General features: G+C 39.4%; 8 protein-coding genes and 1 long non-coding RNA gene across 12 annotated transcripts; 6 read left to right on the top strand and 3 right to left on the bottom strand.

Annotated features, from left to right (window-relative positions):
* Positions 1-6,470: 6,470 nt before the first annotated feature.
* On the top strand, positions 6,471-11,699 carry LOC115662294 (TMV resistance protein N-like). Its single transcript, XM_030584458.2, has 4 exons — positions 6,471-7,058; positions 7,224-8,334; positions 8,952-9,254; positions 9,349-11,699. Exons 1-4 carry the CDS (start codon positions 6,529-6,531, stop codon positions 11,329-11,331), a joined length of 3,927 nt encoding a protein of 1,308 aa, XP_030440318.2. The 5' UTR covers positions 6,471-6,528; the 3' UTR covers positions 11,332-11,699.
* An 18,900-nt stretch (positions 11,700-30,599) lies between these two features.
* LOC115662293 (disease resistance protein RPV1-like) lies at positions 30,600-37,078 on the top strand. 2 transcript variants are annotated; one of them, XM_056319648.1, is made up of 5 exons: positions 30,600-31,243; positions 31,409-32,519; positions 33,126-33,425; positions 33,519-35,504; positions 36,577-37,078. In XM_056319648.1, exons 1-4 carry the CDS (start codon positions 30,714-30,716, stop codon positions 35,499-35,501), a joined length of 3,924 nt encoding a protein of 1,307 aa, XP_056175623.1. In that variant the 5' UTR covers positions 30,600-30,713; the 3' UTR covers positions 35,502-35,504; positions 36,577-37,078. The 2 variants fall into 2 exon arrangements, with proteins under 2 accessions (XP_056175623.1, XP_030440317.2); XM_030584457.2 differs by having other exon boundaries at positions 33,519-37,078.
* Positions 37,079-50,871: 13,793 nt separating this feature from the next.
* On the bottom strand, positions 50,872-53,022 carry LOC115668359 (cyclin-B2-1-like). The gene is made up of 6 exons (XM_056319830.1): positions 52,995-53,022; positions 52,176-52,240; positions 51,678-51,926; positions 51,489-51,587; positions 51,257-51,383; positions 50,872-51,145 (listed from the first exon to the last, which is right to left on the bottom strand). Exons 1-5 carry the CDS (start codon positions 53,020-53,022, stop codon positions 51,282-51,284), a joined length of 543 nt encoding a protein of 180 aa, XP_056175805.1. The 3' UTR covers positions 50,872-51,145; positions 51,257-51,281.
* Positions 53,023-58,582: 5,560 nt separating this feature from the next.
* LOC130140413 (uncharacterized) lies at positions 58,583-59,200 on the bottom strand. The gene is made up of 3 exons (XR_008818424.1): positions 59,071-59,200; positions 58,708-58,918; positions 58,583-58,615 (listed from the first exon to the last, which is right to left on the bottom strand). It is a non-coding gene; the product is annotated as an uncharacterized LOC130140413 (long non-coding RNA).
* A 3,081-nt stretch (positions 59,201-62,281) lies between these two features.
* Positions 62,282-63,025, bottom strand: LOC115665531 (formin-like protein 4). The gene has a single exon (XM_030587403.2). It carries the CDS (start codon positions 62,984-62,986, stop codon positions 62,438-62,440), a length of 549 nt encoding a protein of 182 aa, XP_030443263.2. The 5' UTR covers positions 62,987-63,025; the 3' UTR covers positions 62,282-62,437.
* A 13,497-nt stretch (positions 63,026-76,522) lies between these two features.
* LOC130140420 (obg-like ATPase 1) lies at positions 76,523-91,421 on the top strand. The gene is made up of 12 exons (XM_056319752.1): positions 76,523-76,652; positions 77,709-77,876; positions 79,761-79,884; positions 80,718-80,809; positions 83,037-83,137; positions 85,303-85,423; positions 85,903-85,967; positions 86,268-86,384; positions 87,570-87,645; positions 89,682-89,774; positions 90,453-90,503; positions 91,046-91,421. Exons 1-12 carry the CDS (start codon positions 76,566-76,568, stop codon positions 91,142-91,144), a joined length of 1,194 nt encoding a protein of 397 aa, XP_056175727.1. The 5' UTR covers positions 76,523-76,565; the 3' UTR covers positions 91,145-91,421.
* A 1,808-nt stretch (positions 91,422-93,229) lies between these two features.
* On the top strand, positions 93,230-107,115 carry LOC115664902 (obg-like ATPase 1; the record flags this gene model as incomplete). The annotated part of the gene is made up of 11 exons (XM_056319828.1): positions 93,230-93,421; positions 95,306-95,429; positions 96,263-96,354; positions 98,586-98,684; positions 101,048-101,161; positions 101,636-101,700; positions 101,985-102,101; positions 103,284-103,359; positions 105,396-105,488; positions 106,167-106,217; positions 106,758-107,115. Coding segments are annotated over 11 exons (1,122 nt in total), but the record flags the coding sequence as incomplete, so codon positions are not given.
* Positions 107,116-112,702: 5,587 nt separating this feature from the next.
* LOC115663099 (LRR receptor-like serine/threonine-protein kinase GHR1) lies at positions 112,703-118,632 on the top strand. The gene is made up of 3 exons (XM_030585143.2): positions 112,703-114,836; positions 114,955-116,499; positions 117,811-118,632. Exons 1-3 carry the CDS (start codon positions 113,774-113,776, stop codon positions 118,392-118,394), a joined length of 3,192 nt encoding a protein of 1,063 aa, XP_030441003.2. The 5' UTR covers positions 112,703-113,773; the 3' UTR covers positions 118,395-118,632.
* A 500-nt stretch (positions 118,633-119,132) lies between these two features.
* LOC115663100 (probable 3-hydroxyisobutyrate dehydrogenase, mitochondrial) lies at positions 119,133-127,365 on the top strand. 3 transcript variants are annotated; one of them, XM_030585144.2, is made up of 10 exons: positions 119,139-119,427; positions 120,181-120,269; positions 120,657-120,771; positions 121,333-121,483; positions 122,253-122,335; positions 123,075-123,170; positions 123,987-124,129; positions 124,895-124,979; positions 126,567-126,646; positions 127,041-127,365. In XM_030585144.2, exons 1-10 carry the CDS (start codon positions 119,293-119,295, stop codon positions 127,135-127,137), a joined length of 1,074 nt encoding a protein of 357 aa, XP_030441004.2. In that variant the 5' UTR covers positions 119,139-119,292; the 3' UTR covers positions 127,138-127,365. The 3 variants fall into 3 exon arrangements, with proteins under 3 accessions (XP_056175742.1, XP_030441004.2, XP_056175743.1); XM_056319767.1 differs by lacking the exon at positions 127,041-127,365 and having other exon boundaries at positions 119,133-119,427; positions 126,520-126,652; XM_056319768.1 differs by lacking the exon at positions 120,181-120,269 and having other exon boundaries at positions 119,241-119,427.
* The last annotated feature ends 15,612 nt before the right edge of the window (positions 127,366-142,977 follow it).

Genomic DNA, 142,977 nt, shown 5'->3' with positions numbered 1-142,977 from the left:
TCTTCTTCTCCGTGGGTCTTCTCTTCCGGCCGCGACTGCTCTGGCCTCCTGCTTGCTGCTCACCAGGACCAGCCCAGCCACCATCCGCCGCTCGCCTCGCGCCGCCGTCGCCCGACCGAGCCGCGCGCCGCCGGCCCTGCTGCGCCTGCCGCCGGTCCCCGCGTTGCACGCGAGCAAGCAGCTTGCCGCCGCATCCGCAAGCGTCCGGCGTCGCCAGCCTCGCCTCGCTGCTCGTCCTCCGTCGCCGGCCACCCGAGACGCCGTCCGTGCCGCCTCCGCCGCCGCGCGACCTCTTCTTCCCCGTTTCTCTCTTCCCCTGCTTTCCCCTATTCGGGCTCCCAGCTTCGCCGCTGCCGCGTGCCGCCGCCGCTCCGCCTCTGCCCCCCAGTCTTTCCCCTCAGTCATCTCCACCTCCAAGCTGCCCCTTGGCCACCACCAGCCCCCCCTTTCCCCTGCTTTTTCCTTCCTCCCCGACGTCTCCCCTGTTTTTCTCTTCCCCGGCGTCGCCTCGTCCAGCCGCCGCTACTCTGTCCGCCACCACCCAGCCCCCAGCGACCTTGCTCAGCCTTGCAGCCGCCGTACTCGCCGGGACAGCCCAACCGCCGTTGTCGTCGCCGTCACCGTCTCCCGAGCGTCCCGGGCCGTGGCCGAGCTCACCTTGCCGCTGCCCAACCAGCCCGAGCTTGCCCAGGCTGTGGCCGGACTTCCCCGGGCCGTGGCTGTGTGCCGAGCCGTGGCCGAGCCCCGCGCCCGTCACACCCTCGTCGTTACTGTTTACCCGGCCCGTTTTGAGCCCGTGTGAGTTTTTCCCGGGCCAAATTGAAGTAAGTGACCTCCTAATCCTTATTTAGGACTATGGGTATTTTTAGACTTGTTTAGGACGTGATTAGTACCGATTTAAGGGCCAAACGTGGATTATGGTCAATATTCGTATGTGCGTTTTTGTTAAATTAAATTGTGATAATTGTGTTGCTTAATTAATGGTTAATTATGGTGCGTTAAGTATCCGTATTGTCGTGGCGTGTGTGGGAAATTTACGTGTGATTGTGGCCGGCTTGAATGTCGGAATCGTGAACTTGTGAATTGGAATTGGGATGATTGTGGGTGCATGTTTGTGGCTATTGTCGGTGGGTCAATGATTGGCTTATCGTGGCATTTGTGAGTGGAATTGATAGCTGAATGTGACCGACTTGAAGGTCGGGTTGGTGGAATATTGTGATGAGCATGCCTTGAGTTCGATTGGTACGACTTGTGTGAATGGCGAATTGTGTGGTGATGCATGTGCATGAGAAAAGCCCGGATTGATCGGAGGGCTGCTAACCTGAAGCGTGGTTACGCAGGTGTGGCGAGAAAGGCATGACCAGACCTGAGGCATAGGTTACGCGGGTCATTGGAAGGGGAAAAATGTCCTGAGGCGTGGTTACGCGGGACCGAGCCCGGCTTGATCTAAGGGCCGAGCCCGAGGCGCAAAGGGCGCGGCCGTGAGATTGGGCCCGAGGTGCGAGTGGCGCGGGCAAGGTGAGAGGACCCGGGAGGTCGTGGAAAGTTGTTCGACCACGCATGCGAGTTGAGTGTGATTGAATTGATTGAACTGATTGGACTGGCTGATTGAATGTGTGATTGAATTGGTTGGATTGATTGAGTGCCAGTGTGGTTGGCGTTTGATTGATTGTGATATGTTATTAAGTTAGTATTATTGTCTTGTCGCGTTTAACTAACGTGCAGAGCATGCGTTTGATGGCGAGGTCAGTACATTGACGTGAATTCTCTGTGTTGAGGGTTAGATTACTTGTACGACTTGTCTGGGTACGCATTGGCCTACGTAGGGTTTAGGGTGTTGCTTATTGAGACTCGTTCTCACGGTTATTATATAACCACTTTCAGATCCGCGACCGTGATCGATTCGGAGATGCCGCCAGAGTACTACAGGGGATTGAAGGATAGATCAAATTTACCCTGTCTTTTGAGTACCTTTTTGTAGAGGAGATAAGCTTGTCAACCACCGCCCTCTTTTGAAAAGCGTGGTTTGAAATTAGTAGCCCAGGTTATCGTTCTGTAATAGTAACTACTTTATGATGTTTTGGAATTATTGTTTTGCGCTATCCTTTCGTCATCATATTAGTTGTCTGGGTTGTTTTATTTCGCTTCCGCTTGCATAGTTCGTTTGGGTCGGCGACGCGTCCTAGGACGTCGCGTTCAATTCAACCATGGACGGGATGTAGCGGGCTTGGTGGGGTCCGGGGCGTGACATCCCGGTTGATTTGGTATCAGAGCAAGGTCAGCTCGATCCAAGTTGGTCGAAACCTGGAGTGATAAGGAGCGATGACTTTGGGGTAGCCAATTAGGGAGACTCGTGTGCCATGCGTACCCCAGACCGTGTGATTGTGATTGCTGAGTGATTTTTATGCAATAATATGTGAGATGCAGGTGCGTCAGGACTTGAGGTAAGTGCACGAACTCTGTTGGTTGTGATTGTGTGTTGTTTGTAATTGGCTGTCTGCTTAGTGAATTATTGTTGTGATTCACTGCCTAGGGCTTTAGACTGGTATAGTTGGCCTAGGTTTTTAATTCCTACGTGGAACTTAGCAGGTGAGCGTTTGTGAGAATCGGTAAGATGAGCAGTCGAGGTCGAGGTAGAGGTCGAGGTCGAGGTCGCGTAGTCCCGCTAGCTGGACTAATAGGGGACCCCATGGTGGATGAAATGTGGAGGGCACTAGAGGATGCGGGAATATTATCGGGTAGTCAGACGGGGGAACGAAGTGCTAATGTTGCCGCTACAGCTGCCAGTGAAATTGTTGGGGATAATGGAGGCCAGGGGAATAATGTGATTGGTGGAAATCCTGGTCCAGTGCAAGTAAATGCGATCAGGCCAATGTCCAAGCTAGTAGAACAGTTTCTGAGGTTGAAACCCCCGAAGTTTGATGGGAGAGGCGATCCTGAGGCCGCCCCAAGGTGGATGGAAGAGCTAGAGAAGGCCTTCGAAGTGCTGGGATGCACTGAGGAAGAGAAGGTAACATTAGCAGTCTACCAGCTTCAGAGCAATGCAAGCAATTGGTGGAGGGCCACCAGAGGTCAAGTATTCCCCACTGGTACTGCTATGAACTGGGCCATCTTCACTGAGACCTTCAATGGCAAGTACTTCTCGGAAAGCGCCCGGAACGCGATGTCCCAGGACGCGTCGTCGACCCAAACGAACTATGCAAGCGGAAGCGAAATAAAACAACCCAGACAACTAATATGATGACGAAAGGATAGTGCAAAACAATAATTCCAAAACATCATAAAGTAGTCACTATTACAGAACGATAACCTGGGCTACTAATTTCAAACCACGCTTTTCAAAAGGGGGCGGTGGTTGACAAGCTTATCTCCTCTACAAAAAGGTACTCAAAAGACAGGGTAAATTTGATCTATCCTTCAATCCCTGTAGTACTCTGGCGGTATCTCCGAATCGATCACGGTCGCGGATCTGAAAGTGGTTATATAATAACCGTGAGAATGAGTCTCAATAAGCAACACCCTAAACCCTACGTAGGCCAATGCGTACCCAGACAAGTCGTACAAGCAATCTAACCCTCAACACAGAGAATTCACGTCAATATACTTACCTCGCCATCAAACGCATGCTCTGCACGTTAGTTAAACGCGACAAGACAATAATACTAACTTAATAACATATCACAATCAATCAAACGCCAACCACACTGGCACTCAATCAATCCAACCAATTCAATCACACATTCAATCAGCCAGTCCAATCAGTTCAATCAATTCAATCACACTCAACTCGCATGCGTGGTCGAACAACTTTCCACGACCTCCCAGGTCCTCTCACACTGCCCGCGCCACTGCGCCTCATGCCTAATCTCACAACCCGCGCCACTGCGCCTTAGGCTCAGCCCTTAGATCACGCCGGGCTCGGTCCCGCGTAACCAAGCCTCAGGACATTTTTCCCCTTCCAATGACCCGCGTAACCTACGCCTCAGGTCTGGTCATGCCTTTCTCGCCACACCCGCGTAACCACGCCTCAGGTTGGCAGCCCTCCGATCAATCCGGGCTTTTCTCATGCACATGCATCACCACACAATTCGCCATTCACACAAGTCGTACCAATCGAACTCAAGGCATGCTCATCACAATATTCCACCAACCCGACCTTCAAGTCGGTCACATTCAACTATCAATTCCACTCACAAATGCCACGATAAGCCAATCATTGACCCACCGACAATAGCCACAAACATGCACCCACAATCATCCCAATTCCAATTCACAAGTTCACGATTCCGACATTCAAGCCGGCCACAATCACACGTAAATTTCCCATACACGCCACGACAATACGGATACTTAACCCACTATAATTAACCACTAATTAAGCCCCACAATTATCACAATTTAATTTAACAAAAACACACATACGAATATTGACCATAATCCACGTTTGGCCCTTAAACCGGTACTAATCACGTCCTAAACAAGTCTAAAAATACCCATAGTCCTAAATAAGGATTAGGAGGTCACTTACTTCAATTTGGCCCGGGAAAAACTCGCACGGGCTCAAAACGGGTCGGGTGAACAGTAACGACGAGGGTGCGACGGGCGCGGGGCTCGGCCACGACTCGGCACACGGCCACAGCCCGGGGCAGTCCGGCCACGGCCTGGGCAAGCTCGGGCTGGTTGGGTAGCGGCTAGGTGAGCTCGGCCACGGCCCGGGACGCTCGGGCGACGGCAACGACAACTGCGATTGGGCTATCCCGGCGAGTACCTGGACGAGGCGACGCCGGGGAAGAACTTTATGATGTTTTGGAATTATTGTTTTGCGCTATCCTTTCGTCATCATATTAGTTATCTGGGTTGTTTTATTTTGCTTCCGCTTGCATAGTTCGTTTGGGTCGGCGACGCGTCCTGGGACGTCGCGTTCAATTCGACCATGGACGGGATGTAGCGGGCTTGGTGGGGTCCGGGGCGTGACAAAAAATTAGCACGTTGACTCAAGGCTCACAAGCCCTGAGCAAAGTCCACCCTTGAAAAGGCTGTAGAGGAATACTTGGAGGGACAAAGAGTTTCAAAGAAAGCATGAGCAAATGATAAATGAACACCTCTTAGGTCGAGTTTGGCTTAGTGTACAATGTCATCATTAAACTTATGGTCCTTGAACTATTCTTCAATGTGCAATATAATTCTTAAATTTTTAATCTGTTCAATCTAGTCCCTCAATTTTCAATAGAAAAGTCAAAAGTTTTCATAATTATACTATTAACCAAATTTTAAAAGAACTTTTCATTTTTAATCCATTTCTTAAATCAACATAAAATATGGCTTTCTTTTTGTTACTTTCTTTGCATTTTTTGTCTTTATAAATATTACGATAGTTCCATTTAAATATATTTTAGCTTATGATATCTTTAATAATGAAAGTAGAATCTCATTTAGAGTTGTATCAGGTTGATATTCCTGTTATTTTAATTTCCTAATGTACAATAACTTAATTTCATTAAGGAAAAACGAAACACAAAAACTTGAAATTTTTATTTATATGAAAAATTAAGAACAATATTTAGATTAGTAAAGTATAGATATATTATTATTGTTATTAAACTTTCTTATAAAAACACTTAGTATTATAGAGATTATAAGTTAAAATATACTTAAATGAGACTATAGTAATATTTAAAAGATTTTAAAAGTAAAAAGGCAACAAAAAGATAGCATCTTTTCCTGTTACTTTAGGAAATTGATTGAAATGAAAAAGACATTATAAAATATGGGTGATAGTGTAATTATGAAAACTTGTGATAGATACTGAAGGATCGATTTGATTTTATTATGGAAAGTTCAAATATTAGATTAAACAAATTAAAAATTTAGAGACTAGATTGAACATTTAAAAATAGTATTTTTGAGATTGAACACCTTCCCTAATGAATTATGGACTAAATAAAATTATTAACTACTCTATATCATAATAATTTTTAAATATGAGATTTTTTAATCTAACTTACATGTGTATTTCAGTAAATTAGTCTTTTTGGTCGGTCTTACTCTATTCCTATTCTAACTTTCACTCTTAAATTTTTGTCATGTCTCCTTACATGACATGGAAGTTAAAATCCACACCTAAAATTAAATCGTCCTTATCTCAATCCGTCTAAAAACAGTGGGGATTTGAACCCCCACCTCCACTTTTCATGTCTTTCCATGTGGAAAGGGATGAGAAGGGGCAAACGCCGGTGGTTTATTTCAGTAAATTAGTTGATATATGTGGAGGTGGAATCAACGCGTGTTTTTCACGAGTATCTCAATAAGTGACCTGTCCACGTTAAACCACCTACTCCTGATGTTTTTTCCATCTCTGATGGGACACCTCGAGTGAGGACCTTGACTCGTTTCCCTCCATTAAATTTAAAACGAGATTACATTATAAAAAGAGAAAAAATCTGTATCCTCAGATCTGTCATTCTTTTGCAGTGGTTTCACATCCGATTAGTCTTGCTTTCAGTTTTCATCCTCTTAGAATTTCTAAAGATGAACAGTACAGCAATCACTGTCGTAAAGAAGCCGGTTTCCGAGTCCCCAGTTTCATCGGATGCATCACCGGGATGGGATTATGATGTGTTCTTAAGCTTTAGAGGTCCAGACTCTCGCAAGGGCTTCACAAGCCACCTCTACGAGCGACTCCAAGAAGCGGGAGTTCGCGTGTTCAGAGACGATGACGAGCTTCCTCTAGGAGAGGAGATTGGGCCGCAGCTTTTCCGGGCCATCGACAACAGTAAGATCTCGATCCCGGTTCTCTCGGAATCCTATGCTTCCAGTAAATGGTGCCTTTCTGAGCTCGTTCGGATGCTCGAGTGCAAGAAAGAGAAGAAACAAGTGATCTTGCCCATATTCTATAAAGTAGAGCCCGCAGATGTGAAATGGCTCAAAGGAACCTTTGGAGATGTCTTCAATTCATACACGAAGCGGCGTTTCGAGGATAGCGATGTCCAGGAATGGAGACAAGCACTCAAAGAAGTTGGATCCTCGAAAGGACTGGTATCCGAAAATATTGCTAATGGGTAATTCGAAAAGCTGATTATTTTATGGCAAAGTACATTAGTTGTTTAGACTATTGACCATTATCAATTTGCCAATTCATCTTGGTGCTTATTATCTGCGTTTATTCTAGTAAGTTTTACTCTTGATATTTGTTCATGATCTCAATCATAAAACTATTTTGACAGGAATGAGGCAGAGCTCATAAAATGGGTTGTTGTGAAGGTTTTGAGCGAGTTAAAGAATGCTTATAAGTTAGTGACCCCTAAACACTTGGTGGGAGTGGACATTCATGTAAAAAAAATTATGACTATGGTAGATACTAAATTTGAAGATACTCGGATACTTGGAATTCATGGAATGGGTGGTGCTGGTAAAACAACTCTTGCCAAAATCATCTACAACGAACTGTCAAGCCAATTTGAGCGCCACGGCTTCTTAGAAGATATCCGAGAAACGGAATCACGTGAGGGAATTGTGCACTTGCAGAAGGAATTGATCTCTGAAGTTCTTAAGGGAAGCCCCCACGAAGTTTCTAACAGAGACCACGGAATCAATATCATCAGTTCTAGATTTGGAGGCAAAAGAGTTCTCATTTTTCTTGACAATGTGAGTGAGAAAGATCAGTTAGATGCACTTGTGGGAGGGCATGGGCTTTTTGGCTCTGGAAGTAGGATCGTCATTACAACTAGAGATAAGGCTATTCTTAATCAGTTTGAGCCGTCATGCTGGGCATATGAACTTATGGGATTGGACGAAGAAAATTCTATGGTTCTATTTTGTAGACATGCCTTTCGACGTGACTTCCCTCCTCCTGCCTTCAACGATCTTTGTCGTGATATTGTCTCAACTACTGGGCAGCTCCCGTTAGCTCTTGAGGTTATTGGATCACTCTTGTGCGATAAAAGCAAAGCAGCGTGGAAAGACACATTAAAGAGGTTGAGAGAAGTGCTTTATGAGAAGGTTGAAGAGAAGCTGAAGATAAGTTACGATGCGCTAACCAATGACGTGAAGCAAATATTTCTCGACATTGCATGTTTTTTCAATGGAACAGATCCAAGACTTCCAATTTATATGTGGGATGACTGTGGCTTTTCTCCAAACTTGGGACTAGAATTGTTGAGTCTCATGTCCCTTGTCAAAATTGTCCACGGCAATAGGGGAAATCGGCTATGGATGCATGATCAATTGAGAGATCTTGGTAGAAGTATTGTTTTTAAGGAAAACTCTGTCAAGCCAAGTGAATGCAGTAGATTATGGATTCATGAGGAAGCTTTGAAAGTGCTCGAGAGAAATCAGGTACAATGTTTTCTGCTATCTACTTTTTACTTACCTCTTTTAGGCTATAAAAGTGCCCTAAAAGTGTGGAGTCTCATATATCTAGTTAAAAACCATAAAAAAGGTTGTGGGGAGAATTAGCAAGTTTGTGACACCATCAGCTTGGGCACGGTACCGCTGATATGGGGTCAAGCTATTCATATCAAATCGTGTCTGTGTCATACCCCAAAAATGAAAACGTAGACATCCAGCCTAACTTGTATATTCATGTTTAGACATTGTCTGATTCAGCAGGATAATATCTCAGGTTGCTACATGACACAATCGCACACAATTGGTTCAACCGGTTATTGGTTATGTGCTCTATTCTGTTTGATCCCCTGTGAGAAAATCGATCAAAACCAGAAAAGCCAGTTAAACTAGAAAGCGGTCGAACTGGATTAATTTGAAGAGCTCCCATATGTGGTAATGGAACATGCCTGGCATCAATGCTTTTATGATCCTTAGAGTTCTGTTATAAATTGGATGGAGGTACAATTATACCAAATATTACGTATGGAACAATGTGTCACACTTTTCATTAGCCTCCGTTTGGTCTTGCGCAGTACACTTATTCCTCAGTTTCTGGGCACTTGCAGGGAACGGATCAGATCGAGGCCCTCCATCTTAAGTATTCCCCTTCCCTTTCTGAACCATACTGCTTAACAAATGAGCAGTTTAGAAAACTGCCGAACTTAAGGTACCTTCGTATCCAGCAGACAGAAGTCACAGGAGATTTCAAGGACCTTCTTCCTAAATTAAGATGGCTTGATTGGATGGCCTGTTCAACGTCTTTTTTCCCAACAAACTTTCATCCAGAGAACTTGGTTATTCTTAATGTAAGAGTCAGTGGTCTCACAGAGCACTGGGACGCATGGCACCATGTCAATGGATTACAGAAGGTAAATCTCTATCTTTTTTTTTTCTTTTGCAAGGTGTATGATAAATTCAAGAGCTAATGTTGCTATATTTTGTTTGTGGTGGATCACGAACCAGCTCAAAGTTTTGAAGCTTCTGCACTGCAATAATTTGACAGAAACTCCTGACTTCTCAGCTCTCCGGAATCTTGAGATCTTGAATCTTGAATATTGTGTTAATCTGGTCAAAATTCATCCTTCTATCAGGAATATCAGGAACCTCGAATCCTTAAGTCTGAGGGGATGTGACAAACTCAAGGAGCTACCTAAAGAAATGGGGAGACTAACAAACTTGAGGGAGCTTCTTGTTGATGGCAGTTCCATAAAAGAGATTCCCATGTTCATAGGTCGAATGAGGAAGCTTGAGATTGTTTCTGCTCATAATTGTAGATCATTGGTTCAAATTGACAGCTCCATAGGATCCCTCCAGAACTTGCATAGATTGTCGCTACAGGGATGCAAATCATTGAAAACACTGCCCGACTCCATTGGAAAGTTGACATCATTAACCCAACTGCGTTTATCAGATTCAGCTATCAGGGAGCTACCTCACTCCATTGGGAATCTAGACAATCTGAAAGTTCTGCTCATGAGTCAAATTTTCTTGGAAATTTTACCTACAACCATTGGAAGGTTGAAGAAGCTTGAAGAGTTAGATGCCTCAGAGTGTAAATATCTGCAAGGAGAAATCCCTAGTGAGGTAGGGGATTTATCTTCACTGCGAGTCCTTCGGTTAGGAAAGACCTGCATTTCCATTTTGCCAAAAAGCATTCACAAGCTGTCTTGTCTCCTAGAGCTTGATTTAGAAAAATGCGAAGAGCTACAATCTCTGCCAGAGCTTCCCTCGAGCTTAACAAGTCTACGTCTCACTTGTCAGACAATCCCAGATATTGCCAACCTAATCAATCTAACAAACTTGTCAATGGAAGTCAAGGATTTGGGTGCCTTAACTACGATGGAGACCTTGTCTCAACTTGCTGAATTCCACATTGGGCTTTGTGATAAAATTGATTGGCTTCCAGATCTTCCCTCAAGTCTATTGAAGCTCAAAGTCAGTCAAGGTCAAAATTTGGAGAGATTTCCAGATTTGTCAAATTTGAAACGCTTATCAGAATTGTGTCTCAGCCAGTGCTCTCAGTTAATAGAAATCAAAGGGCTTGAAGAACTTGTGTGCCTAACTGCTTTGACAGCAAGATATTGTGACAAGCTATATAAGCTAGAGGGCCTCGGACGTTTAGTGTCATTAAGATCAATCATCTTATCGGGTTGTACAGCATTAGAAACATTACCGGATCTTTCGAACTTGAAATTTCTAAAAGAGTTTGATGCTGAATATTGTGAGAATCTGGTTGGTATTCAGAGCCTTGGTAGATGGGAATACTTGGAAAAACTAAACATCTGCGGGTGTCATTCCATTGAGAGTTTACCGGACTTTTCAAACTTAAAGGGTCTGAAGGAAATAAAAGCTGGGAGTTGCCTGAAGCTAGTTGAAATAACAGGCCTTCATAATGCTGAACACTTGGAAGAATTGGATCTCTCCGGCTGTAGTTCTCTGGAAAGATTACCAGATCTACCATGCCCTGGAACCTTGAAATATCTGTGCATCAATGGCTGTGAGAAGATCCGTGATATCCAAGCACTTGAGGAATTCTCTTCATGCAAAACATTATGCATTGAACAATGCAAATCAATTGTAAACCTTCCGGATCTTTCGGAATTTGAAGATTTAGAATACTTGACAGTGAAGAAATGTCCGCAACTTATGGAGGTTCCAGGGCTTGACGGAGCGAGATCCTTAAAATCTATTGACATTTCTTGGTGCGAGATGCTTGAGAACTTACCAGATTTGTCAGGTTTAGAACTCTTGGGAGATCTAAAAGTACGACATTGTGGGAAACTAACGGAGCTCCAGGGGCTTGGAGGTTTGAGATTCTTAAGCGTAGTGGATTTCTCTGGATGCAACTTGCTGAAACCCCCGGAATTACCTAGCAGAACACTCCAAGTATGTTCATTGTTCAATCTATTTGACTACGAGAATCCAGGTCAGATTGTTTTGAGGTGATTTGGAAGTTGCAACTGTCTTTTTGCTTCTGTACCATGACCTGACCTTTTTCCCCTGTTCAACGTTAAGAACTGAATCGTATTTTGAGTTACCATTCACAGTCCCTATGTTCTTGGCCACCCCAAAATACTCCTTTGTCTTTTCCCATCACGAAAATGGTGATGTTCTTTCTTCTTTTGCCATGTGATTTGACTAGCTGTAGTTTTTTGTTCCCTATAATTGGTCCAGTAAAATGACCAGCTGCAGTTTACTTGTTTCTATCATGTCTGTATGACTTGCAACAGTCAGTTCCAAAGACCAACTCCCAAGTCTGCTTCATTGATCAGTAACCCATGCATCAGCAACTATTGCATTGAATTTTTTTTTTCTGTACTTGTCTCTTGGGATTGCTTTTGCATTCTAAACATCGAAGTGTTTTTCCGTTGCCAGCAACAACTTGCATATTGTTGATTTTATGCATTATCATGTAGTACATTCATCTAGGGATGACAGTGTGACTCAATTAGTCAACTGTAGATCTTCTAGACAACCATCAGTGCACTTTGGAAAAATCCCCTCATAAATCATTCATCAAATTAGCAATGGACAGGAGTTACTCTTTTTGGGATGCGTGGGATTGAGTCATCCTTCGTATTATGTTAAAGTGAATATCTCTGAATCTAATCCGGGGGGCCGGTTCTGTGGTCAAGCATTTTGGATGAGGCAGATCCTTAATCGATGCATGACTGAGAGGTTCGCATACATACATGGATGTCTTAAGTGAAAAGATCCGACCCCCCATGTTACAAAAAAGAAAAAGAAATCCATCTATGGTCATTACTAATGAGATCTAAAGATATAGCGGCACTAGTTTTACAGTGTTTACTTGAACAATTCCTCATGCTGTGGCAACTCTAGATGTTTGACTTTACTTACCCCGATAATTCCGTGTTTTAAGGATGAGATTCACAGAAAAACATCCAAAAAAATTGTGTATAGTCAATGATTTATTAGTTAACTGACCAATGAGCATGTGAACTCGAAGACTCTGAAAAAAGAATGTCTTGAGCTGGAAAGAGAGAAGAAACCAATGAACTATTAGTGCCTCCGCCCCGGACTTTGACTTTTTTCCACCCGTTGAACAGTCGAAATGGAGGATTCCTGTTTTAAATCCGAAGCACGGGACTGATGATTTAGAATAGAGAGGAAAGAATTAGCTTTTTTGGCATCGAATCTTTTCTTGATCATCTGGTGGAGGTGAGTAGGTTAGAGAAAATGGAGGAATAGACAATGTGACTTCTTTCTATCCTGGTGCCTTTTGCATTAGTCTTGCTTTTTGTGTTCATGTGTAAGAAAAGAAGACCAAAACCAAACAGTTTTGCCGAGGAACCGATAACCACTTCATCAAATGATCCTGCTTCTTCACTAGGATGCAATTACGATGTTTTCTTGAGCTTTAGAGGTCCAGATTTGTGGAAGGGCTTCACCAGTCACCTGTGATGGAGCCTCATCATGCCAGAGTCCGTCATCCACAACAAGCTTGAGCAAGTTATCTGTCCTGTCGCGTTCACTGGCAATGCATACCGTGCTTTTATTCATGAAATATGCTCATAACCTTACAAAATTTCCTAGCATTTTTAGAGACATTGTTATCATAATAGCTTTCCATGTAATACTAGCGTCAAATCATGTCATAAACTCAACTAGACATCAATGTGCATCATTTGCCTCAATATCCATGTATCAATCTTTAAACAACCAGGGCATAAAAATCATCTCGATTTTTTAGCATACATAGTTTCCTTCTCTTATAGCTGATCACTGCCAAAATATGGTTTCTTTCAACAACTTGAATTTAAAAAAATGTCAACGTCACTATAAGTTTTAATGAATAAGATCAAAGAAGGATGAAGAGCACCAAGGTTATTAATCTCGCGCTTCGAATCATTAGATCATATGATCTCACAGTCCAAATCTGCCAGAACAAGTCAGCTCATCGGAAATGAATGGCATTATTACGTCCATATATTTGACCAGCTGATAGAATTATGAAGAATTTACCAATGGCGTTACAAATTTACTGCTGTCCATTCGGGCCAGACGAAATTTTAGACGTGTCAGCTGTTGTTAACAAAGTTAAGTGTTGGAAAGGTTACCAAATCTTTCTAATTCGAAGAATGTAAAGAAATTAGATGCTTCGAATTGCAAGATTCTAGTCATTGGAGATAAACTTGGAAGATTTAGACATCTCTGGGAGAAGGTATGTGATTTCTGGGGATGCAACTCATTGGAAGTTCCATGAATTCCTACCCGAATATCCTTGTTGGGAGCAACTCATAAGAGCTATATCTCAATGAACAGGAAGATTATCTTGAGGTGATTACAGAATTTTCAACACTCCTTTCTGTTTATGATCCATGATACTGAACTTTTCTCCATTCCATAGTAATAGTAAGTGGTTGTTTGGATAAGTGGAAGGCTTCAACAGTTGGGAAGTCCATTGGTTATTAAGTTCTTCATCAGCAAATACTTAACTTGATATTAAAAATGATGTAGTGAAACTGTAAACATCAGCATATAGGAATCCAATCACCTCTACAGATTCCAAATGCATTTGTGCATCATAGTTGTAGGCAAATGCAGAGTTCAGCATTGAGCAACAACACACTCGAGTACAGGTGACCTGATAATGAATATTTGCATTGCAGTCGCCAATCACGTATTAAGAGACCAAAGGTGATGCGTGTCCGAACTTAAGAGGGACAAGAGAGACGGCGTCACTTCACAGGCAAACAAGAGTGCCGGACCCCCAAGTGCCAAAACTTGGCACGGGGGGACACTTAGGTGCCAAAAGTTACAAAAGGTACACTTAAGTGCCAAAATTGGAGCAAAATGGATCAGTTGAGTGCCAACGGCAAGAAAATCCTGCCAAATTGCATACGTGGCATTTTTCCGGCAAGACAAATGCAAAATGACGTTTTGCACATTGACGTGGCTAGATTAGCCTAAAATGACGTCGTTTTGCTTCGGATTCGAATTTTAATATAAATATTAATTTAATTTAATTTAAAACTAAAAAAAAAAGGAGGATTGTAGAACTCAGCGAGGGCTGTGCAAGCCCTCACCACCGCCCCACCGACGCTTGAGTCGCGTGAACCCAGGCGGCGGCGCCTGGATCACGCGACCCGAGCGGCGTCGCATGAGGTCGCACGACCCAGGCAGCGTAGCCTGAGTCGCGCACTCAGGCGGCGTTGACTGGGTCATGCCGGCCGACCCTCCCCCCACCGTCGCCGGCCCTTCTCGGCGACGATGGGGCGGTGGCGAGGGCTTGCACAACCCTCGTCAAGTTCTGCAATCCCCCATTTTTTTAATTTTAGTTTTTAATTTAATTTAATTAATTTTTATATTAAGAATCGAATTAGGGCAAAATGACGTCGTTTTGGGTGAGTCTAAGCTGACTCAACTCTCCGGCGAGCCACATAGGCGAGTTAAATTATTAAAAAAATGCCACGTGGGATCCAGGAGCCTTAGCCAAAGTTGGCACTGAAATGTCCCAATTTTCTCAAAAAGTGGCACTAAATGGTACCTCGTAACTTTTGGCACTTAAATGTCCCCTGTGCCAAGTTTTGGCACTCGCGCTTTACTTCCGCTGCAAACAAAAGAGGGGCTGTAATTTGTAAAAGATGCAAGTAGAAACGAGAAGTAAGGTAAAGCAAAACCTTCAACAATCCGATAAATGCGTGCTGCCAAAATTCCAGAAAATGTATTCCCTGCTAAATGTTGCGAAATCTTTTTCGCACTCTCTGGGAAGCATTCGTAAAACTTCTTCAAAAATTTTGCTTCAACGAGTTCTTGTGCAGTTAGTTAACCAAAATCGAGTTTTTCAAGGAACTTCTTCATTCCTAGACATGGAGCTTCTACAGGGAGAGACTTGGGAATTAGGGGTCTACTAACTTCAATTAGCACCTGAAGAAAAGTTTTCTTCCTTTCGCTTTCCCAGACACAAGTTGAATGAGGAAACCGTATGAATTGGGCGTAACCAATCCTTATTCTGCTTTCTTTTTGTTTGTTGATTTTTCTTGTTTTCGTATTCTTCGAACAATTGCGTTCTCTGGCTTGCGTCATGTGTAGCAAAATTGCACTGGACTTTGCACATAGCCGTAGTCCCATATATGTGAAGCTCTTCATTGCTTTACTCTGTTCTAGATTATAAATAGATCTTTCTGTTCACAAAATGCCAGGATGTGGTTTCAACAATTTGTATGAGTACTTTGGTCCTATACTTAGGCTCCATTCAGTCCTATACTCCAGCGATTGGCGGAGGAAGAAGGAAAAAGAAAAGGAAAAAGCGAGATAAGAATTCGAATTTTTTTGCTTGAAATTAAAATCATTTTCCAAATAAAATCTAAACACCAGAAAACGTTCTTAGTCACATGTCACCAAACAATAAAAAACTATTCATTTTCCTAGAAAAATATTTTCCTGAAAAATATTTTCCTTTGTCATTAATTTTTCTCCCAAATAACACTTTAAATAAATCATAGGGGTGAGCATCGATCCAAGGTCAACCCTAGACCGACCCTGAACCGGCCCAACCCTGCCGATCTTGGTCCGGTTCCCAGGGGGACTAGGTCGGTCCTTGGTCCTGAGATCCCTAGATTAGCATTGTGCAGGTTGGTCCTCGGTCCTAAGAGTTTAGGGTTGATCCAACCCTAACCAACCCTGACTGTTTATATTATATATATAAAATAAATTTTAGATATATTATATATTATATATCTAATATATTATTTATAATATTTTTTTATCTATTCTAAAGGGCAAACCCTAACTCAAACGGCGTCAAACGACGTCCTCTCCTCCTCCTCTAGTACTCTTGTTTTCTTCTTTCTTCTCTATCCTCTTAGTCTTCTATTTGCCAAGTAAAATCGAGAGAAACAACTTCGCTCGTGAGCAACTTCGCTCCGCTCGCCACTCGAAACTTGCCCCACTCACCTCTGGCCTCTCACCGCTTAATGCTTGCCTCGCTCACTCCTCCACGCTCGCCTCGCTTGACGCTCGACGCTGACCTCGCTCATCGCCGAGTAAACCAGAAGAATACAAATCACCGGTTCCATCGGCGATCCCTAAAACTTTGCTAATTAACCTGTATTAGTAAGTGTGAAATTTCTATTGTTGCCTCATCTTAAATTTGTTGAATATGTATTGGTATTTATAATTTGGTTGCTCAACACCGCATTGTCGATGGATATGTAATTTGAAATAGTAGATTTGCTTTTTTAGGTAATACAAAAAATGAAACAAAAAAATTATATGTTGATCCCAGGTTGATCCTGGAACCGGACCGAACCCATTGGGTTGGTCCGGTCCTCGGTCCCAGGCTCAATAGAGTCGGTCCTCGGTCCCAAAAATTGAGGACCAACATTGTGCAGGTTGGTCCCAGGGTTAAGGGGTGGACCGGCCCAACCTAGACTATGCTTACTCCTAATTAATCACATGATTGTGGTTGTGGACCACAAATACATAAAGTGGAAAATCGCACTATTTTTTTTGTCATATGAAAATTACTAATTTGAGTACATTCATCTGCGATCATCTCTTTTTTTCTCACCAATCACTTAAAACGGGTTTCCTGGCCTATTGAATGGCCAATATAACCTCCTAAACTTTTTTGTTAACCTTTCTTTTTAATTTTTTTCTGATATTTTGAGGACATATTGATGCTCAATATAAAAAATAATATATTATATACCAACAATCAGATCCGATTGCAAGTCTAGTAGCATGCCCAAAGCACTATGAGGAGTCTAGACAAGTAGTTTTCTATAGGTCCGATACTTAGGGTGCGTTTGATAACATTTCTATTCCCAAGAACAATTTCTTTTCACAAATAGCTCTTTTCTATTTCTATTCCTTGGAACAATTTCTAAGTAAAAGAACGTGTTTGGCAACTACACAAAATTTCTATTCCCGGAATAGAAAAAGAATAGGAATGCATTTGGTATGACCCACAATTTTTTTTGTGACGTAAAATTTCTTTTAATTTTTTAATAATTTGTTGAGATTTTTCTCTTTTTTTTTCTTTTCTTTTGTCCCTCTCTTCTTCTTTCGGCGGCGGCGGCGTCGGCGACTAGCGATTAGAAGAGGAGGAAGAAGAGAAGAAAGTGTGAGATTTTGATGGGAGCACTGCCGACTGTTCTAAAAACTTAAGCTGTTAGATAAAAACGTGATTTATTATTTAAATATTTCAACACTCCCCCTCATGCTTAGTCTGGTCATTTGCCTAGTACTAAGCGTAGAAATTTAATTAGGGAGGCAAATGAGGTCTAGTAAGATTTGAACTCAGGGCTTTCAGTTCTGATACCATGTGAGATTTTGATGGAACCACTGTCGACTATTCTAAAAACTTAAGTAGTTAGCTGAAAGCGTGGTTTATTATTTAAATATTTCAACATAAAGAAACACTTGTTCTATAAATTGTTCCTGGGAACAAGAAGCTACTTTTTTCTACTTCTTATTTATGTTCCAAATCTATTCTTTGAAACAATTTTCTATTTTGGGAAATAGAAACACTAGCTAAACTTACCAAACGGATTTATGTTCTTTTTTTATTCCGGAGAATAAAAGAACAAAAGAACAGAAAAATTGAAGCGTTAACAAACGAGCCCTATATTCTTGGCATTATTTTCAAAAACAACTCCCATCATAATTACTGGCAAAGATGCGTCAAGCTTACAACTTTCAATAAATTATGGTGCTGTCATCTCTGCTGATGTCCCTGGCAGTGGCTGGACTTCCTTGGAGTCGGGGCATAAGATACAGATTTTGACTGATTTTTCTGATACTGCCTAGAGAGATCAATTGAACGTACAGGGTTGAATTTAGAAGAAACGACTGTTATCTATCCTCCCATACTTTTGTTAACTTGAGGGAACAAATGAAGGATTGCCTCTCGCCTCTGATTTCCTATGTTTCTGCTAGTTCTTTTCCTCCATCTAATTGCATCCAGCAGTCATGGTGCCCCTATTATGGATCATGAGGAAGCTGCTTGGTTAGAGTTTTCTCTACCTTTGACCGAAAAGGAAGATTGAGGAGAGACCTTGCGAGTTGCCATTGACAAAGATGAATCTGCCCACCACTCTTTCTTGGCGAAAGATATCTTGCTGTGTCGAGAGCAGCCGGAAGGACTGCCCTTTGCTTTGTGCAGAGCACAATTGCAGTTACGGTGATAAGGCCTTTGCTCGATCTGCGTGTCATTCAACGACAAGCTTCCATCAAGGACACACCGTAGAGTCGTTTCAGCTGCTATAGTGGACATCCTCAGCCTATTCTTCCTCCTTCCCTTCTCTTTTTCTGTCAGTACAGGTTCCTTTAGTGAACTCAAATGTCTGCATTATTCACTAAAGATTTATATAGGGCTAACTGAGCTGTGAATGTTAGTGAAGCCTTGGGAGTTCTCTAGGAGAAGAAGCCGGTGCTATCAATCCTCCGAAGTTTTGTTCCCTCAAGGAGCACTTTAAGGGTCAAAACAAGAATGTACAGATCCTCTGTTTCTGACCTTCCTGTTCTACTCCAGCTGTATCATGCCTCCTCTGCATGCCTACTGTCTAGTCGACAAAGCTAACTCACTGTCATGTGCTGTCCTTGCTACTGATGGAAGAACCGTTCAACAGGGAAGAATGAGAAGAGAACTTGGAAGCTGCCATGGACAGAGCAATTACCGGATAACTCTCTCTTCAGGAATGACATGTTTTTATGATGAGAGCAAGCAGTTGGGCGGTCGCCTTTTAACTTGTGAAGTGCACACCCGCAATTGCGATGGTACGGCCTCCGCTCGACCTCCACATCATTCATTGATAAGCTTCTATCTACGACACACTGAAGCATTGTCTCAGCTGCTATGGTGGCCATTCTCTTCTCTTTCTTCCTTCTAGAGTTCCACCGCGCTTCCTCTTATGGATTGGCAATTTGAGCTCAAGACGATTTTGTGTCTAAAGTTTTTTGTTGTCAATCAGTTGAGTGCCTAAGGGAACATATAAATAGGAGTAGGAAGAGATGGACGTTAACAACTGTGGGAGTTCTCCAGAAAAGAGACCTCGGTTTTTGGTAGAATACAAGAAATGTCTTAATTTTGCTTCGAGCGTTCTTGTCTGATTAGTTAGCTAAGAACGGATTTTACGAGGGTTTTTTTATTCCTAGCTATGAGAGAGAGAGAGAGAGAGAGAGAGAGAGAGAGAGAGAGAGACCTTAATATGGCTTCCAATGTCAGCTTGGCTTGGCTGGCACGTGGTTTGTTGAAATCGACGGCCCGGCGGAAGCAGATTGTAAATTTGCAATTGTGTTAGGGGCTATAGAAATCAATAGAGAAATAATGGACATAAGGAATTTCTGTGGTTCGGTCCGAATGTGAAAACCCACGTCCACCGGAAGAGCCAGCAAATATTTCACTAATAAATCGAAGAATTATAAGATTATACACGCTCACGAGCTCGAGTGTTTTCCGGTCCTAACCTAATACCCACAATGTTTAACAACTCAACTCGATGGACCCAACTCACGCACAAATCTCTCGGAGCTCTCACCTCTCAAACTCTTGAGCTCTCCCTTCTCGCTTGCTGCACGACATCCTCTGCGGTCCTCCTTTATAGGAGCATGGGAAGGGAACAAGACAAATGTGGACTCCACAAATGGAGAAAATAAATGTCAACGGCGGCACCCACCTTCTGAAACCGTGCGCCTCCATGCAATTAATGATGGCATGTGCGCATGAGCATCATGCACTGACGTAGGGCAATGAGCATAGCTTCTGCCTTCCCTCTTTCTTCGATTATGAACAAAGGATAACGGAAGCCCACAAGACAAATTTCTGAAGCGGTAGGGGCGCCCTCCAATTATCACGGGCATGCATGCACGCACATGGTTATGTGCATGCATTCAATGAGGTGGAGGAAGAATGGTCGTGAGAGACATGTACACGGACTCTTCAACTTTCCTCTTTCTTTGACTTACATAAACCCGTGTGCGGGAGAATTTGTCAAACTTCGTTTATCACTTCACCTAATACATGGGCTCAAACTCAAAATATAATTTAACATGATTTGTACTTCATTTTCAATATGTAGATTCTGGTATTGGCTTAGACTTCTCCGAAGAGCAACATCTCCTTTGATTATTTCGTTAGCCAAGTGAATCCATAGAAACTTTTTATGGTATGTATTACAATGGCTGAGTTTTGTATGCATGTTGGGTTTACAACTTTGTCATTTTCTAGCAGCCATTCAGTTATTTGGAAATAGCATAACTTAGAGAGGATGGATGTTCTCGAGAAAAAGCTTTTTGATTTTAGAATTGCCAAGATTCGTGTTATGTGGTGTTCTTGTCAAGTTAGTTAACTAGTTCGCAATTCCCTAGGGATGCTGTGATTCCTTACAGAAAGAGGGAAGATGTCTTGGCTTGGCTTGGCTTGGCTTGGCTTGGCTTTTGAAATTTGTATTTGTAGTTTAGGTCATAGTATAGATTTTTCCAAAGTGGGTATTATGATTCTTTAAGCATTGGATCTTAACAAATGTTTGTTTATGCTTGAAGGACAATGTTTGGTATGAACAAGTGGATCTAGCCTTTGATGTTTACATTTGACGAGGAAGAAATTTTATGGGTTAGGTTATTTCAAAACAACTGTTCCTTGTTCTTGTAAGATGGAGTCTGGACGATGGATGCTAATTACCTTCCATTTTCTAGAGTTTGTGCTGCTTGTCTTTCATCACTTTCTACAGAGTTTCCTTCATTCTGTTATCCATGTGAACATGAAAGTTACCATGAGAAGGGAGATTCTAATCGAATGCATTGGGAGGTGGGCTGCTAATATACTGTTTTCAAAGATATAAGGTTGTTAGAATGCATGTGTGAGTGAGTTGTATTAGAGAAATTCCACATCGGAGAATTGATGTGGTGATGAGCAGTGAATATGTAAAAAATTAGCCCATAACTCATTGGCTTAAATTTTTTAGTGAAAGTAAGTCCAACTAAAAATATTGATGGGCTCGAACTTGGGCTCCCTCTTGGCGATCTCCCCGAGTGTAAGTATTGGACTTCTGCTGCGAGCTCCCAACAAATGGTATTAGAGCTTATGGTTACGGTTTTTGGGCAGGCGGGCAATGTGGTGTAGCAACGCATGCCAATAAGGATGAAGTTGGGCCAAAAGGATACACCTGAATTAAGGGGGAGCAGATCTAACATTGAGTTCACATGTGAGGGGGAGATTATTAGGATGCACTGAGTTGTGTTAGAGAAATCTCATATCGGAAAATTGATGTGGCGTTGAGCAGTAGTTAGCCCATAACTCATTGGCTTAAACTTTTGAGTGAAGGTGGGTCCAACTAGATATATTGACGGGCATGAACTTGGGCTCCTCCTTGGCGCTCCCCCCGAGTGTAGATATCAGACTTCTTCTGCCCGCTCCCAACAAAGTTAAAAAAAGTCTTTTATTTTTTAATGTAGATTTGCTCGTGCATCGTCTGTTTGTGATGAATGGCTAACTGATGCAATGTGTGAACTCTTCTTGCCAAATGGGAAGGATTTTCATTGCCACACAAATTTTTACGGAAAGTTTCTGCAGAGGAGCAACCGCTCCATGCGATTGCATCTTTGTTCTTGTAATTCTTTTGTGGTGATTACACACATTTATAGAAAAAAGCACCCAACGTTTCCATATTGAACGATGTTCTAATGATAACCCGTTCTCCTCTCTTTGAAAAAGGGGCTTTTGCCTGTGAACTGGATGAACTTGATAAGAATGAAAATGATGTCATAAGTGATCCTCGAAGTAAGTAGTTATTCGACGAACATCAAATTCCCACATACCTGATATTTGCTTCAACAACTTGCAGTATAGGCGTTGCGGTCCGCTACGAGAGCTTAGTGAAAGGGTTAATTCTCATTACTAAAAAGAAAATAAGAAATGATTGGTAATAAACTATGTCAAAGCATGGGATCCTAATTGCTTGATAACTTTGAGCAGCAGTAGTTCACTAAAATATACTTTTTATGTGCACTGTACTGTCCCATAATAGCAATCGCACTCTAGTTTGACATCATGACAAATTCACACGGCAGTGCATGCTCTGGAACTATTTAACAAAAAATTCAGATGAAATTTTATTGATCTGAATTGGCTTCTATATGCCTTGTAATTCCGAGACAGCGTCCTTTTCATTATGTATCCAGCGAATGCAGTTAAAGAAGAGTAAAAACTTGCTCTAAATTTGAGTCTTTTTCTTTCTTCTTTCTTTTTTAGTTTCGTATATAGTTGTGTGATGTGATGATTACTCATAAATGAATGGCGAAAAGGGGCAGAACTTATCTCTAATATCATATTAAAATGGCCAACCCAAAAGTTTAAGGTAATAGGTGGAGAAATGCCACATGTATATAAAGAACATATAAACATCGTTGTCATTGTCAAAGTATGCAGGATATTTCAACATATTTCTTTAAATTCTCATATATTTTGCATGGTTTTGGATGCATTGTGATAGAAGTAGAACTTGATGTTTGGTCATTGGGATTAGGAGTTCTCGAGAGAAAGAAAATTATGCTGGTGGAATTTCTAAGGAGTTCGAAACTATTCTCTCTAGTGCTCTTGGCCAGTTTGTCAGCTGAAATTGCAATGATGCCTTGATTCCTAACCGTCCAGTGCCTTTTGGTAGGGCTAACTTTGGAGTTTAAGAAACTCTAGCAGCTTGGCTTGGCTAGCCATGAGCTGACTTTGGAGGATCAGACTGGTCCCCAAGAAACAGAAACGCTTTTGAGCCTGAAGGTTTTCTTCTCTTCGCTTGTATGGCATTGGCCAGCGAAAGCCAAAACCCAAGAATTAGTTGCTGCGAGCAAGATTCGTCCAAAGGGATGTCTCTTTCTTTGACCAATTTGTCGGCAAAGTGAATGCTTACAAATGTTAGTTATGATGAAACTGATGGTCTTTTGTATGAATATCTAGGACTCTATGCTGACTCTCTCTGTATTTGTTGCATTTTACTTCCTTCCAAAACCACCTTCGGATACTATTCTCTTGTTCTAAGAACAATGCCTTGTAAACATCAGCAAGAGAATCGCTATTCTCTTGTCGAACCACATCTCAAATATTGGTTTTTTTCAGTAACTTCTCGTGTCCTTTATCAGACATGATGAACTTGGTCAAGTAAAAAATCTTGCTTCTTCAATTATTTAGGTATTCATCTTGGAACAAATTTCCTACGAACTTCTAAAATTCGTTTGCAATTTGGTTGTTTTCTCAATGACTTTCTTTTTCTTTATCCGGATGGTTTACTACGAAATTAATCGGTCACCCATCTCTCCTTTTGGAGAACCACATGATAATGCAATTTCAAAAGGAAATAAGACGATGTGGAGAAGAGGGTTAACGGAAATGTCTATCTGTTAAAAAGGACAATCTGATAATTTTAGGGAGATAAACGGGGAAGTTATTTCAGTGGACCTCTCCAATGTTTTCTTTATTTGCCTATTTCCCTATTGAAATTCACCGACAAATTCTTGCGTTACCATATTTTTAAGGTCACCTTCCATGGAATTGTTTTTCTTTATGAGATCAAACTAGCTATTTAGTACAGTGTCCCACTGTCATTGTTGCCGCAAACTGAAAAGGAAGTTTACTAATTGGCTAACTTATGTGTCAAGTAGATAGATTTGACTCTCTATCACATGTAATTATATAAAGAGAAGAATTCGTTTCCAATAGAACTCGGCAGATTTTACAGGATGAATTTAGCAGAGAAGCTTGTGCTGTTTATCCTCTGGAGATTCTTTACCTTGAGGAGCACTTAAAGAAAAGAAATAAGAAAGAACACAAAGCTTAGCTTCCCTGTTTCTAACCCTTTTTTCTTCTTTCCTGTCCAATCCCTTTAATATATACCTATCATCTACTTGATGATGCGTTTTTATGTCATTTGCTGTCCTTGCTGCGGACAGAGAACCACTCACAACGCAAGACTGAGGAGAGAACTTGGAAGCTGCTGCACACAAAGAGCAATTGGCTGATAACTCCTTCCGGGAAAATGATATGTTGTTATGATGGACGCAAGCGGTCGAACGACTTCCTTTCAACTTGTGCAGCGCACAACCGCAATTACGGTGGTATGGCCTACGCTCAATCTCCACTTCATTTACTAACAAGCTTCCATCAAAGACACACCGAAGCATCGTTTCAGCTGCTATGGTGGCCATTCGCTTCTCTCTCAGCGGTTCTTCTGGATCTTTGGTTTTGTGTATGTTGGTTCGTTTGAGAATATATGGTAATTTGTGAATCTTTCCCAAGCCCTGTGAAGCATTTATATAGAATATGGAATTGGTGTATGCTAGTTGGTCATAGGAGTTCGCCAGAGAGTGATATTGGTCTTGGTTGAATTCAAGAGAACGTTGAAGCTGTTACGAAGAGCTTTTTGGGCCGTTAGTTGACTAAATTTTTTCTTCATGAGGATTGCCGTGAAGTGAACTTCGAGTAATAACGCTTAGCATGTATTCTCCATTAATATGTCCCTTTCTAGGCTAGTTCGTTAGCGAAGCGAATCTTCGCAATTTGTTTTGGGTGGAACTGGGGATTGTTTGTATGTATTGTTAGGATTCTAGGTTAAATTCTTGTCTTTTCTGACAGTTGTTCCTCGTTCTTTCGTCATGCCTTTCAAGAATTGTTTCTTGTTCCATGAACAGTATAGTACTCGTGAGAGATAGACCAGATCACTAGACGAGTACTTTCTAATTTATTTAACTAGCATTAGATGATTTCCTTGGTAATATTCATGCCTGATGTGAGTTATAGGTAGAATATAACATTTTCGTTTAATGGATGATCATGATACAACCAAACTGAATTTTACAAAGTTGGAAACAATATTCAATTTTAAACATCAATAGATGTAAATGTACTAACAACCAATTGTTTGCAATGTTGCACTAGAAAGGAAGCAATATGTAAATGTTCTTATTTTGATAATAACTCAAGGGAATTGTAGATATGCATTCTTAAGAAAAAAAAAACTATTGCGAATTTCTTTAAGATTGCCAGTTGAATATTTGCATATTTTCGCAAGATATCGAATAACTCTCTTTGTGATACATAATCATGTATGACGAGTAACAAAACAAAAAGATAGACATTTTTGATTCTCAAAAAGATGAAAGAGAATATTTATTTAAAAAAAAAGAAACTGAAATATATGATATTGAAGAAATCGCCTCTAATTATCTGTAATTCATTCTCCTTTCAAGAAGATTCTACTCAAATAGCTTGCTGCCTTTTTCTACACCAAATCGATGGCACAAAGGTGAAGATTTCGACAAAGGAGGAAAGCTATCACGAGAGGGGAATCGACATTCTTACTTTATGCTTTTATGTTTCCTTATTGACTCATATTATATTTTTGCTCCAAATGTTGCATATAGTTATGTCATAATTTAATAGATACCGCAAGTTTATGTCTTATGTTTTCTTATATGGAATGATATAGCTACATGATGGATTCATATCCACCTTAAATAAAGCTCCACGTAGACTCTAAGAATTCGATTGATGTAAATATTTATTTTGTTATAATTTTCTGCATATTACTTTTTTCTTTCGGAAAAATTCATTTTCGATGTCCACATTTAGAATAATAACAAAATATAGTCTTAGACCCACGCAGTGCAAAGGCATCTTGTTAGTTTCATATAAGAGTGGGTAAGATCAACAAAAGTTGGTAAATCAAAATCAATCAAATAATTGTTGGTTGGAAAAAAAAAGTTGGTAGGTAACTCAAAGGAAGTTGGTAATTTAATATAAGAGTTGCTAACTTCCGGAAAAATTGGTAAGTTCATTCAAAAGTGATCAATTAGGCGTCGGCAAGTAGCTATAATAAGAGTTAATCTAAAACTAGGTGGTAACTTAATTGATAAAGATATGTCACTACTCTTAAATCAAGGTTGATAATTTCGTATGAGAATCGGTAAATATTTACCACGCGGGTAAGTTATAGTTTCCAAAGTTGGTAATTTATTGAGACTCGGGGTAATTTGTAAACAATCAAATAAATGTTAACAATGGAATATAAAAGTTGGTTACCGCCAAATAAGTAATTTACCGGTTACTCTTTTTTGTGAACTGTGTTTGAAACTTACCAACGTTTGCTGAAAATTACCAACACGTATTTTCTGTCGCTCTTCGATAGAATCGTCCCTCTCTCTGTGATCTTTTTAAGTCTGCGCGAGAGGCTTCAAGGAAAATGGATAGTTTATTAACAAGGAAACAAAGATGATTCAAACGATCACCCAGTGAAATATGTAACAAACCTCTCCCCCAACTGTTTGAGGATGAGACTGCTTGTAAGTTATGCCAAATTGTGAATTCGTGGCCCGTTACATAACCATTGAAAATCTCTACTTCATACTAGATTGGCTCGCCTTGTTGTTATGAGCATACAAACTAGCAAACTGTCGCTGCATCGTACTAAATGCCAGTAGAACGGTGAGGACAAAACAGAGCCTTGCTACTAAAAACTAAGAAATACTGGTCATTGGATGCAGCTTCACCTTGTTAACCCAATTTCCCTTTGCTAGCAATGGAATGCCAAAACAAGCGAAGCTCGAGCTCTTGCTCCCTAGGAACTCAAGATTTGACTTATACTTTCGGTAGTAAGCTTAGAAAATTGGGTCCGGATTTGGGATCCTAAGGATTAGTTTAAGGAATCGCAAAAAATATATTCAAACAAGCGACTAAATGAGAATAGCAGATAAACAAGAAGTTTAATGCATGGTTTCTGGTTGATCTTCCATTAGGCTTGTTTTTAACTCAGATTGTTTGGACAGGGTTGTGCCCAAGTTACAAGAAAATAGTTGTTGTCTAGTTTCCTTGTGTTAAGCACCCTTGCTCACCGTCGCTGAGAAATAAAATGCTAGTTATGAGAATGAGACTCGACTGTGTGGGAAGGGCTACTAACTTGATTCTTTCAATTGATAAATTCAACTTCCATTGTCCCATGTGAAAGAAAACAAGGGAGGAGAATGTGTATGCATGTAAAAGTCTTGAATTCACAGGAGGGAGATGGAGAAGAAGCGGGTGCTATCAATCCTCTGAGGTTTTGTTGCCTTGAGGAGCACTTTAAGGGTCAGGACAAGATTGTGCAGATCCTCTGTTTCTGACCTTCCTGTTCCATTCCAGCTCTATAATGCCTCCAATGCGTGCCTATCATCTAGTTGGCGAACCTAATTCACTGTCGTGTGCTGTCCTTGCTACCGATGGAAGAACCGTTCAAAAGGGAAGAATGAGAAGAGAACTTGGAAGCCGCCATGGAAAAAGAGCAATTACTGGTTAACTCTCTCTGGGGGAGTGACACGTTTTTATGATGAGAGCAAGCGGTTGGCCAGTCGCCTTTCAACTTGTGAAGTGCACACCCGCAATTGCGATGGTACCGCCTCCGCTCGATCTCCACATCATTCACCGACAAGGCTGTTGTTTGCGTATTTCTCTAACAAATTGTGATACTTGTCTTCGTTAAATTTACTAAGAATAGCATAGAAATGCCCCTCCGTTATTTAAAATCCCATTGACATCTTTGTGTATTCTTTCACACTTCAATTCCTGTTTACCTTGGAGAACCGTGCTTGGTGTGACTGAGAAAGTCATCCATCTACAGGGTCCATAAGCTACCGCCAAGGACCTCGCCATGAAGTCTATTCCGCGTTGTTTCACTGGAACAAATGTGAAATCTGCTACTAGAGTTGACCAAGACCTCTAAAGCAGAACTGACAGTTTGCTTAGCTGCAGGAAAACGTGAGCAGTTGACCTTTTCCATGGAAACTTGAAGGATTTCCACTGCTTGCTGGAGAAATGTATTTCTGAAAATTGGTCTCGTGCCTAAAGTGTCGGCAGACTTTTAGACAGCTGGTTAATTTGAATTACACTAGTGTCTTGATGACAGAATTTAGTCATAAAAAGAAGGGTTAATACCACCAAAAACTCCAAACTGGTACGCGTATGATAATTTTACCCCGAACTTTTTTTTTTTACCACCAAAAACCCCAAACTTGTACACTTGTGACAATTTTACCCCAAACTTGTACACTTGTGACAATTTTACCCCAAACTTTTTTTTTTACCACTAAAAACCCCAAACTAGTATACCTGTGACAATTTTACTCCAAACTGGTAAACCCGTGACAAATTTACCCTAAACTATTTTTTTTACCACAAAAAACCCCAAACTGGTACACCTGTGATAATTTTACCACGAACTAATAATTTTTTAATATTATCTTTTTATTTTTTCGAATTATTTTTTTATTTTTTCTTTTCTTTTCTTTTCTTTTTTTTTCTTCATCTTCAACCTCTAGCTGGTCGCCGGTCCGACGACCGGCCAGAGGCGGAAGCCGGCAAGGTTGGCCCCGCCGGCCGCTGGCGAGGCTCGACCTCGACAGCGCGGGCGAGGGCAGAACCTCGCCGGCGCGGGCGAGGGCCGCCCTCGCCAACGTCGGGCGAGAGCTGTCCTCGCTAACGTCGGGCGAGAGCTGTCCTCGCCCGCCCAGGCGAGGGCGACCCTCACCTGAGTCGGGCGAGGGCTGTCCTCACCTAACGCCGGCGAGGGTTGCCCTCGCCCGCCTAGGCGAGGGCAGCCCTCGTCCTACGCAGGCGAGGGCCGCCCTCGCCGGCCAGAGGTTGAAGATGAAGAAAAAAAAAGAAACAAAAAACAAAAAAATTAATAAAAATTAGAAAGAATAAAAATAATAATATTAAAATTTTAGTTCAAGGTAAAATTGTCACATGTGTACCAGTTTGGGGTTTTTTGTGATATGTTCAGGGTAAAATTATCACAAGTGTACCAGTTTGGGGTTTTTTGTGGTATGTTCGGGGTAAAATTGTCACAAATATACCAGTTTGGGGTTTTTAGTGGTCAAAAAAAAAGTTCGGGGTAAAATTGTCACACTCGTACCAGTTTGGGATTTTTGGTGGTATTAACCCTTAAAAAAAATACCATAAAAAATTTCAAACTATATCATTTATAACAAATTCATCCTGAATTTTTTTTTATATGAAAAACTTCAAATTATGCCACTTATAATATATTGGGAAAATTTCAATTAAGGGCCCCAAGTGGGGTCAAATTCTCAAAAGAGGGCCCAAAGTGAACATAATATCAAATAAGGGCCTGAAGTGTCCAATCAGTCTCAAATAAGGACCCGAAATGCTCAAAAAGTCTCAAATAAAGGCTTGGGTCGCCGGCCGGCCAAAATACCCTCCGGGCGGCGAGAATGTTACTATACTGGCACCGGAACAATAAAATTTTTATTTTTTTATTATTTTTTCCTTTTTTGTTTTTTTTCTTTTCCTTTTCTTTTTTTTTCTTCTCTTCCTCCGCTGGCCAAGGGCGGAGGTCGCTGGCCTCAGGCGAGGCCGCCCTCGCCTGGGCTGGGCGAGGTCGAGTCTCGCCAGATCTGGTGAGGGCTCTGGCCCATCGTGGCCGCCGGCGAGGCCGACCTCGCCCGGCCCCAGCGAGACCCCTCGCCCGACGCCGGCGAGGGCTCCGCCCCGCCGATCCGGGCGAGGCTCGACTCCGCCGGCTGCGTGGCGAGGCCCTACGCCTTGCCGTGCGTAGTGAGACAGCCTCGACCTCGCCGGCGTCGGCGAGGCCGGGCCTTGCCGCAGTTGCAGCGAGACCGGCCCTCGCCGAGGCCGGCGAGGTCGAGCCTCGCTGCAGGCCGGCGGGCCGAGTCCTCGCCCGATCCGGCGAGGCCGACCTCGCCCGCACGGCGAGCGGCCCTCGACGCCGGCGAGGCGGCCCCGCCCGGGACGCCGGCGAGGGCGCGGCGGCCTCGCCCGAGGCCGGCGACCTCCACCGGCCCCGGCTATGGCCGACGGAGGAAGAGAAGAAAAGGAAAAGAAAAAAAATAGAAAAGGAAAAAATAATAAAAAAATAAAAAGTTACTATTCCGATGTCGGAATAGTAACATTCTCGCCGGCGGGTATTTTGGCCGGCCGGCGACCCAGGCCCTTATTTGAGACTTTTTGAGCATTTCGGGTCCTTATTTGAGACTGATTAGGCACTTCAGGCCCTTATTTGATACTATGTTCATTTTGGGCCCTCTTTTGAGAATTTGACCCTACTTAGAGTCCTTAATTGAAATTTTCCCTAATATATTTGCCCCACAAAGTATGAATATTTTTGTCCTTTTCCTTTTCTCTTCCTTCCGCCGGCCATGGCGGAAAGCCGGCGAGCGCCCAACAAGTCCCTCCATTAAATTTAAAACGCGAGAACATTATAGAAAGAGAAAAAATCTGTATCCTCAGATCTGTCATTCGTTTGCCGTGGTTTCCCATCCGATTAGTCTTGCTTTCAGTTTTCATCCTCATAGAATTTCTAAAGATGAACAGTACAGCAATCACCTTCGTGGAGAAGCCGGTTTCCAAGTCCCCAGTTTCATCGGATGCATCCCCGGGATGTGATTATGATGTGTTCTTAAGCTTTAGAGGTCCAGACTCTCGCAAGGGCTTCACAAGCCACCTCTACCAGCGACTCCAAGAAGCGAGAGTTCGCGTGTTCAGAGACGATGACGAGCTTCCTCTAGGAGAGGAGATTGGCCCGCAGCTTTTCCGGGCCATCGACAACAGTAAGATCTCGATCCCAGTTCTCTCGGAATGCTATGCTTCCAGTAAATGGTGCCTTTCTGAGCTCGCTCGGATGCTCAAGTGCAAGAAAGAGATGAAACAAGTGATCTTGCCCATATTCTATAAAGTAGAGCCCGCAGATGTGAAATGGCTCAAAGGAACCTTTGGAGATGTCTTCAATTCGTACACGAAGCGGCGTTTCGGGGATAGCGATGTCCAGGAATGGAGACAAGCACTCAAAGAAGTTGGATCCTTGAAAGGACTGGTATCCGAAAATATTGCTAATGGGTAATTCCAAAAGCTGATTATTTTATGGCAAAGTACATTAGCTGTTTAGGCTATCGACCAGTATCAATTTGCCAATTCATCTTGTTGCTTATTATCTGAGTTTGTTCTAGTAAGTTTTACTCTTGATATTTGTTCATGATCTCAATCATGAAACTATTTTGACAGGAATGAGGCAGAGCTCATAGAATGGGTTGTTGTAAAGGTTTTGAGCGAGTTAAAGAATGCTTTTAAGTTAGTGACCCCTAAACACTTGGTGGGAGTGGACATTCATGTAAAAAAAATTATGACTATGGTAGATACTAAATTTGAAGATACTCGGATACTTGGAATTCATGGAATGGGTGGTGCTGGTAAAACAACTCTTGCCAAAATCATCTACAACGAACTGTCAAGCCAATTTGAGCGCCACGGCTTCTTAGCAGATATCCGAGAAACGGAATCGCGTAAGGGAATTGTGCACTTGCAGAAGGAATTGATCTCTGAAGTTCTTAAGGGAAGCCCCCACAAAGTTTCTAACAGAGACCACGGAATCAATATCATCAGTTCTAGATTTGGAGGCAAAAGAGTTCTCATTTTTCTTGACGATGTGAGTGACAAAGATCAGTTAGATGCACTTGTGGGAGGTCATGAGTTTTTCGGTTTTGGAAGTAGGATCATTATTACAACTAGAGATAAGGCTATTCTTAATCAGTTTGGGACGTCATACTGGGCATATGAGCTCATGGGATTGGACAAAGAAAATGCTATGGTTCTATTTTGTAGACATGCCTTTCAACGTGACTTCCCTCCTCCTGCCTTGAACGATCTTTGTCGTGATATTGTCTCAACTACTGGGCAGCTCCCGTTGGCTCTTGAGGTTATTGGGTCACTCTTATGCGACAAACCTGAAAATGCGTGGAGAGAGGTATTAAAGAAGTTGAGAAAAGTGCCTTATAAGGAGGTTGAGGAGAAGCTGAAGATAAGTTACGATATGCTAACCGATGATGTGAAGCAAATATTTCTCGACATTGCATGCTTTTTCAATGGAACAAATCCAAGACTTCCAATTTATATGTGGGATGACTGTGGCTTTTCTCCGAACTTGGGACTAGAAGTGTTGAGTCTCATGTCCCTGGTTAAAATTGTCCAAGGCTACAGGGGAAATAGGTTATGGATGCATGACCAATTGAGAGATCTCGGTAGAAGTATTATTAGTAAGGAAAACCGTGTGAAGCCAAGTGAATGCAGTAGATTATGGATTCATGGGGAAGCTTTTAAAGAACTCGAGAAAAATGAGGTACAATGTTTTCTACTCTCAAACTTTTACTCACCTCTTGTAGGCTATAAAAGTGCCCTATAAGGGTGGAGTCTCATAATTCTAGCTAAAAATGGTTGTGTAGAATTAGCAAATTTGCGACACCATCATTTTAGGCACAATATCGCTGATATGGGGTCAAGCATATTCATATCTGAACGTCTCTGTGTCATAATATACCCCATAAATGAAAAATTGGACCTCTGGCCTAACTTGTATAGTCTTGTTTAGACATTTCCTGATTCAGTGGGACAATATCTTAGTTTGCTACGTGACGCAATCACACACAATCGGTTCGACCTGTAAGAAAACTGGTCAAAACCAGAAACTCTAGTCAAACTAGAAAGTGGTCGAATTGGATTAATACAAAGAGCTCTCATACATGGTAATGAAGGATGCCTGGCCTCAATTCACCTATCCAGGTGGGAGTGGCAATGCTTTTATGATCCTTAGAGTATAAGTTGGATGGATATACAACTATACCAGATATTATGGATGGAACAAATGGAACAATGTGTCACACTTTCCATTTGCCTAGATTCGGGTCCTGTGCAACAACCTTATTCCTCAGTTTCTGGGCACTTGCAGGGAACAGATCAGATCGAGGCCCTCCATCTTGATTATTCTGAATCGCTTTCTAAACCATACTGCTTAACAAATGAGCAGTTTCGAAAACTGCCGAACTTAAGGTACCTTCGTGCCCACAACGCAGAAGTCACGGGAGATTTCAAGGACCTTCGTAAATTAAGATGGCTTGATTGGATGGCCTGCGAAACGTCTTTTTCCCCTGCGAACTTCCCTCCAGAGAACTTGATTATTCTTAATGTAAGAGTTGGCGGTCTCACAGAGCACTGCGACACATGGCACCATGTGAATGGATTAGAGAAGGTAAATCTCTACCTTCTTTTTTCTTTTGCAATGTATATGATAAATTCAAGAGCTAACGTTGCTATATTTTGTTTGTTGTGGATCACGAACCAGCTCAAAGTTCTGAGGCTTCTGCACTGCTATAACTTGATTGAAACTCCTGACTTCTCAACTCTCCAGAATCTTGAGATTTTGAATCTTGAATATTGTGTTAATCTGGTCAAAATTCATCCTTCTATCAGGAATATCAGGAATCTCATATCCTTAAGTTTGACGGATTGTGAGAAACTCAAGGAGCTACCTAAAGAAATGGGGTGTCTAACAAACTTGACGGAGCTTCTTATTGATGGCAGTTCCATACAAGAGATTCCCGTGTCCATAGGTCGCATGAGGAAGCTTGAGATTGTTTCTGCTTGTAATTGTAGATCATTGGTCCAAATTGACAGCTCCATAGGATCCCTCCGGAAATTGCATAGCTTGTTGCTGGACAGATGTCGCTCACTGAGTACACTTCCTGACTCCATTGGAAAGTTGAAATCTTTAACCCAACTGTCTCTATCAGAATCGGGTGTCAAGGAACTGCCCCAGTCCATCGGGGATCTACACAATTTGAAAGTTTTGCTCATGGCTCGGAGTTTCTTAAGAAGTTTACCTAGAACCGTGGGAAGGTTGAAACAGCTTGAAGAGTTAGATGCCTCGGGGTGTAAATATCTGCAAGGAGAAATCCCTAGTGAGGTAGGGGATTTATCTTCACTGCGAGTCCTTCGGTTAGAAAAGACACGCATTTCCGGTCTGCCAAAAACCATTCACGAGTTATCATGTCTCCAAGTGCTTGATTTAGGGAAATGTGAAGAGCTACAATCTCTGCCAGGGCTTCCCTCGAGCCTAACTAGTCTATATCTCGTCTGTCAGACAATCCCAGATATTGCCAACCTAATCAATCTAACACACTTGTCAATGAAAGTCGAGGATTTGAGTGCCTTAACTACGATGAAGACCCTCTCTCGACTTGCTGAATTCCAAATTGAACTTCATGATAAAATTGAATGGCTCCCAGATCTTCCCTCAAATCTATTGAAACTTGAAGTCAGCCAAGGTCCAAATTTGGAGAGATTTCCAGATTTGTCAAATTTCAAACGCTTATCAGAATTGCATCTTCGTGGTTGCTCCGAGTTAACAGAAATCAAAGGGCTTGAAGAACTTGTGTGCCTAACTGCTTTGACAGCATCATTTTGTGAAAAGCTATATAAGCTGGAGGGCCTTGGACGTTTGGTCTCATTAAGATCAATCATCATACGGGGTTGTAAAGCATTAGAAACATTACCGGATCTTTCGAAATTGAAATTTTTAAAGATCTTTGATGCTGCGGATTGTGAGAACCTGGTTGGAATTCAAGGTCTTGATAGATGGGAATACTTGGAAGAACTAGACATCTCCGTGTGTTATTCCATTGAGAGTTTACCAGACTTTTCTAACTTAAAGGGTCTGAAGATATTAATTGCTGGAAGTTGCCTGAAGCTAGTTGAAATAACAGGCCTTGATAATGCTGAACACTTGAAAGAATTAAATCTCTCTGACTGTAGTTCTTTGGAAAGATTACCAGAACTACCATGCCTCGGAACCTTGAAAAATCTGTACATCAATGGCTGTGAGAAGATCCGTGATATCCAAGCGCTTAGGGAATTCTCTTCATGCAAAATATTATACATTGAAGAATGCAAGTCGATTGTAAACCTTCCGGATCTTTCGGAATTTGAAGATTTAGAATACTTGACAGTGAAGAAATGTCGGCAACTTGCGGATGTTCCAGGGCTTGATGGAGCGAGATCGTTAAAATTTATTAACATTTCAGGGTGTGAGATGCTTGAGAACTTACCAGATTTGTCAGGTTTAGAACTCTTGGAAGAGCTAAAAGTACGACATTGTGGGAAAATAACGGAGCTCCAGGGGCTTGGAGGGTTGAGAAGCTTAAGCTTTGTGGATTTCTCCGGATGCAACTTGCTGAAACCCCCGGAATTACCTAGCAGAACACGCCGAGTATGTTCATCGTTCAACCCATTTGACTACGAGAATCCAGGCCCGATTGTTTTGGGGTGATTTGTAACTTACAACTGTCTTTTTGCTTCTGAACCATGACCTGACCTTTTTCCCCTGTTCAACCCATCGATTTGTTCTTGGCCACCACGAAATACTCCTTTGTCTTTTCCCATCACGGACATAGTGATGTTCTATCTTCTTTGCCATGTGATTTGACTAGCTGTAGTTTTTTGTTCCCTATATTTGGCCAGGTAAAGTGACCTGCTGCAGTTTACTCCTTTTCTGCCATGTCTGTATGACTTGCAACAATCAGTTCCAAAGACCAACTCCCAAGTCTGCTTCATTGATCAGTAACCATGCATCGGCAACTATTGCATTGAATTTTGTTTTTCTACACTTGTCTCTAGGGATTGCTTTTGTATTCTAAACTGGCCCTACATCGAAGTGTTTTTCCGTTGCCAGCAACAACTTGCATATTGCTGATTTTATGCATTATCATGTAGAACATTCATCTAGGGATGATGGTGTGACTCGATTAGCCGACTGTACATCTTCTAGATAACCATCAGTGCACTTTGGAAAAACCCCCTCATAATTCATTCAAGTTAGGAATGGACAGGAGTGACTCTTTTTGGGATGCGTGGGATTGAGTCATCCTTCGTATTATGTGAAAGTGAATATCTCTGAATCTAACCACGGGGGGCTGGTTCTGTGGTCAAGCATTTTGGATGAGGCAGATCCTTAATCAATGCATGACTGAGAGGTTCGCATACATACATGGATTACTCGAGCCAAAAGATCTGGGCCCTCCATGTTACAAAAAAGAAAAAGAATTCCATCTATGGTCATCACTAATGAGATCTAAAGATATACCAGCACCAAATTTACAGTGTTTACTTGGACAATTCCTCCTGCTGTTGCAACTCTAGATGTTTGACTTTACTTACCCCGATAATTCCATGTTTTAAGGACGAAATTGACATAAAAACATCCAACAAAATTGTGTATAGTCAATGATGAGCATGTGAACTCGAAGACTCTGAAAAAGAATGTCTTGAGCTGGAAAGAGAGAAGAAACCAATGAACTATTAGTACCTCCGCCCCAGACTTTGACTCTTTTCCGCCCATTGAACAGGCGAAATGGAGGATTCCTGTTTTAAATCCGAAGCAGGGGACTGAAGATTTAGAATAGAGAGGAAAGAGTTAGCTTTTTTTTGCATCGAATCTTTTCTTAATCATCTGGAGGAGGTGAGTGGGTTAGAGAAAATGGAGGAATAGACAATGTGACTTCTTTCTGTCGTGGTGCCTTTTGCATTGGTCTTGCTTTTTGTGCTCATGTGTAAGAAAAGAAGACCAAAACCAAACAGTTTTGCTGAGGAACCAATAACCACTTCATCAAATGATCCGGCTTCTTCGCTTGGATGCAATTTCGACGTTTTCTTGAGCTTTATAGGTCCTGATTCGCGAAGGGGCTTCACCAGTCACCTGTACCAGAGACTCGTGATACCAGAGTCCATCGTCCACAACAAGTTTGAGCATGTTTTCTGTTGTGTTGGTTTCTGCGAAATGGTCTTTTAACTTGATTAGAATCAGATTTCAGTTCACTGACAACGTATACTGTGCATTTATTCATGAAATATACTCATAACCGTGCAAAACTTCTAAGCGTCTTTACATTACATTGTTAACTTGGAAGTTCCACGAGTTCCAAACAGAATATCCTAGTGCGAAGCAGCTCATAAGAGCTATATCTCAATGAACAGGAAGATATCTCGAGGTGATTACAGAATTTTCAACACTCCTTTCTGTTTATGATCCATGATACTGAACTTTTCTCCATTCCATAGTAATAGTAAGTGGTTGTTTGGATATGTGGAAGGCTTCAACAGTTGGGAAGTCCATTGGTTATTAAGTTCTTCATCAGTAAATACTTGACTTGATTAGCAGTGGCATACTACTACATTGAAAAACGATGTAGTGTAACCATGAACATCAGGGTACAGGAATGCAATCTTCTGTACGGATTCCAAATGCATTTGTGCATCATAGTTGCAGGCAAAATGCAGAGTTCAGCATTGAGCAACAAAACACTCGAGTACAGGTGACCTCATACTGAATATTTGCATTGCACTCGCCGATCATTTATTAAGAGACCAAAGGTGATACATTTCTGAACTTAAGAGGGACAAGAGTGACGGCATCACTTCACAGGCAAAAACAAGAGGAGCTGTAATTTGTAGAAGATTCAAGTAGAAAGGAGAAGTAAGGCAAAGTAAATCCTTCAACGATCCAATATCATTTGCTGCCAAAATTCCTGTAAAAGTAGTCCCTGGAGAGCATATAGAAGACCGCTAAATGTTGCGAAATCTTTTTTGCACTCTCTGGGAAGCATTCGTAGGAACTTCTTCAAAAAATTTGCTTCGAAGCGTTCTTGTGTTTTTCAAGGAACTTCTTCATTCCTAGACATGGAACTTCCACAGAGAGAGACTTGGGAATTTGGGGTCTACTAACTTCAATTAGCACCTGAAGAAAGTTTTTTCCCATTCACTTTCCCAGACACAAGTTGAATTGAGGAAACTGCATATTTGTGCGGAACCAATCCTCATTCTCCTTTCTGTTTGTCAGTTGTTTTTTCCTGTTTTCCTAATCTTCGAACAATCGCGTTCTCTGGCATGCATCATGCGCAGCAAAGTAACACTGGACTTAGCACATAGCCGTAGTCCCATATATATGAAGCTCTTCATTGCTTTACTCTGTTCTAGATTACAAATAGATCTTCCTGTTCACAAATTGCCAGGATGTGGTTTAAAAAAAACTGTATTGTATTGGGTACTTTAGTCCTAAACTTAGACTCCATTTATTTCGCAGAAAATGTTATCTTCCTAGAAAATATTTTTGAAAAAGGAAGATGATTGTATTTCCTAGTGTTTCTGCTAAACACATGAAAATGAATTTTCACCCGTTTGGAATAGGCTACCCAATCTGCGACTGAAATTTAACAAACCAAATTTGGTGTGCATATCTTGTTTTTTGGTAAGACAGGCTAAACCGACCTGAGAAAAAAATTAAAATTCGAAAAAACATATCATGATCCGTCTTAACCAAAGCCCAAATAACTTGCTTCCAGGGTGCAGACCAACCTCATAGGCTCATCCTCGCGCATCATCACGAGTCTCTCTACTCGGACATCATCTTAATGTCTTTTAATATCTTCATGGAACGAGTTTAAGAACATACCACAATTATCTGGATGAGCAAATTCGAATCATATCTCTCCCTTAGCTAATCTCAAGACATAAAAAGGAAAGAAATAAGCCTTAAGCTCTGCAAAATGAGAATATCAATTCGAAGCCCCCTAAATCCAAACTCATCAGAAGATGGATAATACCATAATGTGGACCTGAAGGAAGACATATATCGACTATACACCTGCGGAGAAGGACAAACCTCCTGAAAGAAGCCAATCAAGGACATGTTTGGTGCTTAATGATCATTTCATTAAGAAAAAAACAGCAAGGCATTAATTTGAACCGTGCCAAAGTGATTCATAGTTGCTACATCAACCTACAGTATCAAATCCGGCACCTTATTTCGAAAATTATTATTGATTTATTACTTTCCTTTCTAGAATTACAAATCTTTCCAAATAACCTGTTCCTAGAATTCATAAAACCGCATGGGAGCAATTTCACTTCTTTCCGGAATTGTTCCTCCCGATTTTTTTAATATAACTTTATTTGTTCTTTTTTCTTTTTATTTTTCCTTCTCCCAAATATCAGAAAACATTTTCGGTCACATATATTAAACAAAGGAAAACTATCCATTTTCCTGAAAAATGATTTCCTAAAAAGCTTTTTCTTTATTATTAAGTTTTCTCCCAAACAACATCCTAAATTAATCACATGATTGTGGTTGTGGACCACAAATACAGGAGGAGGAAAATTGCTAACTTTTTTTTGTCAAATGAAAATTACTAATTTGAATACACTCATCTGCGATCATCCCTTTTTTTTTTCTTACCAATCACTTAAAACAGGTTTCCTGACCCGTTCAACGTCCAATATGACCTCCCAAACTTTTTGTTAACCTTTTTTTTTTCCTGATATTTTCAGGACATGTTGATGCCAGATACAAAAATAATATATTATATACTAACAATTAGATCCGATTGCAAGTCTAGTAGCATGCCCAAAGCGCTATGAGGAGTCTAGACAAGTAGCATTATTTTCAAAAATAACTCCGATCATTATTACAGGCAAAGACGCATCAAGCTTACAACTTTCAATAAAATATAGTGTTGTCATCTCTGCTGATGTCCCTGGCAGTGGCAGGGCTTCCATGGAGTCGGGGCATAAGAAACAGATTGGACTGATTTTCCTGATGCTGCCTAGAGAGATCAGTTGAACATGCGGGTCTGAATTTAGAAGAGTCGACGGTTATCTATCCTCCTGTAAAATATGGGTTTTGACTAAGTCAAAATAAAATAAAATAAAGAAGAGAATAGTGGAGGAAGCAAAAGGAGAACCATGGAAGCTTCAGCAGAGAGCGTGGGCTTTCGTGAAAAAAAAAAAAAAAAAGGCCAGCAAGTCAACAAGTCAACAGAAGCTACAGTGGACTTCGGCCAAATTAAAAAGGAGGCCGAGATGAGAAAGCAGAAACGGAAAAGAAAGAAAGAGAGGAAGAGAAGGAGGAGAAGAAGAAGGAGGAGAAGAAGAAGGGTTTTGCGCCGCGCGAACCTCGCCTAGCCGATCCGACTTCGTATCGCAACGCTCGGTAAGAACTCATGTCCCTCGTTTGTTCCATCGGAGTAGTTTCGGATTTAGGGCTTGAAATTCGGAATTATAAGAGATTCAAGCGGCGAAGTCCGATTTTTGGGTCGTAGAGCTGCGTATTTTTATAGAATTGATAGTTTGTGGTGTTGTGGAGCCGTGGGATTTTACGGATCTTGATTTGAACTTACGGTTTGCCCAATATGAATTTTTGAAGTTGGCCGCACATGGTGAATAGTGCGCGACCAGTGGGCTTTAGGCCGATTTTAGTTGGTTTTCGGCTCGATTTTGGGACGGCAAAGTTGGGGCTTTTGTAATACTCGGAACGGGCTTTCTTTTGACTATAAGTTTGCTAGGATCGGAGTTCGGTGGAGAAAGTTATGGCGCAATCAAGTTTCACGCTCAAGTTCCGCGTTGCGGACAATTTGGATAATGGTTTTGGATGAGCAATTTGTGGGCGTCTTTGAATTGTCTTGTCAGCGTTTAAGCGTCGTTTAGCCGTTTAGTGATTATTGTAGTATTTTACTTGATTTTGATGTCGATTATCGTTCAATTGATAGGATTACGAGATTATCGGGGCGTTTAGCCGCTTTATTGGTTTTGGGGCATTCCAGGTGAGTGGTGCTATCTCTTCTTTGGGTTTATAAATTCATGCTTTGAAAGTGATAAGCATTTGAGTATCGTATGAGTTAATAAACATGTTTAGTGCATAAAAATCTGGATCGAGCAATTACTGCCATTTTGTATTTGAGAGAGATTTGAGAACGGTTATATGAAATGTATTATTAAAGGATATATGTGTACCCCTTTGTGAATTGATTTATGAAATGAGTTTTCGAATGATTTGAGAAACACTTTACAAAAAGGATTTCTGGTGGTTGAGTTGAGTTGAGTTGTGAAATATCATATACTTGATTTGTGAAATGTGTTCTGTGTGACGAAGAAAGATTATACGTTTTGGTTTGCGAAACCATTTTCTGAGATTGATTATAAATTGGATTATGAAATGGTTTTGGAACCATATCGTGATTTATGATATGGGTTATGAAATGATTTCTGGATTTGGTATTGTGGATTATTTGAGGATGTGTGTTGGTGCTCAATATCACTGTGAGCCCATTGAGGGGCTTGTGGGTATGCGCATACTAGTCTAGGATATCCTTGTGGGCCGAGCCACCGGCTTATAGTAGGTGGAGACCTTGCCAAGGGGGGAATCTTGATCGCCTTATCACGGGGCGAGATATGTGATCATGGTTTGATATCGAGCAATAGATTGGTCGATGGATAGACCATCGATGTGTTTTTTTTGCTATGCCGGGGCAAATCCTGGAGAGCGATGGCAGTGCGGCTGCGGCTCAAAAAGGATAATATCGGGTCGGGTTGAGGGATGGCAGTGCGGTTACGCCTCTACCCCAAACGAGGCCTTTTATGATGAGATTCATTAATGGAATAGACCATTGATATGTGATTTGAGATTGGCCGATGGAATAGACCATTGGCGTGTATTTTTTTGATGAAATTTGCCAATGGAATGGACCATTGGTTTTTGCTTTGATATTATTGATTTAAATGAGTGTTTTCTAGTTTGTATCGAGTTTTGTGAAAAGGAAAAATAACTCATATTTGATATGATATGTATATGATATCGTGGGTTTAAATTATGAGTTTTCGATATTTTTATATATGCATAGTAGTTGCTCGATCTGCTTAGAAGAGATACACACTGCTTACTGAGCTGTCGTTGCTCACCCTCCTCTTTTCCCAATCTTTCAGGTTCTTTATTTAGCAGCCAATAGAGCAAGAGCGATGTCATGGGGACTTTTGGGTGATTTGAGGCTGCGTCCTTCAGGTGGAAGGACGGCCGTGTCATCCCCCATCCTGGTAGATTTCGGGGTGTGACATTTATTTGTATCAGAGCCTAAGTTGTGATTTTTGGGTATCAATTAAATGGGACGTTGTGAGTCTGTGTTAGCATATAACGCGTTAGTCTTTTGTTAGGTACTTAGATATATGTTTCTTTTGGTGCAAGTGGCCATCCATTATGATTCTAAGAAGCATGCTTTGCTTTGTAAGGGACAATAGAGATAGATGACTTATTACCTTTGATATCGAAAATGTATCTTATGGTTCTTGAGGTGTGATTTTGACAAGGAGAATTTATCTTGAAAGTCTTGATGCGTTACTTGACGATATTTGGTGTAATAAGAATTGATTTTAGAAGTTATAAGCTTGAATGGTTATGTGAGACATCTATTTACTTATGGTGAATAAGTGCGATTAGTTTGTGAACTTTTGAATTGCAAGTGATGATTCTTTAAGTTGAGAACTTGAGCCCATTGGATTTGGTGGAAACTAGATAAGTTATTATCTCAGTGAGTTAAGGAGTTATAAGCATTCCATCATAAGTAATGATCTCTTAAGTGGTGATATTCTTTGATAAGATTTATGGTAGACAAGTTCTTGCTTGGAAATCTTAGATTTTGTGAAGAATTAGGGTAAATAGTTTTTGGGAGACAGTTGAGATTGGAATTTGGGAGGACTGGAGCTTGTCTTAAATGTATTAAGAGCTAATTATCTTGTGATGCTAGATGGACAAATATTGAAATAATTGTCATCAATAATCTCTTCTCGAGGTGTTAGTAAGAACATGAAAAGTATTGGAAAGTTTTCGTGTAATAAATAAGAGTTGGTTTGCACAACCTTCAAGTGGTTGATGTGATATTCTTAGGTTATAATCCGATTAGATAGATTTCTGGGACGAGGTGAGATTGTGTGATAGTTTCTAGCATGTTAATTTTCAAGTGTTAGTGGTGGTTAGTATATGGGGGGATCCTCCAGTGAAAAACGCAAAGCTTTTAGCGTTTGCATAGGAATCCTATTGGTGAAGCAATTCTTGTGCCCTCTCCTAGTAGTAATTCCTCGTGGGAGCTAATGAAGAAGATATAGTAATTCTGAGTCAACTTTAGAAATGAACCAATCGATTGCGGTGTAATTATGTACTTGAACCAGTGTGGTTGTGGAAGGAAGCATTACAGTGAAAATGCTGCACATCTAGTCAAAAGCCACTTGAAGAAGAGTGAGTCTCAAAGATCCCACAGTTGACTTCATGATTGAGTATAAGGATCTACAGACAGTGTTGGAAAGCTCTGAAGCTCATGCTGGATTGGTTGGTCATGCTCATCTCAATGAGGTGCTTTTGAAAGAATTGAACATCCTCGTGGTTGATGTTCTGAAGCAGTGCCAAGAGACCGTCAACTCATTCTAAAAAAAAAATGGTAATCTTTTTAAGGGTACAATGTTCCGTGATGGCTGCTTTTTTTCAGCCATTATGTGCAGACCAAATGCCATGTTTGATGTTCTCTTGTTTGGATGCAAAATGATCCTCAAGTGGAGAAAATCACACGTATCCTTGCCAACAAGATATGTCATGTTATTCTTAATACAATCATGAAAGGTGAGCCCCAGATTAGCTCCGCAAACATCATCTAGATTAATCCCGATATGGCATCTTGAATAAGGAACTCGCCCTGGATTTTTTTTTTCTTTTCTTTTTTTCTGAAAAGTCAGCATGCAATCGAAGTGGTGATGCATGGAGGATTGTTCTTGACTCATGTCTCCCTATACTCCATTTAATTGTCACGAAACGTTCTATTCCTTATGCAATAGAATAAGTTGAGGAATCAATTGGAATATCATATACTTTTGATCAAGCAATCCAGCGTTTATCAACATTAGTAGCAATGGCGCCCTAAGGCATTCTGTAGGAGCATCTCATGCGCCTTGCAAACAGTATGACTTGCTTTGGAAGTCCGATTGGCTTCAACTCTGTTGGATATAAAGCCTTTTCTTGGTCACTGAATGTCCAAGTCACTGAAGTAACACTAGTTACACCCAGAAGATGCTTTGAGAGAGCTTTGGTAAAGTGTCACGTGGATGCTTGTCAAGTGTCGTGGCACCTTGTTCCAGGGGAAAATGCATTGTTGTTGGCACAAGCTCCAAGTTTGATACCCTCGGGCACAATAGACAGGGTGGATTCGAAATTGGAAGATGCCATTGATGTGCACAGTTTCCTTCATATGATATAAGGCCCAATATGGAAGGAAGAGGAACTGGTCCTGGCGTCTATTTTGAGCATCTTGACTTGGAAGGGGAAAATGCAGAGCTTTAACCGAGCTCCAGAAAACAATTATGAGAACTCTGTTTTTGAAGACAATGTTGAATTTCAGGATAAATTGATTTTCAGCCCGACAGATGGAATCGGGACAATGTCATATCTGCAGATAATGGATCCAATGGTTGGGATGCTAGTGCTTCCTGGAAGAAGAATGGCAAAGATTCAACCACACTAGGAGACAATAGACAATCAACTGCGTGGTCTAATTAGAGGTCTAAGAAAGCAGAGAACCAAGTTATAAACTCTCAAGTGGATGATACAAAGAGTAGTTGGAACAATTTGGCATCTTGGGATAAAGAAACTGATAACAATCAATTTGGTGGTCATAACTCAAAGGATCTAAGCTGGGGAAACGGTAGAGCTGATGATTATTGTCTCCATTCCACAAAAAGTCAAAATAAAATATAAAGGGAGTGGTATGGTTCTGAAAAATCTCTTATTGATATGACTAAAAGAAGTAAAACGGAACAGCAAAGCCACGGATGGAAAGTCACAAGTGGGAATGATGGCTTGCTGACTAGTAGTAGTTCAGATCCTCTTGTTATGAAGCACAAGCATGTTGAAGAGCTGATCCGGTTACCAAAGTGCTTCCTTTGCGTTTAAAGGGCCTTGTAACATTTGGTAGCTTTAAAAAAAAAATGGCAAAGATATAACTCCAAAAGTGCTGCAAGTTTGGGCAAGGACACTTTGTACAATTGCAAACTCTCGTCTGGTGGTAAGGTGTAAACCTTTTTATTGTGACGGTGTAAGACAGAAATTTGGTATGTTCATTTATTTCCGCTAATTCTTCTTAATCATGATCATATGGAAGCACATGCTCTCATGGATATTGACTTGGATACTTTTCTGTATGCTGGAACAACTACAACATGTGAATCATTGTAGATGGAGGTTGAGGTCATACTCACAATGTTGGTGTGAGTCTTTTGACAAAAGTTGGCCTAGGACATCTGATCGCCAAAAATAAAGATAAATATGTTGAGTTGGCCCTACAACTAGCATTTGAGGTTAATGCTCTCTCAAAGTCGAGGATGAGTCTTTAGGAACAAATGTTCGAGTCTCCTATATGTGATGGACCAAAATTTGTTTTTGCTTGTAAATCAACATACCAAATTTTGTGGTGTAGATACTGTAAAGGTGATGCAACGAGACCTTTCTGGGAAGAGCCCAGAAGATCAAAACTATGCGGGTTGCGACCCAAAGCGGACAATATCGTTATGAGCGGAACCTGAACTTGCAAAGATGCACTATCACTTAGGTAAAGATTCAATTGCAAAACCACACGCGGAGAGAGGGTACTTGGGAGCTTGAAGATAAGGTAAGGCGCAAATTTTGATTGAAGGTTGAGGTAAGCCCTAATTTCGAGGACGAAATTTATTTTAAGGAGGGAAGAATGTAAAATATGGGTTTTGACTAAGTCAAAATAAAATAAAATAAAGAAGAGAATAGTGGAGGAAGCAAAAGGAGAACCATGGAAGCTTCAGCAGAGAGCGTGGGCTTTCGTGAAAAAAAAAAAAAAAAGGTCAGCGAGTCAACAAGTCAACAGAAGCTACGGTGAACTTCGGCCAAATTAAAAAGGAGGCCGAGATGAGAAAGCAGAAACGGAAAAGAAAGAAAGAGAGGAATAGAAGAAGAAAAGAAGGGTTTTGCGCCGCGCGAACCTCGCCTAGCCGATCCGACTTCGTATCGCAACGCCCGGTAAGAACTCATGTCCCTCGTTTGTTCCATCGGAGTAGTTTCGGATTTAGGGCTTGAAATTCGGAATTATAAGAGATTCAAGCGGCGAAGTCCGATTTTTGGGTCGTCGAGCTGCGTATTTTTATAGAATTGATAGTTTGTGGTGTTGTGGAGCCGTGGGATTTTACGGATCTTGATTTGAACTTACGGTTTGCCCAATATGAATTTTTGAAGTTGGCCGCACATGGTGAATAGTGCGCGACCAGTGGGCTTTAGGCCGATTTTAGTTGGTTTTCGGCTCGATTTTGGGATGGCAAAGTTGGGGCTTTTGTAATACTCGGAACGGGCTTTCTTTTGACTATAAGTTTGCTAGGATCGGAGTTCGGTGGAGAAAGTTATGGCGCAATCAAGTTTCGCGCTCAAGTTCCGCGTTGCGGACGATTTGGATAATGGTTTTGGATGAGCAATTTGTGGGCGTCTTTGAATTGTCTTGTCAGTGTTTAAGCGTCGTTTAGCCGTTTAGTGATTATTGTAGTATTTTACTTGGTTTTGATGTCGATTATCGTTCAATTGATAGGATTACGAGATTATCGGGGTGTTTAGGCGCGTTATTGGTTTTGGGGCATTCCAGGTGAGTGGTGCTATCTCTTCTTTGGGTTTATAAATTCATGCTTTGAAAGTGATAAGCATTTGAGTATCGTATGAGTTAATAAACATGTTTAGTGCATAAAAATCTGGATCGAGCAATTACTGCCATTTTGTATTTGAGAGAGATTTGAGAACGGTTGTATGAAATGTATTATTAAAGGATATATGTGTACCCCTTTGTGAATTGATTTATGAAATGAGTTTTCGAATGATTTGAGAAACACTTTATAAAAAGGATTTCTAGTGGTTGAGTTGAGTTGAGTTGTGAAATATCATATACTTGATTTGTGAAATGTGTTCTGTTTGACGAAGAAAGATTATACGTTTTGGTTTGCGAAACCATTTTCTGAGATTGATTATAAATTGGATTATGAAATGGTTTTGGAACCATATCGTGATTTATGATATGGGTTATGAAATGATTTCTGGATTTGGTATTGTGGATTATTTGAGGATGTGTGTTGATGCTCAATATCACTATGAGCCCATTGAGGGGCTTGTGGGTATGCGCATACTAGTTTAGGATATCCTTGTGGGCCGAGCCACCGGCTTATAGTAGGTGGAGACCTTGCCAAGGGGGGAATCTTGGTCGCCTTATCACGAGGCGAGATACGTGATCATGGTTTGATATCGAGCAATAGATTGGTCGATGGATAGACCATCGATGTGTTTTTTTTGCTGTGCCGGGGCAAATCCTTGAGAGCGATGGCAGTGCGGCTGCGGCTCAAAAAGGATAATATCGGGTCGGGTTGAGGGATGGCAGTGCGGTTACGCCTCTACCCCGAACGAGGCCTTTTATGATGAGATTCATTAATGGAATAGACCATTGATGTGTGATTTGAGATTGGCCGATGGAATGGACCATTGGCGCGTGTTTTTTTGATAAGATTGGCAAATGGAATGGACCATTGGTTTTTGCTTTGATATTATTGATTTAAATGAGTGTTTTCTAGTTTGTATCGAGTTTTGTGAAAAGGAAAAATAACTCATATTTGATATGATATGTATATGATATCGTGGGTTTAAATTATGAGTTTTCGATATTTTTATATATGCATAGTAGTTGCTCGATCTGCTTAGAAGAGATACACACTGCTTACTGAGCTGTCGTTGCTCACCCTCCTCTTTTCCCAATCTTTCAGGTTCTTTATTTAGCAGCCAATAGAGCGAGAGCGATGTCATGGGGACTTTTGGGTGATTTGAGGCTGCGTCCTTCAGGTGGAAGGACGGCCGTGTCATCCCCCATCCTGGTAGATTTCGGGGTGTGACACCTCCTATACTTTTGTTGTCTTGAGGGAACAAACGAAGGACAGCCTCTCGCCTCCGATTTCCTATGTTTCTGCTAGTTCTTGTCCTCCATCTAATTACATCCAGCAGTCATGGTGCCTCTATTATGCATCATGACGAAGCTCCTTTGTTAGAGTTTTCTCTACCTTTGACCGAAAAGGAAGATTGGGGAGAGAACTTGCGAGTTGCCACTGACAAAGATGAATCCGCCCTTGACTCTTTCTTGGCGAAAGATATCTTGTTATGTCGAGAGCAACCGGAACGACCGCCCTTTGCTTTGTGCAGAGCGCAATTGCAGTTACGGTGGTAAGGCCTTCACTCGATCTCCGTGTCATTCAATGACAAGCTTCCATCGAGGACACGCCGGAGAGTCGTTTCAGCTGCTGTAGTGGACATCCTCAGTCAATTCCTCCTCCTTCTCTTCTTTTCTGCGTGTCTTCTGATTTGTTTTGGTTTTGTTTTCTGTCAGTGCAGCTTCCTTTAGTGAGCTCAAATGTCTGCATTATTCACCAAAGATATATAATAGGACTAACTGAGCTGTGTATGTTAGTGAAGTCTTGGGAGTTCTCTAGAAAAAACAAACTCTTTTTTGAGTGTGTCTAGAAAAGTTCGAAGCCGGTGTTAGTGCCAAACGAGTTAGGACATAAAAGTTGTCTCTTTTCCTCTGAGAAGATTCCATGCCTAACGCCTGGCTGTTGAGAAAACACTCCCTAAAAGGTTTTGAAGAATGACAAAACTTATCTGAAGAAAATAACTTTGTTTCTGATGGTTCAGGTGGAAAGGCTGATGAGGTACTATCAGATGTTATCTTTCAGAACCAAAGTTATGGTCGAAATTCCTACCGTATTAGTTCTGTCTAATGGCTAGGAAGGAATCGATATCCTCGTGCAACGGCTACTAGAGATTAGCTGGATTTCCTGCCTTATATACAAGGAGTTCCAAAAGGAAAGTTCTCTAAATTATCTCGGGGAGATTTGAACTTCCTGGAACAAAATTGAGGCGATATGTTCTTTCCAAATCGGAGTACTCAACTTATGGAAACCCTATCTGCTATATGGGTGGCAGAATCCATGGGAGGCGCTATTCTCGGCAACCTTGAAGCAATCAGATCTTCTATACAAGACCCAGGTCAACGGGTAGATTGACTGGAGAATCTTCCTGGAGATTTGTCCAACGGTCAGCTTGGGCAAGGGAGTAGTATATAAGGAGGTCTCGAGGCCGAAAGGTGATAGTGTGTGACCGCAAGAGAAAAAGGCCTACGATTCCAAAGTTCAAAGAGTGTTACCGATCATATACATACGCCTGTGTGAGCTATACCGTGTAACCATTTAGAGGTTGAGCGTGTGTGAGGAGTTGATCACACGAGCTTGAGTATTTATTACTCAGATCTTGTAACCTCTTATTGGTTCATCTAGTGGAATCCAGCCGATTGGCTATTAGCGCGGGAGAGTAAACATAGGCTTGTATAAAGCCAAACCACTATAAACATCTGTGTGCAATTTTCTATACTTACTCTCTTTATTTTCTTGATAGAAATACTTGCACATCAGTAAGATCTGACTGTTATTCTCCTAACGTTGTTTTGTTGCGATATTGTTCATAAATTGTTTTAATTTCCGTAATATCACCTATTCACCCCTCTCTAAGTGATCTATCTAGTCGCAACAATTGGCATCAGAGCCTGGTTGCTCATTGTTTGAAGCGCATTATAACTTCTGAGCTAACGATTTTCAATGGCTAGTAATATTGCACCAGGACTAATGGAAGGTGAGAGTGACACAAGGCCTCCATACTTCGATGGCAAGGACTACAACATCTGGAAGAACAAGATGAAAGCGTTCATCAAATCCAAGGATCCCCTGGAGTGGGACGTAGTCCAGAGAGGAATAAGACCTCGAGCTGTTTCGTCATCAAAAGATGAAGATAGCAAGAAGCTAGTCGAATATGAAGCCATATCTGATGCTGATAAACTCAAAAGAGAAGCCTTAGATGCTAAGGCCGTTTATTATTTATACTGTGCATTATCTCCTTCTGAGTATAACCGTATCTCTTCATGTGAAACAGCAAAAGAAATCTGGGACAGGTTGCACGTGACATACGAAGGGACTGACCGAGTGAAGGAGACAAAAATAAACATTCTACTTCAGCAGTACGAAGCGTTTAAGATGAAGCCTGATGAGTCTGTGACTGACATGTTCAGCAGATTCACTGACATTGTCAATGGGTTAGCCTACCTAGGACAACCTGTGTCAGATCCGATGAAAGTGACCAAGATACTTTGGGGCTGTCAAAGGAGTGGAATACTATCAAAACATCTATTCGTGAGGCACAGAGGCTCTCCACTATCATTAGACGAACTCATGGGAACACTTCAATCTTATGAAGTGGAGCGTCAGAATGATGAAGAGGACACCAAAAGTAAGAAAGCTTTAGCTTTAAAATCTAACTTTGATTCTGATGATTCAGACTCTGAAGATGACGAGGAAGACGACGAGGAGATATCCCTTATGGTAAAGAAGTTTCGCAAAATGGCCAGAAAAGGAAAGAAGTTCAAGGGAAAGAAGCCCTTCAGATCATCTGAGCAGAAGAAAAGCTTCGATGACAGAGAAGAAAATAGAGACGCGGTCTGCGTTGAGTGCAAAAAGCGAGGACATATCAAGCCTAACTGTCCTCTCCTGAAGAAAAAGAAGAATAAGTTGCAGAGGTGTTGTGGCTGTGATTTCTAAAGGTACATTTACATCAGTAGATGAATAGCACATTGGAAGAGTTCATCTATTTGTGAGCGGTAAACCAAATTAAACAAAACCATGTAGACCTTCAAAAATTAAGAACTTGTTCGCATGAAAACAACACTAGCAAATTATAGATTTTCACAGCCGAGAACAAGCAACTTTCCATTCAAGAGCTTTGAACGATACACTCGAATCATCAATGAGTACAAAGACTCTAAAACCAAATATTGTTACCGGTCTCTAAGGAGAAACAAAATAAGCTTAAAGATGAAGACCCTGGCCCTGCTAAATTCGGTCAAGAGCAACCGAGCCGGTTCAGCTCTAGCTACCCACTGGTATCCCCTCGTGTTGTACTTATACACACTCCTGACACTCCTCGCTTTTTGATGGGAAGTCACCATCAGTCTCGAGCATTTCCTACACAAAGGAAAAGTAGCCAAAAGGAAATAATCCATCAGATTCCTACGTCGATATAAACGAAAAGATGAATGATGTAATAAACAATAATTGAAGTTCCCCGCTACTTACAAGATTGTTTGGGCACTACAACCGGTTAACTGCTCATAGATTTTGCTGGATGGCTTACACCCTTCAACAGTGGCAGGGGCGGTGCAGCGACAGCCAATACAGAAGGTCGAAATGTGAGCGCTCCACACTGAACTATGCAGAGATCGATGAAGAAGAAGCTTATCATTTTCTATACTATTGTCATAAGATCGATTCATAACAACATCAAATAACATTAACAGAAACCGAGTACCTTATCATCAGATTGAGTTTCCTTAAGGAACTTCCACATAAATGTGGACGGAGTTGGGATTGACAATCCATACTCTAAGCTGTTCAAGATCAAATACTCCTGCATAATGCCAAAGGACAAAGAGAATTATGTAAAAAAGAAAAGTTAATGGAGAAACAGAAACAAAAAAAGAATGGGTATTTCGCCTACCATTTCTAGAATCTGCTCTGCAGAGCACGAAATCTTCTTCACAGGGCACGAAGTAAGTGCCAGGTGGGAAAACAAATAGACACAAGGGATCGATTCTCTTATTCCAGCATACTTAGCAGCCAACTGCAGGGCGGTTACTCCAACCAAACTCAATTTCTTCTTTTCCACTGGATGAACGGCCAAAAATCGATCGAAAAGATTGATGGCAAGATACAGAGTCTCGGTTGGGAACTTGAACAGCTTGTGTGCCTAATTATTCAGTAAGAAAGTCAGTAAAGTTGCCAATTTTTCATAACTGTGAAATAGATTCCCAATTTGGGAGAAAACATACAGTTGTGTGACCGCAATTTCATTGCAGATATTGCAAAAATTCATAGCAGAAATGTCGTGAAATCCTCTTGAACTCAAGCCATTATTCTAGTCCTTGTTTGAATAATAATGTATAGTAATGTGAATCAAAAGTACAACACAAGAAATAAAAAAGGAACTCCTTAGTACCTCAATCAACCACTCGACAATACATGCTCTCAACTTCTTGTCGATGCCGAGCTTCAGTCTAGCAACTGTTGGAAATATGGGATAAATTGATGGGTGAATGAATGAGAAATTGATGCTCAAAGACCACCCTTGAGTTGGAAGTGGGAAGTGAAAAACACTATTCCCACATCGGAAAAGAAAGAAGGCTATGGAGTGCTTTATATACAGTTACACTTATTTGAAGTGGTAACTATCATAGCACAAACTCTCTGCCTCGCGCGCAGGCGCAGGGGGGGTGCAAATCCGACGCCCGACAAGTTGAAACTTGGGCGCGAGCGCACATCCCGCGTACACGATTGCAGGACCGAAACGTGGGCCTCGCGACGAGCACAATTTTGCCTTCTGATTTATTTTTTTTTCAACTCAAACTGTTACGAATTTCGTAACGTGCGGATTTCATAACGGCAGAATTAATCATCCGTTATTCGTATTGATTTTATAACGGCAGATTTAATCGTCCGTTATTCGTATTGATTTTATAACGGTAGATTTAATCGTCCGTTATTCGTATTGATTTTGTAACGACAGATTTAATCGGCCGTTATTATTCCCGAAATGCTCTCCCTGCATTCTATTTTATCGAAATCATTCTTCCTCCGTTTTATATTCTCTCGCATTTGCACGGTTTTCGATAGTGTTCGGTTCCTGCAATTTGTTCAAGTTCGCCAAGCTTTGAAGTCCCGATTACTTCTTAGCAATCAACCTGTTGTATCCCGGGAGACAGACGTTCACGAAACCTCGGACGCGTCCTGAAGGGAACGAATCTGCATTTAAGGAAACCCGTATCAAACACAGCCTCGGTATTCATTTGTATCGATTCCAACTTTGTTATTACAATTTCGTTTATTTGCGATTCTGTATTGTTTGTGATTTTTATACTAATGCCAATTTGAATTTCGCAACAATCTTAAAACAGATTCATGTTTATACAAATTCAAATGGCTACTGGTAAAGAAGTCGTCGATGTGGTTGCTGGAAACGATGGTGTCGATGTGGCTGCTAACGACATCACCAAAAACTCTGCCTATGCCTCAGCTGTCCAACTATCTGGCTCATCCTCTGTTCCTTCTGCGGTTTCTATCCACCATGGTGAGAAACCTGAAAAGTTCGACGGATCGAACTTCAAAAGGTGGCAGCAAAAGATGTTGTTTTATTTGACAACTTTGAATCTTGCGAGATTCTTGACTGAGGAAGCTCCTAAGTTATCCAATGGAGAAACGGATAAGCAAGTCTTCGGTCTTTGTTGAAGCATGGAAGCACTCGACTTCCCCGTGTCGGAACTATGTCATGAATGGCTTACATGACTCATTGTACAATGTCTATTGTGCAAAAACGACGGCAAAGGAGTTATGGGAAGCCTTGGATCGGAAATATAAAACAAAGGATGCCGGAGCAAAGAAATTTATTGTCGGTCGATTCCTTGATTATAAGATGGTGGACTTTAAAACTGTGATCAGTCAAGTGCAAGAAATTCAAGTGATCTTGCATGAAATTCTGGCTGAGGGAATGATCTTGAGTGAAACCTTCCAAGTGGCTGCTATTATTGAAAAGCTACCTCCTGGGTGGAAGGATTTCAAGAACTATCTCAAGCATAAGCGAAAGGAAATGAACCTGGAAGAGCTGATTGTTAGACTTCGAATTGAAGAAGACAATAGAGGATTTGAACGCAAAGGGTTCAATCCTACTACAGCTAAGGCAAATGTTGTGGAACTTAGGCAAGGCCACAAGAACAAGAAGATTGCCAAGCCAAAGTTGGGACCAAAAGGAGGAGTTTCCAAGAACAAGTTTCAAGGAAAATGCTTCAACTGTGGTAAAATGGGGCATAGATCTATGGAATGCAGACTTCCGAAGAAGAAGAATTATGAGACAAATATGGTGAGTGGCATCACTCAAGACGTGTCAAACATAAACCTTTCTGCAATGGTTTTTGAAGTAAACTTAGTTGGGTCCAATCCGAAGGAATGGTGGATTGACACTGGTGCTACTAGGCACATATGCTCCAATAAGGACCTGTTCACAAATCTTGAACCAATTAATGGGGAAAAGGTTTTTATGGGAAACTCTGCCTCTTCTGCTGTCGAAGGCCAAGGGAAGGTGTTGCTGAAGATGACCTTAGGAAAAGAGCTGACTCTAAACAATGTTCTTTATGTGCCAGAAATCCAAAAGAACCTGGTTTCTGGGTCTCTGTTGAACAAGCATGGATTTCGTATGGTATTTGAGTCAAATAAAGTTATTTTGTCTAAATCCAGAATATATGTGGGGAAGGGATATGTAACTGATGGGCTTTTTAAGCTCAATGTAATGACAATTATCAATAAAGATAATAAGTCTTCCGTTTATTTGCTTGAGTCTTCCAATTTATGGCATGGTAGACTAGGACACGTTAATTATGATACATTGCGTAGATTAATTAACTTGGAACATATACCTTCATTTCAAATTGATTCAAAACATAAATGTGAAATTTGTGTTGAGGCAAAATTAACGAGATCATCATTTCAAACAATTGAAAGAAACACCGAACCCCTTGAATTAATTCATAGTGATGTTTGCGATTTGAAATTCGTACAACGAGAGGTGGTAATAAATATTTTATTACCTTTATCGATGATAACACTAAATACTGTTATGTGTATTTGCTTAAAAGCAAAGATGAAGCCTTAGAGAAATTTATTCTCTATAAGAATGAAGTTGAAAATCAACTTAATAAGAGAATTAAAAGATTGAGAAGTGATAGAAGTGGCGAGTACGAAGTACCAATTGGTGAATTCTGTGCACAACACGGAATTATACATGAAATAACTGCGCCTTACTCTCCTCAATCAAATGGTGTTGCTGAATGTAAAAATCGCACATTGAAAGAAACGATGAACGCGATATTACTAAATTCAGGTTTGCCTCAAAATATGTGGGGAGAAGCTATATTGTCAAGCAATTACCTTTTAAATAAGGTACCTCGAAAGAAAGAGGATAAAACCCCTTATGAGTTATGGAAAGGTAGGAGACCATCTTACAAACACTTACGAGTATAGGGGTGTCTTGCAAAAGTGGCGGTTCCAACACCAAAGAAGATAGGTCCTAAAACGGTGGACTGTATCTTTATAGGCTATGCACATAACAGTAATGCATATCGATTTCTTGTGCATGAATCAAAAATTTCAGATATACACAAGAATACGATCATGGAATCTAGGAATGCATCATTCTTTGAAAATGTATTTCCTTGTAAATCCAATGATGGATCAAGTTCATCTAAACGAAAGAATGAAACTATGAATGAAGAAAGTCACGATTCGGCTCATGAAATTCATGACTCAGATCATGAACTAGAACCGAGACGTAGCAAAAGAGCAAGAGTGGAAAAATCTTTTGGAAATGATTTTCTAACTTATTTGTTAGAAAAGGAACCATTAAATTATGCAGAAGTTGTGAATTCCTCTGAGGGACCTCTATGGAACGAAGCAATAAAAAGTGAAGTTGATTCTATTTTGCAGAATCATACTTGGGAGCTAGTGAATCTTCCTCCTGGTTGTAAGCCTTTAAAGTCCAAATGGATTTTTAAAAAGAAAATGAAAGCAGATGGCTCTATTGATAAGTACAAAGCCAGACTTGTGATCAAAGGATACAAACAACGAGAAGGCTTAGATTACTTCGATACTTATTCTCCTGTGACGAGAATAACTTCCATTAGGATGATACTTGCAATTGCAAGATTGCGAAATCTCGAAGTACATCAAATGGATGTAAAAACAGCTTTTTCCTAAATGGTGATTTGGATGAAGAAATCTACATGGAACAACCTGAGGGTTTTATAGTTCCAGGACAAGAAAGGAAAGTCTGTAAATTGGTAAAATCATTGTATGGCCTAAAACAAGCACCAAAGCAGTGGCATGAAAAGTTTGATAATGCAATGATTACCAATGGTTTTAAGATCAATGAATGTGATAAATGTGTCTACATTAAAGAGACAACAAATGGCCATGTCATTTTGTGTCTTTACGTAGATGACATACTAATTGTTGGTAGTGATGATAAAATGATCAAATCTACCAAGTATATGTTGAATTCAAGATTTGACATGAAAGATATGGGACCTACTGATATGATTTTAGGAATTAAAATCACAAGAACATCAGAAGGTCTTATTTTAAACCAGTCACACTATGTGGACAAGATTCTTGAAAAATTCAACATGAATGATTCTGGTATTACTAGAACACCATTAGACAATAGTCTTCATCTTTCCAAGAATAGAGGAGAGGGTATTTCTCAAGTAGAGTACTCTAGAGTTGTTGGAAGTCTAATGTACTTAATGAGTTATACTAGACCAGACATTGCCTATACGATTGGTAAATTAAGTAGATATACAAGCAATCCGAGTGCTGACCATTGGAAAGCAATAGTGAGAGTATTCAGGTACTTACGATATACTCGGAATTATGGCCTGCATTATACCAGATATCCAGCTGTTATGGAAGGATATAGTGATGCGAACTGGATATCTGATATAAAAGACCCAAAATCTACTAGTGGATATGTATTCACACTAGCAGGAGCAGCCGTATCTTGGAAATCCTGTAAACAAACCGTTATAGCCAGATCCACAATGGAATCTGAATTTATAGCATTAGATAAATGTGGTGAAGAGGCTGAATGGCTACGCCATTTCTTAGAGGATATTCCAAAATGGCAAAAACCTGTGCCACCAATAAGTATACATTGTGATAGCCAATCTGCGATTGGAAGAGCACAGAGTAATATGTATAATGGTAAGTCTAGACATATACGTCGTAGACATAATACCATTAGACAACTACTCTCAACAGGAATTATCTCTATTGACTACGTAAAGTCAAGGGATAATATTGCGGATCCGCTAACCAAAGGGTTAAACAGAGAGTTAGTTGAGAAATCGACAAGAGGAATGGGACTGAAGCCCATGAAAAAATAAGTTGGTATAAAGGAAACCCAACCTAGTTGACTGGAGATCCCAAGATCGAGGTTCAAAGGGACAACGTAATTATATAAACTTAGTGATGTCACTGTGGGGGTTATCCCTAAAACCATTCCTATATAAAATAACAGTGATATTGTAATGGAAAGGATAGCATTTTGCTTTAATGATTCTTAAGTGGAGTAAACAAATTACTCAAAATTAAGTAATCACCTATGTGAGAGAGAAGTGGGGCCGCTTCAAAGGAGAATTATTTAAGGGCTAAATTCTTTAGAAACTCTTGCAGAACCAGGTTGATGTTCATGGCCAAAACGAACATAACTATGAGAACTGAACAAACGTTTAGATGATTCCGTGTGAAGTGTATGGTTCATTTACATAAGAAAATTGGACAGTTCAAGGACATCATGTCTACTGGACAACTAGTAAAGTAAATATACTTTCACAAGGAAAGGTTCAAAGGGTAACACCTACCTATCCTATGCAGGTTTCAATTGTTGAACACTATCACAGAGTCAAAACTAAAACAATTTTCATTCATGTGGGGGATTGTTGGAAATATGGGATAAATTGATGGGTGAATGAATGAGAAATTGATGCTCAAAGAACACCCTTGAGTTGGAAGTGGGAAGTGAAAAATACTATTCCCACATCGGAAAAGAAAGAAAGCTATGGAGTGCTTTATATACAGTTACACTTATTTGAAGTGGTAACTATCATAAGCACAAACTCTCTCTGCCTCGCGCACGCAGGGGTGCAAATCCAACGCCCGACAAGTTGAAACTTGGGCGCGAGCGCACATCCCGCGTACACGATTGCGGACCGAAAAGTGGGCCTTGCGACGAGCCCAATTTTGCCTTCGATTTATTTTTTTCAACTCAAACTATTCACGAATTTCGTAACGTATGGATTTTATAACGGCAATTAATCGTCCGTTATTCGTATTGATTTTATAACGGCAGATTTAATCGTCCGTTATTCGTATTGATTTTATAACGGTAGATTTAATCGTCCGTTATTCGTATTGATTTTGTAACGACAGTTTCAATCGGCCGTTATTATTCCCGAAATGCTCTCCCCTGCATTCTATTTTATCGAAATCATTCTTCCTCCGTTTTATATTCTCTGCATTTGCACGGTTTTCGATAGTGTTCAGTTCCGCAATTTGTTCAAGTTCGCCGGAAGCTTTGAAGTCTCGATTACTTCTTAGCAATCAACCGTTGTATCCCGGGAGACAGACGTTCACGAAACCTCGACGCGTCCCGAAGGGAACGAATCTGTTTTAAGGAAACTGTGTCAAACACAGTCTCGGTATTCATTTGTATCGATTCCAACTTTGTTATTACAATTTCGTTTATTTGCGATTCTGTATTGTTTGTGATTTTTATACTAATGCCAATTTGAATTTCGCAACAGCAACCACATTGGGTTTTATGCACATAGATTTCTGCACGGAGCATAATACCCAATTCAGTGACTCAGCACAATTTCAGCGTAAACTCATCGAATTGGAACATAATCAGCCTATAGATAGTTCACCTCTTCCTCTTCCGATTTGTAGAAGGCGGATATATCATCAACGTACTCATAGGCTTCCACAGGAACATCTGCACGTAAATTAGCGTCATCAGAACAACACGGGATGGGTCTTGTTGGCAATATACTTACACTGGCTGGATTTTTCTCTTCTACGTGGCTTTGGAGAAATTTATTCGGATAAATCTTGGCATCCAGCGGTTGGTGTTGGTAACTGGTCAGAAAACCCATCAGAAAAAAACAGAGTAAGCAAGATCATAATACCCTTCGGAAATTGAAATTAAAAGGAGAATTTGAAATAATGATGCAAGAAAAAAGAAGAAAAGGGCGAGAACAAGAAACAGAGCAGTGCAAAAAAGGACATACTATCTGAGGTGCCCTAACCTGATGCGCGATCTAGGGCCCAGAAAATTGCGAATCTGCTTCAGTTCAAGTTCTTTCTTGTAGAGACCCGTAAGAAAAAAAGAATCATCAACAAAATCCAACCCCACAAAACAAAGAAAGAAAGAAAGAAAGACGGAAGTGGGGGTTTTGAACGAGACTAACTCTTGGCAACTGGAATGCCGTGGACAGGCATCACGATCGTCGGATTCATGGTTGGACAACGGGAGGAATACCCAGAGAGGGAAACAGAGAAATCCTCCGAATCAAGAGAGGGAATTGAATTGAGAGCAACAATCCGCAGCAGTGATCGCAGCAAGAGAGAGAGTCCAGAGCAGAGCAGCGAGAATTGCTCAGATTCAGAGGATTGCCCGGAGAGGGAAACAGAGAAACCCTCCGAATCAAGAGAGAGAATTGAATTGAGAGCAACAAGGATTGCTCAGAGCCCCAAAGAGAGCAGTGATCGTAGCAAGAGACAGAGTCCAGAGCAGAGCAACGAGCAGTGATCGGTAGCAAGAGACAGAGTTCAGAGCAGAGCAACGAGAATTGCTCAGAATTAGAGAGACAGAGACAGAGACAGAGAGAGAGACAGGGGAGAGAGGAGAATAGCGAGGGAGACGCAACAGAACAGAGCATAACATAGCAAACTTGGGACGAGGGTTTTCTCTGGCTTGGACAACGGCACTTTTTCCCGCCCAATCTTCTGTATTAATTTTCTATTTCAGTCATTTAATTAGCAATTGCGATTCCTTTAATTCTTTTTTCCTCCTAATATTTACACGCATTCACTCATGCATATATTAAGTTGTTTCTGGATTGATTTTCAATTTCTAATTCTCGTTTTACGGTATATGCACTTCGACTTTTCTAAGCTCGAAATATCATAAATTTTTCGTAACATGCGAACATTGAAACGCAGGTTTGTACAAGATTTTCAATAATTTTTTGAAATTTCGATAACATTTAAATTTTGGTGAGAAAGTAAAAGAAAATCAGATTCTACCTTTTACGCCAAGATCAATTAGTAGTCATGCTTTTGGTAAATAAACAAAAGTGAATTGCTTTCTAACGGAGAATAATTATGTTAGCGACCGTTTATAAGGAAATAATTAATAGGGCGATAGTTTGCAGTCTCTAACATATAAATAAGGAGAAGAAAAAATATATTTTTTCCCCTCCACAAATTTCCAAAGGAATGGTACAGGTCACATGGCAGTGACAATTAGAAATAAAAACATTTTGACGGATAAGTGCCAAATGCTTTCTTTCCGCAGCGGCTAGCCAAGCTAATTAAGGCTGACATTGTGACGGTTTGCGTGTCCCTTCGTCGATCACTCATCGGTCTCAGAAAATGTTGATCTGAACTTCGGTCGACAAGAAGCGATCGAAGGCTCTTCCTGGTTTCGTATAGCGGGCGCAAAGTGCATGAAGGGAGGATCTGGTGGAGTGTGTTGACCTATACTGATTCTATGTACAAGAAGTGACAATCGGAAATTACGAGGAAATCTAAACCCCAGCGAAAATTCGAGGTAAGCAAAAATCATGATTTTACTTGATTGGAGAAGAGCCTTTACAATCATAAGCATTTTCTATATATTTTGACTTAAAAAATAAACTACTAAACTCGCTTATTGTTTCGATCAAAAAAAAAAAACTCGCTTATTGAAAATCACGGTGCGCGTTCCTCAAAATTTTGGAACTAAATATAAATTTTGACGATAGTTAAGTTTGTAATTCATCAATTTAAAAATGATTAATATTACAAAAAACCCCAAACTGTTACACATGCGATAAATTTACCCAGAATTAATTTTTTGATCACAAAAAATCTCAAATTAGTACACACATGTGACAACTTTACCCTAAGTTAATTTTTTTACCTCCAAAATCTCCAAACATGTACACTTGTGACAAATTTACCATCTGTTAAATTGGATTAATATTACGAAAAATCATAAATTGGTAAATATGTGAATAACGGAAGAGTAAAACCCAAAACTGGTACACCCGTCAACTGCCACGTGTCATCTAACTCAGAAATTTGACAGTAAAATTTAACGGGAACTAACGAAGGGTAAATTTGTCACAGATGTACCAGTTTAAGATTTTTTGTAATCAAAATTAGTTTTTGATAAATTTATTTTAGATGTACCAGTTTGGAGTTTTTCGTATTAATTCATTAAAAAAATTGGTTGGAAAAGTGAAGGATGAAGTAAAACATGATCTTCGAAAAAAAAAAAAGTGAAACATAATCGTGCTAAGAATAATCACACGTGGAATTCCATATGAATTACTTCATATATGATGAGTCCTCGAAGGCTTACGTAAGTTGGGAGCTTTACAACATGAGGAGTGCGGACCACGTCATTCCCTGAAATTGACCGGACATTACGTAAAGGTACCCAACACGACTTTAAATTACCAAAAGAAGAGTTTCGGCCAAACGGAATCCGATTAAGATATAAATCCCGAGTTGACCGAACTGCGTTCATTAAGCTCAAACCTGGCATCATGGAGCAAGGGTGAGCACGGAAACCGGACCAACCCGATCGATTTTGGAAGGTATCCAATTCCTGAAATTTGAAACCGGTGATAATCGGTCCAGTTTCCGACTCCAACCTGAATCATTCGAACGAGACCGATAATTATTTTTTTATTGTCCAAAAGGCTAGAGAAGAGAACAAAAACAACGTTCATAGAGACTCTTGCACTTTGCAAGAGTGTTCCATTCCCAGCATGAGTTCAAAAACAACTTCTTTCCAATCCCTTATCCAATTCCAGTATTCTAATCCCTACCCTGGAATACGAAAAAAAGAAAGAAAAAAATCACGCCGATTCCTGAACCCATTCAGAAACCGAAGGTTTCAAAACTAGGTGGGCCAGTTCTCGATTTTAAGGTAGGAACCAGCCCACCCTGAAAATAATCACTTCTATCGTGGGCGACCCACGTAATCAATAACTATAATAAACTCTATTTTTATAGACAGATGAGTGTTTTTCTTTTGAAGCAATGAAATGCCGAATCGACTTCGAATTCAGTGGACATGAAAATAAAATATATTGCATTGGAGAGCATGGAAAATCGGACTTGTGTCATGCTAATCCCCAAAAAAACTTTTAATAAAAGGCTTTTTGTATACAGCTGAAACGGAAATTATAATGAAAAAAAAATAAATAAGACAAGAGAAAACCAAAGTCAAGAAGAAAGGAACCGGCGTTATCATAGCAAGGTTGCTTTTTTTCTTTGGAGTAATGAATAATTTTGGTGATATTCTTCACATAATTTACATGACGTTTGGCAAGAATCGACTACAGCACTACCATCGACAGCAATGATAACCGCAAACCGGGTTCACTTCTTACAATCTCCCGACCGCCCGGACGCCGGCGGCGGCGGCGGAAGCAGCAGCGGCAGCGGCGGCCGGAGCGGAGGGGGAGGCGGAGCCGCCGCCGCCGCCGCCGCTGTGGACCTCCTCTCCTTTCGGAACTTGAAGAGAAAAACCAGCCCGGAAGCGAACAGCAGGGCGACGCCGGCGATCCCGCACACGATGCTCGCCACCAGGAGCGCCCCTCTCACGCGATCTCTCCTCCTCCTCCTCCTCCCTGCTTCCCCGCCGTCGCCGCCGTACGAGGCTCCTCGCCACCCCAAGTCGTCGCTCGAGCCCGTCGCGTCCGGGAGCGGCGCCGCCGGAGACGACGACGCGGACGAGTTGGGAGGGGACGGCGGCGCCCCGAAGAAGGACGCCATCTCCGGGGACGGCTTCGCCCCGGCGGGCGGCGGATCCTGGAACTGCAGCCCGTGATCGGAGGGCCGCAGCTCCCTCGCTTCCGGTCGAGCAACGTCGGTGGGGAAGAGGACGCACAGGGCGAGAAGGGCGGAAATTCCTCTGGAGGAAGCCATCTCTCTGTCTCTCTGTCCCTCTGTCCTTCTTTCTCTCTCTGTCTGAAGTATTACATATGGAGATCTTGGAGTTTAGTCTGCACTGTACTGTGCATTAGAAATTAAATTGTTAAAAAAATATTTAGTGTTAAATTGATCTTGTTTTGTAAACCATGTAAAATTACAATTGTGACCTCTAATGGACCGGGGCCCCACTGTTTAGGCATTGGGTTTCTTTACTTACCAAATTCGACTATAAGTTTTTAGGGCGAATACCACAAAAAAAAAAATCCAAACTATATCCACTGTGATACAAATATTCTCAATTTTTTTTGTGTCAATAAAAAATCATATATACCATCTATTTCAATTCCATCTTTGGTATAATTTTGGGGCTTTTTATTACACGAAGAAAGTTTGGCAAGTTTAGGGTTGTCAGTGACAAAAAAAATCAAGGCATTTATGTTACAGTGAGCATAATTTTGGAATTTCTGTAGTATTAACCTAAATTTTTATTCGCCCTCCCTAAAAAATGAAAAAAAAAATTATAGATTTACCGTTTATGTATTTCTCTCTTACTATAGTGATCTTCTTCATGGAGTAAAAAGCTTTTTTTTAGACCGCGAGGGTTACCCCTTCCGTCCTTACTAGACTCGTCAAACGGGTACGATACATAATGACCATTTTAACCCGTTTTGACACATTTTCACGCAAGATAAATCTAATGACCCATATACAACCCAAATCATACCCAATACATACTCGACCCGATTCATATGGCTAAAACACTTCGAAAACCCATACACAAATTAAGGTGAGAGCATAAAGTGAGCAAGCGCATGATCGAATAAGGGCGAGAGAGAGTGAAGAGCAAGTTGTAGAGGTAGATTGGATCTAAATAAGTTGTGACCCATTTAATACTCATGTTATTTTGGCCATTACCATTCTAAACCTACTTATGACTCATTTATCAAATATAATCGACTCATCTAGTAACTCAACTCATCAATTACGGCCTAAAATATGAATATATGACCTTTTTTGATTGGTCTAATCCTCACTCGCATCAATTACAACGGATAAAACCACTCACGTGGGGCTAGGAGGAACCGTACCTCACGTGAGTTGGAGGGTTCGAAGCTTGCTTGTTGCTGCACATGGATGGGTGGGGTCAAAGCAGCACTACTAATTGCGCTACACGCCCCGTGAGGGTAGTAAAAGATTAAAGTCAAGGGCAGATGACTTTTGGCCAAAAGACTAGGAGGAGAATCTCAATCTTAACCCTTAAGAAAACACAAGAAAATCAAGAAGGGCACCCCCTCATGGCTATATTACATTCTTGGATTACGAAAAATAGGAGATGTGTTAAGAAATTTTACAACAACTTACTTAATAAGCAATGTAGCAAGTTTTTAGCTGGATATTGAAACAAGTCGGACGTGTGAATCGAACTTCCTTAAACACTCAATAGGATATCATCATGTTGTTTGATAAGTTATAGTAAGATTTATTAAAAACAGACATATATATATAATTACTCGTTAATATTAGGCCCTGCTTTCTCTTTTGATGTCCGAACCAATATATCATGACTTGCCTTCAAACGGGCTTCACCTTGAAACAATACTTAGATTTTTACCGGTCTAAAAGGCGGCAAGTAGCGGTGCCCCTGGAATCAATAAAAAAGAACAAGTGCTAAGTTTTAGATCGGTGAATAAACGCGAAGATAATTAGACACCGATTACATCGATTGTTCATCGATGGGTTAAGCGACAACTTTTTTCTTGAAAGCATTTCTAATAATTCTAGTTTTAGTAAAGCGATTTTGATTTCTCTTCGATAAAAAGAAGTATTTCAACTTTTTGATTCGACTACTCTTCACGAATGGGCATATATTGTATCATCCACAAACATTTAGTAAGATTCCACCCATACAGTCGTGAGTGTGCCTTTTATACTTTTGGCGAGAGAGGACGTGATTTAAACAAGTGATCTCCCGTATCTAAACAAATGCTTAACTGTATAACCAATTTTTAGGGGCTTTTGGCATCAATTTTGAACAAGTAGTAAAAGCAAAAACTATGAGAATTTCATTGACAAATGCATTAGAAATTCCTGTCGAGTAATCGACTGAAGTAATTTTAAAAATGTACATGGACTATTCTCACATAACATATAATTAAAACTTTAGGAATATGAAACTATTTTACATGAAATAAACATTATTTGGAGTAGGGTTAATACCATGAAATACCCAAAGCTGATATACATGTGATAAATTTACTCAAACTAATATTTTAACCGCAAAAACCCTCGAACTAGTACACCCGTGACAAATTTACCCTCCGTTAATCTCCGTTAAATTTTACGGTCAAATTGCTGAGTTAGATGACACCGTTAGAGTAATTAAATATTAAACAACACATTCATCTAACAGTTTAAGTTTTTAGAATAGTTGGTTGTGGTCCCACCAAATCTCACATGGTATCAGAGCTTGAGGTCTTGAGTTTAAACCTTACCATGCCCCATTTGCCTCCCCAATTAAATATGTCCACACTTAGTACTAGGTAAAAAGACCAGACTAAGCCCGAGGGGAAGTGTTAGAGTAATTAAATATTAAACCACTCCTTCATCTAACAGTTTAAACTTTTAGAATAATTGACTGTGGTCCCTAAATTTGCCACAGGTGCACCATTTTAAGGTTTTTTGTGATCAAAAAATTAATTTAGGGTATATCAATTTGAATTTTTTCGTGCTATTAACCTTTTGGAATACGTGATTTTTTGAGTTTCTTTTTTCTTCTGTCCAATTAGCAGCGGGTTTGCTTTGTCCTTTTGCTATCGGACGGAAGTCAACGGTTCCTTCCTTCACGGGGTTGAAAAAAAGGTTGAAGTTGGTGGTTCAATCCTCTCATTTCGCACGATCACTTTTCAACTCCTCCCAATCATCGCAATGATGCCGTCGGAAGAGAATTACTTTACCAATTTGGTGGAAAATGTTCGAAACCCTACTGAGTTTTTTTTCCCTTCGAAGCCACGCTTTCTTCTTTTCCCACCTTCATTTCCCTTCATTTTCTTTCCGAAACTTGTTCGCACCATCATCTATGTGATCAGACGCTACGATAAATAACGAGGGTTTTGCTTAGCACATCGCTATATGTTTCCCCGAAATAACCTTGTCGCCGACCCGCTATCCAAATCCTGGCTCGACCTCCCCACATCACATGCCCTAAATGCCGCTCCACATGAGACGCTATTGCTCTGTCTCTCTCTCTTTCTCACTCTCCCACATGCACGCTCGAACGACCCTAATGAATTTTAAAAAAATTTAATAAGAGTTTGTGAGCCACCATAGAAGGTGGGTGGGTGGCGAAAAGATTTTAAGATCTGCAAGTCATTGTTTTGTTGCTATGCGGGGGATCTGGGCATTAGAGCTTTTTGGCTTGTGTAGGTAAACCCTGATTTGAACATATTGCACAAATTCCAACCAAAAAAAACATATTGCACGAATTGGTAAAATTTGAACATGTGACCTTTTCAATTCCTGGGTGGTAATTTCTTAAGGTCTCAGTCAATTGTGTCGACCTAAGGGGATTGAATTTTGTTTCTAATTTTAGAAAGGAAGAAACTATTGTACTTAAAAGCAATATTTATTGATTGTTTTTTTTATTTAGATAATGAGGGCTTAGTTAAATTTCAGAAGTATCTTTCCAGAGCAACAAAACGGACCGACATTTGAACAATAATGAGCATATATGGAACAATTGAGTCTGTAAGGGAAAATTTACGATTTAACTTAGGAAGTAAAGCCGCGTCACTTCAAATTCATTGTTCTAGATGGGCGACGTTTCATGAAACCGGTTAATTTTCCGACACCAAAAGAGGTCATAGAGATGAGAAATTCATAATAAAATATAATCTTTCTACCGAAAAAAAAACTTTGAAGAATAAAAAGAGTTAATTCAAATTATTTAAAAGAAAAACTCCAATGAACACAATATCACTACCATACATTGTCACGCTTATGTTTTGCTAATATGTACGACAACAATTATTTATGGCTAGCGGGGCGATTGTACCCCGCGGAGCCCCTTCCCTTTGGAGGCAAAAATTCAGCAATAGATTTTTTTTTATCGATTTTTCTAAATTGTTCCTTAATTTGACATAATTTTAAGTAATATAGAAGAAGAAATCCTCGAACATAATCCCATGGGAAAAATCCTCAAACAAATACAACCAAGACTTTTGGAGTAGTTCTTCTATTGTGATCACATCTGATAAAACTCTTGTTCATTGGACCAGGTCCATTTGAGCCGTTGGCCATGTGGGTCTTACACTTCCATGATTAATCAATGATTGTGATAGACTCGCTCCTGTGAATCAGAGCCCGGATAAATGTTTTTACGGGAGCGGAGTTGTTGCCATGTCCTCTTTTCATAGGCCCCCCCTCTTATGTATATGTGAGTGCAAAGCTGGGCTTAGGCCCGGACTACATGTATTTTTTTTTATTGCATAATCTCATCTTTTGTTAATATTAAATTCCAGGTCAACTTTTATTGAAATACTAAAACTGTTAGTCTTGTGTCTTTCAAAAACGGCAAACTTCATTAAAAAGATTTCACTAATATTAGATAGTACGCTATGGTCTTTTTGCTTCACTCAAAAAATCAAAAGCAGATTTATTCTATCTGATTATTGGTAAAGCTAGACATAAAGCTTCTAATGTTTCACGGAAATAAATGATTTATATAATTTTTTTTAAATGATGGTATCGTTTATAAAAATGTATGAATGAAAATTATTTTTGCCATTTACGAAAATATTTAGACATAAATATTGTTGATAATGAAAATATTTTCCATTGACTAATTATTTCAAGCGATAAAATTGGAAAAATATTTCCTAAATCATTCGTTTTTTGTTAAATAAACGAAGCCAAAGTTAAGGGCTGTTTTCATAAAATTGAATATAGGGTTCATTTTTTTGGCGGAAAATGAATGATTCGAAAAACTTTTGTCTAAAATTGATTGCTTGATCGCTTACAAAAATGAATAAAACAAAAAATTATTTACATTGTCCATGAAATTATTTAGACATAAATTATTATCAATAATGAAAATATTTTTCGTCAATTAAATTATTTCAAGCGATATAAGCTATTATTCTTAGGAAAATATTTTTCAAATTATTCATTTTCAGTATACCTGTCAAGCGGTGGGTCGGGATCGGGTCGAAAATGGACCCATTTAACCCGTTTTAACTCATTTTCATGCGATACTAATTTAATTACTCATACCCGATCCAATTCATACTTTGACCCATATTGTTAAAACACTTATATATTTAACCAAATCTTAGAAAATTAATACCCAAAATAAGGTAAAAGCATGGAGTGAGTGAGCGTGAGATTGAGAGAGAGTAAATGGCAAGTCATAAATGTGGGTTTGGTCTAAGTAAGATACAAGCTTATTTAACGCCCATATTAATCTCATTTGTGATTCATAAAGTTGGGTCTAAGGCCATCTATGACATATTTATTAAATATAACTAACTCATGTAACAACTTAACTTATCAAATATGGGTTAAGAAATAGGTCAATCACCATTTTGACATGTCTAAATTTTAGCAAAACAAGACGGAGCTGTTGTTGAAATTTAAGTAATGAATAAAGTAACGACAACTTTGAGTACTGAAAATGAAAATAGAAGGTTCGCTTCATTAGAAGATCATTTGTCATACGCACGCTTTTAATAACTTTTTTTTTTGGCAAAATAGAGTCAAATACGACACTTTGAGTGTTTAGACTTTGGTTTCAATCAGAGTAACTACTAAACAACCAAAAAACTACCCACTATCGAAGAAATTTCCCATTCTAGTACATTACAATTACCATTTCTCCGACCAAAAAAAATTACCACTTTAGACTTTATCCTTATTAGTAATCATAAAAATGTCGATGGTACTTTAGTAAATACGGAGTGAACACCGATTCTAATTTAAGAAGTTCCCTTTATTAATAATATAGATGGAAAACCAAATGCTACATCTAAAATTATGAATGTCGTTGTTAGGTTTTACCTCGTAATTGTTAATAAATTTATTTGTATTAAACCATTTTTCGTTGAAAGAATAAAATAACCATTTAAAATAATCATACGCACTCAATGACTCTAAATGGTGAAAATTTCATATTTCGGTACTTAACATGGTTATAAAATGTTGGGATAATTACACAAATAATTCATGAATTTTACCTCATATGCAACATCATCCTTAAACTTTTAATTTGCTCAATGCAATTCCTGAACTTTAGTCCGATGTATAATGTGATCTTTGGGCTTTTAATTTGTTCAATATGATCCTTCAACTTTTGATAAATGTTCAATTTAGTCCTCAAATTATAATATCCTTAGATTCGATCTAGTCTCTGGATTATCTAGTATGGTGTTAGAATTATGATAATAAGGGTAGAATTGTAATATTGTGTTTAGAGGGGTTTACGTTATGTTAAGTATATATATTGTAATCCCTCATTAAAACATAATAAGAAACATCTTTATCCTCTCAAACATGGTATCAGAGCTGGTTAAGAAACCCTAATTTACCGCCATTGGTGGAACCCTAACTCTCCGGCGAACCCAGACCGGCGACTCAGTCCGGTGAACCCAGATCTGGTGGCTCACACTCAGTCTGGCGAACCCAGATCGACGACTCCCATCAAGTCCTGTCGCTTTTGTTACTGACTTCCCAGATCTACTTCTGTTGACGACTTCCCAGATCGCGGAACCCAGGTCAGCGATCTTGCTTGCATAGAGACCCGGCGGTCTCGCTCTCTTGCGCCGACAGTCTCGCTCTCTTGCGCTGATCTCCGTCGGCCCCATTGAAGGTTCAGCTGAGCACTAACATGCTCTGCTCTTCGAGCCCAGTTGAAGCCGCCACTGTTCGTCGTTTGTTCGCACGACGAAGGTGAACAGTAACTTTTTCCAAAAAAAAAAATTTATGTTACTCAGTGCAGCGACGATCACTGCCTGGTGGATGCAGTAGTTTCAAGTGGTAATTCTTCGATTTTGACTTGATGGATATATGAATTTTCCATAGGTCATTGTGACTAGTTTTGATCCGATTGAACCCTCAAAGTGGTAATTATATTTGGCTGGCTGTGTTGTTGGAGACTCGTTGTTCAAGTTGACTACATGTTTTCTTACGACATTATTTATGGGTTCAATCGTATCTTCCAGATTCGATGGTCTTTATTCATCGGAACTTCGCTATTTTGCCACATTTACAATTGACTTCGTAAAGTTTGATGGTACTAATTATGCATCATGGTCTAAAGTCATTGAAGTTTATCTTACTCGCTACCAAACAACGCGATTATCTTACGTCTACGGCCCCATCAGATCAAAGTAAGGTAGCTGATTGGATTGATGGTGATGCATTGATTCGTACATTGTTATGGAATAGTATGGATTCCAAAATTAGTCTCCATTTTATTCAGTGTAATACTGCTAAGGAGGTTTGGGATAAATGTGCTTTACTATATTCGGCCAAAATAACATGACACGGGTTTGTGATACATGGGAGGCACTATTTGACCTTAAGCGTGCGAGATCAGTCATTGATCGAATATTATGCTCGTTTCACGACACTATGTCGACAGCTGGATACTTATCTTCCCCCTTCAGATGATGCAGCCACTCTTGTCAAGAGACAAGAGGATCTTCGGGTTATTCTGTTTCTAAAGGCGTTGGGACCTGAATATTCTTTACTACGTCAACAAATTACTTCTCAGAGCTCTCTTCCTTCAGTGGATGAGGTTTTCTCTCAAGCTCTTCATTCGACACCTACTGAGAAGATCTCCGCCACAACATTGGAGACAAGTGCTATGGTTTCTCATAGCACTAGCGGACGTGGAACCCGGGGTCGTGGTTATAGGGGTCGTGGATGAGGTTTTGTTCCGATTGGTGGTCGTGATGGTGGTAATGGTGGTCGTGGCTCTCGCTATTGCAACCATTGTCAGAAAAATGGACATACCGAGGCTTATTGCTATACTCTTCATCCTGAGCTTCGACCTACTGTTGCTGCTTATGTTGATTCTCCGGCATTGACTTCATCAGAACCTCCTATTGCGCATGGTACAGGTGATACTGTTACACTGTCACGAACTGAGTATGATACGTGGCTTCGTTCTCAACAGGTGACAGGCTCTTCAACTCCTACTGCAACTCTGGCACAGACCACCAAAGGTAGTTCATCTTGTTTACTGTCTACACTATCTGACTCCTGGGTTATAGACTCTGGAGCCACTCATCATATATCTGGTAACCATAAGCTACTGTCTTACTTTCAGTCCACATCTTCTGAAGTGTCTAATTCTGTTACATTAGCTGATGGTTCACAATCTCATGTTTCTGGTATTGGAGTTGCTCGTTTAAGTCCTTCTCTCTCACTGTCTTCTGTCTTACACCTCAAATCTCCCTATAATTTGATTTCTGTTAGTTCATTGACTAAGGAACTGAACTGTTCAGTCACCTTTTCTTCGTCTCGTTGTGTTTTTCAGGATCTGAGGACTGGACAGATGATTGGTGGGGGACATGAATCAAATGGCCTGTACTATCTTGACAAGGAAATAATGGCTGCTGCAGCTGTGAAGCGCACATTCTCTGATGTGTATCGAATGCATTGTCGTGCTGGTCATCCACCACCGAACATTCTTCGACGTTTATTTCCTAAGTCTGAGTCTGTGAGTACTTTTCAATGTGAAGCTTGTCAGTTTGGTAAACATCATAGGACTTCTTTTCCTTCTCGTTTTCAGAGTCGTGTGTCTAGTCCATTTGAGTTAGTTCACTCAGATGTTTGGGGTCCGTGTCGTGTTTCTGATACTTCTGGTTTTAGATACTTTGTTACATTCGTGGATGATTTTTCTCGAATGACATGGTTGTTCTTAACAAAAGATCGTACTGAGATTTTTCATTGCTTTCGCCTATTTTACTTTGAAGTATTGAATCAGTATAATGCATCTATTAAAACTTTGCGATCAGATAATGCTAAAGAATATCTTGCCTCCTCTACTGGTTTTCGATCCTTTCTTGAATCTCATGGTATTCTTCATCAAACATCGTGTTGATACACTCCACAGCAAAATGGTGTAGCCGAACGCAAAAATCGTCATCTTCTTGATGTTGCTCGTTGTCTTATGTTTCATATGCATCTTCCTAAACATTTTTGGGGCCATGCTGTACTTACAGCATGTTACTTGATTAATCGACTTCCAACCTCTGTTCTTCAGGGGGAGACACCATTTTCTGATTTACATCCAAACCTTCCTCCCTTGGCATTACCTTTACATGTCTTCGGTTGCATTTGCTTTGTTCATCGTCTTTCTCCGGGTCTTGATAAATTAGATTCTCGTGCCGAGAAATGTGTCTTTGTAGGGTATTCTCGAACTCAAAAGGGCTATAAATGCTATAGTCCTACTCGTCGTCGTCTGTTTATGTCAGCTGATGTGACTTTCTTTGAGGATCAAGCCTATTATGATACTCAATCAGATCCTACGATGACTACTGAAGGTGGCGAGTGTGTCCTCCCAGCACTTCCTCCATTCTCTGTACCTCCAACACCATCAACAGGATTTCAATTTGCCGAGCGCACATATCATAAAACGTGCTGCAGCTCCTCCCACGGTAGTACCGGTCCCACAAACATCTGATTCATCTGTCCCTTCATCAGTTGCGACACCATCCTCTGATCCTGATCCACCCATTGCTCTTCGGAAAGGTACACGTTCTTGTGTTGGTCATCCTGTAGATCGCTATGCTCACTTTTCTGACCTTTCTTCTTGTCTTCGTACTCATCACCCCATATCCAATTTCTTATCATATGCTCGTTTGTCTCCTACCTTTTCTACCTTTGCCTCGTCCTTGTCCACTATTTCTGTGCCCAGTAATGTTGCTGAAGCTCTTGCTCATCCTGGATGGCGACAAGCCATGGAAGATGAAATGAAGGCTCTTCTTGAGAATCGTACTTGGCAGCTCACATCATTACCTACAGGCAAACAACATGTTGGTTGTCGTTGGGTTTTCACTGTTAAGGTTCATCCTGATGGTTCTCTCGATCGATTGAAAGCTCGGTTAGTTGCCAAAGGATATACTCAGACATATGGTATTGATTATGATGATACTTTCTCACCTGTCGCCAAAATTCTATCTGTTCGTGTTCTTATTTCCCTAGCCGCACACTTTGGTTGGCATCTTCATCAATTGGATGTCAAAAATGCCTTCTTACATGGTGATTTGGCTGAAGAAGTATATATGGAGCAACCACCTGGGTTTGTTGCTCAGGGGAAAAATCTGGTATGTCGTTTACGTAAGGCCTTATATGGACTCAAACAGTCTCCTCGTGCTTGGTTTGGTAAATTCACTGATGCAGTTATCAAGTTTGGGTTAAAACAATGTCAAGTATATCATTCAGTATTTAGTTCTGTTTCCTCAACTGGTTGTGTTCTTTTGGTGGTATATGTGGATGATATTATTATCACTGGTAGTGATTCGGTTGGTATTCAACAACTTAAGCAGTTTTTGCATACAAAATTTAATACTAAAGATCTGGGACGTTCTACGATATTTTCTTGGAATTGAAGTTGCCTACTCACAAGCAGGCATCAATTTATCACAACGAAAATATGTGATTGATATTCTTAATGAGGTCGGATTTCTTGGAGCAAAACTAGTTGATATACCTATGGAACCTAATGTGAAACTTGATGCAGAAAATGGAGAACCGTTACATGATCCAGTGAAATATCGAAGATTCGTGGGTAAGTTGAATTACCTTACTGTTACAAGGCCTGATATATCATTTGCTGTGAGTGTAGTGAGTCAGTTTATGAGTTCCCCTCGTACTACTCACTGGAATGCTGTACTGCGAATTATTAAGTACTTGAAAGGAACACCAGGTAAAGGACTACTTTTCAAGAATTATGTTCATCTAAAAACTACAGGATTCTCTGACGCAGACTGGGCCAGATGTCCTATTGATAGGAGATCTACATCAGGGTATTGCGTATTTCTTGAAGGTAATTTAGTTTCCTGGAAAAGTAAGAAACAACATGTGGTTTCCCGGTCGAGTGCTGAAGCAGAATATAGAGTTATGGCACATGTGACAGGTGAATTGATCTGGTTGAGGATGTTATTGTCAGAAATCGGTGTGTCAACATCAGATCCATCAACATTATATTGTGATAATCAATCAACCATCCATATTGCGAACAATCCTGTCTTCCATGAGCGAACCAAACATATTGAGGTTGATTGTCACTTTATACGAGAGAAGGTCCATAAGGGGGAGATCATTCTTCAACATGCAAGGATAGAGGATCAACTGGCAGATATTTTTACAAAATCCTTACGAGGGAATAGAGTGGATTTTTTATGTAACAAGTTGGGACTACTTGATATCTATGTCCCAACTTGAGGGGGAGTGTTAGAATTATGATAATAAGGGTAGAATTGTAATATTGTGTTTAGAGGGGTTTACGGTTATGTTAAGTATATATATATTGTAATCCCTCATTAAAACATAATAAGAAACATCTTTATCCTCTTAAACAGGAACTACATTGCACATTGGGTTGAAGGTCGTGGATTACATTGAACAAATTAAAAGTTTAGTGACCATATTGCACATTTGGCTAAAGTTCATTAATCATTTGTGTCATTTTCCCTAACACGTTCCTAGTGTTTCATTTTTCGCTCATGCAAGATCTTTCATCGATATATTGCCTCCATAAAGTTGTTTGAGTTTTAGGATCTTCAAATTTCTTGGTAAGAGAATTAAGTTTAACCGGTGTAATGTAGTTTGATTAATTATTTATTGTTCTTTTCATGTATTTGTTGAAATTTACAATGTTGGTATTTTTTATACAACTCTTGTTTGATTCTCGTCATATGGTAAAGACATATGGCAACAATTAAGATTTCTATACGTCAATCAAGTCCTTGCAAACGTGTGCCCCGTGTCACTTTCCATAACCCCGTCCAAGATGACACCATTGACTGCATTGGGCCAATGGTGGCAAGGCCCAATGTTTTTATGTTTTTTTGAAATTTTTACTTTGGATATCAGAAAAATACAGTTTAATCTATTCTTCATTTTTTTTCGGCATTTTTCTTTGAAACTTCAATCTTTTAAATTTATATTCCTATAAGACTTGAACTTTATACTTTAAAACTCAAAAAATTACATGATATTGATTACACGGAGGATCTAAACAGCCATGTGTAAAAATTATTTTCACATGAATTTTTTTCTTTTTGTATTTTGGCTAGCGAGTTCAAAATCAAAGTTTAATGAATAGTTCGCTCTTTCCAAAGAAAAGGAATAACTCCTCTTACTAAGAGCATTGTGATCAAATGAACAATTCTTTTCCTTTATTTTCAAAATTTGATGTAAATTGTCACGCTTATTGTTTCTTGAATTTATCTTCCTAGAATGAATATGCGAACTTTTCTAGACACGTCTAATCTTACTCAATGGAGTACCTAGATAAATCTTTGATAATTTGAATGACATGAGTCTGTGAAACTTGATCGTTCTTTGACCATCGAATTTTGGAGAAATTGAAAAAAAGATAGGCATAATGAAAAATTCAATCAATTATACTCTAATTCTTTGGAGTGTAAAATAACATAAGCGATAGATGTGCTCACGTGCTGTTGGTACAAGCAAATTTATTTTTAATTGTCTTTATTTCGTTGGATTTACAAATAATATTGAATGAATAATTAATGATGAATCTAACAATAGAAAAGAGCGTGCTTGATTATGTTTATTTCGTGAAAAAATCCATTTTAAAAAACGTATTTCGTGAAAATCATTTTTCGAGTAAGGTAGTTTCAATTTGTTTGGCTATATATTAATACAATGTAAATTCTCGAGTACTTGGATCTCATTTGAAAAAGGAAAATGACACAAATTGTCCTTGAACATCGACCCAATGTATAATGTGGCTCTTGAACTTTTAATTTATTCAACATAATTCTTAAACTTTGGCCCAATATGTAATGTGGTTCTTAAACTTTTAGTTTGATCGATATGATCCCTAACTTTTGCTACTTATTTAACTTAGTCCCCGACATTGAATAAATTAAAAATTAATGGATCACATTGCATATTGAGCCAAAGTTCATGAACTATCCATGTCATTTGAAATGATAGATATTGAAGAAGTGAACATTCATTAAGAGATTCGTTATACTCGTGGAAAATAATTTTCTAATTTGTTTAAGTGCAGGTTTTTCCTTTTGCCGTAAGAATGTTTTTCCGTCGACTAACTAATTTTGAAATTCCGGAAAATTAATTCGCGGGAATCTCTTTTAATTATTTTTATCAAATATATATATTTTATGTGGAATTTTAGAGAATGTAAACGATTATATATATATATATACCGCGTCCAGCCGACGCAGCGGCTCAGTGGGGCTCGAGACCGCAACACGGTATCTTCATTCTTGTGATGCGTGGTGCGCCTCTCTCGTAAAACCCTCGATAACTCTCTCTCTCTTGGAGCTTCGTTTCTTTTCGCTTCGCTGCCTGACCGGAAATGCCGCCGAAAGCCGCGAAATCGAAGGAAGCGCCGGTGGAGAGGCCGATCCTCGGCCGGTTCTCGTCTCACCTCAAGATCGGCATCGTACGCCTCCCTCCTCTTTCCCTCTTCTTTGCGTTCTTCGATGTCGTGTTGAACGGAGATTCGCCATTGATTTGTAGCTGAGAGGTCGCCCGTTGCATGTGATTTCTCCGTGATCCGGTTTGACGGAGGATCTCTCGTCCTTGCTTTTGTTCTTCTGTTGTTCTGTCGGCTTATGATTGCGTAATCTTCGTTCGTTTCCTGTAATGTACCTGCGATTCGTGGATTTAAGGATATGAGAAGTTGTCATTTTTGGCGAGCTGCTGTGTTCCCTCTGTGTTGATGAGCATGTCAGTTTCTCGCGTTTACCGTGTTTTTTGTTTGTTTGTTTGTTTCATTACTTTTTCGTGCCGATTTTTTCACCGCAGCCGTAAGTTATCGATGGTTCTCCGTTCTTGTTTTGTTTTAAGAATGTTGGAAAGGTGTGGGGAGGACTGCTCCACATTATATCTTCGCGAAAAGCTCCTCCCCTCGCCCACCTCCCCTTTCCTTTTTACCCAAGCCTTTCTTTAGTATGCTTCTTTTCTTTCTTTAGTATGCTTCTTTTCTAGTCCAATGGTAGCCCCGGATAATTTCTAAATGATTAATGCTTCTGAAATAGAAGATGTGACATAAGTCTTCTACCTGATTGGATTACCTTATAGAACTGTTGGATGGATTATTTTACGAGACTATACAGCATGGAGTGAAAAAAGAATTAAAGATGAACACTTGAATGCAGCATTCGAATTTCGGTCATTCTTCAGATGCATCGACTTCACCAAGTGATCTGTGTATCCACATGCTGATATTATCTTTTATGGACTTGTTCCCCCTTTAACTGTATAAGCAATTTGAGCTCGGAATCTCTGGAAGTGTAGAAGACTGTCTATATTTATGTATACTTATATGCGATGTACAAATGTTTAGATGTTGAGGACCTGAGGTTATATTTTGCAGTCTAGATACTAGTACGATAGTTTGACTCTTGTTGCTCTTGTTCTTGCACCCTACCGTCTTATGAATTTTAGGGGGTTTTATTACTTGTCATGCTGAATTACTTTGCTGTTTTATAATCAGGTTGGATTACCAAATGTTGGCAAATCAACGCTCTTTAATACCCTCACAAAATTAGCTATACCGGCAGAGAATTTCCCCTTTTGCACCATTGAGCCAAATGAGGCCCGAGTGAATATCCCAGATGAGCGGTTTGAATGGCTTTGCAATTTGTTCAAACCAAAAAGTGAGGCAAGTCACTTTACTTTGTGCGCTTCTTGGTCAGACTTTTTATAATGTGATGATGATTCTTACAAATTATTATTGTTATACTCTTGATGGATGGTCCATGGGTTTTCTTTCTTTGGTCATCTGATTTAGTGTTGTTTTCATGCATCTGTTTTCAACGTAGTGAAGCTGCCATTCAGTAGTTCTAGTAATATTAGTGAAAGGTTCCCTGTACTCTTATTGGGTCAAAGCAGTGCAGTCGGAAGCCTGGATGTGCGCAAGAGTATTTAAAGAGTAGTGAACTAACATACGAAAGATGTGGCATTCTATTGGTAGGAGAATGGCATACCATGACCATCTTTGACAAACGATTCTGTGTATAGAGCACTTTAGATCTGTACATCTGGCAACTTATAACTGTGGGAACATTCTTGAATCCACCAGCCAATTAATTCATCGCTTCAACTTGGAGACTACAAACGGTTTGACCCTGCCAAACAATTACAGCTTTTGCACGTCTTATTACTGATAATACCATCATCAAGCATCAACATATGGCAATTGTATCAACCGGATCCCTTTTCCAATGGAGATGTATTCCACTTTGTTTCCAAGCAGTTTGATGCTTAAGTTTAACTGGAAATGTTAGAAGAGAAGTTACAATGCCCTAAGAAGGGGACCATGAGCAGACTCAGTCTGATTAAGAGGATGCTATCAAATCTTTTAGTACATATTTGACAAACGTAGTTCTTTCTGATTTAATGACACGGAGAATGTCAGATGAACTTTTTGTGCTAAAAACCGTTGGAGAATCTTGTTCAATTTGACATACGTACTTGATGGAGGATGGGAGGTTAAGTCTCTCACCCAAATAAAGCATCATGGCTAGATAAGAATGTAGTTGCCGGGTTTGACTCAGTAAATCTTCGGGAAATATAAAGAAGAATGGCTAGATAAGATGGCCCAAGTGAGTTGCTACTGATGTTTTTCCAGTAAAGAAGTGAGAACATTTTTTGCTTGCCTGGAACATATAGGGAGTCTCGAATTTTTTTTTTTCAAGAATTTGTGGAAGGACGAAACCTTTTGGCATTCAACTGGAACTGGTGTTGTGGTAAGATTTGTTGCTTTGGCACTTGGGTGAGGATGTATACTTGCTCTGTCCTATCTGAACAAAAGAGAGAAGATAAACAAAACCTTTTTCTCATGTACTTGGCTCTTAAGGCATATCTGGGCAATGAGATGCGGCTCTGGGTGAAAAGTTGGCTGTTTCACTATCAGTTCAATGAGGATTCTGGTTATTGCCAGGGATCAGATCAGCATCTCCAGGATGAGAAGTACATCAGTGACCTTTCATTATTAAACAGTTTCTCTCAAGCTATTTATAAACGACTAAGATCGCCTTGTGAGGCAGCACCAGCATGCTACATATGTGCCATGCAAAGATCAATGACCGTTTTCAATAAAATTATTATTTGCTGCATCATAATCGTTGCAGATGCATCAGGTAGCTCATCCATTTATGCATTTACATGAGAGATGTGTTTCACAGAGAGTTAGTGAATTTACTTAGAGTATCGCAAGGCCTTTGGCACTTGGCATGGGGTTAGGGGAGTGGTTACAAGTGATGCCAAACTTGTATTCAAATCTGAAGATTTTTGTGACTATAGTTTCTGTGGAAGGATTATTGATGACTGGTATGTCCCCTTTGTGGGATTATTGACTGTTAAAAATCACTATTTGAGATTCTCAACTCTGATTCTTAATTTGTGCTTGTTTGCGATCAAGAAATCGTGTTTCCAGCAATCCTCTTCTCTACCCTTTTGGCTCGGGATCAATATCTTTTTCGATAACTATGACAGATTAAATTGTAGATTTTTGAAAATGATTTTTAACTGTAATTTTATGCAGGTCCCAGCTTTCCTAGAAATCCATGATATAGCTGGGCTAGTCAGAGGTGCTCATCAAGGTCAAGGCTTGGGCAATAGTTTTCTTTCCCACATCCGTGCAGTCGATGGGATTTTTCATGTTCTTCGTAAGACTCTTGAACTTTTGTTGCCATCATCTTTGTTCTTTAGAACATGACTACGTGTTGTTGGATTATGATTCTTACATCACTTGTACTACTTTGCAGTTAGTTTTGTTCTCGATGATCAGGATACTTCAGTAGAAATAATTGAATGCAAAATTAATGTGGAAAAGCACAAAATGATCTGACTTTATCCTCTCTTGGCCACGGCCATCTCCTTATTATTGTCCAATTTCGTTTAGATCTGTTCATCTAGAGTTATGTTTGACATTTGTGTGATATATCAGAAGTCGAGGGTGTTTTTGCTCCGTTTTCCTAGATGATATGGTGAAACAATTTAAAGCTTGGTTGGATGGCTATGGTTTTTCAGTTCTAGTTGTAGCTTTTAGCTTTTGGCTTAATCTTAGACTCATTATATTTCGTATTTAGAAGTTCTCGATCTTGAAAATGTTCTGTTTGAAGTTATTACCAGAAATAGTATAAACATTGACAAAAGCATCTTATGCTCTCACCTTTCTCTCTCAAAGTATACTTTTGGTCTTTCACTTTTGTCAATGCTAAAAAGCGATAACTGAAAAGAACAAGCACAAAAGTTTGTTCGAGCAACCTTTTACTTTTGGCTTGACATGTTAACTTTTTATTGTATTTGATGCCATAAAGTCATCCATCGAAGAAATGAGAGTGACTATCCCTTTCAGATTTCTCTGTCGATTTGTCATCATCATGTTCAGCACCGCAATGACTGTAACTTTAGTTGGGGAAGAGCTCTATGCATATTTGTTTATTTCTAGGGTTTTTCTCTTTTCTGAGATGTCTGCAAAACTTTACTGTTGTTTTAGGTGCCTTTGAAGATCCTGATATTATACATGTTGATGACTCGGTTGATCCTGTGAGGGATCTAGAGGTTATTAGTGCCGAATTACGATTAAAGGTGAGTTCATTTAAGTTTGACCCATACTGTCTACTGTACTTTCCCGTAAATTATGCTGTTCTTGAGGATTGGATTTTTGCTATGGGCATGATGTCTTTTGGCCTTCCTGGTTCCTGCAACCATAATGATGCTTGTGTAGTAAGTTGGGAGGAGAGGATCCTGCTTCAAAATAATTTCATTAGAGTGGCCATGAGGGGGTGCTGACCCCTATAGGAAAGTCATTTACGAGGCATGATATTCGATATCTAACATAGTATGATTGAAGAAAAAAGTTAACGGAAAGGAGACCGAGGTCCTTAACTAGTACAATCACTGTATACCCTATAAATTATCTTGCTCTCCTCTCCCTCCGCATTTTGTAACTTCTAAGAGGGATGACCTCTCTTTGCGGCTTCTCGAATTAGCTGACTACGAGAATTGCCACTGCATGTTCTCAAGAAATTGGAGTCTCAGGAATTCAATCAGTGGTCTCTGGATCTACATCCATGCATAGCGGCGCTTATAAAGGGATCTTGATGTGGACTTGTAAGAAGGATCTCCATATGTCACAGCACGTTAACTGTTTCTCTATGTTGGACGACTATGGTCAATATATGGAGGATCAGGACAATGCCATGTTTAGCCTATTTCCAATAAATGCATAGGAGATCTACCGCTCATTCTTTTTCCCATTTATTAGGTCAAATATTTCCGTACAGGGTAAGTGCACTTTGGGAATGGCCCTTAGCATATTAAGATTCTATAAAAGCCTGTGAATTTGTGGCCTTGCACGTTAAAAAGAACAGGCATTGGATGTTACAGGTTCCGATGGCTTGACAGAAAGTTTGGACCTGAGTGAACCTAATCAAGATAAGCATTCTTCGGGTCATTTGGTTTGAAATCATTTTAATTAGCGTATCGTCCGCCGGGCATGGGAAATGAAAGCAATTTGCAAGATAATTAGATGAGTAGTTACATTTAAAGAGGGTAGTGTTCCAAGTATGCTTGTGTTTACAAGGTTATTTCAAGAGCATGTGTTTGCAAAAAATCACCAAGTCATTGGGGCCTGCTTGGGTTTCATGATTCAACCTTGACAAATATCTAACTAGCTAAACATCTTTTCTCAAGCCATCTCTTTTACTCAGCTATAAGTTAAAGGAATGTACTTCTGCATCTGTTGATGGATATCCATCATAATCCATTGATTTTTCCAGTTGGTCAAGGCTCTTTAAAGAGTTGCTTCATTAAGAGATACAGGTTCACTTCCCTAGGTCCTTCCTGTCAGGCGCATATGTGCTTCACTGCACTTGCATCGCAGTCAGCTTTGTCAATTCCACATAAGGTGGGCACTAAAATATGGCCTTGTATGTTGTAGAATAGGGAATACCAGCAGCTATATGCAATTTGCTTAGTTGTAGAGGATGTGATTTATCCTATTCCAAATGCTAAAGGAAATTTATTGAATCCTAATAGTACAGAAATCCGAATTGATAGGACTAATTATTCAAGTAGAACATCGATAATTGACAAAGGTCAGGTTGTTTGATTTTGTTGGCTGCATCAGAGAGACGGAGGGAGGGAGGGAGGGAGATCATGTATAAATCCAACTCCTGAATTTTAGAAGCGTGATAAATTGGTGATTTATTCTGTGTTGTTAGACTTAAATAATTAAAGAAGCTGGGGATTCATTTGCAGTGCAATAAGAAAAGAAGGATTACATCAATCCCTCTCTCTATAGGAGTGAAAGAAGAGACCTTTTGATTGAGTACGAATCTTCCGTTTCTTCATTGAAATTGGCTTTAAGTTATACATTTTTGCTATAGTGGAAACTTGCATGTGGCTTTAAGCAGCAGCAGAGGCTGCCTTCTTTATCCTTTCAATACAAAAATAAATAGCCAGGTGCGGCATTCTGGTATGGAGAGTCCCATGTGTTTTTCCTACTTTTCAATAGATTTTCAGTAGCATGATCATACAAGATGATTTATTTATGTGGCGTAATCCATATGGACATTTTTTTGGTCAATAAGCCTTCTCTGGCTTTCAATAGTAAAACATAATGAGATAAACTGAAGAAGTTCCTCTGATGCTAAATTGGTAATACCTGTCTTGTATTGGGAACCACAGTTATTAGAGGATAAAGATTTCATCAGATTTTATTTGCTTCATTATGCTTCTTGCCACCATGGCTCTGTTGTGGTGGTTCAATATTTATTATTTTTCCTGAACCAATCAAGATGGTGTTATGAAGGATGTTGAATTCATGGAGAGAAAGATAGAGGATTTGGAGAAGAGCATGAAGAGGAGCAATGACAAGCAATTAAAGATTGAGCATGAATGCTGTATGAAGGTATGGCTTTACTTTTTCTTTTTCCCAATTATCTGAACAGGCAAATTTTCTTCTGTAGTTCCTATTTTGTATTGATGTGATATTTCAGTGCTCTGTGTTAGTCCTTTGTGAATCTGAAATGTTGGCAACGATAGATGTATGTCATATTAACTGCTTTGTCAGTTGATTTGAAATGGTTTGAGTTGCTCATATTTGTATCTTTCCTCAATTTCTGTTCTTATTTCCTGCATCTCATTAATATTTGTTGTTATTGTTGAGAATTATGACAGAGGATGTAAAAATGCAACCCTCTCAAGTAGCAAAAAGCTTTTTCAGTTACTTAGCTTCTTCTTCTTCTTCTTTATGTGTTTTTCACTGTTACTAGTAAAATGATGATAACTCTAATCGGCTTCCTTATGTATTTGAATTTTCTGTACTTTGGGCAGAGAATGTGCTCTACAGAGGCAATCACGTAGAAAAGGCATAGGTTTTCATAACATTGTTGTGCAATTTTTGGAAGTGCCTCTAGGAAAAGATGTTAGACTAAAAATAACATATTTTTGAATTTTCAGTACTTTGTACATAGAATGTGCTTTACAGAAGCAATCATGTGGAAAAGGCATACAGCAAATTTTTCATAAAATTGTTGTGCGATTTTTGGAAGTGCCTTCCAGAAAGAATGCTAGACTAAGAATAGGATATATGGCTAGAAGTGCTAATTGGTTTGAAGTTAAACAGTTGGCTCATTGGATTTGTGAAGAACAGATAACAACTTTAAGAGAGGATTCCAATATTTGGCGTTTGGAGGAGCTTGGTTTTAAATCAAGCTTGATGACACAAGATATTTGACGTGGTTTTCTCTATCTACTGGGAAATGGCTTTATTGGAGCTTAAAGGACCAGGAGCTGCTTTTAGTTCTTGTTTGGCATGATATTTGTTTGCTCTTTGTATTAGAAATAAAGTTGTAAAAAATTTTCGGCTCTAATATTCTGCTTGAAACTGGAATTCTCTGTTGGTGATAATCTAGCTTCCTCGAATCTTCTCAGTTGCAGTTGATGTGGGAAATATTCCCTACAACTATCAGATGTTGATTTGTATTGTCAGCTTGTCCTTGATCTGCATACCAAATTGTGTTTTGGCATTTTTTATACTTTATGCATTTTTGTGAGGAATAATCTCTTGTAGGTTCTCCAGGATATGATTTGATGCCCTGGTTTGGCCCCTTTGCTTTAAAATCTTATCTTGGTAAAAAAGTAGAGCATAGCTATTACATTTTGCACGATATCTTACAGTAGTAAGGTCGAGAGGTTCTTCCTTATTAGATGGTAGGGGTGGGTTTTTTCCTTTTTTGGGTTTTGGCGGGTTCAGGTGAAATAGTAGAGATGGGGAGGGGGATTGTATTGTTGGTGGATGTGAATTTTAGTTAGGCTATGCATCCTCTTTGCAAGTGACTGGTTTACCGAGACATTATTTTAGTAAAAGGATGCTGGAGTATTAAAACTTTTCCATTTTTTGGATATGTTACTTGACATTCTTGGGGATTATATTAGCTAAATTTATAGAAAACCTTTCAGTTTTCGTGACTTTAAAATTCCTGACTTTCAAGTAGTCCACCTAAATAGCTTCATCAATCTTTCTGATTTAACTCAACTTTGGCTACGCATCTTATTCACAAGAACTGGTTTACCTACTTTTGTTTCACCAGAGGATGCTGAAGTATTAACAGTTTTCCTTTTCTCTTGAACATTGATGTTAGATTATATTGGCTAAAATTATGGGAATCCTCCAATTACTATTAGCTCATTTTTTGACAATTGCATTCTGATTTTCAATGAGTCTGTCTATGATGGCTTCATCAATCTTCACGCCAGTCATTAGTAAGCCTAATAGGGTAAAGTTTAACACGAGATGTATAAAGCATGTGAAATTTGTTGAGCATAAATCTCATTGTACAAGAATGGGTGAAAATATGGAGCCTGATGGCCGAAATTAGAAGGTTGCATGGCTGCAGGATTAGTTAAGGGCAATTGTATTTTCCCACATGTTTCTGCCCTTAGCTTTAACTTGTGACTAAATGCTGATTTCATTATTTGCGATGGACAGCTTGTGAGTGTCAGTTTAGAACCACTTTATGTTCAATTGAGATGTTGCAAATATCTAAAGTAAACCAATGCTCTTCTTGACGGATCAAGGCATGGCTGGAGGATGAAAAAGATGAAAAAGATGTTCGTCTTGGAGAGTGGAAAGCTGCTGATATTGAGATATTGAATACCTTTCAACTGCTTACAGCAAAGCCAGTTGTCTACTTGGTGAGTTTTAATTCTACAGATATCGTGGCCTTAGCAGCGGGGAGACACGATGACTCATTATGTTTCACAACCAATGAAGAGACTAATGCACGCATGGCATATATTCCATAGTTCTTTTGGTGGTTGCTTTTTTAATCACTGCATTGGTGGTGTGCAAAGCCCACATGCAGTTCTACAATTAAAAGAGATCAAACTGTCTTCATGAGGTAAGAGTAAAGTTGTAGGCCATGTCACCCTCTGGTCAAGTGAAACTTGAATTCTCTTACTCTATTACTCGCAAAGCTCCTACTAAGATCCAAAGACAATTCTTCTTAATTAATTTCTTCATTTAACTTTTTAGCAAGATATCTTGGGTATATAGACAGCTGAAATTTTCGTGGATAATTGTTTTATATGAGGTGGACCCTCAAGCAGATGCTGCTCTCCAGCTGTGGTTTTCCTCATGTTTGACTCTTGATCATGTCTCTGTGTGCTGCCAGGTTAATATGAATGAAAAAGATTATCAGAGAAAGAAGAACAAGTTTTTGCCCAAGATTCATGCTTGGTATGTTCACCATCTTTTGAGTTCAAATTTGGGTCTCTAAGCCCAAAAGATTTGTGAGTTTCTTTTTTATTTGCAATACTTTATCCCTTCACCTTCTCCCCCTCCTCTCTCTCTCTCTCTCTCTCTCTCTCTCTCTCTCTCTCTCTCTCTCTCTCAATTTGCTGTTGTTATCTGTGATTGGTGCATTTTTTTTCTTTTGTATTGGTCAATATATGTGATAGCTCCTACTTTCTGCTGCCTGTGGATTGTAGACGGGCATTCTAGTCTGGTCCTATTGTAGCAAGCTTCATTGCTTTGCAGGGTGCAGGAGCATGGAGGTGAAACAATTATTCCTTTCAGCTGTGCCTTGGAGAGAAACCTTGCTGATATGCCAGCAGATGAAGCTGCAAAATACTGTGAGGAAAACAAGGTGCAATGGTGAGTTTCTTTGCTCCTGATTAGGACATATGCCTTCTGAAATGATGAAGTTGAACAAAGTTTTTCTTGGCTATGGTGATGGAATCGCTGGTGGTACAAGCAATATTGTGTACCTAATATGTGCTTACCGTTACTCTATGTTCAAGTATCAGATGTTACTGCTCTCTTAAACTAATCTGAACTGCATTCTTACCTGTAATTTGAAGGAGCAAAATACAGAAAGTGGCAGAGTCTAAGTACTTTTTAACCATTCTGTTGATGCATAATTCCACTGCGAAATTTCGAGCCCTGAATTAATGATCAAAGTGTCTCCTGATAGTTTATCTGCGAGAACTAGGAGAGTTCTGAGAAGATTAAATTGCAACAATGGTTTCAAATATGCTGCCTGGTCCCTTCTGCATTCTTTTCTTGATGATTTCCCTTTCTTCTTTTTTACTCATTTGGAATTTGACATTGATGTATATTGACCTGAGTAGTGTTATTGACTGTTCTGTAGAACTTATGTTATGGGTTGTTGGCTAGCTAATTGATGTCTACGTTGGTGCTCGATCCCCTTTCCTTGGAATAGTCTCTCTCTCATGATATGCTTTCCTTTCTCTGTCTTCCTTTCGATCCATCTTATTAAATGCTAATCTCAATCCCTTTTCCTTGCCACAGTTATGAATTCCTCTTTTGGGAAAATTATAAGAGAAAAATTAGATCAATCCTAAACAGCTTCACCAATTGGTGGTTATTCTTCCACTCCAGTACAAAATGTTATTTGACAGTGTCTGGTTGCCATTCCCCTCATTTGCATAATCTAGAGTACAAATGCTTGTCCCACATCCTTCCGAGTCCCAAGCAAAGGAAGAAACTTTTGTTCTTCGTTCATTGCGATCATTCATGACCTATGATCTCTGGATTGTGGCGTTTTGTAGCTTAACAGGGACTGATTTTTGTTGGCAATATGAGAGAATTTTTATAGCACATGATTCACAAAACGCCAGTGGCTTCAACCCCTCTTTCTTTGTTGATTCTTAATTTTTCTTTCAATGAAGTAGTGTCTTGTGTCACGTTCACTAGCTGTTGATACTATGTTACTAGATTTTTCGTGTGTTTTTTGACTTTGACCTTTTCTTTGGCAAGCCCATCATGAATAAATTTAGAAATTTGGATCTGAAGTCTTGTTTTTTTTTTTTTTTGCAGTGCTCTTACGAAGATAATAAAGACAGGATTTTCAGCGATCAATTTGATATACTTTTTCACAGCTGGCCCTGATGAGGTAAGTGAATAAACAGACCAACATTAAACACAAACAAAAGTATTTGAAGACTTCAATTCAAGTCAATTAGAGAATTGACAAAGCTGTCATCTGTAAAAGTTGCATGTTGTTGAATTAGATTAGCTTCTGGAGTTACACGTGGTTGACGATCACTAGATACATACTTTTACAATTATGTCCATATCTGTTGCTGGGTGGCCTCCTTGATAAGAAACAACTTGGTGATGAGTTCAGTTCATGCTGGGGTTCTTTATGATGTTTTGGTCTACAAATTTAGGTTTTGGTGGCTTCTGGCATATGAGTGTGTATAGCTAGGAGGGATATTTCTTGGAAGAAGCAGGGCATCAATAAGATCTTGGTTGACTATGATCTCTTTTAGTTTCACGAAACGGAGTGCCTGCTTTTATCTTATGTGGTACCTTGAGTTGTACGGAGATCTTATCTAGCTTGAGCAGCTATGGAACAGAAGGGAAAAATGTGCAGAGGAGGAGGCTCAAGGAACTTGAGGAAGTTTAGGAAGAAATGGGAGATTTTCTTATATACTAGCTTAGATAATTTCCGAAGAGAGAGTCCAGATGGATCTTCTTTTGGCAATGGTGGTTGAGTGGCTAAAGTTGGGCATGAAAATCTGGGACATAGTGGGATATAACAGCATGCACCTACTTGAGAGTATCCAGGGTGATGATATTCTGACAGGTGGTGCATTAACCAAAGTTTGGCGTTGAAAAGTGGGTATATTCGAGGATATATACGAGGACTATTTAGAAGGATTAAATATTAAGGAGGTTTGTTTGTGGTTTTAAGATTGATAAGTTTGTAATCCAGGGGCATCCGTATGGTCTTGAATTGTGCGTGACAATGGAAGCTTTTCCCTCTATTCGGTGATACAGTTGCATCTATTAGCAAGAGCTATTTCTGGAAAATGGATGGTCTATGTAAATTCTCCTTAGCTGCTTGTTGATCTTTGTTTTTTTTTTCCCTTTTAGCCTTTGTTTTGCAAGGGTAGAGTGGGTAGGGAGAGAAAAGATGCAGAAAGAATAGGCTGAAGTATTGGGACTCTCTTTTGTTTGGGAAACATTGAAAAAGCTGGGTTTTTGGTTAGGGTACTCTTGGGAACAGATAAGGTGGATACTGCAACCCAAGAAGTAATAAGGACTTGGCCGTGGATTTGAAAACATGGAGATCACTGTTTGAATAAAGTTATTAAAGATTGCTTTTTCTGGTTCGATAATACTGCTTATCCTAGTGAATTTTACGAGCCCATTGGGTGATAGTGGAAAAGTTAACAGATAAATCCCCAGAAAAGGCTGGCCCAACTTAAATGTGAAGTGGTTAGGGATTTCGTTTCTCTGGGGCCCATCAAATTTGGTTCTCCCCAAATTTGAGAGAAAAGGAGGCGAATTGAAGCCAGATGACATATTTGCCCTTGCCTTTGACCCACAATTTAATTCAATAACTTTTGTGGTAGTTTTTTTTAAGGATAATTGTCATTTCCTTCTTTTTTTTGTTTTTTCCTAAATAAAGTACTTTCATATCCAACACTTTCTTCACTTTTACTTTCTACCCCTTCCAAAACAACATCAAAGAAATTCTTTCTTCTCCTTCTGTTTCTTCACCTTAATTTTCTTTACCCACCAAAAGAATCCTTCCAAACACAGCGTTAAGGTGCTCTCTACTTGTTTCTGGTGGTGTTGATACCACTCCAGGTGTTGTCGTCTTGCGTGATTGGACATACAAGATAAAAGTGGTCGGATGGCTAAGGTTGCTTTCTTTGTTGGGATAGCAGTTTTAGGAAAGATAATGGGGATAGTTTTCATGGACTGGTGCTGTACGAATCTGAAGGCACAGGAATCGGTCCACCTTTCATCTTTAAGACTTACCATTTTCTTAAGCAGGCCAAACATGTGGATGCCAAAAGGCTTTGAGTTTTTCTGCCTTCTTGCAGTTCTAGTTTTCCTGCCATCTACCTTAGTTATGCAGTTCCTATTTTTGCATTCGCTATATGTGGCATGAAACTATGATGTTCGCTTTTGAAGGTCAAGTGCTGGCAGATCAGAAGACAGACAAAGGCTCCTCAAGCTGCTGGGACTATTCATACTGATTTTGAAAGAGGGTTCATCTGTGCTGAGGTAGTTCTTTCTCCTTACTTGCAAGAATATCCAGTCCTTTTCTTTTCCATGTCTTCATTTAACCTACCAACCAATCCTCAGATGATTACTGCGATTTACTTTACGAACAAGAAGAATACATACTAGTATCCCAGCGAAAGTACGAAAATCCTTCATGCAAGAAATATGTACTGTGGACTCTGTATGAATAATGGACAGGCTGACGAAAAAGTTTGAAGTAACTAAAAAGGAGAGTACACTGGTTTTGTTTACCTTTGAAATTTATTCGAGTCTGGAGGAGCATAAAGTTTAGCTGTCAAAATTTTTTATTTTTGTTCTCAACGGTGTATTCTTAAGCTGGAGCCTTCTGCTTTTTGCCTTTTACTTTTGTGGCTGCTGGTTAGATAGGACCCATCATGTTAGTTCTCTATGCAGCAAGGTAATCTTTTTAACTTTAAATTCACAAGGGAAACGGTATAGGATGTAAAGGGGGACTTTACTTAAATACTTTTGATTGCGAGCCCAAATCTCAACCCAGTTTAATAGGATAGAAACAGGGAAAAAAGACAGAAATGGATGGCTTAGAGTTAGAAAGAATGAAATGTATTGCAACCTTTGTCTATAGTGATAAAAGTATGTCAAGTCTTCTAAAACAGATGAGAAGGGCACTTATGTTCTCTGAATTTCATAATCTTGCAGGTCATGAAGTTTGATGATCTGAAAGAACTTGGGACTGAATCAGCTGTCAAGGTAACCTGGTTTGTTATGTCTTATGGTTGCATCTTTAGTCATCTCCTGTCACCTTCTGAAAATTTTCCATAGCATGGATGATAGTCCTGTTAGGAGTCGCGAGACTTAAAAGCTATGACATTTGTGAAGCACACGCTAACAAACACGAAAGCAGGGTTACATGATAGTCAAGGGCATAGAAAAAAAATTTCTGGATAAATAGCCGTTGAAATCGGAGGAGCCCATATTTTTTTTGTTGTTCCTTAAATTGGTCACCTTCAATAAGTCAGGCGCCATCTGTCTGAATCAAGATCTTGATAGTGTTAAGCATACAAGAGCACGCAAACAAGCGCCCAAACCCATGCACGATTTTCCTTTTTCTTCTCCCTTCTTGGAATATGGCCTACATGAGCTTTACCTGACCGGGATGGGACTTTTATGTTCTTATTAAGCCTAATCAAGTTAGAGTTGGGTAATGCAATATAAATTATTTACGAATCTGGCCCAACGTATCAAGCTGCAGTTGGATGTTGATATGTAAGTTTTCCTCTGATAAATTGCAGGCTGCAGGGAAGTACAAACAGGAGGGAAAAACCTACGTTGTCCAAGATGGAGACATCATATTCTTCAAATTCAATGTTTCTGGTGGTGGCAAGAAGTGAAACATGCTGCATTTGCTTCTTCACTCATTTTCAGTCCTGATGATTGCTTTGAGGTTGGTTAGGCGGTCTCCTCGCTTCGCTGAAATAATATCGATTTGTACTATTAACGGGCGATGTGCCTGCTTTTCGCGCAACACTCCCAGTGCTTAGTGATCAAGTTAAGATCCACTTTTGAGGGCTGCTGTGCACAATGATATTGGGGGATTTTTGTTGGCTCCCTGGAGAGTTCGATTAGTGCAAGTGACCTTTTCTTCTCACTACCGTTATTCTTTCTTAATGTCGCGTTCTGAGCATATTGATGTCTGAATTGCGCCTGCGTATCTGTCCAGAAAATTATCTCAGGAATCAAAATTGCCGAAAATGACGGAATTCAGTCCCTAATTGAAAATGTTGGGGTTACGTCATTCCATGACATTTTTTCCACTGAAGTTTCTTATGGACTTAAACAATTAGGGACATTATAGTATTAGAATCTCGGGCTCGACGGTTAAAGTTTTGATCTGCGGGTACTCCGTGGACCCTGATCCATATCGGTCCACACTCGGACTCAATTTTCTTCTCGGTGATTTTGAACCGGGTTGTCCTAATCAAATAAAGGCTCAAACGAGCTTAGAAAATCGCAAGTTAAGAGTCTATTTTTCAGCAGTATGTGGCTTACGTGCTAGTTTCAGGTATAGCTTTCGAATTCGCATTTTTCCGAGGAGCTATCAGGCTGGTTCTCCGTACCAGTGGGCCTTGAAGATGCGTGGGCTTCAAAAGTGGACTTCCTGATATTGTTTAACCTGAAATTTTTATACAAGACACGTCGATTTGTCAACCGACTTTCCTCAAAATTTCAACTTAATCGGTAGAACAACATGTACTTACCGTTCTGCGCAACTGCATCGATATGTTCGATTCCATCATTGTGTTCCAAGTGCGATGCCGGAGTATGCGAGCTTACCTTGCGCTCTCGGGCTTTGCAAACTTGCTATCCAGGTCCCCCGGTTCACTTTCCTCGGCCATGGTGTTCGGATCCAAACCTTAAACATTACAAATGTGGCCTCTTTGCTTTGGAATCGAGAAGAACCAAAATAGGAAAAGCAGAGAGGTAGAGACCGAGGAGAGGACTTACAAGAATAAGAAGGGCTTAAAAAAAAAAAGAGGACTTGTTGACCGGTAGAGATCTTGTATGCTTATTTCTATTTGTCTAGGATGAAGACGAGGTTATTTTTGCTTTCACTTTGATTGTCTAGGATGAAGACTTGTTGTTCTGTCGGCTTACGATTGCGTAATCTTCGTTCGTTTCCTGTAATGTACCTGCGATTCATGGATTTAAGGATATGAGAAGTTGTCGTTTCTGGCGAGCTGCTGTGTTCCCTCTGTGTTGATGAGCATGTTAGTTTCTCGCGTTTACCGTGTTTTTTGTTTGTTTGTTTGTTTCGTTACTTTTTCGTGCCCATTTTTTCACCGCAGCCGTAAGTTATCGATGGTTCTCCGTTCTTGTTTTGTTTTAAGAATGTTGGAAGGTGCGGGGAGGACTGCTCCACATTATATCTTCGCGAAAAGCTCCTCCCTTCGCCCACCTCCCCCTTTCCTTTTTACCGAAGCCTTTCTTTAGTATGCTTCTTTTCTAGTCGAATGGTAGCCCCGGTTAATTTCTAAATGATTAATGCTTCTGAAATAGAAGATGTGACATAAGTCTTCTACCTGATTGGATTACCTTATAGAACTGTTGGATGGATTATTTTACGAGACTGTACAGCATGGAGTGAAAAAAGAATTAAAGATGAACACTTGAATGCAGCATTCGAATTTCGGTCATTCTTCAGATGCATTGACTTCACCAAGTGATCTGTGTATCCACATGCTGATATTATCTTTTATGGACTTGTTCCCCCTCTTTGAGCTCGGAATCTCTGGAAGTGTAGAAGACTGTCTATATTTATGTATACTTATATGCAATGTACAAATGTTTAGATGTTGAGGACTTGAGGTTATATTTTGCAGTCTAGATACTAGTACGATAGTTTGACTCTTGTTGCTCTTGTTCTTGCACCATACCGTCTTATGAATTTTAGGGGGTTTTATTACTTGTCATGCTGAATTACTTTGCTGTTTTATAATCAGGTTGGATTACCAAATGTTGGCAAATCAACGCTCTTTAATACCCTCACAAAATTAGCTATACCGGCAGAGAATTTCCCCTTTTGCACCATTGAGCCAAATGAGGCCCGAGTGAATATCCCAGATGAGCGGTTTGAATGGCTTTGCAATTTGTTCAAACCAAAAAGTGAGGCAAGTCACTTTACTTTGTGCGCTTCTTGGTCAGACTTTTTATAATGTGATGATGATTCTTACAAATTATTATTGTTATACTCTTGATGGATGGTCCATGGGTTTTCTTTCTTTGGTCATCTGATTTAGTGTTGTTTTCATGCATCTGTTTTCAACGTAGTGAAGCTGCCATTCAGTAGTTCTAGTAATATTAGTGTAAGGTTCCCTGTACTCTTATTGGGTCAAAGCAGTGCAGTCGGAAGCCTGGATGTGCGCAAGAGTATTTAAAGAGTAGTGAACTAACATACGAAAGATGCGGCATTCTATTGGTAGGAGAATGGCATACCATGACCATCTTTGACAAACGATTCTGTGTGTAGAGCACTTTAGATCTGTACATCTGGCAACTTATAACTGTGGGAACATTCTTGAATCCACCAGCCAATTAATTCATCGCTTCAACTTAGAGACTACAAACAGTTTGACCCTGCCAAACAATTACAGCTTTTGCACGTCTTATTACCGATAATACCATCATCAAGCATCAACATATGGCAATTGTATCAACCGGATCCCTTTTCCAATGGAGATGTATTCCACTTCGTTTCCAAGCCGTTTGATGCTTAAGTTTAACTGGAAATGTTAGAAGAGAAGTTACAATGCCCTAAGAAGGGGACCGTGAGCAGACTCAGTCTGATTAAGAGGATGCTATCAAATCTTTTAGTACATATTTGACAAACGTAGTTCTTTCTGATTTAATGACACGGAGAATGTCAGATGAACTTTTTGTGCTAAAAACCCTTGGAGAATCTTGTTCAATTTGACATTCGTACTTGATGGAGGATGGGAGGTTAAGTCTCTCACCCAAATAAAGCATCATGGCTAGATAAGAATGTAGTTGCCGGGTTTGACTCAGTAAATCTTCAGGAAATATAAAGAAGAATGGCTAGATAAGATGGCCCAAGTGAGTTGCTACTGATGTTTTTCCAGTAAAGAAGTGAGAACATTTTTTGCTTGCCTGGAACATATAGGGAGTCTCGAATTTTGTTTTTTCAAGAATTTGTGGAAGGACGAAACCTTTTGGCATTCAACTGGAACTGGTGTTGTGGTAAGATTTGTTGCTTTGGCACTTGTGTGAGGATGTATACTTGCTCTGTCCTATCTGAACAAAAGAGAGAAGATAAACAAAACCTTTTTCTCATGTACTTGGCTCTTAAGGCATATCTGGCCGATGAGATGCGGCTCTGGGTGAAAAGTTGGCTGTTTCACTATCAGTTCAATGAGGATTCTGGTTATTGCCAGGGATCAGATCAGCATCTCCAGGATGAGAAGTACATCAGTGACCTTTCATTATTAAACAGTTTCTCTCAAGCTATTTATAAATGACTAAGATCGCCTTGTGAGGCAGCACCAGCATGCTACATATGTACCATGCAAAGATCAATGACCGTTTTCAATAAAATTATTATTTGCTGCATCATAATCGTTGCAGATGCATCAGGTAGCTCATCCATTTATGCATTTACATGAGAGATGTGTTTCACAGAGAGTTAGTGAATTTACTTAGAGTATCGCAAGGCCTTTGGCACTTGGCATGGGGTTAGGGGAGTGGTTACAAGTGATGCCAAACTTGTATTCAAATCTGAAGATTTTTGTGACTATAGTTTCTGTGGAAGGATTATTGATGACTGGTATGTCCCATTTGTGGGATTATCGACTGTTAAAAATCACTATTTGAGATTCTCAACTCTGATTCTTAATTTGTGCTTGTGTGCGATCAAGAAATCGTGTTTCCAGCAATCCTCTTCTCTACCCTTTTGGCTCAGGATCAATATCTTTTTCGATAACTATGACAGATTAAATTGTAGATTTTTGAAAATGATTTTTAACTGTAATTTTATGCAGGTCCCAGCTTTCCTAGAAATCCATGACATAGCTGGGCTAGTCAGAGGTGCTCATCAAGGTCAAGGCTTGGGCAATAGTTTTCTTTCCCACATCCGTGCAGTCGATGGGATTTTTCATGTTCTTCGTAAGACTCTTGAACTTTTGTTGCCATCATCTTTGTTCTTTAGAACATGACTACGTGTTGTTGGATTATGATTCTTACATCACTTGTGCTACTTTGCAGTTAGTTTTGTTCTCGATGATCAGGATACTTCAGTAGAAATAATTGAATGCAAAATTAATGTGGAAAAGCACAAAATGATCTGACTTTATCCTCTCTTGGCCACGGCCATCTCCTTATTATTGTCCAATTTCGTTTAGATCTGCTCATCTAGAGTTATGTTTGACATTTGTGTGATATATCAGAAGTTGAGAGGGTTTTTGCTCCGTTTTCCTAGATGATATGGTGAAACAATTTAAAGCTTGGTTGGATGGCTATGGTTTTTCAGTTCTAGTTGTAGCTTTTAGCTTTTGGCTTAATCTTAGACTCATTATATTTCGTATTTAGAAGTTCTCAATCTTGAAAATGTTCTGTTTGAAGTTATTACCAGAAATAGTATAAACATTGACAAAAGCATCTTATGCTCTCACCTTTCTCTCTCAAAGTATACTTTTGGTCTTTCACTTTTGTCAATGCTAAAAAGCTATAACTGAAAAGAACAAGCACAAAAGTTTGTTGGAGCAACCTTTTACTTTTGGCTTGACATGTTAACTTTTTATTGTATTTGATGCCATAAAGTCATCCATCGAAGAAATGAGAGTGACTATCCCTTTCAGATTTCTCTGTCGATTTGTCATCATCATGTTCAGCACCGCAATGACTGTAACTTTAGTTGGGGAAGAGCTCTATGCATATTTGTTTATTTCTAGGGTTTTTCTCTTTTCTGAGATGTCTGCAAAACTTTACTGTTGTTTTAGGTGCCTTTGAAGATCCTGATATTATACATGTTGATGACTCGGTTGATCCTGTGAGGGATCTAGAGGTTATTAGTGCCGAATTACGATTAAAGGTGAGTTCATTTAAGTTTGACCCATACTGTCTACTGTACTTTCCCGTAAATTATGCTGTTCTTGAGGATTGGATTTTTGCTATGGGCATGATGTCTTTTGGCCTTCCTGGTTCCTGCAACCATAATGATGCTTGTGTAGTAAGTTGGGAGGAGAGGATCCTGCTTCAAAATAATTTCATTAGAGTGGCCATAAGGGGGTGCTGACCCCTATAGGAAAGTCATTTACGAGGCATGATATTCGATATCTAACATAGTATGATTGAAGAAAAAGTTAACGGAAAGGAGACCGAGGTCCTTAACTAGTACAATCACTGTATACCCTATAAATTATCTTGCTCTCCTCTCCCTCCGCATTTTGTAACTTCTAAGAGGGATGACCTCTCTTTGCGGCTTCTTGAATTAGCTGACTACGAGAATTGCCACTGCATGTTCTCAAGAAATTGGAGTCTCAGGAATTCAATCAGTGGTCTCTGGATCTACATCCATGCATAGTGGCGCTTATAAAGGGATCTTGATGTGGACTTGTAAGAAGGATCTCCATATGTCACAGCACGTTAACTGTTTCTCTATGTTGGACGACTATGGTCAATATATGGAGGATCAGGACAATGCCATGTTTAGCCTATTTCCACTAAATGTATAGGAGATCTACCGCTCATTCTTTTTCCCATTTATTAGGTCAAATATTTCCGTACAGGGTAAGTGCACTTTGGGAATGGCCCTTAGCATATTAAGATTCTATAAAAGCCTGTGAATTTGTGGCCTTGCACGTTAAAAAGAACAGGCATTGGATGTTACAGGTTCCGATGGCTTGACAGAAAGTTTGGACCTGAGTGAACCTAATCAAGATAAGCATTCTTCGGGTCATTTGGTTTGAAATCATTTTAATTAGTGTATCGTCTGCCGGGCATGGGAAATGAAAGCAATTTGCAAGATAATTAGATGAGTAGTTACATTTAAAGAGGGTAGTGTTCCAAGTATGCTTGTGTTTACAAGGTTATTTCAAGAGCATGTGTTTGCAAAAAATCACCAAGTCATTGGGGCCTGCTTGGGTTTCATGATTCAACCTTGACAAATATCTAACTAGCTAAACATCTTTTCTCAAGCCATCTCTTTTACTCAGCTATAAGTTAAAGGAATGTACTTCTGCATCTGTTGATGGATATCCATCATAATCCATTGATTTTTCCAGTTGGTCAAGGCTCTTTAAAGAGTTGCTTCATTAAGAGATACAGGTTCACTTCCCTAGGTCCTTCCTGTCAGGCACATATGTGCTTCACTGCACTTGCATCGCAGTCAGCTTTGTCAATTCCACATAAGGTGGGCACTAAAATATGGCCTTGTATGTTGTAGAAGAGGGAATACCAGCAGCTATATACAATTTGCTTAGTTGTAGAGGATGTGATTTATCCTATTCCAAATGCTAAAGGAAATTTATTGAATCCTAATAGTACAGAAATCCGAATTGATAGGACTAATTATTCAAGTAGAACATCGATAATTGAACAAAGGTCAGGTTGTTTGATTTTGTTGGCTGCATCAGAGAGATGGAGGGAGGGAGGGAGGGAGGGAGATCATGTATAAATCCAACTCCTGAATTTTAGAAGCGTGATAAATTGGTGATTAATTCTGTGTTGTTAGACTTAAATAATTAAGGAAGCTGGGGATTCATTTGCAGTGCAATAAGAAAAGAAGGATTACATCAATCCCTCTCTCTGTAGGAGTGAAAGAAGAGAACCTTTGATTGAGTACGAATCTTCCGTTTCTTCATTGAAATTGGCTTTAAGTTATACATTTTTGCTATAGTGGAAACTTGCATGTGGCTTTAAGCAGCAGCAGAGGCTACCTTCTTTATCCTTTCAATACAAAAATAAATAGCCAGGTGCGGCATTCTGGTATGGAGAGTCCCATGTGTTTTACCTACTTTTCAATAGATTTTCAGTAGCATGATCATACAAGATGATTTATTTATGTGGCGTAATCCATATGGACATTTTTTTGGTCAATAAGCCTTCTCTGGCTTTCAATAGTAAAACATAATGAGATAAACTGAAGAAGTTCCTCTGATGCTAAATTGGTAATACCTGTCTTATATTGGGAACCACAGTTATTAGAGGATAAAGATTTCATCAGATTTTATTTGCTTCATTATGCTTCTTGCCACCATGGCTCTGTTGTGGTGGTTCAATATTTATTATTTTTCCTGAACCAATCAAGATGGTGTTATGAAGGATGTTGAATTCATGGAGAGAAAGATAGAGGATTTGGAGAAGAGCATGAAGAGGAGCAATGACAAGCAATTAAAGATTGAGCATGAATGCTGTATGAAGGTATGGCTTTACTTTTTCTTTTTCCCAATTATCTGAACAGGCAAATTTTCTTCTGTAGTTCCTATTTTGTACTGATGTGATATTTCAGTGCTCCGTGTTAGTCCTTTGTGAATCTGAAATGTTGGCAACGATAGATGTATGTCATATTAACTGCTTTGTCAGTTGATTTGAAATGGTTTTTTTTTTTTTTTTTTTGGTCGAAGATTTGAAATGGTTTGAGTTGCTCATATTTGTATCTTTCCTCAATTTCTGTTCTTATTTCCTGCATCTCATTAATATTTGTTGTTATTGTTGAGAATTATGACAGAGGATGTAAAAATGCAACCCTCTCAAGTAGCAAAAAGCTTTTTCAGTTACTTAGCTTCTTCTTCTTCTTCTTCTTCTTTATGTGTTTTTCACTGTTACTAGTAAAATGATGATAACTCTAATCGGCTTCCTTATGTATTTGAATTTTCTTTACTTTGGGCAGAGAATGTGCTCTACAGAGGCAATCACGTAGAAAAGGCATAGGTTTTCATAACATTGTTGTGCAATTTTTGGAAGTGCCTCTAGGAAAAGATGTTAGACTAAAAATAACATATTTTTGAATTTTCAGTACTTTGTACATAGAATGTGCTTTACAGAAGCAATCATGTGGAAAAGGCATACAGCAAATTTTTCATAAAATTGTTGTGCGATTTTTGGAAGTGCCTTCCAGAAAGAATGCTAGACTAAGAATAGGATATATGGCTAGAAGTGCTAATTGGTTTGAAGTTAAACAGTTGGCTCATTGGATTTGTGAAGAACAGATAACAACTTTAAGAGAGGATTCCAATATTTGGCGTTTGCAGGAGCTTGGTTTTAAATCAAGCTTGATGACACAAGACATTTGACGTGGTTTTCTCTATCTACTGGGAAATGGCTTTATTGGAGCTTAAAGGACCAGGAGCTGCTTTTAGTTCTTGTTTGGCATGATATTTGTTTGCTCTTTGTATTAGAAATAAAGTTGTAAAAAATTTTCAGCTCTAATATTCTGCTTGAAACTGGAATTCTCTGTTGGTGATAATCTAGCTTCCTCGAATCTTCTCAGTTGCAGTTGATGTGGGAAATATTCCCTACAAGATGTTGATTTGTATTGTCAGCTTGTCCTTGATCTGCATACCAAATTGTGTTTTGGCATTTTTGATACTTTATGCATTTTTGTGAGGAATAATCTCTTGTAGGTTCTCCAGGATATGATTTGATGCCCTGGTTTGGCCCCTTTGCTTTAAAATCTTATGTTGGTAAAAAAGTAGAGCATAGCTATTACATTTTGCACGATATCTTACAGTAGTAAGGTCGAGAGGTTCTTCCTTATTAGATGGTAGGGGTGGGTTTTTTCCTTTTTTGGGTTTTGGCGGGTTCAGGCGAAATAGTAGAGATGGGGAGGGGGATTGTATTGTTGGTGGATGTGAATTTTAGTTAGGCTATGCATCCTCTTTGCAAGTGACTGGTTTACCGAGACATTATTTTAGTAAAAGGATGCTGGAGTATTAAAACTTTTCCATTTTTTGGATATGTTACTTGACATTCTTGGGGATTATATTAGCTAAATTTATAGAAAACCTTTCAGTTTTCGTGACTTTAAAATTCCTGACTTTCAAGTAGTCCACCTAAATAGCTTTATCAATTTTATGATTTAACTCAACTTTGGTTTTCACAACAAACTGATCTACATACATTTTTTCACCAAAGGATGGTGAAGTATTAAAAGTTTTCCTTTGTTTCTGATATGTTACTTGACATTTAGATTCCTAACTTTCAAGAAGTCCACCTTGATAGCTTCATCAATCTTTCTGATTTAACTCAACTTTGGCTACGCATCTTGTTCACAAGAACTGGTTTACCTACTTTTGTTTCACCAAAGGATGCTGAAGTATTAACAGTTTTCCTTTTCTCTTGAACATTGATGTTAGATTATATTGGCTAAAATTATGGGAATCCTCCAATTACTATTAGCTCATTTTTTGACAATTGCATTCTGATTTTCAATGAGTCTGTCTATGATGGCTTCATCAATCTTCACGCCAGTCATTAGTAAGCCTAATAGGGTAAAGTTTAACACGAGATGTATAAAGCATGTGAAATTTGTTGAGCATCAATCTCGTTGTACAAGAATGGGTGAAAATATGGAGCCTGATGGCCGAAAATAGAAGGTTGCATGGCTGCAGGATTAGTTAAGGGCAATTGTATTTTCCCACATGTTTCTGCCCTTAGCTTTAACTTGTGACTAAATGCTGATTTCATTATTTGCGATGGACAGCTCATGAGTGTCAGTTTAGAACCACTTCATGTCAATTGAGATGGTGCAAATATCTAAAGTAAGCCGATGCTCTTCTTGACAGGTCAAGGCATGGCTGGAGGATGAAAAAGATGTTCGTCTTGGAGAGTGGAAAGCTGCTGATATTGAGATATTGAATACCTTTCAACTGCTTACAGCAAAGCCAGTTGTCTACTTGGTGAGTTTTAATTCTACAGATATCGTGGCCTTAGCAGCGGGGAGACATGATGACTCATTATGTTTCACAACCAATGAAGAGACTAATGCACGCATGGCATATATTCCATAGTTCTTTTGGTGGTTGCTTTTTTAATCACTGCATTGGTGGTGTGCAAAGCCCACATGCAGTTCTACAATTAAAAGAGATCAAACTGTCTTCATGAGGTAAGAGTAAAGTTGTAGGTCACCCTCTGGTCAAGTGAAACTTGAATTCTCTTACTCTATTACTCGCAAAGCTCCTACTAAGATCCAAAGACAATTCTTCTTAATTAATTTCTTCATTTAACTTTTTAGCAAGATATCTTGGGTATATAGACAGCTGAAATTTTCGTGGATAATTGTTTTATATGAGGTGGACCCTCAAGCAGATGCTGCTCTCCAGCTGTGGTTTTCCTCATGTTTGACTCTTGATCATGTCTCTGTGTGCTGCCAGGTTAATATGAATGAAAAAGATTATCAGAGAAAGAAGAACAAGTTTTTGCCCAAGATTCATGCTTGGTATGTTCACCATCTTTTGAGTTCAAATTTGGGTCTCTAAGCCCAAAAGATTTGTGAGTTTCTTTTTTATTTGCAATACTTTATCCCTTCACCTTCTCCCCTCTCTCTCTCTCTCTCTCTCTCTCTCTCTCTCTCTCTCAATTTGCTGTTGTTATCTGTGATTGGTGCATTTTTTTTCTTTTGTATTGGTCAATATATGTGATAGCTCCTACTTTCTGCTGCCTGTGGATTGTAGACGGGCATTCTAGTCTGGTCCTATCGTAGCAAGCTTCATTGCTTTGCAGGGTGCAGGAGCATGGAGGTGAAACAATTATTCCTTTCAGCTGTGCCTTGGAGAGAAACCTTGCTGATATGCCAGCAGATGAAGCTGCAAAATACTGTGAGGAAAACAAGGTGCAATGGTGAGTTTCTTTGCTCCTGATTAAGACATATGCCTTCTGAAATGATGAAGTTGAACAAAGTTTTTCTTGGCTATGGTGATGGAATCGCTGGTGGTACAAGCAAATATTGTGTACCTAATATGTGCTTACCGTTACTCTATGTTCAAGTATCAGATGTTACTGCTCTCTTAAACTAATCTGAACTGCATTCTTACCTGTAATTTGAAGGAGCAAAACACAGAAAGTGGCAGAGTCTAAGTACTTTTTAACCATTCTGTTGATGCATAATTCCACTGCGAAATTTCAAGCCCTGAATTAATGATCAAAGTGTCTCCTGATAGTTTATCTGCGAGAACTAGGAGAGTTCTGAGAAGATTAAATTGCAACAATGGTTTCAAATATGCTGCCTGGTCCCTTCTGCATTCTTTTCTTGATGATTTCCCTTTCTTCTTTTTTACTCATTTGGAATTTGACATTGATGTATATTGACCTGAGTAGTGTTGACTGTTCTGTAGAACTTATGTTATGGGTTGTTGGCTAGCTAATTGATGTCTACGTTGGTGCTCGATCCCCTTTCCTTGGAATAGTCTCTCTCTCATGATATGCTTTCCTTTCTCTGTCTTCCTTTCGATCCATCTTATTAAATGCTAATCTCAATCCCTTTTCCTTGCCACAGTTATGAATTCCTCTTTTGGGAAAATTATAAGAGAAAAATTAGATCAATCCTAAACAGCTTCACCAATTGGTGGTTATTCTTCCACTCCAGTACAAAATGTTATTTGACAGTGTCTGGTTGCCATTCCCCTCATTTGCATTATCTAGAGTACAAATGCTTGTCCCACATCCTTCCGAGTCCCAAGCAAAGGAAGAAACTTTTGTTCTTCGTTCATTGCGATCATTCATGACCTATGATCTCTGGATTGTGGCGTTTTGTAGCTTAACAGGGACTGATTTTTGTTGGCAATATGAGAGAATTTTTATAGCACATGATTCACAAAACGCCAGTGGCTTCAACCCCTCTTTCTTTGTTGATTCTTAATTTTTCTTTCAATGAAGTAGTGTCTTGTGTCACGTTCACTAGCTGTTGATACTATGTTACTAGATTTTTCGTGTGTTTTTTGACTTTGACCTTTTCTTTGGCAAGCCCATCATGAATAAATTTAGAAATTTTGATCTGAAGTCTTGTTTTTTTTTTTTTTGCAGTGCTCTTACGAAGATAATAAAGACAGGATTTTCAGCGATCAATTTGATATACTTTTTCACAGCTGGCCCTGATGAGGTAAGTGAATAAACAGACCAACATTAAACACAACCAAAAGTATTTGAAGACTTCAATTCAAGTCAATTAGAGAATTGACAAAGCTATCATCTGTAAAAGTTGCATGTTGTTGAATTAGATTAGCTTCTTGAGTTACACGTGGTTGACGATCACTAGATACATACTTTTACAATTATGTCCATATCTGTTGCTGGGTGGCCTCCTTGATAAGAAACAACTTGGTGATGAGTTCAGTTCATGCTGGGGTTCTTTATGATGTTTTGGTCTACAAATTTAGGTTTTGGTGGCTTCTGGCATATGAGTGTGTATAGCTAGGAGGGATATTTCTTGGAAGAAGCAGGGCATCAATAAGATCTTGGTTGACTATGATCTCTTTTAGTTTCACGAAACGGAGTGCCTGCTTTTATCTTATGTGGTACCTTGAGTTGTACGGAGATCTTATCTAGCTTGAGCAGCTATGGAACAGAAGGGAAAAATGTGCAGAGGAGGAGGCTCAAGGAACTTGAGGGAAGTTTAGGAAGAAATGGGAGATTTTCTTATATACTAGCTTAGATAATTTCCGAAGAGAGAGTCCAGATGGATCTTCTTTTGGCAATGGTGGTGGAGTGGCTAAAGCTGGGCATGAAAATCTGGGACATAGTGGGATATAACAGCATGCACCTACTTGAGAGTATCCAGGGTGATGATATTCTGACAGGTGGTGCATTAACCAAAGTTTGGCATTGAAAAGTGGGTATATTCGAGGATATATACGAGGACTATTTAGAAGGATTAAATATTAAGGAGGTTTGTTTGTGGTTTTAAGATTGATAAGTTTGTAATCCAGGTGCATCCGTATGGTCTTGAATTGTGCGTGACCATGGAAGCTTTTCCCTCTATTAGGTGATACAGTTGCATCTATTAGCAAGAGCTATTTCTGGAAAATGGATGGTCTATGTAAATTCTCCTTAGCTGCTTGTTGATCTTTATTTTTTTTTTCCTTTTAGCCTTTGTTTTGCAAGGGTAGAGTGGGTAGGGAGAGAAAAGATGCAGAAAGAATAGGCTGAAGTATTGGGACTCTCTTTTGTTTGGGAAACATTGAAAAAGCTGGGTTTTTGGTTAGGGTACTCTTGGGAACAGATAAGGTGGATACTGCAACCCAAGAAGTAATAAGGACTTGGCCGTGGACTTGAAAACATGGAGATCACTGTTTGAATAAAGTTATTAAAGATTGCTTTTTCTGGTTCGATAATACTGCTTATCCTAGTGAATTTTACGAGCCCATTGGGTGATAGTGGAAAAGTTAACAGATAAATCCCCAGAAAAGGCTGGCCCAACTTAAATGTGAAGTGGTTAGGGATTTCGTTTCTCTGGGGCCGATCAAATTTGGTTCTCCCCAAATTTGAGAGAAAAGGAGGCGAATTGAAGCCAGATGACATCTTTGCCCTTGCCTTTGACCCACAATTTAATTCAATAACTTTTGTGGTAGTTTTTTTTAAGGATAATTGTCATTTCCTTCATTTTTTTGTTTTTTCCTAAATAAAGTGCTTTCATATCCAACACTTTCTTCACTTTTACTTTCTACCCCTTCCAAAACAACATCAAAGAAATTCTTTCTTCTCTTTCTGTTTCTTCACCTTAGTTTTCTTTACCCACCAAAAGAATCCTTCCAAACACAGCATTAAGGTGCTCTCTACTTGTTTCTGGTGGTGTTGATACCACTCCAGGTGTTGTCATCTTGTGTGATTGGACATACAAGATAAAAGTGGTCGGATGGCTAAGGTTGCTTTCTTTGTTGGGATAGCAGTTTTAGGAAAGATAATGGGGATAGTTTTCATGGACTGGTGCTGTACGAATCTGAAGGCACAGGAATCGGTCCACCTTTCATCTTTAAGACTTACCATTTTCTTAAGCAGGCCAAACATGTGGATGCCAAAAGGCTTTGAGTTCTTCTGCCTTCTTGCAGTTCTAGTTTTCCTGCCATCTACCTTAGTTATGCAGTTCCTATTTTTGCATTCGCTATATGTGGCATGAAACTATGATGTTCGCTTTTGAAGGTCAAGTGCTGGCAGATCAGAAGACAGACAAAAGCTCCTCAAGCTGCTGGGACTATTCATACTGATTTTGAAAGAGGGTTCATCTGTGCTGAGGTAGTTCTTTCTCCTTACTTGCAAGAATATCCAGTCCTTTTCTTTTCCATGTCTTCATTTAACCTACCAACCAATCCTCAGATGATTACTGCGATTTACTTTACGAACAAGAAGAATACATACTAGTATCCCAGCGAAAGTACGAAAATCCTTCATGCAAGAAATATGTACTGTGGACTCTGTATGAATAATGGACAGGCTGACGAAAAAGTTTGAAGTAACTAAAAAGGAGAGTACACTGGTTTTGTTTACCTTTGAAATTTATTCGAGTCTGGAGGAGCATAAAGTTTAGCTGTCAAAATTTTTTATTTTTGTTCTCAACGGTGTATTCTTAAGCTGGAGCCTTCTGCTTTTTGCCTTTTACTTTTGTGGCTGCTGGTTAGATAGGACCCATCATGTTAGTTCTCTATGAAGCAAGGTAATCTTTTTAACTTTAAATTCACAAGGGAAACGGTATAGGATGTAAAGGGGGACTTTACTTAAATACTTTTGATTGCGAGCCCAAATCTCAACCCAGTTTAATAGGATAGAAACAGGGAAAAAAGACAGAAATGGATGGCTTAGAGTTGGAAAGAATGAAATGTATTGCAACCTTTGTCTATAGTGATAAAAGTATGTCAAGTTTTCTAAAACAGATGAGAAGGGCACTTATGTTCTCTGAATTTCATAATCTTGCAGGTCATGAAGTTTGATGATCTGAAAGAACTTGGGACTGAATCAGCTGTCAAGGTAACCTGGTTTGTTATGTCTTATGGTTGCATCTTTAGTCATCTCCTGTCACCTTCTGAAAACTTTCCATAGCATGGATGATAGACCTGTTTGGAGTTGCGAGACTTAAAAGCTATGACATTTGTGAAGCACACGCTAACAAACACGAAAGCAGGGTTACATGATAGTCAAGGGCATAGAAAAAATTTCTGGGTAAATAGCCGTTGAAATCGGAGGAGCCCATATTCTTTTTTGTTGTTCCTTAAATTGGTCACCTTCGATAAGTCAGGCGCCATCTGTCTGAATCAAGATCTTGATAGTGTAAGCACACAAGAGCACGCAAACGAGCGACCAAACCCATGCACGATTTTCCTTTTTCTTCTCCCTTCTTGGAATATGGCCTAAATGAGCTTTATCTGACCGGGATGGGACTTTTATGTTCTAATTAAGCCTAATCAAGTTAGAGTTGAGTAATGCAATATAAATTATTTACGAATCTGGCCCAACGTATCAAGCTGCACTTGGATGTTGATATGTAAGTTTTCCTCTGATGAATTGCAGGCTGCAGGGAAGTACAAACAGGAGGGAAAAACATACGTTGTCCAAGATGGAGACATCATATTCTTCAAATTCAATGTTTCTGGTGGTGGCAAGAAGTGAAACATGCTGCATTTGCTTCTTCACTCATTTTCAGTCCTGAAGATTGCTTTGAGGTTGGTTAGGCGGTCTCCTCGCTTCGCTGAAATAATATCGATTTGTACTATTAACGGCGATGTGCCTGCTTTTCGCGCAACACTCCCAGTGCTTAGTAATCAAGTTAAGATCCACTTTTGAGGGCAGCTGTATACGATGATATTGGGGGATTTTTGTTGGCTCTCTGGAGAGTTCAATTAGGGCAAGGGACCTTTTCTTCTCACTACCGTTATTGTTTCTTAATTTCACGTTCTAAGCATATTGATGTCCAAATTGCGCCCGCGTATCTGTCTAGAAAATTATCTCAGGAATCAAAATTGCCGAAAACGGCGGAATTCAATCCCTAATTGAAAATGTTGGGGTTACGTCATTCTATGACATTTTTTCCACTAAAGTTTCTTGTGGACTTAACAACTGGGGACATTATAGTATTAGAATCTCGGGCTCGACGGTTAAAAGTTTTGATCTGCGGGTACTCCGTGGACCCTGATCCATATCGGTCCACACTCGGACTCAATTTTCTTCTCGGTGATTTTGAACCGGGTTGTCCTAATCAAATGAAGGCTCAAACGAGCTTAGAAGATCGCAAGTTTGAGTCTATTTTTCAGCAGTATGTGGCTCATGTACTAGTTTCAGGTATAGCTTTCGAATTCGCATTTTTCCGAGGAGGTGTCAGGCTGGTTATCCGTACCAGTGGGCCTTGATGACGCGTGGGCTTCAAAAGTGGACTTCCTGATATTGTTTAGCCTGAAATTTTTATACAAGACACGTCGATTTGTTAACCGACTTTCCTCAAAATTTCAACTTAATAGGTAGAACAACATGTACTCGCCGTTCTGAGCAACTGCATCGATATGTTCGATTCCTTCGTTGTGCTCCAAGTGCGATGCCGGAGTATGCGAGCTTACCTTGCGCTCTCGGGCTTTGCAAGCTTGCTATCCAGGTCCCCCGGTTCACTTTCCTCGGCCATGGTGTTCGGATCCAAACCTTAAACATTACAAATGTGGCCTCTTTGCATTGGAATCAAGAAGAACCAAAATAGGAAAATCAGAGAGATAGAGACCGAGGAGAGGACTTACAAGAATAAGAAGGGCTTAACAAAAAAAAGAGGACTTGTTGATTGGTAGAGATATGCTTATTTCTATTTGTCTTGGATGAAGACGAGGGTATTTTTGCTTTCACTTTGATTGTTAGACGCTTTGCAAATGCTCCGGATCTTTAAATTCCGTTTGTTTCGCAAAAAATTAATGTTTAAAAATAACAATTTCCTAAAGAAGATAGTTAAGTATTGCTTTACAAAAATGATTGAACGAAAAATATTTTTATTGTCTACAAAAAAATTTAAATATAAAATGTTGTCGATGATGAAATTTTTTTAATTGGCTAATTATTTCAAGCGATTATTTTTAAGAAAATATTTTTCCAAATCATTTATTTTCCATGAAACAAATGAAGCCTAAATTGATTTTTCTCTACCCCACTTTGAAAATATTTCGAGATGGAAAAGGAGAAAAAATTGGCATCTCCGTTTCACTCAAAGATTTTTCAAATGCTGGGTTCCATTTTAGGTCTAAGGCTCCATTTATTTTATGGATAATGAATTATTTGGAAAATAACTCCTAAAAATGATTAATTGTATCACTTGAAATAATTAGCCAAGGAAATATATTTTCATTATTAACAACAATTTCTTTCTTAACATTTTCATAGACGATAGAAATATTTTGTTGTTCATTTATTTTTGTAAATGATATAAGCGATTATATTTGGGAAAATATTTTTCAAATCATTCATTATTCGTGAAACAAACGGAGCCTTATAACAATTTTTTTTTCTTTTACGATCCGTTTGTTTCGCAGAAAATAAATTATTTGAAAAATAATTTCCTAAAAATATTTACTTATATCGCTTACAAATATGAATGAACGAAAAATATTTTCATTATCCACAATATTTAGACATAAATTGTTATCGATAATGAAAATATTTTTCAATAATTAATTATTTCAAGCTATACAAGTGATTATTTTTAAGAAAATACTTTTCGAAACATTCATTTCCCATGAAACAAAAGAAGCCTTAGTCTTACTAGGTTCAATTTCATCACTTAGTCGTATTCATGCTTATTTGCATCATCTAAGAATTGATTAAACTTCCTTTTATACGTGGTTTATTTTAGGACTTCATTTCCTAAGAGATTGTTTTTATTAAATTAGGTTATATTTTGTCACCCGGTATAGTAGCTCATTCTGAGAGAGTTAGAGCATTGTTCTCACATATGATTTCAGATTTGCATACACTTATTTATTCAAATAGTAATTTGCATTGCATGTGTATCATAATAACTGCCACGTTAGATCAATAAGACTCTTCCAGGTTTAGTAATTTCATGCATGTTTAAGACATTTAGATTGCATTATTTTTTATTTGCCACCAGTCATAAAATGGAAAATATTAAAAAAAAAAACAAAAAAGTACATCTTGCATTGTAGTAATTTTAGTTTGCATTTTCATTGAAAAAGAGTCACAAAAATATGTCCCGCTGTGCATCTAAGGAAATTTAGATTTATTTGCATATTCTTATTTATACAAATAGATTCGTTCCCTTAGGATTGCATTGCATTTTACATGGCATTATTTCAAATTATATTTCTGTGTTGAATGGTCCATTTTAGGAGAAAACTTTATTTGGTACAATATTTTGCAGAGCACATCATATTTCCTGATCCACATTTCTTCTATGCATTAGTTTATTTGGGAAAATTACACGAGTATTTTCTTTTCTTGAGTTTCCATTTATCTCTCATGGGATCCTAGCCTCTCCTCACTTTCAAGAAGCATCGACTTTGTCTATGGCGTTAATGCACCTTGTCGGAGATGCAAAAGGGCCCCGGCTTTACTTCTATTGGGATTATGGAGACAAGTCTGATATAAATAGTTGCATCTAATGGTTATGATTGAAATTGAACATTCCATTGCAAGTGCATAACTATTGACATAAGGTCCGGGCGTGGTCATCGATGCTCATCTTTTTTCTTCCACTCCTTTTCTTGTTCGAATATATTAAAAATTCTTATTTTTTTGTTTTTTGTTTGGTAAGAAGAAGACATATTGGACTTAGGTTAGACTAGGGTCATTGGGCAAGGGGACCACGGTTGTTGAATATATGGCGCAAATCTTTTTGGACAACATTGGGAAGTGGGTCCCGCGCCAGAGTTTCCATTCTTCCATTTTTCCGACCTTATTTATATGAAAGTGGGGTAGGGTGTGAATGAGGAGAATGTCCACGTGTCCTTCTCTGAGGAAATTTTGTTGATTTTCCCTTTATCTTTTTGACTCCCAAAATAATTTCATAGATTTATTAAACAATGTCTTGATGGTAAAGAGTATTTAAAGACTAATGGGCATTCTGTATTTTTTTTTTCCAATTCTAATTTATTTGATTTCGATATACTTTTTTTTTATTTAATAGGATATCTGGAACCTGCTAAGCACTCAACAAATCCTCGCTGAGTATACCATTCACCCGTTCTATCAATGCTAGGGAATCACGAGAGACATATCAGTATGTGTAACTAGGGATTGACCCTAAGAGAATGCGCATGTATGGTGATTTAAACCTGCATCTCGAGTAATGAAGACAGACATACTTATTGCCCAAGCAATTTTATTTTGTTCAAAATTTAGCATTTTTGTATGTCTTCGTTTGTTGAGGTGTGAGGGAATTGTAACATCCGGTTGTGGTTAATGGTGTGCTCAACGCGCTCTAGACATCCAATTGATATAGAAAAGAAAAGTATTGAGCGAAGTATCGAGAGCTATTATAAACTCAAAGCAAATAATAACATAAGAAGGAAAACTAAAGAAAATTTCGTACCTTTCATATCACAACAACCCTCCAAATTTCCTTACCAAAAAAAAAAACAACCCTCCAAATTTTTTTTTTTTATTCCCTCCATTATATGACCACAATTTATGTGGCTCAAGAATTTTTTTAATAAAGTGGTTTTACTGACCTTTTGAAAATGTCACTCTCTTTACTTTATCTATATACGCACACACATAAGTCATCAATTTAATCATTACGCTTCACCTACTTCCACCTCCCCTCATTCGCCCTCAGTAAGGCCCCAAAAGCCCTGGTCGAACGGGCACTCGCGATGCCCACGTGGCGCTAACAGACGAAAGCGGGCAGACGGGACAACACGTCACCCCCGATGCGAGCGCCCTCGCGGTCAGAAACAGGGACGAGCCGTGGTCGATTTCGTCGTTAGAAAAGGCACCAAAAAGCGTCGGTTTCAATTGGATTTTGATAACTGCGCGGGACGTCCACTAGGCACACATGCAGAGACATGGGATACCTAAATACTATATTGAACTTCGTAGACAAAAATGTTAATCAAAGAAGAGCGGGGCTCGATCCTATCTCGACCGTCGATCATGCACGTTCTGGGCGAACCCCCACCCACCTATGGAGTCCCACACGATCGGCGATTGAGACATGCTCGGTCCGTGAATCCGAGTTTCCGGCGAGTGTGTCTTCGGCGATATATTGTGTTGTGATTTTAGCGTGAAATTTTTTGTACGTCTGAAAAAAGCTTTCTATAACTACGTATTATTTAGGGCTAATGCCATAGAAAGCCATAAATTATAGTTACGGCGACAGAAATGCCCTGAGATTTTCTTTTTTGCGTTACTAAAAACCCTAAATTTGCTTATTGTTACGCGGATATTTCAAAAAAAATTTCATGTCACGAAAAATCCAAAGTTTATACTAGGGTAACATATATATACTCAGATGAAGCTGTAATAGAAAGCCTAGGGTATTTGTGATTGAGACCTACTTGGTCCGTGAATCCGAGTTTTGGCAAATGTTATCGCCAATACATTGCATTGTGATTTTAGTGTGAAATATTTTGTATGCCGTATTGTAGCATTTTGAAATTGGATGAAAAGGTTTTCTAAAACTATATATATTAGTTATTTACTGTGGTGGCGATCCAGTGGTTTCCTAAAATTAACATGAAAATGTTGTATCAAATAGCTTGCAATTTAATAAATTAAATTTATTTTTTAAAAGGACAAAAGTCACAAAAAAATTTCGAATTATACCCATCAAGACACTTTTATCCTTAATTTTTTTTGTGACACATTTACCCTTTAACCTATTTTTTGTCACAGTAAAAATCCAAAAGTATGCCCACTATGACATACCTCAATCTTGTATTTATATAACACATTCACCCTTCCTTCAATGTTGTGTCATATGATTTTTCAATAAAAAAACAACGTATTTTTTCTTTCATTTAAGTCATATGGACGTTATGTCAATACTGTAGGCAAATTTCTAGTGGTCTTCATTAACAAATGGTAAATGTGTCGTACATGTACAAATATGAAATTTTTGATATCATAGATAAAAGTTTAGAGCAAACGTGTTACAATGGGTATAACGTGAGATTTTCAGTTGCTTTTTCCCCTTTTAAAACTCGGCACAGTACACGATGATGTCACATTATAAGCTGATGTTCTCACATGAAAACACAATCGAATGTACCGATTTGCAAAACTCGGGTTCAATTAAACTAACGCTAAACTAAAAGTACAGCCACTGTTTTTGGCGGGTAAAGAAAAAGTCCCTCCATTTTTTCCCCCACATTAATCTATTCGAAAATACTCTCTACCTTTCCCTCCATGAGCCGACTGACACATCCCTAAACCTCTCCCCTCCTGAAAAGACTGAACTGAACCACAGGCCTACACACACATCCAAGGTAAAAAGAAAGCATTTTTAGGGTTTTTCTTATTCAATGTTCTTTTGGACTTATTATTCCATGGAGATTCGGGTGTTCTTTTCTGGGTTTCCTTCCTTCACATGACTGCTGATGAGGTGAGGGGGGAAAAAAGGAGTCTTTTCCTTGAAAGAGAGAGGGCAAAGTCATTTTCTTTTCTGGGTCTTGCCTGTCACCGGGAATGCCTTTATCATTACAGAAAGATTAGGGCTTTTGGAATGTTTAAAAGAGGAGCCCAAAAGACAGAGAGCTCTGGGTCCCTTTCGTCTTCAATGCTTGATAGTTGATATTTCGTAGTAGACCCACTTCTTGTTGTTCCTCCCTCCTTCGTGGGTTTTCGTTTTTCATCCCGTTTTCTTTTCTTTTTGTGGGTGTAGAAGGTTTAGTGTCATGAGAGGTCTGCAAGAATGGTGAGCGGAAGCCTTCATGCTGCTGCTACTACAGTGTTGCTGGGAAGGTCTGTGCTGTCCATACTCTCTGAGACGAGTGATTGAGCGGCTTTTGAGGTCTGGGAATCTGGACCCGCGAGGGAAATGAAGTTCCCGTGGTCTTGAGAGAAGGAATGCTGGTTGGCTAAATGCTGCATTTTTGAGTGGTGCGAGGGTTCCTCAGTAGAACCCTTTTGTTTTTTTTTTTGTGTCTCTATAGTCGATATCATTTGCTAAATGCTTCAGTGAAGCTATGGCAGTGAATCTTTCTGTTCTTTGCTGGGCCTCTGTAAGTGTCGAAAAGCGTCTGTTTTCCCCAAGGTTGGTGCATTTAGAGTTCATTTTCGCGCGCGGTGTGTAATGCGAACGCAGTTGCATTTGATAGAGAGCCGTGTTTGCTATTGGCAGTCACAATGGTTTGTTGTTGATTGCTTTGAAGACTGCCCTACTGTCTCTGTAGCTTTCAACTTGGTGAAATTTGGGTGTGCTTATTCGTTCTTAGCAACACTGGGACCGTAATTCGAGCTTCGGATGCTGATGCTCTGGTCTGTTTGATTGAAGACTGTCCTGTTTGTTGAAGTAGTCTCTGAGAAGCTTCGAAAATCTCTCTGTTGTTAACCATTGTGCGTACTATCCATCTTGCTGAAGCATTTGGTAATATCCAATGATGTATTTGAAGCTGGCACTCGTGTCGCTGCTTCTCATTTCTGCCGCTGGGCAGCTTCCTTCCCAGGATATATTGTCGCTGCTCGAGTTTAAGAAGGGCATAAGGCGTGATCCAACTGGTTATGTACTTAATTCTTGGAACGAGGAATCCATAGATTTCAACGGATGCCCTTCTTCGTGGAATGGAATCGTCTGTAATGGCGGCAATGTTGCAGGAGTCGTCCTTGATAATTTGAACCTCTCTGCTGATGCCGACTTGAGTGTCTTTGCCAACCTAACGATGCTTGTTAAACTTTCCATGGCAAAGAACTCCATAACAGGCAAAATTCCGGATAATATAGGCAACTTCAAGAGCCTTCAGTACCTGGATTTATCGCACAATCTCTTCTCATCGTCCTTACTCCCGGGCATTGGGAAGTTGGAGAGCTTGAGGAATCTCTCGTTGGCAGGGAACAACTTCTCTGGCCCGATCCCTGATTCTATTTCAGGACTCGCGGCAATCCAATCTCTGGATTTGAGCAGCAACTCCTTCTCTGGGCCATTGCCTCCTTCATTAACTAAGCTCTCTAATCTTGTGTATCTTAATCTGTCAGTAAATGGGTTTACTCGGAAAATTCCCAAGGGATTTGAGCTGATAGGTGGCTTGGAGGTGCTTGATTTGCACGGGAATGTGCTGGATGGTCCTTTGGCCTCAGAATTTTTGTTCTTATCGAATGCCACCTACATTGATTTTAGCGGGAATTTGCTGGTCAGTTCTAGTTCACAGCAGCAGAAATTTTTACCTGCCATTTCTGAGAGTGTCAAGCATTTAAATCTTAGCCACAATCAGCTCACGGGATCATTGATAAGTGGAGGACAGATGCAAGTGTTTGAGAATTTAAAAGTGTTGGATCTGAGTTACAATCAACTGTCTGGGGAACTACCTGAGTTTAATTTTGTCTATGATCTGGAGGTTCTCAAGCTTAGCAACAACGGATTTTCAGGTTTTGTTCCAAGCGGATTATTGAAAGGAGACTCCTTGGTTTTGACTGAGTTGGATTTGAGTGGCAACAAGCTCTCAGGTATACTCCTCGCAAATTTTCTTGCTTTTGCGATTGTGGGTAATTTAGACCAGTGCTCTCTCATAGTTTGCTTATATATCGTTCCTCTGTAGCCCTCATATTTGGCTTTTCATTTCAGGGACAATTAATATGATCACATCGACCACCTTGAGTGTTCTTAATCTCTCCTCGAATGGTCTCACTGGAGAGCTTCCACTGCTAAGTGGGAGTTGTGCTGTCATGGATCTGTCAAATAACCAATTTGAGGGAAACTTGACCAGAATTGTTAGATGGGGTAACATTGAATTTCTCGATCTGAGCCATAATCGTTTGTCAGGGGCCATCCCCGAGGTTACCCCTCAGTTTTTGCGTCTAAATTATCTTAATCTCGCGCATAATTCTCTTAGCAGTGATATTCCGAAAGTCCTGACCCAGTATCCAAAACTTAGGGTTGTTGATATCAGTTCAAATCAGTTAGATGGGCCTCTTTTACCTGATCTTCTGACTTTATCCACTTTGCAAGAACTCTACCTTGGAAATAATCTTTTGACTGGTAATATCTCGCTTTTGCCTCCATCCTCAGCTGAACCTAGTCTGAAGGTGCTTGATCTTTCCCATAATCGATTCAGTGGAAATTTCCCCGAAAAAGTTGAATCATTGGTTGGACTTCAAGTGCTCAATCTTGCTTCAAATAATTTATCTGGTTCTCTTCCGACTTCGATGGCTGACATGAGTTCACTGATTTCACTGGATATATCCCAGAATCATTTTACTGGTGCCATTCCTGGCAACTTGTCGAACGGTCTTCAGAGTTTCAGTGCCTCATACAATGATCTTTCTGGAGTGGTCCCAGAAAATCTGAGGAAGTTCCCAAGGTCTTCATTTTTTCCTGGGAATGCTGGTTTACAACTTCCAAATAGTTCTGGATCAGGCTCGCCAGCTGGAAGTTCTAAGAAGAGACCGGTCAAAACTATTTACAAAGTGGCATTGGTTGTTGCTTGTGTACTGATTGTCTTTTTTCTTCTTCTGCTTGTCATCTTCATCTGTTATGTCCGTAGATCGAAGAGCCGCAAAACAGAACATGTTAGCAATAAAGAGGTTCGCAGACGAGCTGCTCCAAATCCTTCTGCTATTAGTGGAGCAGGCAGTGGTGGTTCTATGGTTGTTTCAGCAGAAGATCTCCTGGCATCTCACAAAGGATCATCCTCTGCCGAGGTAATTAGTCCTAGTGAGAAATTAGCAGCAACAACCGGCATCTCACCATCTAAAAACAGCCAGTTGTCCTGGTCACCTGAATCTGGCGATTCATTCACTGCTGAACACCTTGCGAGGCTGGATGTGAGGTCACCTGATCGATTGGTCGGTGAATTACATTTTCTTGATGATACAATCACTCTTACACCGGAGGAGCTTTCAAGAGCTCCTGCGGAAGTTCTAGGAAGAAGCAGTCATGGGACATCTTACAGGGCGACGTTGGATAATGGTGTTTTCTTGACTGTAAAGTGGCTGAGAGAAGGAGTGGCAAAACAGCGGAAGGAGTTTGCCAAGGAGGCAAAGAAATTTGCAAATATCCGTCATCCAAATGTCGTGTGTCTAAGAGGGTACTACTGGGGCCCAACACAACATGAGAAGCTCATTCTGTCAGATTACATCTCACCTGGCAGCCTTGCAAGCTTTCTTTACGGTATCACGCCTCTCTCTCTCTCTCTCACACACACACACACACACACACACACACAAAATAACTTTGCAACGTTGCATGTTGACGGAAATATGTCTGTGATCTATTTCTTTTTTGGCTATGACATCAGTTTTACTTTAGCCACTTTGATACACCACTTATGGCAGGGATTATAATGTTTAACAAACAAAATGAATATTAGTAACGACTGAGAAGTGTTGCTTGTCTTAGTACTTTCTCGATACACTGTACAGAATGCCTACATTCCTGCGATATGAAACATTTATGGGTGAAACTGGCATATGAGGACTAGAGTAACTGCAAAATTACCTTTGCATCGTATCTTGGGCCAGATTAGAAGAATGACTATACCATTGAAGCATTCACGCTAAATCATTATGCAGCAATGTTAGATATGAGTATTTGTGGACTCCAATCTATATTTAGCAATGATATCTTCTACTTCTTTTTAATATTGTGACTGTTCGTGTCCTATCTAATCTGAGTAGTTACCTTGATCAATTGACACTTTGGTATCTATTTCATATGATCACAGAACATTAACATGTGTTTTGAACCAATCAAGTACCAAAGTTGTGACAAGTACTCTGTTATGTTGAATCACGGTAAACATTTGAATCTGTTCTCAAGGAGATCCAGAGATGTGGAGGGACATTAACAATCATTTGTTACAGCTCTATGCCTAAGAGAAGTATAGTTTGAGACACTAGAGAATGATTCACGCGATATGAAACTAGGTGGGCTCATGTCCACTTCATAAGCAATTGCCCAGTCGGTGAATGTCTGTTTGATGTGAAGATTTACACGTGGTCTTTTTCCTTTATAATGCATTGTTTACATTCAACAAATTTGCTGGCAATCGGTTGATTCGTATATGAATCTTTTCTTCCAATATGACTTTACTCCAGCCTAGTGGCTCACCAGGTGTCTTTCCTTTTTGTTTTGAAAAACCTTAGGGTTAGTCCACGGTATAAGACTAGTTATGCCATAAAATATTGGCTAACTCATTTCCGACTATCCCAAAAGCTAATGGTGCTTTCTTATTTTTAATTTGGTACTTGAGGTTGACGAAACACTTTGTCATATCATATATGGTACATAGACTACTCCTGTTGCTTGGACATGATGTTGTTGTATCAACTGTTCCAGTCCTTTTCCAATAATGTAGTTTTATTAGTGTTTATAGTACTTCATTCTGAGTGCGACCATCTCTCTCTTCTCATAACTTTGAGATATGTTGATGCATCCACTGTAAAGTGACTTAGCATTTATATGATCCTTTTTTTTTGTCAGATCGGCCGGGAAGAAAAGGTCCACCTCTATCGTGGGCTCAGAGGCTCAAAATAGCAGTCGATATTGCACGTGGCCTGAACTATCTCCACTTCGATCGCGCCGTTCCACACGGAAATCTCAAAGCAACAAATGTTCTGCTAGATGGGCCCGACCTCAATGCTCGGGTTTCCGACTATTGCCTTCACCGTCTGATGACCCAGGCTGGTACCATCGAACAGATTCTAGATGCAGGTGTCTTGGGATACCGTGCTCCGGAGCTGGCCTCTTCCAAAAAGCCTCTACCCTCCTTCAAGTCTGACGTCTATGCCTTTGGGGTGATCCTCCTCGAATTGTTGACCGGGCGATGTGCTGGAGATGTCATTTCTGGCGAAGGGGGTGGCGTCGACTTGACTGACTGGGTGCGGTTGAGGGTTGCTGAGGGTCGTGGCACGGAATGCTTTGATTCAGCATTGCTCCCTGAAATGGGGAACCCTGCATTCGACAAGGGAATGAAGGAGGTCCTTGGAATCGCGCTGAGATGTATACGGTCGGTCTCAGAGCGACCAGGTATCAAGACGATATATGAAGATCTTTCCTCTATATAGATTATTGGCGTCGACTGTCTGAACAGTTCCTTTTCATTTTCCTTTTTCTGGTGGGAATTAATATCTCATTCGATTCCCGTTCGGAAGTTCCGTGATTTTTGGGATCCAGTGGCTTTCTTAGGATGTTGTAGTGGAAAAGAAAATGCAGTGGAACTTAGAGCATGTCAAATGCATTTCCCATGTAATTTGATCCCATCTCTCTTCATCATCGTCACTGGCTAGGTGTTTTCTTTCTGCATTTGAAGGGTTGTCTCCTATCTTTCCAAGTAAAGGGTCGTATCGCCTCAATGTTTCGCGCATGTTGACGCGAATTTTATAGCGGGTTAAGCGTGTCTCCGGAAAATAGAGGTGGTGTCCGAGCTTTTCGGATAAAATGCAGGAAGTCGATTGAGCATTCCACTATACCTAGGATGTAGAAAATCCAATCCGGACATCCGTACGCTGATACCTGACTCCGATGGGAACGAGGATGGTTATTGTTAATCGGGTCGGACCAAATGATGTCGACGGGCGTCACGAACTTGTCAAATTATTGTTCTAAGTAATCACCATGGATTAGGAGGGGCGATTTGGAGTAATTTAGAGGATGAATGAATGTCGATCCGGTCATTTTTGAATGATAAATTCTGGTCTCGAATTAGTCAAACTTACTTCATAAAATAATTAGATGTCGATGATCCGATCATAATGCACTTATTAGCGTCATTCAATTGAACCCGCTTGGGAGGGTGACGATGATCCGACGTGGCAAAGGAGGACGACAAACGGATGAAGAATATCCTACGTGGCGCAAAAGACGACAAAACTTTGACCAGGCGTTGACCAGCGAAGACAAAGAGATCTCTCTCTCTCTCTCTCGGTCTGAAACTTGGCGAAGCTATAGCTTTTGAAGAAGGCCATGGCGAGTCGCGGAGCGAGAGCTCTCCTCTCTCTTCCCAAGCGCAAACTCAACGTGTCGTCTCCTCTCCTTCGACCGCCGCTGCCGGCGCGCGGTCTCTCCTCTTCACCGGATGATGCGCCGTCGAATCTTGGAGTAAGCACAGCGAGCTCTTCGTCCTCCTCCTCATCCTTCTGTCGTACGAACCGCTTCATTGTTGCACAGAACTGAAGAGATACGTTGTTTGTGGGCGTTTGAGATAAAAGGGTGGCTTCGTGCTTTTGGGTTCTAGAATATCAACAAGATATGCTTATGTGAGCCAGTAATGAAGTCCTTGGCCTCGTTTTCTCTGTCTTGGTTCATCTTTCAATTGGGTACCGCTTTTTGCATTGAATTCTAATCCATGATTGGTGATATATAGTCTACTTGAAGAATATCAGACCTTTATGAACTGTGAAGTTGGTAGCCACAGTGCAGAGTGATGTTCAGTGGTAAAAATGAATAAGGACCCTTGAGTTTAGTGATGGTCTGTGGTATTACTACCCTTTGTGCTTGCAAGAAGTCTGAGTTGGCAAAAAGACTGGGTGCCCTGCTTGTTTGCTTCTCCCGTGGGAGAGTTGGATCTTGTTCATATGTGCTGCCATAGCATCTTTTTGGTTTTTGAGTATGCTCTGTCGAGCCATAGATTTCTAGGACTTTTGTTTTTGTTTTGAGTCAAGAACCTTAATCCATCATCGTCATGGTTTGCTCAATTTTTAGCTTCAACGATATCTCAAATATTGCCCATTTAATTTACCATGTCCGGCTAAATCATAGATGGGGTTTTTCATGGTTAATTTCATATGACAGGTATGGTTTATAGCTTTTAGCTCTTGTTTGTCTCTGCTGAATTTGCTTTTACATTTACAGAATGTTGGCTTCATAGGCTTGGGAAATATGGGATCCAGAATGGCGAAGAATCTTGTTAAAGCTGGATACAACGTCGCCGTGCATGATGTGTAATGTTTTGGATTCTGTGAATCTAATAATCTGTAAATGCATTTCCTCGAAATGATAATACTCCAAAATGATCTCATTATGTTGCTATTTTGAGCTTCCAATGCTTTGACATTAACTGATTAGCTAGACCAACAAGGAGATGAATGTGTTATGAGCAGATTAGGATCAGAATCTTGGTTTATTCACATCCCTTAGGAGACGTTCAGAGAGTTCTCACTAGACGGAAGCCTATCTTTATAAGTAGTGTCCAGACTATCCTTTGACTTTCCCAGTAGCATCACCTTTTTCAATTTTGTATTCACATATAATGGAACATTCTTGCTATCCAATTATTGTGGAGCATTTAGTGCCCATTTGTGTAATTGAAAAAAAATTATTCCTTTCAGAAATGGTGATGCCATGAAGATCTTTGCTGGCATTGGAGTCCCCACCAAGAAAACACCCTTTGAAGTTGCAGAAGAAAGTGATGTAATAATGACAATGTTGCCGTCATCTTCCCATGTAAGTTCTAAATTTTGTCTTTTATGTTTGTCCTTTTCTTGCAGTAGCCTTTCTGTCATCACAGTTATATTACAACTGCAGTTAATCTTTACGATTGTCGTATAGAATTTAAATAGAGAATATTGTCTTGGTTGTAGTTCTGATATGAACCAGGAGTTGTGAATTGAACTGACCAGAAAGAGGGTAAATGTTTCAACCTTGGGAAATAATATGTCTTAATGCTCAGAGGTCCATTCTTTCCGGCTATAAGTTATCTTATATTCGGTGGGAGATCATTGGCATTAACATATACCATATGGTATTGATGAAGAGGTCCCGTTTTCCTATTTGAGGAGCACTTCAATTACTTTGGACTCATGTTAGGCATTAACTTTTTTATTTCATGCATCAATTCTAAGTGTATGGTAGGAGCATGCCGTACGACGCAGAACTGTATTTAAATCAATTTGCTCAGCGTGTAAGTTGTTTATCACTGTGTTTGTGGAGCCTTTCTCATAAAATTTGCCAGGTGAAAGACATATAAGGATAAAATTGAATAATCTATCTATACGATTAATGTAGGTATTTGATGTATACACTGGACCGAATGGATTGCTTCATGGTGGAAATCTCCTAAGACCGTGGTTATTGATAGATTCTTCTACTATTGATCCCCAAACATCGAGAAAGATTTCAGCACTTGTGTCTAACTGTACTTTAAAAGGGAAGAGAGGTAACAGAAAGTAAACTCAGAAGACTTATCCTTTAAATAAAATTATTGCTTGTAAGTGTCATGCTTAATAGCCCATTGTTCCATCAAGATTATTTCCCAAATAGTGTGCAGTCCTTATTTCCTGAAAACTACTTGATCATCGTCGTCATTGTAACGTCCTAAAAATATGATTTACCAGGATATATGATTATTGCTATGGAGGCATACTTACGCCGCATCTCCATGTCCATTTGCAAGAACATGCACTCTTTCAGTGATATTTAATGGAATGTATGTGGTAGTTACCGGTGCTCTTACTAGGACTTAATACTTTGGATGGAACGCCACCATTCTCACCATCCCCATAGTGTATGAGACAAATGGATGAGAAATTTAAGGTTTTCTTTTTTGTCAAAATAAGACTTGAGCATGTGATGTTCCATCAGGATTATCTTTGGACGATTAAAATGCATATATGAACCCCTCCACAGATTCCTGCAGCGTGGGAAGCCTTGTGCACTTAGACGCCTTTTTTAATTGCTGTAATAAGTAGATATGGCATCTCAGACTTGGAATACTTAGATTGTTTGATGCAGGGCAAAGGCAACTACATACCTTGTATTAAGAAACTGAAGATGTATATAAGTCATACACATTCTATTACTGCCTTTTGTACATCATCTTTTGGTCCCAGAAGAATTGGTAGTTGCCCCCTTTGGATTTGTTTCTCATCTTTGTTTCTTGTGTTATATGTATATGCTGTACAAGCTTATATGTTGTCAATAAATAGATGGAGGTGGAGTTCCTATGATGCTGGATGCACCTGTTTCTGGAGGTGTTCTTGCTGCTGAAGCTAGCTCACTCACGTTCATGGTATACTCAGTATCTGCAATCGATAGATTCTGATATGATTATAATAGCTCAAGAGTATGGACTTGCTTTTGAAAGTACTCAGTTAAGAACTCGCAGTTGGTGTTTCTTTTGCTTTGTGCATGTAACTCTATTTCGATGAACATGAATTGATGGAAATATTTAACCATAGCTGCTCATGCTTTGGTTTCCAGAAAATAGAACCTTCATAACCAAAATAATTGTTGGATCACCTACTTTAGTCTCACTCATGTCAAGATTATCTCTTGTGGCGTCTTAGAGACAAAATTTCACTCGAAAAAGCTGAGAATCTCCACAATGGAATCACATAATCATATCTCCTGGTAATCATATTTTTTCCGTGAAATAAATGGATTAGTTAATACAGAAGCCCCTAAGTAATCGTGCCTCCCTTGTAAAGTTTAAAAAAAAGTCCTGGCCATGGTTTCTTTATAGCTTGAATAATTGGTAAATACATTCCTATTGATAGAGTTACTATTAGCTAGCTGAGATTTTGGTTAATATTCCAAAATCAAAGTTTGGTTTCTGTGGCCGTCTTAGATATTGCATTTTAGTGTACTGAATGAAACTAAATGCAGCAATACAGCTTATAGAAATAGCAGGGATTGGGAAAATAGTTAATGAATTTTCCGTAGTTTTGTGGAAAAGCAATTGCCTCAACACCCTAACCGATGCACTTCTCTTGAATGTTCTATTTGTTAATTAACATGGCATTTGGCAGGTTGGCGGATCAGAAGAAGCTTATCTGGCAGCAAAGCCGTTGCTCCTCTCCATGGGAAAAAGCACAATTTATTGTGGTGGAGCAGGAAATGGTTCGGTGAGTTCCATCATTATTGGTGCAATGACTCATAATCTGTGTGCATCTACTGGAAAGTGTTAATTCATGTACTACTCATGGATGGTACAAGCCTCAATAAGTATTCAGTGACTGCAAAAGGAGAGAAACATTGCGAACAATTTTGAAAGTTCCTTGCTTTCTTTATACCACTGCTAAAGCTGGAATTGGTTGTCTGATTTGCCGCATAAGAGGAGGTTGCTTGCCACTTATGGGCTGAATACTGATGCTTATACACCTAAAGCTTGTTGTCATCAACAAATAAGATTGAGATGGGGGTTCCCCTTGGTATCAATACATATTACTGATCATACTCTGAAGGTAGAATTTCGCTTGGTTGCTGCTTTAGTCCTGCTTTCACTTAATATGGTTAGTGGCTAGTTCTACTTGGTTTGCATTTACCAAGTTCTACCTTGCATTAGAATAGAATATCCATCTTGTCTTCTGAATTAATTCATAGACATATCTGAAACTGAAAGGTTGATAAATGCTTAGTGTAGGAAAGACAACTGAAATCTAATTGAACAAGACATAAGCAAAGCATCTTCTTGAGCTCTTAACGACATGCACTACATTTTTCCAGTATTCAATACCAGAAAATTTTGACAATTTTGTCCCATTGACTAAACTGATATTAGTTTCCAGAGTTCCTCAATGTTTTAGCACACATCCTTCATATGACAACATATATTGAAGAGACAATAGAAGTACAAAATTTTTAATGTGTAGTAATTGTTCACAATTACTCTCGCCAGCCTTTGCCTGCTTGTAATACTTTCAATGTCCTTTAATCTTTAGGCAGCAAAAATCTGCAACAACTTAGCACTGGCTGTGAGCATGCTTGGTGTATCTGAGGCACTTGCTCTTGGTCAGTCTTTGGGAATTGCTGCAAGTGTTTTGACAAGAGTATTCAACTCTTCAAGTGCTCGATGTTGGAGTAGGTACTATTTGGTCACTTTTCTGTGGCACAAGTAGGGTTTATTGTGGCTTCTCTTTCTCCTGCACTTTTTTTTATCTTCAAAGGCTTGTAGTCATTTATCCACAGCATTTAGGTTTAGACGGGCAGCAGCTGCTGCCTTTACTTGGCTGTCTGCTGGTCAATTTGTCCCCTCAAGTGAAAAGGAGGAGATGGAAATGTTGTTCTGTGGGACCGAGAAGCAGATGATGGATATTTTGGTGAATGTAGGGTGTGTATAGGCAGGAGGAAGGAAAAGGGGTGGGGCGAAGGATGGGGAAGAGAAAAATTGAGTGAGGAAAGTGAGACTGATCCTATCTTACATCGGTGACAGGTTGTCTCTATCAAGAAGTGCCATGTATGTCAGATTTCCGGGATCCACTCCTGAATGAAAACATGTACATTAGAATTGGGTGATCCAACAGGCTTGCTCAACATCTACCTGCAATATTATGAGGCCCCTTACCGTCTTTAGTATTCTGCTATTATGAGATTAAACCAGTCTTAGTTCAGTAGAAATGTAATACTTAAGTTTGTGGTTTATAAGAACTATAAAAAAGTAAAATGGCTCATTCGAGCGCTTTCATGCAGCCAGCTAAGTTCAATTATAGGTATCATAGTCTGAAAGTTATTATCTTGTGAAATGCCTTTATGCTGTTTCATTAGGTGTTCGTATAAACTCTTTTATCATGTATCTTATGAATTTTCTTTGTGGCTGTCCTTTTGGTGACTGCATTTCTATGCATGACAGTGATTCTTATAATCCAGTTCCTGGAGTGATGGAAGGTGTTCCATCTTCGAGAAATTATGAAGGCGGATTTGCAACTAAGCTGATGGTAATAGCTTAAACTTGCTTTCTAGGAAAAGCAACTGAGTTTATTTTATTTTTCCTTCTATATTCTTCGACGAAAATTCTTGGTCTTTGCCTCCCTTTTGCTTAATGGACAAAATTTTCACTTGGCAATTCCTCCAAGATCTCTTCATTGGTTGGGGGAAGAACGTGGACGAATCAGATTGTGAGGAACATATCAAGAGACTTGGATTTCTCAACGAACTAATGCCTTTGGTTTTAACTTTTGTGTCTTGTTCATTAGATAGATTGTTAATTCATTTGTGCAGCTTGGAACATGTGAGGGAGATTATGTTAAGAGCCTGGCATAAAAATACAAGTTCAGCAAGTATTGCAGATATACCGTACAAAAACATTCTACTATTACTTAACCATTTGGCTAAAATTGTTTCACTCCAGATTTTTTGTTTGGGCTGCGGTTGTTATTCTCTTGATATTCGATGCAATTACCAAATAGTAAGGAGCTATCCTACTTACAATGACATCAAACAAAATGATGATCGAGAAGAAAGGAATTGAGAATTTGGACCTTCACAATGCAATGAATTCTCTACACCTTCCTTTCGCCTGTCACTCTGTCCCTCTCTTTCTTACTCAAGCCTATAAGCCGAGAATGTGTGACGTGACTATATATCCATGCACATAACTCCACTGTTGTGCTTAATTTACTGAAAGTTACTTGAAGAGGCTGGTTTTCATTGTCTGAAACTCAGAACATGGTGGAGCTGCTGACAGAACATTCTAGAATTATACTATTAGGAACTTAAAAATTGAGTGATTCGCGATAAAATTTATGCAAGAAAAACCCTTGATGGAAAGTTTTCTTCGCACATTTGACATTGTGATGAATGATAGCGACATGTGTGCACTTCAGTATTCCTCTTATGATAATACATGCATTTCATACTCAGAAAGAGTGCTTGCGCGAAGAAAACTTTCTTCTAACAGCGTTTACTATAAAACTCCGTAAAAACTTTCAGTGCATGACTAGATTCCCTATCTACTTCCTCCTGGCAGCAATCTGTCATTCTCTGCGTTCTCTGCATTTTAGATTCCTTGGTTGGAGGTCTAACGTGAAATCTCTTATTCTCTACATGATGCTTCCTTAAAACTAGCATGTTTAGGTCTTCTGTTTCATCTATAACAGGCAATATGAGAGCAATATTTATTGTTTTCAATCCTTAGCTTATTTCATTCTCTCTCCATTAAAAATGCAGCATAAGCCTTCCACTGGAACAGTGAATGGACTATTAAGGGTCCCTATCTTTGTATGGTTTACTATATCACTGAATTCTACCTGGCTTCTCCTAAACATATGCATTTGATTGCTCTGCATTTGTACTGCTATGACATTATTCATATAGTTGCATGAGTAGTTGGGCCTAGTGGCATGACCCAGCTTCTGTAGACTGGAAAGTTGGACACACTCTACACTAGCCAATTTAAAGAGAAGAATCACTTTAATTAGAAGATGATCTTCTATAATGAGGGAGTTCTCTTTGTGATCTGTTTTTGTGCGTGTGCAGTTTTTTAGAATATAATACAAATTGTTGAGCTCCTATCTGAGATGCAGGCTAAAGATTTAAACCTTGCTGGATCGTCAGCTGATGAGGTTGGTGTCAAGTGCCCATTGACATTCCAAGCGCAAGACATGTAAGTACTTTGCCCATTTGTGCTGATTCTCAGAACTTCATTATTCTTGACTTCATGTCACCATTTTCCTTCTTTAAAAAGATGTTAAAGAGATGAGTATTTGTTTGGGCATGGTTAGGCTCGCTCCTTTTATTTTATTTCGTTAAAATTCAACTACGGTGTTAAAGTAAGCGGCCTAACACAAGGATTAACAAGTTGCAAATTTCACCATTGCCAGAAAATGAATAAAAAGGAAAGCATTCTCATGTTGTGTCTCAAGGCAAACTTTGATTCTTGGGATTGTTTTTTAATACAACTGCAAAATTGTGTAATTTTCTATACGTCCGATTACTGTTGTTCACGATGATTCTTTTCGGCTAATATACTGTTTTTTCAATACGACTTGTTTCTCTAGATACTCGGGGTTATGCAAAGATGGACACGAAAGCAAGGACTTCTCTTGCGTTTTCCGCCACTATTATTCCGGCATCGATGAGCATAAGGGTAATTAGTGAAGACTGTTAATTGCAATATAAATGCTCAAAATGCTGAGTCTGAGACTTTTCATGATGTCTTATAGCATCTACAGGTTTTTTTTCCGGACTGTTAGATTTCAGCTTAATGCTTCAAACATGTATGCCCAAGGAGGCTCTCCTTTATTCCCCACTTTTTCTGTTTGTTCCAGAATAAATTGGCAAAGTCGTTGATGTATTATTATCTCCTTAAGCAGTTTCAGACCATTATCTGATGCTGTTTTATTATCGCGATGTCCTTTTCGAGACTTGAGCTTCGGTGAGGAGCTTAAATTTAAATCGTCTCATCTTCCTCTCACTGTTCATTATAAGAGGACTGCTTTCTTAACTTCTTGCTGCAAGGTGGCCCAGATTTACCAAAACTACCTTCACCCGAATCACTTGTTCTGCCGGCAGCACCAGGCTCTTCGTCCTCCTCATCAAATAAAAGCAACCCATTACCGTTGTTTGATCGTGAATTTAGAATTCCTTCAGTTGGAGATTTCATTGCAGAAGGAATAGCAGATCCCGCACACCATACTTGACCGTGGTATCAATGACAGTCGAGGCATTGCCAATGAGCTTCCACGACACGCAACATATCCTCTCATCAAAGTTCTGGCTGTCGATGTCCTGCTTCTAATCAAACATCCCAAATTAAAACCTGCCTGTCTAAACAAGATGTTGCCAGGGATCACTACTAGGTGACCATGACAAGTAACATATAGATTGCAAATGATCGCCTCACAAAGAAAACCGTTTCCCAGCTGTGTCTGTGTCGTACATTACCACAGCATCATTCCTTAGACCAGGGACAGCTAAAGTTTCTCCATCTGGATTCCAGCTAAGCACATTGAAGACAGAAATATCTAAACCACAGTTAGGAGCAATGCCTTTAAGCGTGTGCAAAGTGGCTCCAGAATGAAGTTCCCAGTATATGACTGTCCCCATCGAGTCCATAGATTCCAAGAATTCACAATTTGGATCAAAAGCCAAACCAGCAACCGACCATTTATGTCCTTTCAGATCCCAGGCTATAGAACCATCAATTGTGTTAATTAGTTTGATTCCCTCATCATCACCAACCGTGGCCAACATGCTTCCTGACTAACTGAATGCTAGGGCACATTGGTAGCGTAAACCTAGCAACATTGGTTTGAAAATACCCACCTTATATAATAATTACACTAACAAGCTTAAAAGAGTAGACATGGTAAAGAAAACCGACGGTAAAGGTTTGGAGGAGAAAAACATGGCAAAATGTTCTGAAGTGGCTGATCTATGATAGAACTATTCCCTATTTGAGAAGCAAGGCTTCCGAGTATGAACAATAGCCTGATGTAGTGAAGAGATCTATGCAAAAATTTTTTGGGAAGCTAACAATAAGGCTGTTTGACATCATTTGTTAGGGTCAAACGATATAATGGTTTCTATCTATTGCTTGAAGCACGGTAAGCAAATCTCATGGCCTATCCCAGGCTAGTAGTTCAATTACCTATGGGAATTAGAGTACAGAAATGTAAAATCCTCCTTCATTTTTCTTATTTATCTGATTTTCTGGTCTATTTTGACCACGGGAAATTCTAGTCGAAGGCATAAAAAAATTATGAGCTTTTAGCTCTTGCTTTGCGAGTTCCAATGTGACTTAGTTTGCTTCCATCCCTAGTGCAACGAGAAGACAAAGTTACCCAATTTCTGCACTAGATCCGTCCCACACCTCTCTGATTTTCACACATGTGAGCCCTCAACAGTAATGTCAAATGCGAGGTAAGACTGCATATGCAACAGGGTAAGTATGACTTCTACCCCAAATCGCTACTATAACCGACATCCCAAAAATAACAGAAAATTAGAAGCACTTTGATAGTATGTGCTCCAACACAATTCTCATATTCACTCATGCAAAAGATACATATGTATTATTCGATGGATGTCCGCAGGTGTATCTGTAAAGTAAATACATGCTTTGGGTATGCATATGCTCATGCATCCATTCAATCATATTCCTCCGTGAGCAAAATAAGTAGATATCTTCTTCATTCAAACCTTTTATAGAGAATATACTCATCCTAATAACTTTAAACTTCATCCTAGGCTCGAATGATGTTATCCTAAAACCAAATCCTCAATGCAGTTAATGTTATGAAGCTCACTGATAATCACTAACAGGGTACCGAGAGAGAAGGGAAAGCTAGATGGTTTTCTCTAGGCAATGAGGGCCAAAAGTTGTCAAACATCTCGACCAAGTTCCTGCACAAATGTTGACCGGCAGATGCTTAATTACCTATTAGGAAAACACAATCGTTACAGGCAGCTCATTAGTCAACTATATACACGGTAATGCCTGCAAAGTTAGTGTCATAACTCACACCTCGTTACCTCTATGGACTGGCATTTCTTCTAACTCTTCCATATGGCCATAGACATTATTGTCTTAATTCTAGTCCTCAAAGAGTCAACAAAAACCTAAGGAGCACTTGTATTGAGGCTATCTACCAATTTACAATTATATAATGCAAGCTGTACCAACGTGATTAATGATAACTACACAGTACTAACATTTTTCTAACAAACATCTCTCCCTACAGACATTAGAAGAAGAGAAATAATTAAGTGATTGTCCTTAATCCACCATGAGACTAACACCCTGTTGTGGGCCACAAAATAACAAATGACAAATAATTAGAAAGTTGTGGAGTCTACTCATTCAAGATTTGAGGCCCACGGTAGACTGAGTATTGTTATGCTAGCCGGACTCTTAAAAGGAACAGTAGAACTTGATAAAATTTTAATGTATGACAACCTATAAGATCTTCTAATTGAATCGGTATCTAATCAATTCCTTCAATCACAAATTCTTGAAAAATATATTTGAGAATGTTGAATTCTCCACAATCCTCAAAATAATGGGTTTTCCAAGAACAATAATTAAAGACATAACTCTTGTCATTTCCTTGTATTTGGTGATTCAGAAAAGTAATACAAACTCTTACCTTTACCAAAAAAAAAAAAAAAAAAAAATAATTAAAGACATAACATGTTATAGCTGCAAAACTGCCGATTTTCATAAGCAAAAGTAAACATAAAGAGTAAAGAATGAGAAAGGGGTATTTCTACACGTAAAGTCAAGTTACTTGTTTACGACAAGACTAAAAAGATATCACATTGCTAAAACAAGCCAGATACAAGAAACGTGCGGGCTATGATCATGAATCCACGAATAGTCCGAAATGGTAAAATTTTGTAATGAGCGATCCAATTACAAAAGGCAATATGTCAAAATCAATTGAAGTGGCCTGGACATAAACGAAAGAAACAAGCGGCACACACAACTAATTGGGAGAGCTGATACTTGATGGTTGTACACTTAAAAAAACTAGTCTTCACACCCTGGCGGTTGACGATGTGCTTGCCCTGCATTCTTGATCTTCTCAAAATTTTCTATTGGCTTTGGAAAACCGGCACTAGGTTTTCAGACGCTTGTTGCCTGTGACTCCACACTGTAATTAAAAGTCCGTGGGTCGGTTTTGATTGTGAGCTCAGCAGAGCAATTGGTACATTTAAAGTAAATGTATTGTTTTTTATCGAATTTGGCTGAACTTTGATCGGGCATAACTTTTCCATCCATGTACCACTAATTCAATTTTTGCACCAACGGTAAATCAGCGACCTGATTGTTTCAAAATGCGGTTCGGTTAAAAAAAAAAGCGTTGGGATCTCAAATTTTCAAGAATGGGACCGAACGAGTGGTTATGATATAATATTTCTTTTTTTTGTAAAAAATCCTCTCACGGGTGAATGACTGGAATATTTCAGTACGTGAGCACAACATATCAATTTTCTATTAATATATTCAATCTCGGGACAAAAGGCACACGTGAAGACAAGACACACCAGCTTTGTTGAAGCTTGAAGACTCTTCCAATCCTCAAGTTGCAATTAGATATCGAAAAAGATATGAGGTGTGCAAGCGCAAATTTCAAAATGAACTTTTGCGAGTTCGTACTTACCTCGGCTTCCGATGTTGTTCGTGGTATTCAATAATGTAGGTAGTCTTCTTCTCTCCAATTCCCTCTAATGGAATAACAAGTTCGGTTCATGCAATTATTATTCGAGCAATCATTTTTTCTATAATAAGCTCCTTACTATTGATCCCATTAGCTCCTTCCTAACCAAGATTGAAACAATGGTGATTAGAAAGGTTCTAAATCGTGGTGAAATACAAATTTCTTCTTAATAGTTACTTACCTACTACCACTTTTAAAAATCTCCAGGATTTCCGAATGACCACATTCTACAAGAAAATTTGTAGAAAGTGAATTAGCAAAGTATTTAAACAGTGAGATACCTCTTTACTTTACTTGAGAGAACTCTTATGTGATATTTGTTCCATAGTATGTTGTCTTAGAAGCCCCAATTTCTCTTCTTTCATTCTTCTTGGGCATTAGCTTGAAGTCAGAGAAATCTCTCCGCTCGTGAAATTGCATCCATCTCTTTAGCATAAAGAAACTGATCATAATTTTTCTATCCGACATCCCATCGATTCGATTTTTATACCTATGGAAAATTTGTGACTCAAATGTTCCAAAAACATGGTTTGATTTTAAAAAAAGTGTTGATTGCGAATTTTTAGAAATTGGACCGAACCGACAGTCATGATATTTTCTTAGTTAAAAGTCGTTTACCATGATTGAAGATAATTAATTTAAATGATTTGAAATATCTAAATCTCACATGGTATTTAATCATCTAATTAAAATAAATTTTGAAAAGTGGTATTTATGGTTTTTTTTTTATCAAATTTGGCTAAACGTTCCATTATCTCGAATTTGGCTAAAATGTGTTGAGGCAAAACAATTTTGTCCTTGATCCACGCTCTCTTGAAGACGCTGGTATAAATGCTCTTTTGTCTCTCGCCTTTGATTGGTGTTTGTTGAGATTTTGTTGTTTGGATTTTGGCATTTCTAATGTGTTTGTGTTATTCGGGACGGTGATCTCGAGGAACTGGAGAGGGCGGTAGAGCAGCCCGTGGAGCCTTTGGAGAAGATAGTTGATCGATTGACTGTGGTCTGGGGATGATCAATCATCTCAAGATTGTAAAACCTGTCTGTTGCGATAGAGGAAGTTTAGGTAATCTCTTTCGCTTGATATTCAATGATGCAGGCACCCTTCTTCTCTTTAAAAATAGGGTTTATACCATGAAAAATCCAAACTGGTACACCTACGATAGATTTACTCCGAACTAATTTTTTAACCACAAAAAATCCCAAATTGGTATATCCGTGATAAATTTACCTTAAACTAATTTTTTTATTGCAAACACTTGTAACAAATTTACCCTTCGTAAAATTGGATTAATACCACGAAAAATCCCAAATTGGTAAACCTATAACAAACAGAGGGGTAAAACCCCAAACTGGTATACCAGTCAACTGTTATGTGTCATCCAACTCAATAATTTAACGGTAAAAATTAACGGAAACTAACGAAGGGTAAATCTTTCACAGGTGTACTAGTTTGGGGTTTTTGGTGGTAAAAAATTAGTTTGGGATAAATTTGTCACAAGTGTACCAGTTTGGAGTGTTTCGTGATTGTAAGACTGTAATGATCTTTAAGGACTACATGATATCCATGGTGTGATCCATTTGAAGAAGATCACAAGATGTCCTGGTATGTTATTATGTAAACAGCACCAACGGACTTAAAGATTAGCTGATTGACGATGTTTGTGTTGATGCTGAGATATCGGGTTATTGGTGATATCGGGTTAATGAACATGTGAGGATGTTCGAGATTGTAGCCATTAAAGGGTGGAAATGCGCAACGTGAAGATCAGGAAGTCTATCGAGGAACAGCAGCAGGTGTCTATCAGAACTGTCAGAGCAATCAGCGTAGGGAACAATAGCTGCAGACCAATTTCCGGATAGCTTGCAAATGTTCAGGATAAAGAGCTGTATGGGCAACTCCATCTCTAGACAGCAGCACCAACGGCTCTCTAACGGCTAGTTGATCTTCTAAAGATTCTCCAACGGGAAGATTGAAGATGTCTATTTAAGGGAAGAGCTTCTAGGCCAAAATGTTAGAGAGTTAGAGAGAGAGAGAGAGAGAGCATAATGTAGAATCTGAATATTTGCTCTGAGCTGCTTTCCTTGTTGATGTTGTTATGTTCTCTCGAAAGATCTTCACTGAGATAATCTTGCCGTATAGTAATCGTGTAAAAGATCAAGTGTACAAGAGTAAGTGCAGTAGCTGAGTCCTGATAGTGTGATTTATCTTTGTAAAGGATCAGTACTTGTCAATTGTAACTTGTTGAGTAGATTACTAGTGCAATCTAGCTCGTATTGCGACTGTTAGTCTGGAGAATGGATGTAGGCTTGGAGATAAAGCCGAATTACTATATATCTGCTTGCAAATCATCTTTATCTTCGGCATTAGCATTACCTGATTTTTAGTATCACGATTTGTCAAACAGCAGCATTTACCTGATTTCTACAAACTGTTTCTGCCAATGTTTTAAGTTGAACTTGTTATATTCCGTAAATGTTTTTCATAGTTCTCAAACAACCTATTCACCCCCCCTTTAGGTTGCATTGTTAGCCCTAACATGGCTTGCAAACTTGGTCGGACTGGTCTGTAGGCCATTTAGGGCCGGTTCGACCCGATCGAACCAGCTCTATTTTGTCTCCTTCCACCGGACCAGGCCCTAACTGGGCCCGATCTGATTTAGGACCCGAGTTAACCTCGACCCAGCTCGGATCTCTCGGATCCAGAGATCCAACCTAGGTCAACGCATATGGGTCGGGTACGTTGATCGGGTCGATTCTGACTCGATCTGGATCCACCGACTTTAACCCGGTTTAATATTATATTAAAAAATAATATTTTTTTAAAAAAATTTAAAGAAATAAAAAAATCCTTTTTTATTTCTTCTAAAATTAGGAAATAGTTTAGAAATTAGTATTTTTGAATATTTTTCTAAATTATGTGAATTATTCGATTAATAATTATGTCTGATTTGGATAATCTGAAAGGGCTATATAGTAGGATTTTGAATGTTATCTTTACTACTGTTGTATTATTATTATGCATGTTGTTTCTAATTAGAATATAATTGCATAAATTGTCATGTTTTGAATGTTGTTGCCTTAGTTAGGATTAGAAACTTATGCTGCATATCTATTTTGACTGCTAATCTTTAATAATTGTGCACTTGCTTGATCACCTCACATGTTAGGAGATAGGTCATAAAACCAATCCAAATTGCTTGATAAATATTTTCTAAAATGAACAGGATGAAAGGTACTGAAAGGGCACTTGTCACTCAACTAGTGTAACCAAGTCCCCAAACTCATTTAATATCTGGTTCGTAGGAGTAGGGTGATTCTCCCATCACCTTATTTGGGCTTCTAATCGACCCACTCCGAATTGATTAGTGGCGACTCCTAGATAAAATCATTTGTAGATTAAAAACCTAAACCACAAGTCGCGATATAATATGAGCTTGGGAGAACTCGAGTTAAGTCCCAGATCTAGACTTAGCGCGTACCAGGCTATGCCATTTTCCCTCTCCGAAGAAAATTTGGCAGGCCGCGACAGGGAGGGAGGACTAGATGTTGCGCTGCGCCTTTTGCGCGCTAGGAGGTACTTTCGTTCATTACGAATGATGGGATGTCTTATCACCAATGAATGAGGGTCTCTCCCCGACCATACCTCACGAGACAACAGGTATTTGTTTTCTAATGATTTATTTAACCTATGTTTTGTTTTGGAGTCGCCACTAGTCCTTAATGGTTGACTAGAAACCTAATCGAGATAGAGGAGAACCATCCTGATTTCTGCGAACCAGAGATTTCATGGGTAAGGGGATTTGGTTACGTTAACTACCTCGATATCGAAATCCGTAATGCCCTTTCGGTACCTAACTAGATTTGAAGTGTCTAACGTGTCATGCAATTTTTCGAGGCCTATCCGCTAATCCTAACCATTCTAAATGAGAAGGAATCAATCAATAAGGAAATGCACAATCAATTCAAATCACAAACAACAATCCTAATATTGTCTCTAAAAAGGAAAATTAATCAAAACAATCATGGCCTACTGAAACCCTAAAGGCTTGTTCATTTTTAAGGGTTGTGTTGTTTTTGGGGGTTTTAGGGTTTTTTAGGGATTAGGCCCCTTTTGGGGGTTAAGCCCCCTTTTAGGGTTTTTTAGGGGTTAAGCCCCTTTTAACCTCTAAACTAAGGAATTTTCAAAAGAACAACTTGTGCATTCCAAAAAATTCTAATTTCGTTCAAAATGGGCGTCCACAAGTGTTCTGAGTTATTCTGCAAGTTTTTGAAATTTTTTTTTCGTGAACATTTTTATTTGATTTTTCTTATTTCCCATAAATCTGAATTTTCCATTTTTTAAACTTTTCTGAATTTTTCCATTTTTTTACTAATTTTCTGAAAGTTTTGCAATTTTCTGAAAATTTTTCATTTTTATGGATTTTCTGGAATTTTTGAATTTTTAGCAATTTTCTGAAAATTTTTGAAGTTTTTTTAAATTTTCCCGAAATTTCTAAATTTTTTATTATTTTCTGAAATTTTTTATGATTTTTTTGAATTTTTGAATTTTTAATCATTTTTTGATCCCGAGACTGAACTGGACCGGTTCAACTGCGTTGGATCGGCCTGATCGGTCTCCAGCAAGTACTCTAGTGGGGACGGTACCAAAACGGCGCCGTTTTAGGGTTTTCTCATTGTGGCATTTTGTCAAATACTTAGGGTCTATTGGTTAATTTGGCAAGTAGTAACTAATTCTATTATTTTGTTCTGGAGAACAAAAAAAGAATAAAAATCTGTTTGGCAAATTTTTTGTTCCCAAGCACAAATTTGTTCCTAGAATCAATTTTAGAACATAATCAAGATTAAAAAAAAAAGTTGATTCTTGATTTTGGGAACAAGAATTTGAATGGAAAAGAATTTTTTTTCTTCTTCTTTCCTTCCTGGCTATGGCCGGTTCTTCTTCTTTTCGGGCTTGTGGCTGGCGGCCGGCGATAGGCCACAGGCCAAGGCCGGCCCTTGCCGGCCTTGTCCAGCCCTTGCCGTCGCCGGCGAGGGCCACCGTCGAGGCTTGCGGCTTCTGCGAGGGTGGCGGCGAGGGCGGCCCTCACCAGCTTGGGCGAGGGCTGAAAAGGCTGGCGATGGCCCCAATGCCCTCACCGGCCCTGGCCTATGGCTGGTCGCCGACCATGCCAAAGAAGGAGAAGAAGAAAAAAAGAAAAAAAAAGAAATATTAAAATTTTTTAAATATTATTAATAAAAAGAAATTTTGTGCAGTTACCAAACGCATTTCTATTCTTTTTCTATTCTAGGAATGGAAATTTTGGGCCGTTACCAAACGCCTTCAAATGCTTAGAAATTGTTTCGGGGAACAGAATAAAAAAAATCTTTTCAGAGCAGAAATTGTTTACGGGAACATAATGGTTATCAAACGCACCTTAGTATGCATTAGATTTAATGTTGTATTTTCATGACCGTGACTTTAGGCTAATCTTCGACGACCCTCCACCGGTACTCTGGCCACCACTATTGGTCCTAGGCCATCTACCTATCACCCTCTACCAACTTAACCCCACTAGACCGTCGTCGGACCACCGCCGACCGGCGATTTCTAAGCAAAAAAACCTATACTTGAAATTGTCATAATCTAAACAATCCTACTAATCTAACCAATTTTGATCTAACTAGCTATTTTAATAATAAAAAAAATCACTAAAACAACAAATGGATCATAGAAAACTAATTTGGATAGCCATTGACACATGATTTTTAGCTCTTTTTTTTATTTTTTCAAAAATCTCAAAATTAGGATTAGGAATCTTGGCCAAGCTTAGAAACCTATTTCTAGACCAAAAATAAATTTTTTAGAATTTTCTTGAATTTTTCTTGAATTTATTTTAGTCAAAATAAGAAATAAAATAAAAAAAATAGCAGATGGAATCCGAAAATTCCATAAAAATAATCATTAGTCTTATTTTAAATCCAATTTCATTAATACATCATCAATTTTTCAAAATCTCAATTGGGAATGTGTTTTTCCCAAAATTGGGCAAAATCAAACCCGAATTGGACCAAAAATTCAATTAAATCTTTTTTAGTCATTTTCAAGTCATAATGTCTTCACAACAAATGATTCTGAGACCTTGAATTATATAATGGTTGATCCAATTACACAATTTGTCAAAGAAATAAAAAAATCCCCAAAATTCAATTGAAAGTTTGGAATTTTGAACCCAAATTGGGAATCGTGTCCAATTCGAAATTGTCGAACCATGAGACCATCATTTCTAGGGATAATCAGGTGTTGGTAATTCAATTTTGGCACCAATTTTGCCTAATCAGGTCATTAAGGCATCGAATTGAATAAAACCCTAATAACTCGAATAAAAAAGTTCGAAAATCTTGGACATGATTGTGTCAAAAATTGGGGAAAATCACATATTTGAGTTTAGAATATGATGAGGGATTCAATTTTGGGGTTTAATTTTGAAAATTTGATCAAAATCGAGCTTAATTTTAATTTTTAGACTGAACCGGGCTTACCGGGTCTGCCGGGTCAACCCGACCCGACCCCGGTCAGCTTCTTCTTCACCTGGTTTGCCCATAAAGTGTAAAAAACCCAAAAAATACCTTCTCGAACCTGTGACTTCACTGATCTCTTATGATCAATTTAGCACGTGAAAATCAAGTCGGCCAGCTAGAGAATCTTCGGCTGGCGCCAAAGAATCGTTACAACCAATTCTAAGTCAATGGAAACGAACTTTGGGCGGGAAAAATCGATCAACAAAACAGGAAGAAACATGATCATTATGTAGAGAACATGCTTAAAGAAATGCTAGAGAGGGAGAAGAGAGAGAAACAGTGAAAACGAAGGAGAAAGATCAAGAGAGAGAGGGTCGAGGGTCCCCTCACGAGTGTCCGATGTCGCCATAAACGGCAGAACGCTGGCAAATCGTGACTAGGCCGTGACCCTCCCCTCGTCGTTTTAGCCGAACGAGTTGATCACAAACCCTGAAAACGAGCCTAGTTCGGCATGTCAATAGACCTTCCGGCGAATCCAAGATTACCAGGTTGAAGATCAAGTGCCAGAGAGCAGTTCCACGGCCATCGATCATCTCGGAAACTCCATTTGATCGTCCATAGAAACAGGTAAACTTTGATCATGATCATAGTTTACCAGATTTTCCAGAATAGGTTTTAGCTCAATCGTGTGGATTTCTTCGCGTTGTTGTTATGTTTGATGCTCAAAACATGTTATGATCACATTTTCCTTACTTGTTTGTATTTTAAATGATTGAATATGCATAAAATCATCCCGGTCACCATTAAAACCCCTCGCCGGAGCATAGCCATGGCTTTAAGCCATTCAAGTTAGCCTCTCTCAACTTTGCTTGATGTTTTGTTAGTCATTAGAAGCGATTTAGACGGCTAGGGCGATTAGGATTAAGATCTGTATTCTGGAAAAGCTTGCCAAAAACAGTTTGCAAGTTAGGGTTTTTAGATCGGCTTTTCGCCGGCTGACGGCGGTCTGACGACAAGGTGATTAGGTTAGTATGATAGAGGGTGACATGGTCTTCACATTGAACCAACTAGAATGGCGAAATAGTCGCCGGAAGGTCGTCGGCGATAAGCTCGAAGTCACGGCCTTGAAAACTCCAAAAAACAAAATCATGCATTTTAGGTGTTTGATAAAATGCCTAAGAGAAAGGGGCAAAACAGCGCCGTTTTTGGCACCATGCCCGCCGGAGAGGGTGACCAGCACCGACTCCGGCGATCCCCGGCTCAGTTCAGCCGAACCGGGTTGAACCGCGCCGGTCCGGTTTGTCATTCCGACGGGAAAATTCAAAAATAATAATAATAAATCTAATAAAAAATCTAAAAAAGTAGAAAAATTTAAAAAATCCTAAATAAATAAAAAATCAGAAAATTCATAAAAAAATAAAAATCAGAAAAATTAGAAAAACATAAAAAAAATTATAATTTTTTTTAGAAGATTAGGAATTCAAAAAATTTTAGAAAATTAGAAAATTCAATAAAAATTCAAAAAATTGGAAAATTAAAAAATCCATAAAAAATTTCGAAAATTCATAAAATAAATTTTTTTTAGAAAAATAGTGAAAATCAATTCTCGGTTAATGAAATTCTCATAAATTCAATTTCAAAAAAAAAATCAAAATTTTCAAAAATTCACAGAATGGTTCAAAAATACTGTGGCCAACCTTTACAAGTGAAATTTGAATTTTTGGAAGTGCCCAAGTGGCATTTTTAAAAAATCTCAAATTTAGGGGTTATTGTTGGGTTCATCAACGAAAACAACGTAGCGGAATATAGAACCCGACAGATCCATGTGTATATTGAAATCGAAAAGGAATTTTGATACGTACCTTTGCGTAGATCGAAGATAAATCAAGAATCGATTGTGTGCGGATGAGCGCCCCAAGTGTTGCGCCTCTACCGGTATCCACACACACGAACGGAATTCTCCAACGATCCACGTGCTAGCGAAAGATCTTGAAGTTCCTTTTCTTGAACGCCTTTTGATTTTCGATACTCTATCGAAAAACCCTAGACAGAGAACGATTCTCTATCTATTTATACATCATTATCTAGCGGAATTAAAAGAAGTGGGCCAGGCTATTTGGGCCCGCCAAACCGTCCACCTTCAATCGTACGTTTAATTGTTATCTCATAACGCGCACGACCGCATAGATAATTTAAATAGGAGAATAAATTAAAATCTACTTCTTAAGTAGATCAAGGCGCACGAACAATATTAAGTCCGTTCGCTATTGTGTGCGACCCCGTAGGTTCACTAAACATTAGCAAAGTGCCTAAAACTCTTTTGGCCTACAAGTCATAAGCGGTCTCTAGCAAGACATTATGACTATCTAAGTATAGTGAAGATCGGTTTTCCGACACAACCTAATCCACAACTAATATTAGAGTATCAACCTTGATTGATTCTTAGGGCGTACCACTAACAATCTCCCACTTGCACTAGAACCAATCATATAAACTAAGTCTCTTTGTCACTTGATTTCCGAGTTAAGCATAAGGCAGGACAAGTGTCATCCTTATATAGCTTAAACTCATTTTCCCGATACCACAGTTAGACTGTCAAAACAAGTAGTTGACTCTTTAACTCACTTGAGCATGGCCATGCATTTCACAGCCTCAACTCTACGGAGGCCGTGAAATCATACCCTCATTATATGAGAGGACAAATCCCATCTTGTCTACTCACATCACTCAAGACGCTTCATGACATACCCAGCCATTACCTTTATAATCACATTACGGCGGACGTTTGGCAATGTTAAAGCATGCCAATCCACGTCTAGGAAACCATGGCAGACTCAAGTCAAAGGACTATACTCTATAGCTGTGATGAGAAATACTTATGACATTATATAACAATCCTACAGTATTCTCATAGCGGGTCGGTCCAATACAATGTTCTCCAACATGTATTCCGTGTGATCAACTTTATATCTCTATATTCATGACCCATGAAACTTGGTCATCAGTTGACTCACATGCTAGTCTCAAACGCCATTTGCGTCCCAATGCACAATGGCAATTGACTAGGGACATTTAGAATATTAATAGCCACTCTATTAATAGAGTTTCACGATCAAATCACGTATTTGATTATCTATTAAGGATATTCAATATTCAGGGGATAAAGATTTCGCATTCACTTATATACTCAAATTATATCGAAATCAAATATAATATATATATTTTATTAAAGAACAATGAAAATGTATATCACATATACTCCCACTCACATCAAGACCAATCACTAATGTGTCTAAGGCCTAAAGCGTTATAATGACGTTCATGCTTAGGTTGTGGAAGAGCCTTCGTCAACGGATCAGCTGTATTCAACTCCGTTGCAACTTTGCACAACTTGACATCACCTCTTTCAATGAATTCTCGAATGAGATGATACTTCCTGAGTATGTGTTTGGTCTTCTGGTGAGACCTAGGCTCTTTACCCAAAGCTATGGCCCCATTGCTGTCACAATAGAGGTCCACCGGAATCAAACTAGTGGGACGATTCCCGAGCTTCTTCTATGAACTTTCGAATCCAAACAGCTTCCTTTGATGCTTCAGAAAGAATATACTCGCTTCGTCGTAGAATCTGCAAGAGTTTCGTGCTTGGAACTTTTCCAGCACACCGCTCCACCATTCACGCAAAAGACAAAACCCGATCGATCGAAGGTCGTCTTTGTCGGTTTGGAAACTAGCATCGTGTAACCATTTACGTGATCCGTTCCTCACCTCCATAGACTAAGAATAAATCCTTAGTTCTTCTCAAGTACTTAAGGATATTCTTGACAAAAATCCAAGTAGGTTCCCCGGATCCGATCGGTATCTACTTGTCATGCTCAATGCATAAGCAACGTCGGGACGAGTGCATAACATAGCATACATGATGGATCCTACGGTTGATGCATAAGGAATCCTACTCATGCGGTCTCGCTCATCTTGTGTTGAAGGACACTGGGTCTTGCTAAGACTTATGCCATGTGTCATCGGGAGAAAACCTTTCTTGGAATCTTGCATATTAAACCTATTGATGACTTTGTCAACATATGTACTTTGACTCAGTCCAATAATTCTCTTAGATCTATCTCTATATATCCTGATCCCCAAGATATAGTTTGCTTCTCCCATGTCCTTCATGGAGAAAAATTTTCCTGGCGATGTCTTAACTGACTGAAGCATAGGAATGTCGTTTCCAATGAGTAGTATGTCATCCACATACAACACTAGAAACACAATTGCACTTCCACTAGACTTGTATACACAAGCTTCTTCTTTGTTTCTGATGAAGCCAAACTCTTTGACAGTTTCATCGAAACGAATATTCCAGCTCCGTGATGCCTGCTTCAATCCATAAATAGAACGTTGAAGCTTGCATATCTTCCCAGTGTTATCTGGTGATGTAAAGCCTTCAGGTTGTGTCATATACACATCCTCATCTAGTTTTCCGTTAAGGAAAGCTGTCTTTACATCCATTTGCCATATCTCATAATCATAATATGCAAGCAAACGCTAGGATAATCCGAATGGACTTAAGCATGGCCCCGGCGAAAAGGTCTCATCATAGTCAATACCATCGCTTGTTTGAAACCTTTAGCTACTAGCCGTGCTTTGTAGATGTGAACATTTCCATCCATATCGGTTTTCTTCTTGAAAACCCACTTGCACCCTATAGGTTTGACACCTTCGGGTGGATCAATCAAAGTCCAAACTTTGTTTTGATACATTGAGTCCATTTCGGATTTCATGACCTGAAGCCATTTATCGGAGTCTGGGCCCATCATAGCTTCTGTATAGGTCGTAGGTTCGTCATTTTCTATTAACAATAGATGACGGTGTTCTGTCACGTGAAAACCATATCTCATAGGCTCACGATGTGTTCTTTCAGACTTATGAACTATAGGTGCCACTAGAGTAGACTCTACAACTCTTTGTAGATCTAATTGAGGTTCCTCATGAACTGGAACACCCTCTTGTGGCACAATAACTTCTTCGAGGTTTACCTTACTCCCACTGGTTCCTTTAGTAAGAAACTCTTTCTCTAAAAAGATACCATTTCGAGCAACAAACACTTTGTTCTCTGATGGATTGTAAAAGTAATATCCTTTCGTTTCTTTAGGATATCCCACAAAGAAGCATTTATCAGATTTGGGTCCAAGCTTATCATAAAGTAAACGTTTTACATAAGCTTCGCAACCCCAAATCTTTAGAAAAGACATACTAGGAACTTTTCTTGTCCACATCT

Source organism: Syzygium oleosum, unplaced genomic scaffold, assembly GCF_021117445.2.
Source record: "Syzygium oleosum isolate NSW1041296 unplaced genomic scaffold, Sole_v2.1 Sole_v2.18, whole genome shotgun sequence".
Lineage (NCBI taxonomy): Eukaryota > Viridiplantae > Streptophyta > Magnoliopsida > Myrtales > Myrtaceae > Syzygium > Syzygium oleosum.
This window is presented reverse-complemented; position numbering and strand designations above follow the sequence as displayed.

What these genes read in the sequence shown, in the direction of transcription:
- LOC115665531 (XM_030587403.2), bottom strand. Translation starts at nt 62,986, where the DNA reads ATGGCTTCCTCCAGAGGAATTTCCGCCCTTCTCGCCCTGTGCGTCCTC.
- LOC130140420 (XM_056319752.1), top strand. Translation starts at nt 76,566, where the DNA reads ATGCCGCCGAAAGCCGCGAAATCGAAGGAAGCGCCGGTGGAGAGGCCG. An exon ending in TGGGATTTTTCATGTTCTTC is followed by an intron (nt 79,885 to 80,717) that starts GTAAGACTCTTG and finishes CTGTTGTTTTAG; the next exon opens with GTGCCTTTGAAGATCCTGAT. An exon ending in TCACAGCTGGCCCTGATGAG is followed by an intron (nt 87,646 to 89,681) that starts GTAAGTGAATAA and finishes TCGCTTTTGAAG; the next exon opens with GTCAAGTGCTGGCAGATCAG.
- LOC115668359 (XM_056319830.1), bottom strand. Translation starts at nt 53,022, where the DNA reads ATGAATACCGAGGCTGTGTTTGATACGG. An exon ending in CGAGGCTGTGTTTGATACGG is followed by an intron (nt 52,241 to 52,994) that starts GTTTCCTTAAAT and finishes TATTTCCAACAG; the next exon opens with TTGCTAGACTGAAGCTCGGC. An exon ending in TTGTCGAGTGGTTGATTGAG is followed by an intron (nt 51,927 to 52,175) that starts GTACTAAGGAGT and finishes CTGAATAATTAG; the next exon opens with GCACACAAGCTGTTCAAGTT.
- LOC115662293 (XM_056319648.1), top strand. Translation starts at nt 30,714, where the DNA reads ATGAACAGTACAGCAATCACCTTCGTGGAGAAGCCGGTTTCCAAGTCC. An exon ending in TCCGAAAATATTGCTAATGG is followed by an intron (nt 31,244 to 31,408) that starts GTAATTCCAAAA and finishes CTATTTTGACAG; the next exon opens with GAATGAGGCAGAGCTCATAG. An exon ending in ATGTGAATGGATTAGAGAAG is followed by an intron (nt 33,426 to 33,518) that starts GTAAATCTCTAC and finishes ATCACGAACCAG; the next exon opens with CTCAAAGTTCTGAGGCTTCT.
- LOC115663099 (XM_030585143.2), top strand. Translation starts at nt 113,774, where the DNA reads ATGATGTATTTGAAGCTGGCACTCGTGTCGCTGCTTCTCATTTCTGCC. An exon ending in GAGTGGCAACAAGCTCTCAG is followed by an intron (nt 114,837 to 114,954) that starts GTATACTCCTCG and finishes TTTTCATTTCAG; the next exon opens with GGACAATTAATATGATCACA. An exon ending in CCTTGCAAGCTTTCTTTACG is followed by an intron (nt 116,500 to 117,810) that starts GTATCACGCCTC and finishes TTTTTTTGTCAG; the next exon opens with ATCGGCCGGGAAGAAAAGGT.
- LOC115663100 (XM_030585144.2), top strand. Translation starts at nt 119,293, where the DNA reads ATGGCGAGTCGCGGAGCGAGAGCTCTCCTCTCTCTTCCCAAGCGCAAA. An exon ending in AACGTCGCCGTGCATGATGT is followed by an intron (nt 120,270 to 120,656) that starts GTAATGTTTTGG and finishes TATTCCTTTCAG; the next exon opens with AAATGGTGATGCCATGAAGA. An exon ending in TACTTTAAAAGGGAAGAGAG is followed by an intron (nt 121,484 to 122,252) that starts GTAACAGAAAGT and finishes GTCAATAAATAG; the next exon opens with ATGGAGGTGGAGTTCCTATG.
- LOC115662294 (XM_030584458.2), top strand. Translation starts at nt 6,529, where the DNA reads ATGAACAGTACAGCAATCACTGTCGTAAAGAAGCCGGTTTCCGAGTCC. An exon ending in AAGTGCTCGAGAGAAATCAG is followed by an intron (nt 8,335 to 8,951) that starts GTACAATGTTTT and finishes GGGCACTTGCAG; the next exon opens with GGAACGGATCAGATCGAGGC. An exon ending in ATGTCAATGGATTACAGAAG is followed by an intron (nt 9,255 to 9,348) that starts GTAAATCTCTAT and finishes ATCACGAACCAG; the next exon opens with CTCAAAGTTTTGAAGCTTCT.